This window comes from Dipodomys merriami, unplaced genomic scaffold (genome assembly GCF_024711535.1).
Source record: "Dipodomys merriami isolate MVZ:Mamm:240054 unplaced genomic scaffold, mDipMer1.0.p SCAF_5, whole genome shotgun sequence".
Classification (NCBI taxonomy): domain Eukaryota; kingdom Metazoa; phylum Chordata; class Mammalia; order Rodentia; family Heteromyidae; genus Dipodomys; species Dipodomys merriami.
Window position 1 is genome coordinate 66,420,217 of NW_027206068.1, and position 144,179 is coordinate 66,564,395.

At 39.9% G+C, this 144,179-nt stretch overlaps 2 protein-coding genes across 4 annotated transcripts in view; both read right to left on the bottom strand.

Moving 5' to 3' along the window:
* Window positions 1-8,774: 8,774 nt before the first annotated feature.
* Ptn (pleiotrophin) lies at window positions 8,775-103,702 on the bottom strand. 3 transcript variants are annotated; one of them, XM_069996860.1, is made up of 6 exons: window positions 103,231-103,702; window positions 81,469-81,508; window positions 37,999-38,114; window positions 36,879-37,052; window positions 34,634-34,795; window positions 8,775-9,544 (listed from the first exon to the last, which is right to left on the bottom strand). In XM_069996860.1, exons 3-6 carry the CDS (start codon window positions 38,111-38,113, stop codon window positions 9,489-9,491), a joined length of 507 nt encoding a protein of 168 aa, XP_069852961.1. In that variant the 5' UTR covers window position 38,114; window positions 81,469-81,508; window positions 103,231-103,702; the 3' UTR covers window positions 8,775-9,488. The 3 variants fall into 3 exon arrangements, with proteins under 3 accessions (XP_069852961.1, XP_069852960.1, XP_069852958.1); XM_069996859.1 differs by lacking the exon at window positions 81,469-81,508 and having other exon boundaries at window positions 103,231-103,701; XM_069996857.1 differs by lacking the exon at window positions 103,231-103,702 and having other exon boundaries at window positions 8,775-9,541.
* A 20,033-nt stretch (window positions 103,703-123,735) lies between these two features.
* Dgki (diacylglycerol kinase iota) overlaps window positions 123,736-144,179 on the bottom strand; it is a 434,705-nt gene continuing 414,261 nt past the window's right edge. The window contains 3 exon segments of the mRNA XM_069996861.1: window positions 123,736-134,141; window positions 136,818-136,917; window positions 138,518-138,554. Coding sequence (XP_069852962.1) covers window positions 134,025-134,141; window positions 136,818-136,917; window positions 138,518-138,554 — 254 coding nt within the window. The 3' untranslated portion in view covers window positions 123,736-134,024.

Genomic DNA, 144,179 nt, shown 5'->3' on the forward strand with positions numbered 1-144,179 from the left:
TGAACAAAACAAAGCAAAACGTGGTTACTAAGTTGAACATTTTTATTTAGATCTAGCTGTAGGATCCCATGACATTTTGAGAAATAATACAAGGTCCTGTGTATCTTATACTTCAGCGCCCTCAATGTTAAGATCCTGCAGCTCAGTACTGCAACAGACCAGACTTGGTGAACCTGCAGAATCTGTCCATCACCACCAACCTCTCTCCCACTGCCCTTAACCACTTGGAATTGTGTTCTAGTTTCACTTTCTATAATTTGGCGATTTGCAGAATGTTATACAGACAGACAGATGGCTTTTGTAGATTGTTAGCATTGATAATTTTCTCTCTGGATAAATCTCTGAAGATGTCCCCACAGTTGTTGAATGTAGCAGCCATTCTATTCTTGCTACCTAATATTTTATGGTATTTTTACAAATTTAACTATTCAACTGTTGAAGAATATCTAGATTATATCCAGTTTTGATCATCAAAAAATAAACCATGGACACAAACTGTTCTAATTTTGTTGTCTTAATATTTAACTTCTTCATCATTCTGCCTTTTGAGAACTAATGCTGATAGTTTGATAATTGATCTACTATTAGCAGTGCTCCAACAGAGCTATTCTTCATGCTTCTAAGCTCATTAGTTTTAGAGCCTTTACAAATGATTGACTTCCTGAATTTATCGTGGGAGCAAGATTTCCACTATATAGTTTGCTATTGAGTATAAGCAACTCAAGGAATCCTGATTTAGAAACCCATATGGCCTATTCTCCATTCTGTATTTTATTAGAGTCCCTTGGAACATAAGCTCTGCAAGAGTATTTGGTCTATTTTATTTACTGTGTTATTGTCTGGTCTTAGAAGAAGGATGTACATACAGAGAATGGAACTTCAAAACAATAAATTTGAAGACTTGAATATTGTATTGGAATATATAATTAACATATATGTTTGGATCTTGTCAACACATAGCCTCCCTGAAAACATTAGTGAGAGAAGTGTTATCCTGCTATGTCGGCTTTTCGTTGACATACCAGGATAGGTGGTAGAAATGTCTGCCAGCAGCCTGGATAGCCTGAACTTCAATGAAGATAATGAGATTCCTGGATACCAGGGCCATGTGGTTGACTAGTTTGTATAGGTGTGTGCATACTCCTGTGGTTACACACTTCATTGGCAATATGTTGGACCAGTATTTTAATAAATAATTATTTAAATTAATATATTTATGAGAGCCCAAGTTGAGTTCTTGATTAGGAAAAGGCCTAGATGAAGAATTTTCCTACCAAAGTCAGGGGAAAATTGCACTTTGTGTGGATTCAATCCAACTTGGCCAAAATAATGATAGAAAGACCAACTCTCAAGTATTTTTTTCACATGGCTCAGATCTTTTTCCTTCATAATATTTACAGCGTTCTGTACATATTGGAGGCTCATTAAATGAGTCCGTTATGCACCAGGATAAGAAAATAAACTGAGGAGAAAGTCAATTTCCTTTGTTATAACTTCTCCATCTCTGACATATTAAATTTCTCTTCTCAAATTGACCATTTAAGTAACCAGAACATGGTCCAATACTTTAATGGTGACAGTCCATGGAGAGACAGTTTCTGTGAACTCTGCAGATCAAATAAATACTGTACTAAGTGCTATTCCCAACTTGAAGATCTTTCTTGATACGTAAGAACTCTCTCCTCCTTACTTATCATCTTGAAGTCTCTCTTTTCTCCCTAGTCTCATAAAATGAAAGAAGAGACCTTTTTTTCAAAAGGTTATTAAAGTTTGTTTTGCAGTCTACTGACTAGGAATGAGATTTCCTGGTGATTTAATTTTGATGTGTTTCCAACTTGGGTGTAATTCTATTCATCCCAATGGATATCAGAGTAAAGAAATACATATTACTATGAATATGAGCTGCATTACTATGAAGTTGATGATATTTTAAATAATTTAGTACAGAGCACTTTCTACTCTGGTAATTTTAATGACCCAAGTCAACTATAAGAAATTTCAAAAACAGTTACAAAAAAAGCAGAAGTATCACTTGGAAAAGGCAAGCTTCACCCTAGAAATTGTCCCACAGGCCACCAACACTGGCTAGCATTCTATAGCTCAAGGGCTGAACCCAGCAGACACTGAGCTATGTATTCTCCATGCACTGGTAACTCACGCCTGTAATCCTAGCTACTCAGAAGGCTGAGATCTGAGGATGGCAGTTCAAAGTCAGCTGGGAGCTGGAAGGTCTATGAGACTCATCTCCAATTGACCGGCAAAAGCCAGAAGTAGAGATGTGGCTCAAGTGGTAGAACACCAGCATTCAGTAAAATGCTAAGAGACAACACCAAGGCCCTGGATTCAAGCCCTAGTACTGATACAAAAAAAAGTGAAGGGTCATTTATAAAGATCAGACACCTATGGCAGCATAGGTGTGCACTAGCCATGTTTTAAAGCTATAACGTTACCATCCCTCTGAATTAAGTTCTAATGATCAAGATGGTTATATTTCAGGATGTGACATTCCCTTTGGCATGGCATTGATTTTCCTCCTGAATAGAGACCTACCCCAGGTATCGCTCCCAGCATCTCTCTGTCCACTGTTTCCATCACACCTCCTAGATCATAACTCAGACCCATGGGTGCTGTGCGCGACAGCCCGTGTCTGTTACTGACCCAGCTCTTTCCTAATTAATAGCACAGTTAATGTTAACAGCCTTGCATTGTCACAAATGTAAATGGTTTCCAATTCTTTTTAAATATTTATAATATTTACTTATTTATTTAATGTGTCAGTAATGGGGCCTGAACTCTGGGCCTGGGCGCTGTCCCTCAGCTCCTCAGCTCAAGGCGAGCGCTCTACCACTTGAGCCTCCTGAGTAGCTAGGATTAATGGCGTGCCCAGTTTATATTTTTATTTATTGTAAGAGTGATGTACAGAGGGGTTACAGTTACGTACGTAAGGTAATGAGACTTCTGGTGGAACATTGTTATCCCTTCCCTCCTTTTCTCCTAATTTCCCTCCCCTGCCCCCACTCAACTTCCCCAAAAGCTGTATAGTTCATTTCCGACATAGTGTCTTGTGAGCATTGCTGTTGCTGCATTGGTTCACACTTTGTCCTTTGTCTCACCATTTTGTGATGCCCCTCCCTTCCGCAAATCAAATAAATGTATATAGGAGACACAGAGCAACCAAAATAACAAACAGTAACCTTTTCTTTTCTAATTGACTCAAAAAGAACACATCAGCCAAATCAATGGCTACCTATGATAGAGGCATTATATTTAATTTGCTATATTTAACGCACTATGTATCCCAGAAAGCAGGGCTAAACCCCACAGCTCTCGGTCCCACAGTCTCATGGTCCCACAGCCCTCATGTAAGCTAAGCTTTGAACAAAGCATTCCAGACTTAGTTTGGACCATCAGCTGCAGACAGGGATTTGTTGGAGACTGTAGTCATCTGTTATAGTGCCCCCTGTGCTGTGAACTAGGGCCCCTCAGGCAATATCCCGAGTGTCATTAAGTATATCTGTACTGTCTGAACACTTGCAGAAAGGAAGGTGACAGAAAAGGCAGGCACATATCTAGAATGTCCGTCCATCTGAATAATGATGTCTGGGCTATCATCTCCAGAATGTCCCATTCTAGTTTAATCTGGATGAAAACTTCAGAGTTGATGTATCTATGTGTTCACTGAGAACATCATGGAAGAATATGAATTGATTAACTCGAGGAAATGTTCAAAGTTATTACATTTTTCTTAATATGATTTTATTTTGTTGGCTTCATTGAAGAAAGCAGGAAATGAAAGCAGAGCTCCCACTAAGAATCTAATTCATGTTTATAATTCTTGATGGAGTTTATCATGCTTTTATAGTGTATGATTCTTGAGTTAGACTGATGAAACACATATTGGTTGTTATTTATGTAATGAGGATTTTATGGTTCTTGTATTATTGCTGAAGTGAAACTCAGCAATATACTTATAAAAAGCAGAAATATGTTTACGACAAGTTTCAAGCTCAACATATTAAGAAACACAAAGTTCAGCAAAACCTTCATAGCAGCTATTAAGGTATTTTGTAGATCAATGTGCAGTAATACCTAAAGTTATGCCTCAGCTATAATTGAAGGTTGATATTTATATATTTTGCTTTCAGAACATTACTGGGAAATTAATCTTTTATTGCAGTTTATAGTGTCCAGAGTCCATTTATATATGAAAAATAGAATCAAGCTCAGTGTCTATTTTAACATAGATTATATGCATATACTTACATATATAATTTCCTCTTAGATGACAGTGAGCAGAAATGAAAATAAGTCTTAATTTTTGATACAATTTCTTTGTTCTTCAAGTCTGTATTTACAGTCTCCTTTACCTTCCTGCATGTTCTGTGTCTTTACTATAGAATGAGATTATGGAACATCCATTCATAATTGTTATAAATTCTAAAGAGATAATCTACATAAGTGACTGATGACAGATTTCTGAGCATTGTAATCACACAACAAAGATGTTTGATTATTGTTTTCAAACTGTTCTCTGCTTTTGAAATTTATTATAAGATTTTATTTTTAAGAAAAATAATGAACAGTAATTATTAAGTCCTAAATAATAACTAATGTATAATAACTATTATAAATTATAGAACATATTAGAACTTAACATTATCAAGAGGAGAGATGTAAATGTAATGGCCAAAAAAGGCCCCTAGAGAGGGAATCTGCAAGATAACAAAGACCTGGAAGAGGTGAGTATGTTGAGAAGTGCAAATGGTAAGAACATGGTAGCTCTGCCATAGAAGTTTCCAGAAAATTACACAAGTCTGCATGTAATACAAAGAAACAAAAGAGAATGATTTAAGAGGTTAGTAAGAGTGACAAGTAAGATGAGAACCAGTGAAGATTAGGCACTAAAGGGATCAACCTAGTCTCTGGTGAGACACGTTACTACTTCAAGCAAAGATTTCTTTAAAGTTTTACTAATCAAGCAGGTAAATTGTTCACCCCCTTGCTTCCCTCAAGATTCATTCATGTAAGACAGAAAAATTCTCTGTTGGCATTTTTTAATTTAGTAGGATGCATGCTTGATCCACCTCTGAGTTTGTGACTGTATCTCTCTCCATGGCCTCAGGAATCTCATAAACTTAGATATCGTAAGGTTCACCCTATGTTTAAAGGATCTGGAAATCAAAAGACAGTGGAAAGGTTACTCGATAATTCATTTACTGTAGATAGCATTTCTTTCTCTACCATGAGCAGGTTGGATGTATGCATGCAATCTCTGTTTCTGCTCATTTGCCCAAGAATCTCTGTTCCCAGTTCAGTGTATGATGTCAGGATTTTCTATGTTTTCCTTCTCTCAGAAGGTAGTTGCATACTTTGCAGGGGATTTTCAAACAAAAGAAAATATATTGTGATAATCCTTACCTAAGCCCACATGTAAGTTAACACAATAATTTTGATGTGTAGGCATAGGAATTATATCAGTATCTGCCTGTTTAGATTATGTGCTCTACAAGTGCATTTCATAGAAATGAGATACTGTAATTTTTCTTCTGAATTAATAATTTTAATAGTTAATCTACTTTACTTTCTTAGTAGTCAAATGTAAATAAATTATACCAATTTACTTGTGATTTCCACAGTATTGACATTTATATTTGGAGCCTTCACTAGTGAAGAATGGAAAAAACAAACAAACAAATAGGACAGGACAAATCTCTAAGAGTATGACATATTTTTTTCTTTCTTTCTTTTTTGTTATTTCTATGGAGTCAGAGAAAGCCTAAGTTTGAGATAGACATTACTTGTTTGGATGTTAAGTATAATGTTATGTTCATTTCTTCTCATATACATGTATTCTAAAACTCTAACTTTTAAAAAAATGGAATACTTTTTTATTCTCGTTCCAAGGATGCTGATTTACCTTATAATTTGGGGCAAAAATAAAAGGAAAAGCCCCTTGTTTTACTCCATTAGAATCCTATAACTAATGGCTGCTAAAGCAGTATTTTTTTATATTGAGGAACTACTTTAAAATATTCTCTTTTTTAGATGAAGAAAAGGTTGAACTCAGGATCTGTGCTTCATAGGGCAAGCACACTACCACTTAATCCATACCTCCAGCTTTAAATGACTTCCAATGAGACATTTTCTTTCTTGTTCCCTCATTCAGGACCTTTGAAAGCATGGGAACCTGTGTTCTTCATCTAAAAAAAGACTATTCAAGACTTTGAACATTATGAAACCAAGAGTTAAATATTATGGGGGGAAAAATCTTATACTCTTAAAGAAGTAACTGTCCTGGATACAGAGAAAGGACTGGAACCTACCCTTTCCTAAGACTTAAATGAAATCATTTCAGTTTTGGCAGGTACGCTATTTCTATACCCACCCAGTTGGGTAGAAGTCCACTCTAACCATGGTAACAGATGTGAAGAAGGGATGTATATACCAGAGGTGTATATATTCCAGGAGTATAGAGGGTTACAGAGTCTTTATCCAACATCCTCTTCTTGATAACCCACATGCACGGCAAGATGAAGGCTTCCATACAAATTGGACAGCTCAAGGGATATAGACACGGAGCTCAGCAAGGACATTTGTAGTCACTGGTTATTTTGATCAAGGTTTTGACCAGGCTGCATTGCACACTACCAATTAATTAGTGGATGAAAAGCTTACCTTCTGTCTAAGTGTGTGAAAAAAATAGAAGTCACTTCTTTACATTTCCCTTCTCATACTCCTGGCCTATTGAACTGGAGAGCAGCAGTCAGACAACTCCAAGCATGAGGAAATGCAGTCTGATTTTCTGTGGTTGGTTGGTTGTTTCCTCTTTGTGAGAATCGATGATTTGAGGAGCTGTTTTTTTTTTTTTTCTTCTTTAAAATGTATTTATGTTTCAGTGTTTCTGGGTTACTCAACAAGATGTTCAAAGCTCTGAGACTGAGTTAAAATACTTCTCAAAATGTAAAGAAAGTTGCATTTTACACCCTGTGCTTAGGAGATTAGTATTCCAACCTTATTTTAAGAGAGAATTGGGGAGTTGTTACATGGTTTGCTAAGAATCATAGTGAAACCAGCAGAAATCCCTAGCCTTTGTGGCTTTCTGCCAGGCCTCCTGCATAAAGGAGAATGCATGGTTATTTACAGGCCTGTTTTTCCCTGGGGAGAGTTTGTTCTAGTTCACCTTAACTCATTACTGATTCATGGGCTGCTGTTTCTGGCTAAATGATGATGGAGTAGCTACATTAGCCAAGAGTCTTATAAAATTTGCTGCGGACTCTTCCATCATTCCAACGTTTTGGAACTTTGCTGTCAACATTCCACTTAAGACACAAATTTCCCTTTCATCTTTTCCATCCATCTCCATGAATACTTTTCCCCTTTCAGGTCGGCTTATAAAAGGGCCATCTTTACTATTCATGTGTCTGTCATTTGCACTTTACAAGGAACTCTGATTTTATTAAACAGCAGTGTATGTTTATCCAGCATTTATTTATTCTGCTTTGTGGTAAAGATGGACTCCCGGCATTTCTACCTTGGGTTGCTTCTTACATTAAATGACCAAAGTAGTTTACTTGCCAAAACCCTCTGGCCAAAACCCTCTGCCAAAACCCTCATCGACCCATTATGTAATTATCGACTTTATAACTATCCCAGAATCTGTGGATGCAATCACTTTTTTTTTGGTCAGTCGTGGGGCTTGAACTCTGGGCCTGAGCACTGTCCCTCAGCTCTTCAGCTCAAGGCTAGCGCTCTACCACTTGAGCTACAGTGCCACTTCCAGTGTTTTGGTGGTTTATTGGAGATAAGAGTTTCACAGACTTTCCTGCCTGGGCTGACTTTGAACTGAGATCCTCAGATCTCAGCCTCCAGAGTAGCTAGGATTACAGGCGTGAGCCATCAGCGCCCAGCTGTAATCACTTTTGAATATAGACTTATTGAGTCTTACCAGCTTAGAATTAGAAGTGATTATGTCAAGAGTAAGTCTTCAAAGAAAATCTCAGCCAATCTTCTGAGATATTATTTCTCTGAATAGTAGAAGCATAGACTCTTTAAAAACCGTGTCTACTGTCTAGTAGATAAGGAGTTGTACAAATGGTACTTATGGTATCTAATAGAGTGGGATTTCTTGGTTCATGAAATTAAGTACAAACTACCCTTTTGTATTTTGTTGCTGAGATCCTGATTTGTGTGCTATTTAGCCAAAAGTACATTCAATAAAAGAAGAGCATTGTCCTGTCCCATCAAACCTGTGGCTACTTTGGGATTTTTGTGGAATTACAGTAGTACCAAGTACTGACACTGATTAAGTATCCCTTACCTAAAATGTTTGGGAGAAGAAGTGTTCTATATTTCAAAAAAAATTTATTTAGAATGTTTGTACATTCATAATAAATGATGCACCCATTCTTGAAGATGGGGTCTAACTCTAAAAACTGATTTCATTTATCTTTCCTATATCTCTGATAGCCCAACAGTAATTCTACACAACATTATTTGTAATACATCCACATCCATCACATGAGATCAGGGTGGAATTTTCCACTGTAGTGTTCTGTCTGTCCTTACAGTTTTGCTTTGTTTTGTTTTGTTTTGCTTTGTTTTCAGTTTGTTAGGCATTTCAGGCTTGGCATTTTGAATTAAGAATACTCATCCTCTACAAAGTACCCCACTCCCTCAAAAAAAAGTTGTGTACCATTTGTGATCAAGGATGATTTAACCAGTTGTGTTTTAAATTCTCACTGTGTCGTTAACAAAAGAAGAGTTACAGTATCCAATTATTGCACACAAAGCACCTTTTATTCAGCATCACATTGATTTATTTTCCTAGCATTTTTTTCCTCAGATGGAAAAAAAATTTTATCAAGAGAGCAAACATTTCTGCCAAAGTGAAATAATTTCCTGCTTTAATGGTTTGCTTGAAAAACAAAAGCAAAAGCAATGGCGTTGACATTGTACTAGGTCATGGCTCTGTTCCCCTGTCCTCCTTCATTTTGCTGACTCATTTGTTTAAAATCCATGGGCAGAAACACGAATCGTTTCCTCACATAGAGTGATTACATTGTATTGCTATTGTGTTTAGCCTATATATATTTTTTTTCCGCAAATGGGGAAAAAAAAGTCTAGGTGGGGGAAAAAAAATCTAATGAGAAGTAGTTTACATGGTCGTAACATTTAAATTGTTGTCAAAAGAACAAAATGTAAAAAAATGTAAATGTGAAATATCATATAGCTTCAAAAAACTTACCTCATTGTCTATCATGTATAATGTACTAGAAGTCAACTTCCTAAATAGTATTACCGTCCCTTAGAATAAGCCCCTAGTGCTACTATGGTATACATTTTTAAAACACTACTACAAAGTTTTCTTTCCTCTTTGTTTTTACCTATTGTGTACTTAAGCTAGAGATAGTTTCAAATAAAAAGCCTACAGTAGGTATAAATGCAATGGTTAACAGATCTTGTTCTGTGCTCCGCTGACGGTGGCCCTCTCAATCCATCATCTTCTCCTGTTTCTTGCCTTCCTTTTTCTTCTTCTTAGACTCTGCTGTGGTTAAAAAAAAAGAGAGAGAAAGAAAAAAAAATAAACATTAAACTGCTAATCTGCACAGAGAGAAAGCCACTTTTCTGATCATGGGCCAGGATGTAAAAGATAAAACAGAAACCCATTGCTTGCTCTTGGTGGTTTTCGTGGTAAATTGAGAGACATGTGATACGTGTGTGTGTTTGTGTATATATATATATATATATATATATATATATATATATATATATATATATATATATATATATGTATGTGTTTGTTTGGCTGAGAATGTGGTTTCCAAAGTAGGCTTCCTGTTTGTGTTATCTACAAACCTCTTATCTTATTGGTTGCCACTTTGGGATAGGCAAAATCTTGGGGTTGGAATTGTGTAGAAAATAAACAGTAGACAGAATATTGGCCAGTTCTTTGCTCAAAGGAAAATTATAGCAACTTTAATTAGCCTCATTGGTTCTTGCGGTCCTTTATTAACATTTACATTTTTTTCTGAGCAAATAATTCCAAAGCAATTCTACTCTGGATCTTATATATCCAACAAACTATTTACATAGAAATGACCAGCTATGAACTGCATATAGTCAGTCTGAAACATTGAACAAGGGGACACCTAGTCCTACGTGAAGTAAATTGAAGGTACCAATGTGAGTTAATCTCAAAATCATGAAAAGTCACACAAAGACTCCATCTTTAACCAGTCAATCATCTTGCCTTCTTGATTTTCCTATATGTAGAATGCAGTAGGAAATCTACTTTGCCTCCAAAGAGTAGATGGTCAGACTCACTAGGCTAGGGGATAAAAGGACATTTTCTAATAATCTCCAAGCTGCATTGCCCATTTGGTACGCAGAAGTGGCAGAATCTTGCTGGTTAAGAACTGATTGTGGAGGCAGACTCGGTTCACATCCTCAGATACACCATCAATAAGTTAATATGAGACTCAGAAAAGTTAATAAATGCATTTGTGTTTCAGATTAGTTAGTCTTTTTTTTCCTTCCTACCCGACTCCTGCCCCGCAGTCCTAAGGGTTGAATTAAGTGCCTCATGCTTGCTAAAGTAAGCACTCTACCACTTGAGACACAGCCTTGCTTCTCAGATTATTCACTTTTAATTGAGCATCTAAACAGTACCACAGCATAGGATATCAACCATAGCATTAATTCACAGATTAAGTGTGCTGTATGAAATCTACTAAAAACAGAACATTGTAAAACAGTACACACTTGATAAAGATGCCGAGTTATCATTGGTGTGATCCTAGACCTAGAACAGACCATTTCTCTGTATAATTAAAATGCTTCTGAATTTCAGTCACCAAGACAGATGGACTACACGATGCATTGATTGTGATGTGCAACAGAAAAAGACAGAGATTATGCCAACAGAGATTATGGCATTGTTCACTGAGTTCTAGGAACTGTCTCCGACATTACCCCAGGGGCAATGGTAAGATTTGATATTGTACATGTCCAATATGAAACAGAAGTAAAGCTAGGAACTTGCGTATCTGCATTTGTATTCTCATCACCTCCAAAGTCCATTTCACACTAAGCAAAGTAGTATTTGTGTTCAGTTCATCTGTCCCAGCTCCCTTTATGCAGGCTTTAAAGAGGCACTGTATGCAAATAAGCCAGCAGGTTTTGAAACCCTGTTCATCCCATTAAAGGAGATGGCAGAATTTCCAAGTTCAAATCTATATAATTGCAATGTCAATTAATTTAGGCAGTATTAAGACATATAGTAATCCCTAATCTTTGGCTAAGATTTTAAGCAACAGCTATATATACATCCTCAGAATATCAATTTGAATATAACTTGCATTTCTCTTAGCTCAACTAATACAATGGATATTGTGGCAGTATTTTCACGCTTGCTCTATCATGTCTCGATTGCCTACCTAGGTCCAAATGGGCACCAGAGTATTCAAGTGCCTTGCATATATTTATTTCATGAAACTTGAAATTATTTGAACACTGTATACTACGTTATGTAGCTAATGTAGGTTTTCCATCTCCATGAACACTTTGAAAATGGGAGTCTCAAATTCTCCTTGGTAAGGATGAGAGCACACCTGCTTTCTGTTACCTGAGCTTGAGACTTCTTCCTTCTTCATTAATGAACAACTTACCAAATGCCAGAATAGTACACACTTGTCCCTTCAGTTTGCATAACTGCAATGTATGCTTCAAACATAAGTGGCATTTTACAAACACACAACAGAACTGAGGTCTACTCCTATTCAGTCTAAAGTGAAAAATGAGAACTCTTTAGGAAAAAAAAAAATCAGTGCAAAGACAGAAGTACTTTTGTTTATGAGAGCACCTAGATTTCTCACATAACTAAGTTGTTGAATTTTTACAAATAGAAAAAAAATTGTGTCGGTGGTGTTGCTTTGGATCAAAATCACATTTTTTTTCTGACTTTAATGAAGGTTTCAGTGAGAAAGGGAACTTTGTTAGTGCTTTGACCTTAGAACTTTCTTTAATGTTAGAATTTTCTAACTAAGGTTTTTAACCTAGTCTACCTTTCGAATTCAAATAGAGTAATGAAATCTATGGTCTAGAAAGAACTTAGTTCAACCCTTTCATGTAGCAGGTAAAGAAAGAGACACAGGCCAGCACGTCTGTAATTCTAACTACTTAGGAGACTGAGATCTGAGGATTGTGGTTCAAAGCCAGCCTGAGCAGGAAAGTCTGAGACTCATCTCCAATAAACCACCAGAAAACCAGAAGTGGCGCTGTGGCTCAAGTGGTAGAGTGCTCGCCTTGAGCTGAAGAGCTGAGGGTCAGTGCCCAGGCCCAGAATTCAAGCCTCACAACCGACAAAAAAAGATGAAGGAGGAGGAGGAGGAGGAGCAAGGGAAGGAGGAGCAGGAGGAAGAAGAAGAGACACAAACAAAACACCACCCTTTAATCCCAACCTTTGTGTCTGTGATTTACTTTTCTTTCCCTTGCCCTTCTGTCTTATTCTCCAGAGGTTTTAGCCTTCAAACTCACTCATTCATCCTGTAACCCACCCAAGCTTCTGACACACACAGTAGATTAGGGAAAGCGAGGCACAGTAAACAACTGCCAGGAATTCAAAAACTCAAGCTGAAGGCAATTGCAGGAGATACTCATCCATCTACTTCCCTTAAGATTAAGGAACCAAAGTTCTTTAGGGGAAAATGAGGAAAGATGAATTGAGGGAAATGAGGCCTGATGAAGGCCACTCAGAAACACTGTTACTTAGAAGCACAGAAGCACTATCTTTGCAGCTTCAAAGAAAGACAACAGGATGCATTCCTTCCTGAGAGATGCATTTCTCACCCCCAGAATTAACATTTGTCTGGCAGGATGTATGCTTCCTGAGAGAAGCAACCTCCTACCCAAAATATAGCCAACAGGATGCCTTCCTTATCTCCAGGATAAGCGTCTGTTTTATGGCAGGATGCATTCTTACCTGGAAGAAATGCTCAAAACATCCAGAAACCCAGGAAGTGAAACATCAGGAGTAATTAGAGCAAAGATAAAATACCTATCTTCGCATAACTTTAAAGTCAGATCCCCTGCTGTTACCATATAAATACCCCTAAAACCAAGGAGCTGTGTGTCTCTGTCCCTATGTCTCTCCTTTAGAACACCCACACTCTGTTAGAGTGTAACTCTGCGTTTCTGTTTGCCTACTTGTCTCCTTGCCTGCCTGCCTGCCTGCTTGCTTGCTTACTACTCAATAAAGCCCTGCCAAGTTTTCTTACCATTGTGACTTGTCCAGAAATCATTACTCTGGAGTGGAAGTCAAGGACCCTAAGTGAAGTGTCCCTCTAAAAGGAGGGACACAAACCTACACCTGCATCCAGTGACCTTCCACTACTGCTTTCCTCCTTCAATCCTTCCCATCCCTCACATTCCAACTTGGACACTACTTGTAGTATCCTGATTGCATGGTTTAAGTGAGAAGCTTTTCCCTTTACTTCCCTTAATAGATAACTATTTCCCTGTAAGGGCCTGCTTAGTCAGGGTTACTCCATCTTGGTTAAACTCAGATTGACTCTACTCCCTCCAGAGAAGCTGACTAGCTAGGGTGACTCCATCTTAGTTAAATTCAGATAGACCCCCCTCCCCACCCCACCCCAGAAGCTAACTCAGTTTAAATGAACTAACCCAGGAAACAATCCCAGGAAACCAGTAAAATATGGCCTGTTAGTTCGAGATACCAGAGCCCAGGTAAGGCAGGCCAGGGGAAGCGTCCATTCAGTAAAGAGCACGCAAGCAGCCTCCATACCACCAGAGATTGTAAACCTCACTTACATGCCAAATTTGATCAGAGTTGTAGGCTAGATCACCTACTATAGGCCAAATGGCGATTCCATTTATCACCTGCATGTGGCCTAACATGACTGTGTGATCTTTCTGTGTGTTACAATTTTATTGGCCATCTGCTGTGGCCGGGCTGGACCACATGGCCTGAGCCCCATAAAAGTTAGCCTGTGAGGCTGGGGAGGGTCGCTGTCTTTTGAGACAGCCCTGACCAGTCAGTCTGATTCTTGATGCTTGGTGCAAAATAAAAGCTCTGCTTTGACCTTCAGTTAGTATCGGACTCCTTCCTTTGCTCTAGGACCCTAAAATCCCTTCTAATTTTTGTTTTTGTTTTTTGTTTTATGTCAGTTGTGGGGCCTGAAATCTGGGCCTGGGCGCTGTCCCTGAGCTCTTCAGCTCAAGGCTAGTGCTCTACCACTTGAGTCATAGCGCCACTCTGGCTTTTTCTGCATATGTGGTGCTCAGGAATCGAACCCAGGCCTCATGCATGCAAGGCAAGCAATCTTCCACTGAGCCACCTTCCCAGCCCTTCCCTTCTAATTTCGCCAAATAGTTGTATTTAAGTTTTTAACTGGCATAGTAAGGGTTTTCATTGTGATGTTTCTATGCATGCATGTTATGTGCTTTGGTCTAGTATTGCAATTGCCACTAGAACTTAGGCTATGAGAGGTCAGATTCTCTACTCCTGTTATACCTCAGCCCCTAGCACAGTGCTATGTGCATAGGAATGTGTGGTGGAATAAATGTGCAGGATGACAAAAACAGGTCTTGTCTATAATCTTCATGTAGGCTTCTTGAATTTTCTTCACTTAGGTTTTAGTCTCCTTTCTGTCTGGATGTCTTTTCTCCTATCTAAATTTTGCTTACCTAAACAGACTTGTCCTTGAAACTTTAGCTAACTTCTACATCCTCAGTGTAAGCCTTCACAGAACTCTCAGACTAAACAAGTACCATGAAGAGACACTCCACTGTGACTCATTGCTTTTCTAAAATCAAACTTGAACTGTTAATCATGTCTCTAGTTAATGTGTATTTTCTCCTTAGTGAGGAAAAATACCTTTCTGTCTCTTGAATCTGTATCTTCAGTGAGTGATACATGAAAGAGTTTATGAAATTTTTGTTGCATACAGACTGGATAGATGAAACTTTGGATGGGAAATAGAGTACCAACTCATTAGTATATGGAAAAACAGCATTTCTCAAAGAAAGCCAAGGCTATACATTCAATCTCATACTTGTTATACTTTAATCTATCTTTAAAAATATGTATTTTAAGGAAAATACAAACACATACATGAATATAATATGCATCACACACACAAGTTTTTGTTTTGGTGTTTCATTTTGTTCTGCAATACCAAAGATTGGGTTGAGGGCATCACGCCTGCTTGGCAAGTGCTTTATCTTTTGATCCATGACTCCAGTGTTGTATTTTTTTGTCAGTCAATAGGGCTTGAACTCTGGGCCTGGGTGCTGTCCTTCAACTCTTCAGCTCAAGGCTGGCGCTCTACCACTTGAGCCACAGCGCCACTTCTGACTTTTTCTGCTTATGTGGTGCTAAGGAATTGAGCCCAGGGCCTCATATACCATCTCAGCCCCAGTTTTGTATTTTTTTTTTTTAGGGGTAAGTCATTATCTTTGCTCAGGCTGGCCTTAAACTCATGATCCTCCATCCTCTGACTCCTAATTAGCTGGGAATCCAGGCATGGTCAGGGTTTGGGGGGGGGGGTTGTTTGGTTTTGTTTTATATATAGATTCCTTAACATTTTTTTCTTATGTTTGGAACAGAGGACTGAATTAATTCTGTAGGTAAAACAAATCCTCCATTTGAGTAGCCTTTCAAGGTTACAGTGAGATAAATGTTTGCTATGAGCATGAGGGTCAGGAATTGGCCCAGAGCATTTGGTAAAGACAAATGCTTTAAAATAGAGTCCTGTAGTGGCTACGGGACAAAGTTATTAAGAGCCAGCAGGACCCCAACAATGATTTGAAACAGCAGGTACCTTATTTCATGCTGAACAAAGCCAAGTCAAGTCACATGACACACATTAAATAATTCCCCCAGGCTATATGTCGCTCAGCCTCTCCTAAGTTAAGGCTGTGAAGCAGACAGGAAAGCAAGTGGGAAATAACCCACTGTCAGAATGGAAGAGCAGAGTGCCTGGCTGAGACTGACTGGTTTTGTTCCTCCCATGCTGCTTTTGGGGACTTCACTGCCCCCAAATCAAACAACACTCTTGTTATGGATTTACTATGTGGGTGTGCAAACCTTCAGCCAGATTTTGAGTTGATGGGAACTGTTCTCCTAATCCTTGGGATACAGGCCTAGCAGAGGATAGTATTGTACAAAAGCATAGTATTGCTGGGTCTCACACCAGTAATCCTAGCTCCTTTGGATGCTGCGACCTGAGGATTGTGGTTTAAAGCCAGCATGGGCAGGAAAGTCTGTGAAACTCTTATCTCCAACTAACTACCAATAAGCGGAAAGTGGAGGTTTGGCTCAAGTGCTAGAGCAAAAAAAGCTCAAGGACAGTGCCAAAGCTCCAAGACTGGCACATATGGGCAGGTGCACGCGCACACACACACACACACACACACGTGCATGCGTACACACCCCTTTGTACTGCTTTGTACTGCTTGAATAGCAACAGCTTGTTTTAAGATACACTTGAAAGTGTCTTCAAGGTTGTGAGACTTTCCTAAGAAAAAATACTATAAAGATTCAGACTCTTCCTTATTGCTGTGAATCAAAAGGATCTGAAGTCTCCTCTCTACAACATTCTCTGAAAGGACTCAAAACTCCAGTTTTCACTGTATTTAATGTTGGTATAATTTGGGGAAGGAAAGGGAAAAAACAAATTGTTCAAATAGGGATACAGGCGGACCCATTGCAACAATGAGATGTACAAGATGCTATGTTGAAAAAAGAACTTTACAACTTTGGTGGGGGGAACAGAGGGGTAGTGTAGTCATGGAGATGGGAGGGCAGGGATGGTAGGGGAAAAACAAAGGAGGAGGCAGCAATGCTTGATAAGAAATGTACTCATTACCTTGCTCATGTAATTGTAACCCCTCTTACAGTATTTTCACAATAAAAAACATTTTAAAAATGTAGCCAAGGTAATGGTATTGGTGCCTAAAAACTACTGACAGGATAGAGGGATGAGGAGGAATTAAGATAATTCTGACTCACTTGCTTTTTCATTCTGAATAGAAAACTGAGGTTGAATGGACAAGAAGGAACAAGGGCCACAGCAGCTCTTTGGCTCCCTAAGGAAGTTTGGTCAGGATCTGGTGGACACTCAAGTCCAACTTAGAGAATTAATTCTGATCCATGGCTGCCAATGGTGAGCCCTTGATGTGGGGAAAATCACGCATTCTATATTTGTTCCTTATAAACCAGTGACAATGACCCTATTCCCTCCTCAGAGGGACACTGAAAGTTTAATGGGCTATTATGACCTTTGAGATCCCATCTTACCACGACTGTCTCCAAAACATTCATTTATTCAGTGAGCAAATAGGTACTCCACTTCTGTTATGTACCAGAAACCTCTATGTAGCTACTTGGATATAATGGCGAACTAAAGAAGATTCTGTCTTCAAAGAGTTGAGATTACAAGTAAAGTTTCCAAGACTATTCTATGTGTGTCTTTTAAAATTGCACGTATATTTACATTAAAGATCAAAGGTCAGTGCCTGCTATTTTATGGTTTTAAAGCCTTTTTTTTTGTCAGTCGTGGGGCTTGAACTCTGCCTGGGTGCTGTCCCTGCGCTCTTCAGCTCAAGGCAAGCACTCTACCACTTGAGCCACAGCGCCACTTCCAGTTTTCTAGTGGTTTATTGGAGATCAGAGTCTCATGGACTTTTCTGCCTGGGCTGGCTTTGAAGTGTGTGTGTGATCCTCAGATCTCAGCTTCCTGAGTAGCTAGGATTAAAGGCATGAGCCACTGGCACCAGGCCTTTTCTCTTGATGCTAATTTACTACTGCATTACAGATGTACAATGACATAAAAGAGAATGAATTTCTAGGGAGGAAAAAAAAGCTTACTTACGATGTAGAGTGAGGTAGAGTGAGGGGAAAAAATATAATTTCTCCTAAGTTATTTAATTCTTTTTAAAAGTACTAGCTACTATTTTGGTTTTAATGGTACTATAATTAGGCTCACATATATAACAAAAATATACACATACATGGACAGAAATTTTGCACAATTTCCAAATATAGCCACAGTATGTTTAATGGTAGGCTCTATTTATATTTTCTTCTGTGGCTTTAATTAAAAATATATTGACAATAATAGAATTGTATGATGCAAGTTTAATTGCATCTGTTTTTCATACAATTACACTTACTTTAAAATATGACTGAGTAGTATTCTTTCATCATTCTATCCCATTTTCTTGTAATCTTCCCTTTTGTGTAGGTTATTTGAATTGGTCTCAAATTTTTTTACTACAAATAATGACGTAATTGTATTTCTTTGCTTGCAAAAAATTGTATGTTTAAATTTTGCCTCAGTGTAGATTGTTAAAAGAAGATTTACTGGATCAGAGAGTAGAACATGTTTGAAGCTCCAGATAGGAACTGGCAAGTTTATTTATTGGAAGGAAGTTCTAATCTAAATTCTTATCAGCAATGTATGTGAAATCCTAGCTCTCAAAAATCCTGGCTCTCAAAAAGCAAGTCATCAAACAGCCTGTGTCATCTATTTTCCATTTATTCACATTGCTTTAAGAATAGGATTGTCACCTAAGTTGCCACAAATAAACATCGAGTCCCATTTTCTATACTGAGCAAATCTGGAAGAACTGTAGTCAGAAGCTGGCCTTGAGAATGACATCAATTTAAAAGTTGATTTTGAAGACTTTGAAGAGGGATGCTTTTGCAAGCACTAGAAGAGTTGAGAATTTCTGGAATAAACTCGGTTTCTCTCTCTCTGTCTCTCCCTCTCTTTCTCTGTGTGTGTGTCTCTCTCATTTCCTTAGCTGTGTATACGGAAAACTGACAGGAAAATTAAAATGATAAAATGATTGAAGAAAGCCTGATTTTGAGTCAGCCTCTGTTTGCTGCTGATGTTAAGTGGCTTTGGGTCATTAAAGCAATGCAAGTATTAATAAGAGAAGAAACAAGAGATTTACTCTTTCTGAGAGGTAAAAATTCATTTCTTGAGACAGAGAACACATTCAGAATGGATTCTGAAGATTTGCAGGCCACAGAAGTCCCTGGACAAGGATGTTAGAGTCACCTTACTGAGACCACTACAAGTTCACCTGCGGAAGGCTGGTTCAGCGAATCACAGGAACTCACTGTGCACCAATGTCACACAGTAAGTCTTGCAACCTAAACAGCACCAAGATCACTTAGAACCTGGAATGAGTTAGCCAGGATTGCTAATGCAGAGCTACTCATCATGTTTCCAATTAAACTAGTCAAACTATACATTCAAACTATACATACATATATAAATATATAGGTATCTACATATATGTATATCATATATGTATATACATATATGTACACAAACTGTGGAACTGTACCCTCAGAAAAATCTGTTTAAAACTCAAGAGAATAATGCTCTTAAAATTATACTACATGTGTTATTTATAGAAATAGCTCAGTAATTGTTTCTGCTTCATTTTCTTATGGGGTACTACTTGCTCCATGTACATACTTCTGAGAGCATTATGGGAAACGTGCCACACACTCACATGCATGTGTGCACAGGATCCCTCCATGCTACCCAGTACATACTATACTTTCTCTGTCTTCATACCTATCCTTTTCTTCAGTGTTCACCTGCCTTTTGGCTCATTAACTCTCTGTTTTATGACAATAGCACCCACTTGTGATCAACTTTCCACCCTCTGCATTTGCTTTCTATCAAGTATATGTGAATAGAAGTATAGGCAGCTCTACCATCTCTACTAACATATCTGAACTAGGCATCTCCAATCTCTACGAAACATGGCTGCACATTTTCAGGAGCCGCCATTGTGTTCCCCTTAACCTTTGGGTGATGGCTCATCTCTTGGCTACATCTTACCATAGGGGAAAATTCAGCTCTGAACATGCTAGTGAATTACATAGATATGGATATACAGGTTTAATGGAGGGATAAGAAATGATTCTATAAGCCAATAAAGTGAAATTAAGGTCCCTACTCATGTCAGTTATTATCCAAAGCAACTGTAATGGATGTCAGTAATAAACAATGGTAATATTAAATGATAGCTGAAATATATCGTAAGTAATGGTACTAGTCACAATGGAACATACACAGTAATACAAAGGCAAGTTAAAGTTCTAGAATCCCATGATTCTTCTCTATAACACCCAGCCTCTTTTTCCTCCTGCCTCTCCATTTCTCTTCTTTAGGGTAAGCAACTGAGATTCCTGTAAGTTTCTTCATCTCTTTAGGGTGCATTCACTTTCTACTATAGTAGAGGCAAAGCATGGTGTGTTGAGATCATTGCCTAGTCTGAACATTCACGCAGAATACATTCACATCATCCTTATAGATCCGCTACATGTATTCTTATACGAACACACACATGTGCACACCTGGGTATGCAAGCAGTCATAGATGATAAATTCATGCTTGGATTCTCCTTCCTCAGCACAAGCCTCTGCCCCTTCTCTTTTGTGGCCCACTCTAAAGACCATATGTTGGGTCACGCCCCACCCCCACCCCCCACACCACGCCAGCAGCAGGCTTCCACCCACAAACATGTTGCATTTTCCCGTCACCCAGCTCGACAGGAGAGACACTGGTGAGGCACCTTCAGCAGCAAAGCCTAGACCAGAAGAGTGCTCCCCTCCCTGCCTCCTTTATGTATTTTTGACAGGAACGTTCACAGCAGCTGAATTGATTACTCTTGTGTGTCCAGGCGTAGCTCTGTGAAGAATGATTTTCTATTTTCTGCAGAGTGAAAATAACTTTGAAAGCCTTTGCAAGAGAGAGTGCTGTGAAGGATTTAACCTGGAGTAAATATCTCTGGGCTTTGCCCTGCCTAGGGGCCTGGATAGGGTGGAATATCGGGGGGGGGGAATGTATCTGTTTCTAGCCCTTTGGGTTTTTGATGGGCTCATGTATAAAGATTGTTTACTCTTCTAGAAAAAGTCTTTATGTTTTTCTTTCAGCTGCCTCTGGGCCCTGAGCGGCAGCAGCCTGTTCTGCGTTCCCTGGGGGATCCCAGAGGCAGTACTGAGTGGTGTCTCGGGGATACATCCAGGGCCCTCACCCCCAGCGCTGGTTCTAGGACAGCAGGACCTGAGATCTAGGTGCATCTCAGGATCTCACAGCAGAGAGAAGGCATGTTGTGCTTGTACCTCTCTTTCTCACTTCAACCAACGCAGCCCTTTTTAAAAGACTCCAGTTGGAGAAGTATAGGACTAAATGTTACCTGGCTTTAATAACAAAATTAGTATGCAAAGACAAACATTGGCCAGGAGTTGCCTGTTAAGATTGAATCATAAATGACTCCAAATATGCATCTAGGAATAGTTATGTTTTTATCTGTGAAATGGAAAAACAAACGATGATTACTTTTGAAAGAGACTCTTCTGGCAGCACTCGGTATGGGAAACACCAAGAGAAGAAGCAGAAAAAAGTCTTTTGGAAATTGACCAGCCTGACTGGAAGTTTGTACCTAGTCATTCACTAGCTGGTGGCCTTGGAGAAATTGTAACCTCAGTGCCCTAGACTGCAAAGTATGAATCAAAGTCCTTTTTTGTCACAGTGAGGATTTTGGATGACAGGGTATGCTAAGAGCTGAGCATCATGTCTGTCATATCATAAATATCCAATAAATATAAAATACTTTAAGGATGCTTAATAAATGGCAATAGGTCCATCAGACACCAGAAGAAACGCTCAGTTCTCAAGTTAGGAGAGAAAAAAGCAAAAGCTTCAGAGGAGTAAGAAAACAGGTTCTTCAGGCCAGTTGATAATTAGTGTGTACATTGCTCTATTATTCTGCCTTCCTTAATACTAATTATTATATAGCTGTTGTCTGTATGCACAGCTAATGAGCCTTCGAGTGTAGAATTTACCCAGGGAAATGAAAGTAGACAGACAATGTAAAGCAAACCCTCCAGTATTGATTGTTCCCAGTTCTCAAATCTGCTCTAGAAATTAGGACCAATTTTTTTTTGTTTTGGGGGTGTGATTTTTGGTCAGTCATGGGGCTTGAACTCTGGGCTTGGGTGCTGTTCCTGCGCTCTTCAGCTCAAGGCGAGTGCTCTACCACTTGAGCCACAGTGCCACTTCCAGCTTTCTAGTGGTTTATTGGAGGTAAGTCTCAAGGACTTTCCTGCCTGGCTTTGAACCGCGATCCTCAGATCTCAGCCTCCTGAGTAGCTAGGATTACAGGTGTGAGCCACCGGTCCCTGGCTGGACCAGTAGTTCTTTACATAAGATGGGCATGACAAATTAGCCGGGCGCTGGTGGCTCACGCCTGTAATCCTAGCTACTCAGGAGGCTGAGATCTGAGGATCGCGGTTCAAAGCCAGCCCGGGCAGGAGAGACCATGAGACTCCTATCTCCAATAAACCACCAGAAAACCGGAAGTGGCACTGTAGCTCAAGTGGTAGAGCACTCGCCTTGAGCTGAAGAGCTGAGGGACAGCGCCCAGGCCCAGAGTTCAAGCCCCACAACCGACCAAAAAAAAAAACAAAACAAGATGGGCATGGCACCTTCCAGTGGTTCTGGTTTTTCACAGTGAATTTCTCTTAACTGCTAAAATGAACACGGTGCATGAATAACATACTCTGGTGTGTTAGACCAAGACAATGTAGCTACATACATCATTCATTCATCCAGGTTAGTATATTTGGTTGAGTTCCTCTCATGGATAAAGCCTCTGGGATGCAGTTTCCAAGCTTAGGGAGAGAAATGGACTCTTAGCTCAGCCTTATGGCTGTGTGATTAGAGTCAACCCCTCTTGATTCAAATCATCTGTGACTGGATATCTGGAGAAAGCTTACCACTGATCTCTGCTTTCTAGTTCTTCAGAGGATATAAAAAACTTGGTTTTGGCTTCAGGGCCTTTGAACTTTGCCTAGCTTCACCCACCACACAGACATAGTGAACTTCTTCTCTGTCTTTACCACCATGTTTTAAAGCGACCTTCTCAAAGAGCAATTTGGTGATTACTCCCCTAAGACACCAGGTGGCTCTAGCTCTTGATTTAGTTTATACTGTCATTTATTCTACCATGCATTCATCATTTTAATTGCTATTAATTGCCCTTATCATCACAGTTGACCCTCAATCACCAGAACTGTGAGCTAACAGGGAAGGACATTATTTTGTCTATTACTGGTAGTACTTAACATATGTGAGCTTCAATGTTGACATCTAATGGATTTTATCAATACACGAGCAAATTAGGAACGATGCCAAACATCTCTTTGTTGCGCTGCTAGAGCATTTATCACTGGGCCTGCTACATCCACACACATGCCCCTGCTTCGCCCTGCTTCTGAGACTAAGTTTGCCAAGGTCGTTAGTTTATCTTTCATGCTAACTCTGCCACGTAGCCCCAACTAAATGTGCTGACTGAACAATGCAGGCTTTACAGAGGAAGAAAGCATACATAATAGAAGTAGGAGTGAGACCTACAAGTAAAAAGAGATGCCGAAGAGATGATGGCCCCGGTAGTCAGCTCATAGAGTCTGGGAGTTGCTGAGGCCGGGTGTGTGGAGCAAAGATCAGGCTGGGGTCCAATGAGGATGGCTCATAAGCATGCTCTCCTACAAAGCTTTCAGAGGTCTGAAATTCATTATCTTGATACCTGTACAAAGAAATGTGATACCTCCATTGAATAGATGCAGGGGAGGGAGTAATGGATAAGGTAGGAGATTTAGAAACCAATTGCTTTGCATTGAAGTCCTGGGCCCTCTGTTTATTTAGCTGTAAAAATTCAGACCCCAAATCTAACTTTTCTAAAGCCCCGCTTTCCTCATCTGTGAAACTGAGGACAGTGGTAAATATTTTACAGTCTTGAGAAAATCAGTGATAGAGGCCATGTGTGAGAAATGTACTAAACCATAAAACAATCTCAATAATTAACTGTAGCTACTGCTGTTACAACCCTCATCATTCTTTTATTGTCTAAAGAGATGTTTAAGAAATTCATTTGGAAAAAAAAAAGAACTCAAATAGTCATGAAAGTGCTACACATTTATCAAACACTTCATCCTAGCAATGATGCTCTGAGGTATCCATTGTTAACTCAAATCTACAGAAGACAACCCAGCTCATTCTGATGCAAAAGGAACAGGATTAGAGCTACACCACGTGGCCAAGCTCATCCTCAGGGGTATTTAGAGTGCCAGAAATGTCAGAGAACTTCTTTTACCTGTAAAAGAACTAACCGAAGGATTGTGGTAGTGGAGAAACAATTCAAAATTCTGGGACTAACCCTTTGTCATTTGACAGTCAGTCACCAAAAGCTATGTCCTGTACACAGAGGAAGACATAAGTATCAAACCTAGGCGAAGGCTACGCAACTGCCCAAAAGAGAATGACAAGACTTTCAAAAATAGCTGTGAAAAATAGAAAGAGTCGAGGCTTTCCTGGGAGGTTTATAGTCCTAGATGTGAATGATTACAGACAGGAAAGAGAGAGCCTGTTTTTCTCTCAAGTATAGGAACTGCGTCCCATAGGCCTGCATCCATGAGAGGAACTCAACCAAATGTACTAACCTGGATGAATGAATGATTGGTGTATGTGGCTACATTGTCTTGGTATGGCACCTTAGGGTACACTGTTCATGCACCGTGTTCATTTTAATGGTCAAAGAGATTACTCTTTGAACCACCTGCAGCCCAGACATCCATTCACACGCTCTTACCTCTACCTCTCCCAGAATGCCCTTCAGCTCAAAGGCCAATGAATGCTGTGATGCTTATCAGAACCAAAGTATTTACAAAGCAGAAGCCAATGGCTGCCTTGTGACCAATAAGTCAAAATTCTAGAATGCTCCAAGATGAGAACTGGGGTGTCACATCTGTAGCTCACAGGGGGAGTTCACTGAAGCCTCTCGTACAAATCCCAACCTCAGATCTAGCCTGGCTATGTAATATGCCCACCAATGGGTGTCCAGTAGCTGCTTGTGGACCACTGGGTTGGCTATAGGCCCAGGGCTCCCTACGGAAGACCTGTTTAACCTTTCCATCTTCTAATTCCATCGTGTGCTGACTCTCAGCCCCTTGAGACACAGACACAACCACAGCCCAGTTACTCACCTCCATAGGCATTCTCTGCTCTGATGTTCTCTACAGAAATGTCAGCATAGACTAACCTTTATTTCTAACTTTCCCTCCTTTTCACCAATCAATTAGCCAACCCCACGGGGCATATCATTCTGGTGGCTCCCAAAGATGAGAGAACTAATTCTGTGTTAGAAGAAGAGTCTGGATATCCAGACAGACATGTCCCAGACTCTCTTGTAGCAGGACTTTCTGTGTGACCTACTTCCTAGCAGACAGACATATTCTAGTGAAACAAGTGAAAAATACATAGCTGGGGCCGGATTTAGAGAGAATGGCTATACAGAGGAGAAAGGAGGTAGCCGCTTCTGATCTGCAGGAACAATGTAGGGTTTCCAGAGTTTGATTCTTTGCATTGTGTGTGCTGAGTGGTGGGTCATTTCAACAGAAGGATTTCTGCTACATCAGTCACATTTGCTGTGATTAGAAACTTTTGGCTCTATTGTCTTTGGCTAAATTATTTCTGGCCTGGCAATATCCAAGCCAGATCCTCTGACACTCTTGGAGAGCCCTTGAACTATATAATAACCTCAAATAAACCTCCTTTTGCTTAACTACCTAAAAACCCAGACAGACATGAGGTTTTCTTTATAAAGTAAATTAAACTTAAGTAATTAACACTCATCATCTTATTCAAAAAAGAAGGAAGAAAGAGAGAGTAAAAGAAAGAAAGGAGGGAATGAAAGAGGAAAGAAAGAAAGCAAAGAAAGGAAGGAAGGGAGAAAGTAAGCAAGCAAGCAAACCAGAGTCTTCTACACAACTATTTGCTAATACACTCTTGCTAAGCACTTGCAAATTCTGGTTGTCAGCTATTGGTCAAGCAATAATCTCCTTCAGAGCAATGAAGATAAGATGCCTGGGAAAGCTACCTCTGTCTTCTCCTGGGTATATAATATGGATATGAATGGCAAAAAGCTCTCCTTGGATTCAGTGGGTTTCCCACAGGAGAAAATCCTTAGGTGGGTGATATCCAGTGTCAATGAACCTGTGAACTGATGGGAACTGTACCACACTGACTAAGCAGCAGGAAAGACATTTCTACTGGAAAAGGCCATGCCACCAACTGGACCAGGATGAATTCTAAGGGAAATTTTTAATCTATGTGGGATATTTAATAATTCCCAAGTGTCTTGCTGGAAAGTAGAGATAGTAACCTTTTTCTGTTTCCTGTATTTTAATGTTACCAGTAGCAGTCAAGTCACAATTCTAAAATTAAAGAGTATGTTACAAACACACACACACACACACACACACACACACACACACACACACACTTGCAAGTCAAGTTATTTTCAAACTAGCCTAGTATTATTTCCCAAAATATAAATAAAGAAATAAAGAAAAAACAAAAGAGGTTTTACTTTTGCTATAAAAAAGTAAAAGTCCCTTTGAGATAGCATTGCAAGAAGGCCCAACATTTTTATCAAACACAAATAAAACCTGGAACAGACTCATAGCTGGACAACTGGGTGGACATGCCATGCTGCCTCATTGATATTCTCTGTCCGCATTTGTCACACGAAGGTTAGATCAGAGAATAGGCAATGTCTCCACAAGCTGTACCATTTAATATTTTTACACAGGAAAAAAAATACCTGACAAGTTTCACAAGTTTATAATAGAGCAGCTGCACAAAGCAGTTGAAAAGCCAGTAGGTCCTTGTCGGTTGTCTGACTGTGAATTAGAACCCTGGTCCTAGCATCTACAAAGCTGTGCAACTTCTTGTAAGACACTGGACCACTCTGAGCCTGTGTCTTCCTAGGGAAAAAATCAGGAGAGATGAAACTTACCACCTAGAATAACTATATGATTTAAGTTAAGTGGCAAGCAACTCCTGTCCCAGTGTCCAGTTAGAGCTATTGTTTTTCCTATTTCTCTCTATTATCTTCCTCTATGGAATTAAAATAAGAGAGCACAGATGATTTATTCTTTCCTGAATGACAGATAAAAATAATCTATAATTATTTACCATAGCTAAGATATGGAACCAACCCAGATGCCCCTCAATAGATGAATGGATCAAGAAAATGTGGTACACACACACACACACACACACACACACACACACACACACACACACACACACACACACACACACACACACACACACACACACACACACACACACACACACACACACACACACACACACACACACACACACACACTAGAATTCTATGCCTCCATCAGAAAGAATGACATTGCCCCATTTGTTAGGAAATGGAAAGACTTGGAAAAAATTATATTAATTGAAGTAAGCCAGGTCCAAAGAAACATAGGTCCCATGGTTTCCCTGATTAGCAATAACTAGTATAAATCTAAGATAAGCAGAAAAGGTCAAAAGCTATGTACATATGACCATATAAGATGATGTTAAATGAAATGAACCCCAAGATAGGGACACAAGTGGTTTTTTCTTTCTTGCTGTTGTTTTTAACATATTTAAAATGTACTGTGTGATTTTTTTTTGTTTCTTTGTTATGTTCTTCCCCCATAGTATAACACCTGTTTTCACTGTATTTTATGTCAGTGTCCTGCATATTGTATATATGTTTTTTTATTTGAGGAGAGGAAGGGAAATAACAAAATGCTGAAATAAGGATACAGGTTGACCCATTGTAACAATGAGATGTACAAGACAATATGTCAAAAACAATTTTTACCACTTGGGGGGAGGACGGAGGAGTTAGGGAGTTGGGGAGGGAAGGGATGATAGGGGAAAAACAAAGGAGAGGGTAACAATGCTCAATAAGAAATGTACTCATTACCTTCCTCACGTAACTGTAACCTCTCTGTACAGTATTTTTCCAATAAAAACATACTAAAAATTTAAAAAATCTATAATTCAACCACTTTTCTGTGTGCCAGTATTGGGGGTTGAATTCAGGGTGTCTCATTCACTCAAGGATGACATTCTAACACTTGAGCCCCACCTCTACTTCCAACTTTTTTTCTGATTAACAGGTGATAAGAGTGTCATGGACTTTTCTGCCTTGTCTGGCATCAAACCTTGATCCTCAGCAATCAGCCTTCTGAGTAGATAGGATTATAGGTATGAGTGACCAGCACCCAGCTATAACTTTGCCATTTTGAGAAAACTTTACATAAATGGCCACAGGAATTGCCACTGGGCTTAGATGGATTTTATGTGCAAAGCCTTCTAGCATCTATGTATCACACAAATATGTACTCAGAACCTACTTGTTCCTAAAAGTAGACTGAACTCCTGCCTCATTCCATCACCTAAGACTGCTTCCCGGTTGAAGGCTGCTAAATCTAAGATCTTGTGAGACATTCTTTTGGGTGATATCCAGGAACCCTCTCTATTCCCACAGTGGATATTGGGGCAAGCATATCACTGGCTTGTTTTAGGCACTTCAGTGCATAGTGACTGGAAATCCACTCTATAGTCACAGCCTAGTTTGGCTCCGGTGCGGTAATAACCTGAGTGTGTTATCAATGGAGGTAGTAAATGAGACCCAGCCTCTTAGCCTTAAAATCTAGCAAGCTTCTGCATCACAGTGGTACCTTAAGGCTATTCTAAGATAACTCAACTTGGTTCTGCAAACCAAAGGAAAATTGGGCAGTTTTAAACTCTAGCCACAAAGATGCTCAAGAAACAAAAGAAGAGGAGGGTGGTAAAGTAAGCCTTGGGAAAGGAATTGGGGAAAAATTGGTATGCTCTGGATAAGAAAGGATTTGAAAAGTAAGGATTGTGTTTAAATGTTTAAAAGTATAAGTATGTACATAGCAAATGGTATGAGTATGTCTTGAAATTGGAGCTTACTAGTACAGCTGGTATAAAATTAAGTTAGTTGTGTTATACATAAGAGTCAGGATTGGCACACTAATGTAGAACATTCTTTATGTCTTATCTGTATGCCTACTGCAATCTAGATGCTGGTTCAGTTAGAACCTCCAGGTAGACTCATTGGCAGAGATAGTTCTCTGAAATCGCCAGGGACTGGACTTCTTCTCATGAAGCAAGGTAGCCTTTGTATTAGGCAAAGTTTGGCCTTGGTTACAAGAGTCTGAGGGACTGAGTCATGTTATCAGCCTCTCTTCTCATGGTCCCCATGGGCAACAACCCTAATAACTGCCCTGGCTGGCATAGTTCTCCTCTTGCTTCTGACATAAGCTGTTGGTCTCCATGGATAATGACCCTGATTTCAGCGATTGCTGCCCACCTTGATTCTTATCTTCCTGATGCTATTAATTGGCCCTTGTGTAATTAATGCATTAATGTCATTCATACAAAAGAGGATTGGAGCCATAAAATTAATGGTAATGAGAACTCAAAATGATTCCATCCCAATGGAAGAACTGAGTCAATGATTCGACTCAGGAACAAGTCAAACGGGGGAGTGAAGTAGGCCCTGAGAAGAGAATAGTACAGCTTCTTTCCAGGCTTTGCCTTTGTTTTAGGGATTTTAGGAAAAAACTTCTAAACAAGGTTAACTGGACCTTGGCTCCAACCAGCCCAGTTTTTGGAATGGAAAGAATGCCTCTAGGTCCCCCTCCCCTTAACAACTTAACCCACCTTCATTGTTTTGTTAAGGACTGACCCATTAAACAGATAGCCATTAATCTGGCTCATACTGACAACATCACTGGCTTACCATAAACTCCGCCTTTTTCACGTGCTTATGTTAAACTCCACTAAACTCCTCCTTTGTGTATGCTTACCAAGCTCTGTCTTACCATTGAATTTGTGAGTCATTTAAACCAAAAGTGATAGGCTGGTTTAAACAGCTATTATGTGACAAAGAGTAACTTCATTGGCCACCTGCGCGTGATCTAGTATGACTGTACAATCTTTTGGGTGTGTGACAATCTCATTGGTCACCTGCGTGACCAAGCTTGACCTTGTGAATTTTGCCTTTAAAAACCTAAGTACGTGGGCAACTTGGGGTCACAGTATCAGCTCCAGAGCCTGTGCTGTGGCCCTGGCTGGTCAGTGTAGGAACCTTCTCAATAAAGTTGCTCCTTTATTAACAACTTTGTTGCGGTGGGCTCTGTCACTCTGGATGACTAGTTCGGCTTGCCTGCCTGAGTAGGGGACTGCCTACTACAAGTAGGGGTTTTCCTACTACAAATATGTCATAATGAAAGCTGCAAAGCTCTGAGAAAGGGGTAAGGAGAGAGGAAGAGATAGAAATAAAAAGAGGGTCCAAACTTTTTCAAAGTACATGGTATGCATGCCATGTATGGAATGGTCACAATAAAGCCCCTGCTATTAATGTATGCTCATTCAAATAAAAACTTAAAAATACAAAAAAAAAAAAGAACCTACTTGTTCCAACATAAGGCAGTATGATAAGCCAGATCTCTGTTCCCCCAAATCTTATTCTGTTGGTTGTCTCCAGAGTTGTCATAGAAATAATCTTGCAGAAAATGTCTTCTGTTGGACACAGGAAAAGCTCCCCCTTTTCTACTTCAAAAGGAAAAAGGAGGTTGCCTATTCCCAGATATGACTTTGGTAAGCTATCTGCTGGTACCAAATATAATTTGAGATCAGAGAAAGCCAAGATTGATTCTGTCATTCACTGGTGATCCACCCCTGGGAAAGTAAATTAACCAGTGTTTTCTCAGTCTCTTTTCTAATCATATTTACCTGTAGGGACTTAGAGAACTTTATGCGATGATAAAGTGAAGTACACAGGAATAGAAACAGAATCACGGCAATGACAATAATAAAATTTGCAGGTTAGAGACTCACAAAAAGAAAACTATAATATCCACCTTGGGTCATCTGAGAAAAATGATACAGAAATATAGATAACTCCCATATGCCACTTGCTATATTTTACTTCAACTATGAAAAACATACCTCACAAAATGTGTTGAAAAAAATCTCTGCTTGGGGGCTAGGAAGGTGGCTCAGTGGTAGAGTGCTTGCCTTGCATGCATGAGGCCCTGGGTTCGATTCCTCAGCACCACATAAGCAAAAAGAAAAAAGCCAGAAGTGGCGTTGTGGTTCAAGTGGTAGAGTGCTTGCCTTGAGCTGAAGAGCTGAGGGACAGCACCCAGGCCCAGAGTTCAGGCCCCACAACCGGGCCCCCCCCCCAAAAAAAAAAAATCTCTGCTTGGGAAGTGGAAATAGGAGAATTTTGGTTCAAGGTTAGCCTGATGAAAAAAGTTAGCAAGATCTTGTCTTGGAAACAGACTAGGTATGATGGCACATGCCTGTAATCCCAGCTACTCAGAAGGTGGGTGTAGAAAGATCACAGTACAAAGTCAGCCCAAAAGAGCAGGATAATAACAACTGAAAGACAGGCAAAAAGCCAAATAGCAAAGGAGTCATTCAAGAGGTAGAGTACTTGTCCAGCAAGTATGAGGCCCTGAGTTCAAGCCTTAGTACTGTCAAATGATTTTATTTTTAATTTTAAAATCTATTGAATACAGCTCCCTGGCTCAACTCCTCCAATAATCTTATTGATTGTGCAGTCTGTAGAGCCAAAAAAGACATTTACAAACTTTACTGTTAAGGAGCGGAAGATTGGTTAGTTTAAACAAAGGCAGATTATACATAAAGAGAAGATTATGTTTTAATGGCCTATAAAATTCATAACTGGTGACAAACCCATTTTCAATAAATTAAATAACCTTCATTATTTAATAACTATGGATATTACAGAATGTCTACCCACTTGAATATTTCAGAATGTCTACCTACTTTAACCACCATTTTTCAAGTGAAAACCCTGAAACAAATTTTAAACTTCATTAAGGAGTATTAGATGGGGAAAAAAAAAGTGAAAAGCCCACAAAGCCAAGACTTCTAAACATTTGGACATTTTCCAAATTCATCTCCCAGCCTTGTTGCTTTCCTACTTTTTCCTTCTCTTTTAATTAAGTTGAACATCTTCTCTTCCCTGTCCAAAAGGCAGTGAGAATTTCGGGTGTTTTCAGTGAACTTCATACCAGAACAGCAGCCCTCAATTGGGGCTGTAAGCTTCACTTAACTTTTCAGATTGCCTGAGGATAATCTGGTAGCCTGTTCTCTGTCTGAGCACTGAAGTTTGGAGTTCCCTCTGAAAAGCCTAAGGTGCAACTCAGGTTGAAAAACCTCTGTGTCAGAAATGGAGACATCCTCAGTTTCCTTTCCTTGCCATTCTAAGTCAATGCTGAATATTTTGGTTCAGCAGCTGCTTTACAATCAATTTGAAGCGCATGTCTTTGAGTTTTTCTTCTATTTGGGGAGTAGATAGGACTATCCAGTTTAGTCTCACTTGTAATAGTCACTGGATAAATGTCACTGAATAAGTTGGCATGCCTTGAAAATATACACTATGGCAATTGGAGAGCCCCATAATCTGGAATGGGGAGCCTGAATCCTAGATTCATCCTCTGTAGGTTCAGTCGGTCCCTTGACATCTAGATATCTGAAATTTGGAAGGAAGTATTTTCATGGGAAGTTCTCTAAGAGAAGACAAATAACTAACCTGACATGCAAAAAGAATCCTCTCTCTCTCTCTCTCTCTCTCTCTCTCTCTCTCTCTCTCTCTCTCTCTCTCTCTCTCTCTCTCTCTCTTTTATTGTGCTTGTACAGAAGCTTGAAGTAAGGCCTTGTGTTCTTGCTTAGCTTTTGGGCTCATGCCTAGTGCTCTACCACTTGAGCCATGCCTCCAGCCCAGCTTTTCTATGGGCTAATTGGAGATGGTGTCTAACAGACCATTCTGCCCTGGTTGTGTTTGAACTGGGATCCTCAGATCTTAACTCTCCTGAGTAGCTAGGATTATTGGCAGGAACCACTGGTACCCAGCTTGAAAAGAATCCTTTCTGATAGTAACAAGCCAACCAGCCAACCCACCTCAGCCTTCAGGAGATTTTTTTCCCCCTATTTTCATTTACTGCCAGTGTTTATTGCGTCCTCATTGTTCTGAATTTCTCCTTATAATTGTTGTGGCAGAAGGACTTTTCAGATTTATTTTGGGCTCAAATAGAAACAGAGGCCAAGAGGGTATTGTAATTCAGAGTCCATTTAGGCTTACTACATTTGTTTGCTAGGGTTGACATGAAGTACAGCAGAGTGGGTGGCTTGAACAATAGATGTGAGTTTGCTCATGATTCTGGAGGCTGAAAGTCTGAGAAGAAAGCATCAAACTGATCTGATTTCTTCTGAGGTTTCTCTCCAGGGCTCCCAGAAAGCCGTGTTCACCCTGTGTCCTCACACCACCTTTCCTCCTTCTTTGTGTGTCTGTGCCGCAGTTGCTCCTAAACACACAAGCCACACTGGATTGGATCTCACTCACATGGCCTTATGTGTACTGCTATTCCTTAAATACTGTATCTCAATATAGTCACATTCTGAGGTACTGGGGGATAGAATTTCAAAATGGGATTTGGTCCCATGATTTCATAAAATAACATAACAGAACACCTCCTTGACTTGATTTCTGATCTACCTTCTCTGGCTGACTTCCTAAGAGGGAGTGAGTATACTCCATCATTGTGGGTGGGAAAATGTATTGGGGTTTGAATTTAGAGCTTGTGCTTGGCAGGCTGACATTTGCTCTACCTGTTGAGCCACACCTCCAGCCTTGTTTCTTACTGGCTAGTTTAATTAGAGGGTCTTGTTTCCAACTAGGGGCACATTTGAGCTGCCCTGAGCCTATCGAACTTCCCAATATGGCTGGGGTCACAGCCATGCGCCACAGCATTTAATTCTGGTGAAGATGGAGTCTTGTGAATTTTTTCCCCAGCTTGGCTTAGAAGCTGGGTCCTCCCAATCTCAGCTTCCTAGGAAGTTTAGGATGACAGATGTATCCACTGTACCCAGTTATAAATTGAGGAGTCTCTCAAACTTTTCTGCCCAGGATGGCCTTGAACCACAATTCTCTTACTATTAGTATCCCAAGTCACCAGGATTACAGGCACAAGCCACGGTATACATTTTAAATACACTGTATACATTTTAAATTTTGTTACAAATAGAATTTGAACTTAGACCACCTCAGAAAGTCTAAAGGCTCTGAGGTTATCTAAGAAAACCGCAATCTCTTAGGTTATGTGGTAAAGAAAGAGAGCCTGTAAAAATAACTTTCCTGATTTTCTGATAGCTGAGATAATCTTGGAGGGGTTTGATTTAAAGTTTTCTGCCTCATGAATTTTCTTTTGACAAGTTAAATATATATATATTTTTAATCCTTAAATAGTTGTACAGAGGTGTTTCAATTCAACATGTTAAACTGTGAGTACAATGCACCTCAATCAATGGTGCGTGAGTTTGTTTATTTCGGTAGATTAGAGTTTGGGGTACAGGTTTTCCTTCTTACTTGGTACATGGTTTCTTGGTAGTAATGGATTGCATAAATTTCCCCCAGCTACGCAGAGGGAAATTCACACTCTCCCACTGAAAAGCACACTTGTGATGGTTCATATATGGTTAAGTTCCCAATGGTGGTCTGGAAGCAATCCAGTTAACATTTTCTTCTAGAAAAATCTGACTTTCCATATAAAAAGACCTTGCCTGAGTCTTCCAATTGATTAATAGGAGGGTTGATGCCCAGGACCTACCTTGAGGTTTGGGCTTGGTCAGTTTGCCACAGGGCTTGGAGATGGTAACTGTCTTCTGGCAGTCGGCGTTGTGGAGGGCTCGCTTCAGGTTTCCAGTCCTGGTCTTCAGGGCCGTGTTCAGATCACATTCTCCCCAGGCCTGGAACTGGTATTTGCACTCAGCTAAAGGTAGGGTAGAGTCAAACAGAAAACTTTGGAGTGATCCTCCTGGGGTGTTATGATAAAGAAAGGCATACATCTGCTTACAACTTACTGGATTCAATAACTTCAGATTTCCAGGCACTTAAAAGAAACAATACACAGATTTTCCCCCATTTCCCTCTGCTTTCTCCAGTTGGGCTAGCTTGCCTAAGAACCATGACCATGTGACAGGCTCTCACACCAGGAATGTCATCAGTTTTACATGCACTGGCTGGTGTGATAATACGCATATTTTGTTCCATGTAGTTTTGTCACATGGTCATTGTCACTGATATACAAAACCCTCTCTACCACCAGAGGCCCCATCGATAGCCTTTTATAGTCCTACCCTTCCTATGGCTGGGATCCCTAGAAACCACACATCCTTTCCTCAATTTGAGAATTCCTCCATCTTAAAGTGGTTTATAAATGGGATCAAACACTAAGTAAACTTTAGGAATTGGCTTTTAATTATTATTTTGTTAACTTAGCACAGTTTACTGGCTATCCATCTAAGTTGTGTGTTTCAGTAAACTGATTCTTCTCATGGCTGAGTAGTATCCCATCGTACGGAATTTAGCACAGTTTATTTAAGCATTCACCAGAGGAAGGACATCTGGGTTGTTTCCAGAGGTTGCTTGAATTAAATAAAAGTGGCTCTGTTTATTTATGTACGTGATGTTTAGAAAACAAGTTCTCCTTTCTCTGGAATAAATTCACAATCATTCCTGGGTTGCATGTTAAAGTATATGGATGTTAAAGTATACCATCTTTTTGGTGAAATATATGCCACTGTATTTTGTATGCTCTCTTACTTGTAATATGAGGATTTTTTAACTAGTAAGTTTTGAGAATTCTTTAATGTTCTTGACACATAGCAAACATTTCTTATAAACCTTTCATAGTTAAATCTTGAAAGTGCTCAGATGGATACAATTTAAGACCTAATGTATATAAGCTCTATTGTATTTTTATGAGGCTCTAGCGGGAGAGACAGATACATGTGCTCAGTCCTTTACTTCTCTACTTGCCTACAAGCCCCTGTATATTCCCACAACACACAGCAAGGGCATATGGTATGTGGTAACCTTCTGTGACCAGGAAAGGCAACCCATAAACCCTGGAATGTGATAGAGAAAAGTGACTTGGGAGTTAGTTATTGGGTTAAAGTTGACATGGTCGACAGGCTTGCCTCAAGTAGATAGGGCAAAGGAGCAGGAGGCTGACTACTGTAAACGGGAGAAACATCCATAAAAACCATCTGGGAATCAGCTCTGTTGGATTCAGTAAGTGAATTTAGAAACTGTGTAGAAAGTGCAAAGGACTCAAAAGGGAGAGAGCCTGAGAATAATGCAGACATGGAAAAGAAATGAGAAAAGAGGACAAGGAAAAGAAATGTAGAAACACAATTAGAAAAGAGAAGGAAAACCAATGGAATCAGTGGAAGGGTTCAAGGACACATTATATGTCGCTAGACTGCTGTGCTTTCTTAAACAAAGATGGCTTTTGCTGGGCCCTGGTGGCTCATACCTGTCATCCTAGTTACTCAGGAGGCTGAGATCTAAGGATTGCCATTCAAAGCTAGCTAGGGAAAGAGTGAGACTTTTATCTCCACACACACATACAAAAAACCAGAAGTAGAGTACTAGCTTTGAGCCAAAAAGCTCAGCGACAGTGCCCTGGCCCATAGTTCAAGACCCAAGACCAGGAAAAACAAACAAAAAAAAAGGATGATTTCCCCTCACCCTCAGGAAACACTGGATGGCAAATGTCTGGAGACATTTTTATTTTTCACTCCTGGTAGGAGTACAATATATTATTGGAAACTAGTGAGTACAAGTAAGGATGTTGCTCTACCCTATACTGTACAATGTGAAAGAATTGCTTGATCCAAATGTCACTATTAAGATGAGAAACCTGGCTTGAGGCCAGATGTCTGGTCACCTCAGGTCTGTTCAAATTCATTCATTTAAAATAAACAGTGCCAGACCTTGAAAAAACATTTGGTAGAAAGATCATTGCAGAGAAGGATATCCAATCAACAGGCCAGGAAAGTGAAACTTACCTCCAAACTGCTTTTTCCAGTTGCAAGGTATCTTACATCTCTGGGTCTTCATGGTTTGTTTGCACTCAGCTCCAGTCCGGGTACCCTCCCGGGTACCCAGCCCACAATCCCCACTGGTGGGTACACACACACTCCACTGCCATTCTCCACAATCAGACTTCTTCGCTTTTTTCTCTGGAAGGATAGAAGCAGAAATAGTCAACAGTTTAAAAAAAAAGCCCACACAACACCCCTCTACCTCCTAAATAAAACTATGCTAAATTTCTGAATGCCTTAATGACCAGGCTTTTGTTTTTCACCTCTGTCTGTGTTGTCTAGTGTAAGTAGCAGGATGTAAGGGTGTCAGTCCAAGGATTAGATCATTGAATGATCAAGAGAAGAGAAAGAAAACAGAGGAAAGGGTTGGAGCTAATATTGATGTGATTCTTACTATGTGTCAAGAGCTATTCTAAGTGATTTACTAATATCTTTTAGAAGTGACATATTTCTAGGAGATAGGGAGGGAAAGGGTGAGTCGCAGTGGGAGGGAAAGGGGAAGAGAGAGGGAGAGAAACAAAGCTTAAAAGTTCAGAAAGCATTCAATGAGAAGAAGCAGTTGTCAGACGAGGCATGGTAGGTGCACATAAATGTTCTCTTTCTGTCTCGTAGATGGAATGACGTAGCAGAAGTGGGTGGGTCATCGATTTAGACTCCCATCTCCACGGCCTGTTTGTGACTGTGGAAAGGGTGTAAGAGAGGCCTTTTGTTGATGTCCCTTGTAGACTTTCTTCCCTTCATTTGTAAATCTAAGTAAGAGTTAAGAAAAATTCTTCCAGGACATTAATTGAAGAGGAGAGGTAATATAAGTAAACGGCTACTGTGACTACTTCTACTACAGTGCTATCCTGCTTCGAAGAGCTTTTCACTCTCCCTTCTACAATAGTAGCACTTCATGACTGATGATTGTTTCCTACCTAGTACTCACTAATAGAATCAGACTTCGGGAGTTTCAGTAGTAGAAAAGTAGCCGGAGCACCACTGAGGTTCCTCTCAGAAGAAAAAGAAGGCGGGGAGGAGGGGAGGAGGACTCAAGGCAGGTACTAGGTTCCCAACACCATGGCTTCTTAGCTCGGTTGCTTACCTGGCTTCTCTTTCTTCCCTGCGTCCGCAGTGTCCACAGCTGCCAAGATGAAAATGAATGCCAAGAAGGCGGCTGCAAATTTTCGACGCTGCTGCTGGTGTTGTTGGAACTGCATCCTAGGAATAGACAGAGAGAAGAAGGTGCCATCAGTCGAAGCTCGCCATGAAGGACTCCACTTCCCACTGCTGGAATGCTGGATCTCAGGAAGATGCACACTGGTGATTGTAGTGAGATGATTATTTTACCTTTGCTCCGCAGTGGCCGTTGATATAAGCCCCTTCTGCAGTTTCCTATTTACTGACCAATGCAACAATTCCCTAGCTAAGACCTCACAGTGTTCTAGGTATGCTTCTGGGGCTATGAAAGGAAGGCATGTATTTGGGTAGACCCCTGCAGTACACTTGTCTGGTAGCATTATTTTGTGGTATTAACAGATAACGCCAGGTTCAGAATTTCCAACCATGTCTAGAAACAACTGTTGTTTGATAGGATGTGATGAATAGATTTTCTATGCAATTATGTTCATTGTCTCTAGACACATTCGGTAATGAAGAAGGTCTCTGATCTTTATTTTTATTTTTTTTACCACTTTCCATAATCATTTCTATCATCTGACCATCATTCCATTAGAGGGCTAATTTTTTCATTTAATAACTTCCAATCTCTTCTCTTGAAAAACAGCAGATTGGAAGAAGAAAGCTTCTCTTTTCTAACACATTTGAGTGGAATCTAGAACTTTTTAAAAATGATCTTTAAGTCATTGTACAGAGGGGTTATGATTTAACATGTCAGTTTATGGATATAATAAATACACCTTGAACAATGTTATCCCTTTCATAATTCTCTCCCATCTGTCCCAATCCCACCTATCCATTTTCCTAGTTCCATTTTCACATATATATATTATATATACATATTATATATATACATACACTGGATTTTATTCCTGTATTTGTCTACCCTTCTTCTCTCCATTTGTCTGTCCCCTCTTGACCTCTCCCCCCTGACAAAATTTCTTACAACTTCCTGATATTCATTTAGTTAAACTATAAGTTAGTTATTCAAAGGAGCTGCACCCTGGAATCCTTCCCTGCATCTACCATAGATTAGTCCATTTGTTGGCTAAAATCAAGAATTTCTAAGATGCCAACTATCATCTGAGCAAAGGACAGGCCAAGAATGGTGGAAACTGTTCCTCAGTGATTTATTTGGAAGGACTAATACAGGATTTAGAGAGAAAGGCTTTGACTCAAACGTCAATTCTATCATTTATTTGGGGAAATGCTTTTGAACACACCCACTAATGTCTGTTTTTGACATCTCCCAAGTGTGAATACTTTGTGGGACTCCTAAGTAGTAGCATAACTACTAAAGAGGCTATCATTAAGAATGTAGCGCTAGAGATAATCCAAAATATTAAGAAATATATTACTAGTTCCAGAATAGAATTAATTGACTCCATAGCTTTCTCACCAACATATGAAGTGTCTCAAAAGGCCCCAATATTGAAAGCTTTGATTATGGTTGGATGCAAGCAGGCAAGTTTGGGGGAAAGTATTTGAATCATGAAGGCTCTGTCTTCATTAACTAAAAATCCAAAATCTGACTCAACTGTTGAGAAGGGGAGGGAGTATGTGGGGAGCTGGGCCTTGGTTGGAGGAAATAGGTCAGTGGAGTGGACCTTCCATAACTGATGACTTTCTTGCCCTGAACGCCCTTCCTCCATGACAGGAGCAGATCTGTTCCCCTAGATACAGGTCTGCTATGATGTTCTGCTTCATCATGGACCAGAAACAGCACAGCCCAACAACAATGGGGTGTAACCTCTCAAACTTAAGCCAAAATAAGTCTCTCCTCCTTTAAACTGTTTCCCTTAGGCAATGAAAAGTCTGACTGAAACAAATTGCCTCTTTTTATTGTTGAGAAAAGGAAGAAGCATTATTCTTAAACCAATAAAACAAACACATCTCAAATAAAACAAAACAAAAGAGGTAGAGATGTAAAGGAATGAAAATCAACTAAGTTTATTCAGCCTATTGGGATACTTTCATGAGGCGAGGGAGGGAGCTGGTCCTGGGGCTTGAACTCATGAAGACCCTGGCACTGTCCCTACCTATTTCTTTCAAGGCTAGCACTCTACCACTTAAGCCACAGCTCCACTTCCGGCTTTTTGTGATTAGCTGGAGATAAGAGCCTCACAGACTTTCTTTCCAGGTTGATTCTGGGCTACAATCTTCACATCTCAACCTTCTGAGTAGCAAGGATTACAGACACTAGTACCTGGCCTGTTTGTACTTTTTGAGAGCCTAGTATCAACCCAAAGCCCTTCATTCCTGGAATAACTTTTGAGTTCAGATGGGAATCCTATATTACATAAGCAAGTCTTAAAACACTAAGCAAATCTCATAAAAATACATCAATTATGACTCTATTTTTTTTGTCAGTTGTGGGGCTGGACACTGTCCCTGAGCTCTTTTGCTCAAGTCTAGCACTCTACCATGTTGAGCCACAGCACCATTTACAGTTTTTGAGTGGTTAACTGGGGATAAGTCTCACAGGGACTTTTCTGCCCCAGATAGCTTTGAACCATGATCCTCTGATCTCAGCCTCCTCAGTAGCTAGGAATATAGGTATGAGCCACCAGTGCTCAGCTTGAATCTTAACAACACTTAAAATTATCTTTGCTAGTAATATCTTTTGTCCTTCATTTTTTATATTTGCTTAGTATCTGTTATCAAGAGTTTTAATCATTAACCATCATCTGCATTAGAAATCTCATTAATTATAGTTATAAAAGCATCCATATATTTATGTTCACAATTAGTACTTATATCTATGTCTCTCTAGCGAGTTCGTTAGTTTGAAACCATTTTCTATGATAATCCCTTAGAAATGCATGCAGAAATATTATTACTTGAATTGCTTTATGTGCTTAACAGTCAGTTTGGCTGGATAGAGTATCCTAGATTCTGAACTTCTTTCCTGCCTAAAACATGTTCCTATATTTTTCTTTTGTCATAAACATTTCCATTGAAAAGTCTAATCATGATACAATTTTCTTTTCCTTCTGAATAGAAGAGCATTTTTGCTGAGAAGTACCCCACAAAATATTTGAAGCACAATAATTTTCCTGATGTATAACTTGATACTGTTCATTATGGGTTGATATTCTCAGACAATCATGAGCCTTTTTTTGGTCTATTTTCAATATTTGCCAGTTTATCTCAACTCTGTTAAGGTATTTTTTTCACTTTAAAGAAAATTGCTCTTGTTTCATTCTATTTATCTTAGCTATTACTTGCATTTATTTAATCTTGTATTTCTGCTAGTGCTCATTTCTGAAATATTTTTCTTTTATTTCTAATTCTTCAGTTTTGTCACTTCATTCTTTGAATCTTCTAATGTGAACAATGATATTCTTCAATATTTTATATTATTTCCTTAATGTTTTCTGGCTCATTTCGTAAGTATTTTATAGACAACTTTTTTCTCCCCCTTAAGCACCTTCAAACATTTTTTCTTTGCTTAGATGGACTTAGCTCACTCCTTGTTCTCCTGGTTCATTTTCATGGTTACTTTGCACAAGCTTCTGTTTTAACACATTTCCCCATTCACGTTTCTGTTCAAATCCCTTTCTAATTTTATAAAATAAATTCTATTTTCTATGTAATGATTAAAATCAAATAGCAAGTTTCTGAGAATTCCTGGTTCCATTTCTTCTCTTTACTTATGTCTAGACTTTGTTTTATTTCTGCTGCTGCTCTCTGGATTGACTTTGATTTTATTCCCAGGCGTTAATCCTCAGTGGGAATTCCTTTCCTGGAAAGAGGTCTGGGTGAGGAAGCTTTTATTCTCAAATTTGCCCTCCAGAGTTTCCAGTGAATGCCTGGGAGCCATTTGGGACTCTCCTTTTCAGGTCTCTCTGATGTTTTCAGGTTCCTTCTGCCCTTTTCCATTCAGACATCAGTAGATTCCAGACCTTCTGCTTCTTGGTGAAATGTGTCTTACCTGCTTTTACTTTTAGATTCGTGGGAAGTAACCTCTCTTGGGTTTTGTCTTAACTCTTGTCCATGGATCTTGGCTTTACCTACCATCTTTCAGACTGTTCCATTTGATTCTATATGATGATTTAGGAAGAGCTCCTAAACCATTCGCCCATTTCCTTCCTCCCCAAATTAATATACTATTTCATTAAGCTTTGAGGAGGGACCAATACAGTGCCAGCTGTGGACCCACAGTCTCAAGAAAGAACAGGAAGAGTGCTAAAATAGGTCTTTGGGCCCGTCCTCATAAAACTTGCACTCTAATAATGCTTATAGTAATCAAAACAAAGCCAGTTATCATTCCCTACGCTACCATAAGAATCACAGAATGTTATGGAGTATAAGAAGAAGACAACTATTTTACAATCGCTTTGTTATAAAATAAAACAAAGATCAGTTGAGGCCAAATATTTAATTTCTCTGATTTCCCTGTAATGTAATTTATAGATAGAAATTCAGTTATAAAGAATTAACTAGTAATAATAGTCCTGATCATTATTCTGCCTAACTTTTCTTACTTAGAAGTAATCATTTTTATTTAGCTTAAGGAAAACTGGTTTGGATTTATCAGTCAGGAAAGAAATCATTTAATTAATTAACAAATATATTTAGAGAATTTACTACACTCAAGGAAGTAGTTTATGTATATTTACTTAGGGTGATAGCTTATTTAACATTATCAAAATGTACCTATTTAGCTATTTTAAACTTAGTTACAGGAAAGAGTTTGTTTCCTGTGGTTATAAATGGCTAGCGACGGCTGTAATCCTGTATGTAGATTAAATTTCTGGCCCCATAATGCATATATTTAGTGAGCAAGCTACAAAATAACATGCCAACAAACAGACAAGTACACAAAGTCATTGATATAGTTTTTGATTGTGATAAGTTTGTGTGTATTTCACACAAATACACACACACACACACACACACACACACACACACACACACACACACGGTGATATGATGAAGCATGACGAGAGAAAGAAGATTCAGGCGGGAAGGCAATGCCTAGCCTTATGCACAGAGCTAAGAAAGAACGAGTGACATGAATCCTGAACCCCCAAATTATTACTTTTCCTTCAATAGTATTCTCTTCTGAGATTGGACAATCCTATATTTACCTCCACTTTTACTATTTCTTGTAGAAATCAAGGAGCCACGTGGGTTTCCTCGCTTTCCCAAAGTACACTATCCTCTGAATCCACTTATTTTTCCCAGGTTTAACCAATGTCAGAATTTCTTCTATCTATTGGTTCACTGGTTGTCAACCCAGGAAAATGTGAAGTTTTAACCATTTTATAATAAATTGATCCATATCCATGTCCTAATCCCAACATTGAAACGAACCAAGCTGTAGTTTTAAGTGATGTTCGCATTTTTTTCAAGAAAAAAAATGATGGCAAACATTCCTATTTTATAACATCATACCCCAGGAGTCCTTCTTTTACATTTTCTGCCATAGTAATAGAGTGGAAGACCTATGTTGCCTTTAAACTTGTAACCTTCCCAGCTCTGCTCCTATTAATCTTTGCAGTGATGTGTATACATTTCTGGAACACTGCCTTTGATTTCCAATTCAATTTTAACTACTCAGAGGCATCTAGGAAGGAAGAAGGAAAAAAAATCATCTGAAACAAATATTCAAAGGAAATCAATACATTTGATGCTACTTTTATAACATGGCCCTGATATGAAGTCTGTATTCCATTATTTTGGAGTGAAATTTAATTCAAAAGGACTTGTGTTATTTGTAGTTTTCCTTTATTGCTTTAACTTATTACAATCAAAATGAACCAGAGAGTCACTGTTAGAATTTTCTCATTGTCTCTTTATACTTTAAATGTTTGTCTGCCGCACTTTGGTACAGAGGAACAAGAAAGAATATTGGTGTAACTCAGACTTGAGTTAGCACCCCTACAATGTCTGGGTTTTGTGAAGCTACATATTTGATTTCTTTTAAGCCTATTTTCTCCATCTGGAGATATACCTCCCACCTGCCCCTATATTTTGGAACCAGAGATTATGCATAGAAAGTAAATGAGACCAATGGCTGGCCCAAGGTAGACCCCAAATGCCTTTCTTTCTTCTATCTGCTCTACTACCTTGTACTTCAAGCCGTCTTTCCCTCCCTCTACTCCCAATCCTCTTTCGTTGCATTAAAGCAACACAATCACAAGGTGCATAGACTCTACCCATAATAAAATGGACTCTGAGGCAGCCAGGTGCTGGTGGCTCATGCAGGTAATCCTAGCTACTCAGGAGGCTGAGAGTGGTTCAAGACCAGTCCGGGCAGGAAAGGCTCTGAGATTCTTATTTCCATAAACCACTCAGAAAACCAGAAGTGGTACTGTGGCAGAAGTAATAGAGTGCTAGCCTTGAGCTAAAGAGTTGAGGGACAGCACCCAGGCCCAGAGTTCAAGCCCCATGACCAACAAAATAAATAAATAAATAAATAAATAAATAAATAAATAAATAAATAAATAAATAAATAATAGAATGGGCACTGAGTAGTCACTGAAGAAAAGAGCAATGCAATTCCTCTTCACCTGATTCTCACCCTATCTCCTCACTTACGTTCCTGCTGTCTTTTTGGCTGCCTCTCACTTGAACTCCACTGATCTGTCTAGACTGGTCTGTCAAGACTCGCTCAAAAGCTTTCTTCCTCACAGGTGCCTCTTTCCCTCCCCCTTTGCTTACTCACTACTCAATCTATGCATTGTTAGCCTGTGGGGGGGAAAAAAGAAATTGGGATTCTTTAAACCCAGAAGTGTTGTTTAAATCAACTGGTCTTGACTCGTGCTATCCTGGGCAATTGAAACTCTTCCCCAAATCCCTCTCCTTGGCAAAATATTATCACTTTGGAAGGTTCAGCACAATGATTTACCTCACTGCAGCCAGTGCCAAGGTAATCCTATCACATTTATCATCTGAGGACACTGCATCATGACCATGCCATAAACTTCTTTTTTTCATTTACAACCCCTAAGTGCACAAGTGGTATGCTATTGATTCCATAAAATGTAGTATATAAAAATGGAAAGAAAGAACCATGAGCTCTCTCGACCATTTGATTTAGTACCCGTCACATCTTCAGACCTCTTAAATTTCTCTTCTTTCATTGCCATTATGAGCAGTTGACTCTTTTATAGTACTTCTTCCCTTCCCTTTCCCCCCAAAAAAAATTGAACAGAAAGTAAAATAAAGCTAAGTTAGATAAAGTTAGGTTGTGATTGTGATATACAAAATGTCTAGGGGATAATAAGGCTATCCTGGGAGGCAGACACCAGAAAAATAACTAAAGTTTCCCAGTAGCTAATCGTCTGGTACTAGTGCTACAACAATCAGGTAGTAAATTCCCATTTTAGGAATAACTACTGGGAGTGTAAGGCCTGGACTTCTGAGGTCTTCTTACAGCAGAGGACACTGAGAAAGGCCTGTACTGAGGAAGTTCTGTACCAACCTCTGCAAACTACACATGGGTGTGGTCATCGCACTTGCATTTGTATCTACATAATGTCTTATGTTTAGGCAGACATCTATATACATCTCCCTTCAGTAAGTAACCAGTAAGTCCTTAAAGGACAAAACACTAAGTTTTGGTGGTTGTTCTTTTGTAAGGTCTAGAACAGTGTTTGGCACATGGGTGTCCTTACCTATGTTCTAAATAAACAGATCAAAGTAGAGTGGAGGAAAGAAAAACAAAATGCTATCTACTATGGTGGATTGATCACCCACAGACATATCTCAGTCCTTACTTAGGAGGCAGAAACATGAAGACCATGAGTTCAAGGACAGCCTTGGATTTGAAACAAATTGAATACTACCCTGGGAAATAGTAAAACCCTGTCCCCCAAAAAGTAAGTACATAAATAAATACATAGATATGTACATAATTTAATAACTAAGAGAGTCTAATATCCTTGCCAGCACTTTCCTGTGAGAAACTAAAACATCTCCATTTGGGGCACTGAAATTTAAAGAAAAATCTTACATATGGGCAAAATTCTAAAGCCAAGATTATCTGGCAGTAAGAAGTTATGAATACATGCTCTTAAGTTCACTGAAGACACAACTGTATGTATACACTTTAGCTCCGTAAGAAATTACATGCAAATTATGTTAGTCTTAGCTTCTAATAAAGCAGTTATTTCAGGTAAGATTTCTACCACTCTTCTAAAACAGCTAAGTACATCTCTGATTACTCCTGGACTCAGATGGCATTTCTTTTTTTTTTTTTTTAATTGTGAAAATACTGTACAGAGGGGTTACAAATACATGGGCAAGATAATGAGTACATTTCTTATCAAGCATTGTAGCCTCTTCCTTTGTTTCCCCTTCCCATCCCATCCCTTCCCAGCCTCCCCTGCTCCAGCCCTCCCCCCCCCACCAAAGTTGTAAAGTTCGTTTTCAACATGACAACTTGTATCAGATGGCATTTCTAATAACCAATAATTTTATTTGTTCAGATGATGTGACTCAATTAAAAACCTAATTAACACAACAGCATGTAGAGTTTCAAGTTCACTGACATACCACCAAACAAATGAAGAGTGTGCCACGTTACCGTTACCGTGCATTAGGGGAGGGATGAAGAATAGATATTATTTGGCTGGTCTTGGCTCTGTGTAGGACACAGACATTTCTCAGGGCAGCATCAAGCACCAGCTCAGAGAAAAAGTTCTTAATACTTGCTACAAAGTCAAATAGCTTATAACAGTGCCCAGTCTAAGGAGTAAAAAGTTTGAAAAAGGATATATATATGTGTTCATTGGTCTCATATAAATATTAAGGTAGTATTATTCCATGGTAAGTCCTCAGGACCTAGCTCTTCCAGCTTTCTCATTTGAGCTTCAGGCATTAGTGTACAATGTGCCAGTAATATAGCATCAGAGATGAAGAAGGTGTGGCAAGAATTGCCCAGCCTCTGTTCCTATCCATCCTAGAGCAGGAAATCTCACAGCACAGTAGTCTGAACTACCCAGTTGCTTTGTTTATAAAACCCAGGGAAGAGTCAGGCTTAGGTGGTTCCTCAGGTGCAGTACAATATGAGGCACAGATCAGTAAGACACAGTCCTGGACTGATAGTGTTCATGAGCCTTGGAGATTGGCTTGCCATGAATTTGAGGCTTTTGTAACTCTTTATTGTCTATTGGTGAGCAATAAAGATGTATGAATTTTATTTTTGTCTCATGGGACTGGTACAAATACTTGGACATAGAGGTGATGTGAAGAATCATCTCCAGGGCAAGGCATGTGGTTTAGTGGTAGAGTGCTTGCCTAGCGTGAATGAGGCCCTGGGTTCAATTGCTTGGTACCACATAAATACAATAAATATATAAAATTAAAAAAAATCAACTCCAGCACAAAAGTGTCCAGTGTGCTTGCTTCATACTTATTGTTCATGACAGTGAAGAAATTATAGAAACTCTTTACCCAGTAAAAGTTGATTATTATATCTGAAAGACTGTATGTACCAAAATAACAAAATAACAAAAGCTAATAATAATAAGACTGAAAATATTATTGACAATACAATAGAACCATCCAAAACACTTCCAGAAAGGATGAATTTAGAAATGTAGCAGGATAAACCTGGACATAGAGTTTGGGGACACGGAGTAGAAAAAGAAAGATGACAAAGAAAATTTCCAGAAGATTACACAGGAAACTCTTGGCAGTGATGGATATACTCATTGCCTTGATTGCAAAGATAATTTCACAAATATTTACACAAACAAAAGGTAATCAAAGAAATTAAATGGAAGTAGCAAAGGAAGAATTATATACGACAAGAAGTATTTAAAGAAATAGTAATTAAATACTTCATAAATTGATGAAAACCTCAACTTGTAAAACCAATATACTCAGCAGTATTCCAGCATGATATATAAGAAGAATCCATGGAGACGTTTTATCTTGAAATAGTAGGAAATAAAATAAAAAGAAAAAAATAACAGCATGACAACACAAGAAAGGTCTTAAGAGCAATGAGAGTGGGAAACACCAGACTTCCAAGACTTGTGTGTTTTATTCCCCACTATGGTTTATCCCCTGTTGTCACTGTATTTGATTTTGGTACCCTGGGTATGCTATATGCATTTATCTGAATTAGGGAAGGGAAGGGGAACAACAAAATGGTGAAACAAAGGACAAAGTGGGAACCGATGTAAAAGCAACACTGAGAAGACAATATGTTAGAAATGATCTCTATAACTGGGGGTTGGAAATTGAGGGGAGGGAAAAAATGGGAGAAAAATGAGAGAGGGGGTGACAAGTTTGACAAGAAATGTACTCACAGCCGGGCGCTGGTGGCTCACGCCTGTAATCCTAGCTACTCAGGAGGCTGAGATCTGAGGATCGCGGTTCAAAGCCAGCCCGGGCAGGAGAGACCGTGAGACTCTTATCTCCAATAAACCACCAGAAAACCGGAAGTGGCGCTGTAGCTCAAGTGGTTGAGCGCTCGCCTTGAGCTGAAGAGCTGAGGGACAGCGCTCAGGCCCAGAGTTCAAGGCCCATGACCGACCAAAAAAAAAAAAAAAAAAAAAAAAGAAATGTACTCACTGCCTTACTCATGTAACTGTAACTCCTCTGTATATCACCTTGACAATAATAAATAAATAAAATTTAAAGAAAGACTTCACTGACTTCCAATTAAAAAATGAAAGTCAAGAGACAGTGGAATATCAGAGAAGAAAAATAGCAAACCATAATTTTATATATACATATGTGTATATATAAATATAAATATATATATATATATATATATATATATTTGCGGGGGAGGTCAGTCGTGGGAGCTGAACTCTGGGCCTGGGCGCTGTTCCTCAGCTCCTTAGCTCAAGGCTAGCGCTCAACCACTTGAGCCACAGTACTACTTCCAACTTTTTCTGCTTATGTGGTGCTGAGGAATCGAACCCAGGGCCTCATGCATGGAAGGCAAACACTCTACCACTGAGCCAACTTCCCAGCCCCAATAATTGATATATTTTAAAAATTTACAATAAATAAACATTCTTTAGGAAAAAGCTGAAAGAACCTAATTTACCACTTCCTTTACAATGAATTTTAAATAAAATCGATCAGAACAGAGAGAAGTATCATATACTATTTTATACTGTATGTGTTTGTACATGTTTTATACCCAAATGTCATATATGAACATGCTGTTTGCTTACATATGGAAATTCAGATGTATAGGATAGAATGAAAGAAATAACAATGAAAGACATACAGAGAGAGAATTTTTATTAATGTTCAAGTAGATAATTATTTAAGGCAAGGATAAAGCAAGTACAGTAAAGAGCAGGAAAATGTACTTAAATTAAGATATATGATTTCTTTCATTAAGTAGAAATAGAGTACATATATCCAAGAAAGATAGATTGTAATAAACAAACAAGACCCAACTATATGCTGTATGCAAGAGAGATGTTTTAAGTAATGTTTTCAAAGGTTAAAAATTAAAAGATGGGAAAATGCATTCCGTGGGATAGTTTTCACAAGAGAGCTGGTATAGATACAGCAGTATTATTAGTCAACTTAAATCCCAAGACATGGAAAATTAGCAAAATAAGGAAGGCCATTTGATTATGATTAGGAAGGTTTCCATTGATTAGGACATCCTACTACCAAATTGCACATAATAAAATTTACAAATATATGAATTAAGTACTTTTAGAGCCAGGCGCCGGTGGCTCACGCCTGTAGTCCTAGCTACTCAGGAGGCTGAGATCTGAGGATCACGGTTCAAAGCCATCCCGGGCAGGAAAGTCCGTGAGACTCTTATCTCCAATAAACCACTAGAAAACCAGAAGTGGTGCTGTGGCTCAAGCAGTACAGCGCTTGCCTTGGGCTGAAGAGCTGAGGGATAGTGACCAAGCCCAGAGTTCAAGCCCCACGAATGACAAAAAAAAAAAAAAAAAAAAAAAGAACTTTCAGAATAAAACCATGATGAGAGTGAATTTCTGAGAAAACATTCAGCAGACAATAAAGAGAGAGAATGGAGACTGCAGAGACTTGAACCCAGGAGCCTGAGACGAGCTGTTGACAGAGCCCAGAAGAGACATTGCAAAGACCTCAACTATGACACTGAAAAAGAGTGCAAAGAAAATAAAGACAAATTATTTAGGAGACAAACTCTATTGGGGTTAGCAATACTATTGTGTGGAGGAGAAATTTAGTATCTCTCACGGATTTCTGATCCTTGGCCCATAAAGGTTTAAAGGAAAAGAACATGAGCTCACAAGCTGTTTTATAAGTAATGCATACTATTAGGGTTTATTCCAACAGCAGTATTCTAAGCATCTGGCATCCATTGACTAGAACTTAATTCTCCAAACATGATTATATCCGTTCTTTTACCAATTGTACTTTTCAGACCAGTTGTTGAGGCTTAAAGACATCATATGAAGCTGGGTGGTATCAGCCTGGACCTCTAGCCACTGAGGAGTCTGAGAGAGGAGGAATGTGATTTGCAGACACATTCGTAAGCCTCTTATCCCTAAGTAACTACCAAAATCTGGAAGTCAAGGTGTGGTTCAAGTGTGGCACATCAGCCTTGAGTAGAAAAAAAGCAAAATCAAGCAAGACTAAGTTCAGCTGAATGCCCATGGCTCATACCTGTAATCCTAGCTACTCAGGAGGCTGAAATCTGAGGATTGCGGTTCAAAGCCAGCCTGGGCAGGAAAGTCTGTGAGACTCTTGTCTCTAATAAACCACCAGAAAACTGGAAGTGGTGCTCTGGCTCAAGTGATAAAGCTCTAGCCATGAGCTGAAGAGCTGAGGGACAGTGCCCAAACTAGAGTTCAAGCCCCATGACCGGCAAAAAACAAAAACAAAAATACTAAGTTCAAATCCTAGTACCAGAAAAAAAAAAAGAAAAAAAAAAAAAAAGAAATCACATCATATATCTGGAAGGAAAAGTAGTAGAATTCTGTTTGATGTGCTATGTTTGAGGTACCAAGAGAACATTTGGGTTTTGAAAGACAGCTCTGATGTAGAGATAGAAAGAAATAAGACATCATTTTCCTGCTTTCAGTCTGGCTTAACTCATCCCATGCATTAAACACTATGTGTTTTTATAAAGCTCTAAAGAATTCTTCATTTTGAATCAAGCAGAGTGCTGGTGGGTAACACCTGTAATCCTTCTAGGTTAGAAGGATGAGCTCTGAAAAGCACAGTTCAAAGCCAGCCCAAGCAAGAAAGTTGGTGAGACTCTTATCTCCAATCAACCACCAAAATGCTGGAAGTAGAGCTGTGGCAAGCATTCAAGGTAGGTTTTAAAGATATGTATGCTCAGGGATAGAGGCATGACTTAAGTGGTAGAGTACTACCTTGCAAAGTACCAGACCCAAGTTCAAATTCCAACATGACTGAAAAATAAATATACAAAATACAAAGGTATGTATACTCTAGAATGATTAGAAACTAAAGACAGAGCAGACAGATAATAGGAATAGGGTAAGGTAACCATTCACTATTAAAGGCTTTGAAGAAGCTAAGAGCTTTATCTGACTTTTATCTTTAACACCACTTGAAGAAGTGATTAATATTATTCTAATTTTACATCTGAGGAAATCTGTTAAGAGAGTTTAGGTACAAAACTACAATTTGTAAGAAACTGTGTTTGAACTCACAACTGTTTAACAGGTGCAATACCTGAGCTGCTAATAGAAAAGGCAAACACTGGGGGTAAAATAGGAATGCATATGATGCAGTCACATGTATTTAATATTGGTTCTTGCTACTTTGAGGTCAAAACTCTCCAGAGGCTATGAAGTGAAATTGTAAAGGATTCCTCCAACATTCCAAAAGATGTGTGTTTCATTCTCTCCTTCTCTTCCCAGCAGCTTGACATTTTCCGGGCAGAAGAGAGCTATCTCTCTCCAAACTCTTTTTGTTTGTTGGTCATGAGGCTGGAACTCAGGGTCTGGGCACTGTCCCCTGAGCTCTTTTGCTCAAGGCTAGTGCTCTCCCAACTTTGAGCCACAGTGCCACTTCTGGTTTTCTGGTGGGTTAATTGGAGATAAAGAGTCTCACAAACTGTCCTGCCCAAACTTGCTTTGAAGTATGGTCCTCAGATCTCAGCCTCCTGAGTAGCTAGGATTATAGGAGTGAACTACCAGTGTCCAGCTTCCCTTTCTCTTTAGATGAGACATACATACATCTATGCAAAAGTGTGAGTTATATTGTAGCTCAATGCACTAAACGCATACTGAAGATGTAAGTTTCTGTTTCATAGCCATTAAAATGAAGCAGAATGGAAATTTTAGACTGCTGCAAATTCCTGGAAAAAAATGTTAAATTAATCTTGATCATCTGTTGGACTGACTGAGAAAACAACTGGAAAGAGCAATGGCATCCCGGAAGCAGCACCGGTACCAGGAGCGAATCCCTGTCATTCCTGCCCATTTTCTCCAATGATCATTCTACCACAGTAAGAGCCTTGTTGGAAGTTTCCAAACATATTTGGAATATGGAAAAAGGTATCATTACTTCAAGAAGATTGGAAAAATGGAAAGATAGTGTTTAACAATGGCTACATAACAAAGTATGGTAATTTCCTAAAGTAACATTTTAGCAATAAAAATGCACTCTATTTGAAAAACATCTTCTCCCTTTGTGGGAATGATCGAATATATTTAGGGATGAGCTAGAAGGACATTGCTTGAAGGCAAATTCTTCTCTTTTCTATTTGGTGGTCCTGAGTTTGAACTGTGCCTCACTCTAGCCAGAAAGGCCTCTACCGCTTGCGTCATGCCCACAGGGTGAGGCAAATACAATTTTTAAAAGGAAACATTACCAATAATTTTATGCCCCACCAAAATGTATGTATGTGTGAACAGATTTGTAGGTATCTCTCGTGAAGCTTCTATAAATCCCTGCCTTTAGCACAGTTTGTAAAGTGGTTATCTGCCTTCCAGACTTCCCAGATTCTCCTCAGTCTGTACTTGGAGCCCTAAACTAAGCTAGAGTAGAAGAGAACATATCAAAGCCTGAAGCCTACCCCTTCCACCTCCTAGCCTATAAATGATGTAAACTCCTTTCCCACAGTTTCCCACAGTGCTGGGAAGGATCTAGATGCATCCTCAGGCACCACAAGGTAGGGTTGTGTATTTTCTTAGGTTAGCTGGCAAACATGGGGTTCTTAATGCCTAGTTCCATACCAGAAACAAAACCCTAGCATAATCCAACAATTGCCCAGGAAGCCATTTGGATTGAAGTTAGCCTTTCCTTCAAGGACGGAAGAGCCGAAGCTTGCCAGCTTTGATTTGCACGCCTTTCAGCTACTATTTCCAGCTGATTCAGTTCAAAAACTCTAGCTTTCATTTAGAGCTGAGCTCATTGACTAAAAATAAAAAAAGAAAGAAAGAATGAAGCAAGAAGAGACAAACAAGAAGAGAAATCAAGGAAACGCTTAATTAATTATGCAAAGTGCTACTTTGGGAAAGGGGCAAATCTTGTTAGAACCCTGGCAAACTTAATTCATTAAGGACCTACTGACATCTGAAGTGAGCGCCTTGCCCCGGGTCAGTTTCTAACTTCAAGCGGTGGATTGGTAGAGGTTCGTTGTACCTGTCTGTTCGGTCTGCCACAGTCTTTGCATTGCTCACCATACTCTTAGTGATGGCTAAAAGGTTGCCGCAAAAAGCAAATGCTGAAAATAAATGATTCTTACTGGCAGTTAGAGTTGGCATTTCGAGTTACTGGAGTCAGAGATGGTGATTCTGATTAATAACCCCGTCCTCTAGAAACCAGATTTCTTTTTCCAAATAGACCTAATTTCCATTCAGACCTAATTTCTAACATCCTCCTCTCTATCACACGTATGCCCACCCAATCAGAATCCACCGTGTGCAGGGTTGAGAGCCACTCATGAACTTGTCAGATCTTGTCAGGATGTATGACAATCCATTGCTTCCTGTCCCTGATTTTCCATATTAACAATGACAGTTATGGCTATTTCTTCCTTTGTTTGGAAGCATCAAATACTGCCAATCAATGAAACCTTCCCTCCTTGTTCTCCCTACAACTAATTAGCCTAAGGACTAAGACTACCATTAAAATTTATTAAAGAGTAACAACGAGATCAAAAGGGCCCAGTCATGCCAAATAAACCTTATTTAGTTTTGAAACAAAATAGCTAAAAGAACAGTGATTTAATTTGCCACAGAGTATCTAGGTTTCAGGAAATAAACAGTATTCTCAAAATATACTCCTGGGTACTACAGAGAGGTGCCAATTATTTCCTGTAAAATCCCCCAATCAAATGTATTCATATAGATAACTTCAATAAGAAGCAGAAGAGAATTTGTTTTATGGTGATCCACAGGATACAGTGAAGGTTTTAATTTGATCGCAAGCTTAATATATGCAAATACTAAACATGGGTAGAAAAAGAGCTAATGAGCAAATCAGTGTCTCCCAGTTTTGAGAAGCTCAAATTGTGAGACATTTCTTCCTTACAGTGAACTGGAATCTACTCACTATAAATATCATTTCATTATTCCCAGAGAGGAATGACGGTAAATTCCTGGCAACTCACAGGTAGACAATAGATACAGAATTATTATCTGACTGTCAGATATGTCATGACAGCAGAAAGTGGTATGTAAATAGATTGGAGATTATTGCTTTGCAGTTGTAAATTTGAACTGGATTTTTAACTTGCAGTTTTTGCTAACCTGGATCTTCATATTTGCTTAAAACCATACTACCTTTGGGTTTTGTTTTTGTAAAGCCAGAGTTTGAAATCAGATCTGATACTTGCTTGGCTTCCTTGCTTTGCTGTGTTCTGTCACTTGAGCCAAATCTACAGCACTGCTTTTTGCTGGTTATCTTGGAGAAAATACCTAGTAAACTTTTCTTCTCTAGCTGGCTTTGAACCACAATCCTGCAGATCTCAGCTCTTTGAGTAGCTAGGATTATAAGCATGAGTCATGGGCAGGTGATTAGATAGCATCCCTTAAAAAATAAATTAGACTAAGAATCCAACAACTACATGTAGTTTAAGAACAATATTTTTGCCAGGTGCTGGTGGCTCATGCCTGTAATCCTACCTACTCAGGAGGCTGAGATTTGAGGATTATAGTTTGAAGCCAGCCTGGGCTGGAAAGTCTGTAAGACTTTTATCTCCAATAAACCACCCAGAAAACTGGAAGTGGCGCTGTGGCTCAAGTGGTAGAGTGCTCGCCTTGAGCTGAAGAGCTGAGGGACAGTGCACAGGCCCAGACTTCAAGAACATTATTTTTCTCTATAATCTTTCTATCTCTATGACCAGTAGACTATCTATACAATTGGTGAATGTTAAACTGGATAATTACATGAGTGAAATTGAAAAGACTAACTGGACAACCCAAATGAAATAATATCGCATGGTTGATTTCCTTAGGATATTACTGCCTTGAATTTTATGTACAATTTTGTAGGCTTGGGCATCTGATGTTCAAGTCTGTAGTGAAGAAGAAAAAACGGCTATAGTCAATGATGTTAGCATATGGTTAAAGTTAAAGGAAATTGGTGGGTGCTGCTGGTTAAGGTCTGTCATTGTAGCTTCTTTGGAGGCCGAAATCTGAAAATCACGGCTTGGAGCCAGCTCAGGCAGGGAAATTCATGAGATTCTTATCTCCAATTAACCACCAAAACAAGCCAAAATAGAGGTGTGGTTCAAGTGGTAGAGCACTAGCCTTGAGCAAAAAGGGTAAGGAAGAGCACCCAGGACCTAATTCAAGCTACAATACCAGCACACACAAAAAGGGGAGTGGAATTATTTTTAAAGTTCATTTGCCCATAGTTTAGAGTCATTCCAGGTAGATTCTAATAATTCCCAATAAACTTGTCCTACTGGGTATCCATTGCCTTCCCAACATGAATGTCTATCAAGACACTCTCTCTATAGATAGATAGATGTATATATATATGAAATCAGCAAGGTATAAATATGTGCAACACCTTTTTTTTTTTTTTACAATTTTTTACAAAACTGTACCTACAGTTGGTTGAAAAGCTGAAAACACAAAGGCATAGGCCCCAGGCTCCTTAAGCAAATCTCAATATTCATGGTGACTGTCTTCCTTAGCTTCAGTGTACTTCTAGGATCCCTCACAGAAACTCACATTTCCGTCTTTCTGATGAGTGCTATTATTCACCTCAATGATTGTGACTCAGGAGATAGAATGACACCATATCCCATTTATGGATGGGTCAAGCAAATTAACACACAGAGGAAAAATGAAATAAAACAGGAGAAAAGTTTTATTATTAACTATGGACCTAGGAGCTGTCCCTGAGCTCTTCAGCTCAAGGCCAGAGCTCTACCACTTGAGCCACAGAGCCACTTCTGGTTTTCTGGTGATTAATTGGAGATAAGAGTCTCACAGACTTTCCTGCCCCGGCTGGCTTTGAACCACAATCCTCAGATCTCAGCCTCCTGAGTAGCTAGGATTACTGGCTTGAGCCACTGGCACCCAGCTTTATTATTTAGTTTTCAAAGTTACTCATTTTTTTTTTTGGAGCGGGGGTCCAGTTGTGGGGCCTGAACTCTGGGCCTGGGCGCTGTCCCTCAGCTCTTCCCCTTAAGGGTAGTACTCTACCACTTGAGCCACAGTGCCACTTACGGCTTTTTTCTTTTTGCTTATGTGGTGCTGAGGAATCAAACCCAGGGCTTCAGGCATGCAGAGCAAGTGCTCTACCACTGAGCCACCTTCCCAGCCCTACTCATTTCTTTAGAAAAAAAACTTTATAATGTGAAGGCAAACTAAATGCCTGGATGGACAATGATTTAAAAAATAGAGATAATACAATTTTCTTAAGAAAATACTCATAAATATATGAAATAATCATTTATTTTCTTTTATTTTTGTTGGTCATGGGGCTTGAATTAAGGGTCTGGGTACTGTCCCTGAGTTTTTTGTTTTTTGCTCGAGACTAGTGCTCCTCCACTTTGAGCCATAGCTCCACTTCTGGTTTTCTAGTGGTTAATTGGAGATATGAGTCTCATGGACTTTCCTGCCCAAGCTGGCTTCAAACCATGATCCTCATATCTCAATCTCCTCAGTAGCTAGGATTACAGGTGAGAGCCACTAGCTCCCAGTTTAAAAATACTTTTTAGTGAGTTAAAAATAGATAATGTGATATGTACGAAATATTGTACAAATAGTTTGCTTGTTTGAGTGACACTCCCCCACTTGATCCTTGTCTCCAGTTCAGCTTTTTGCTGGTTACTTTGGAGATGGAGTCTTGATGAGTTTTTGAGGCTATTCAGTCTGGATTTTGTGGACTATAGTACAGTGGGTCAAGATCTGAAGTGTGAAATGTATTCGGTCACAGGCTTTAAGGCAGAAGAGTCAAGGAATGTAGACGGTCATTCTCATCAAGGAAGTAGGGTCTTCAGACTAAAGCTGCAAGGAACCAAATACAGTTGATAGTCTGACCTAGCTGGTATTATCGTTGGAATATGAAATCTCCTCACAAGCCCATGTATTGAAGGCAAGGTTCTTAGCAGGTGACCCTATTGAAAGATGACTGAGTGCTAACGTCATCAACTGACCAAGCCATTGAATTCATACCTGAATGGATTGTTGTAAGACGATGCTTAGTTAAAGGAGGTAAGCTGCTGGAGGCCTATCACTGAAGAGTGTACCTTATCTGTGGCCCCACTCTTCCTGTCTCTGCTTGCTGGCCACCATGAAGTAAGGAGTCTCCTGTAGCCATGATTCTTCCGCACCACAGGCCCGTTGCAATGGACTGAGGCCTCTGAAATCATGAGTCAAAACCGACCTCTCCTTCCTTCCCTGTTTTCCAGTTCATCATGTCTATGAGCACAATGCATCTTGATCAATGTTACCCCTTCTACTGTTCTTCCCCATCTCTCCCCAGTTTACTTGTCACAGCGATGAAAATTGAAAACAGCTGAGCAGCTGGTTCTCCATGACCAGAAAGAAATACAGCCCAGCCAACAACATGGTTGCAGTTTCGAAAGCCTAAACCAAGGATTCAAATACATCATGCCTAAACATCTGATCTCCAGAACCCTGAGGTATGTCTGAGATATGTCTGAGCCATTAAGTTTATAGTAACTAGTCACAGTGCAATAGAAAACAAGGAAGAGTTTCAAAATACATTTATAATACAACAGTGTTAAACTGAGTAGAATTTTAATGCATGTTTAAGATTCACTTGAAAAATGATTTACCTTATCTGAAAACAATAGAATCAATTGTCTATATACATATTTGCAAGACAGTGTCAATGGTGTATAAATTAACGCCAGATCCAGTAAATTCTTCTGGTCATATAATCATGCAGACATATAATAAATAATAATAGTCTCATTAAAAAGAATATGTAAGCCAGGTGCGGGTGGCTCATACAATCTTAGCTGCTCGGGAAGCTGAGATCTGAGTCTCAAGGCCAGCCCGGGCAGGAAAGGCCCTGAGACTTTTATATCCAATAAACCACTCAGAAAACTAGAAGTAGCATTGTGGCTCAAGTGGTAGAATGCTAGCATTGAGGTGAAGAGCTGAGGGACAGCGCCCAGGCCAAGGGTTCAGGCCTTACAACTGACAAAAAAAAAAAAAAAAATTCTGAGAAAGAAAAAGAAAGAACCCTTAGGCCTAACCTCCTATCAAAATTATTTTAATTTTTAGTTACCTTCAGTCTTATACCTACATATTTGTTTTCATGTAATACCTATCTTATGACACTATTTTACATTCTTCTCAAAATTCAACAAGCCATAAAAATGTTTCCACACTTTTGTGCAGTTGTAGTCTCTAATTTTAATAGTTATACAGTTCCCACCCAGTAGATACACTGCCATTGGAAATGTCCATTATTTCTCTCCCTTTTACCAAAAAAAAGTGAATATATTCTTATCTAAAAATTAGCCAAAGATACATAGGTAGCAAAGCCATGAGAACAGTCCACTTGCCTCACACCAATACCACCTAAGCTGTTTCTGCACATGACCCAAGATTGCTCTTCTTTCCCAGAGGAGTTTTTGATCTAGAAATAAACATGTTCACATAGCCTCTGTTTTGTGATGAAGTAGTGCTGAGAGTCGTGTTGAGATAAGTGAAAGCCACCTTGGCTCAGTGGTAGAGTATTTGCCTTGCATGCCTGAGGCCCTGGGTTCGATTCCTCAGCACCACATAAGCAAAAAGAAAAAAAAAGCCGGAAGTGGCACTGTGGCTCAAGTGGTAGAGCGCTAGCCTTGAGCTGAAGAGCTGAGGGACAGCGCCCAGGCCCAGAGTTCAGGCCCACCACTGGACACCCCCTCCCCCCCAAAAAAGAGGTGAGTGAGAAATGGTAGATTCCACCCATAAATGAAGCAGAAACAGCTTTTCTTTCCTGACTCATAGAAGTAGAAATATAGGTAACTGACACTAGCTTGGGCTGATATAGGTAAACTTTTTGCTCACCTCCTACTCATCTATCTATGGAAGAAAAATCAAGATGTCAAGATATTGTCTTCTAGTTGATACAGTTTCTCTGGACTGTTGTTAGTTTTTGCAGCTTGGCAAAGGGAGTTCCTTGTTGCAGAGCTTGAGGTTGATTAGATTGCTTAGATTATAATGAGGGCTAAAGGCCCATAAAGTGTCCTGGCACAAGATTTAAGGAAGCATCTCTACCTCAGGTGGCCTCAAGCCTGGGATAGTATACAGGCACACTGGCTCTATACCTGTCTCCCCTATACTCCCTCTGGCTTAGCAACCTTTGGATGGGGCAGAGTTTGCATTGTTGTGTGACACAGCGTTGGTCTTGAACATTCATACTCCTTTTTCAAATTAGCTTCTGGCTGCTTTGCTTGGCAGTCAAGTGTCTCCTCAGATGCCAACTTAGCATCACTTGCTCCCCATGGGACATCTCTTGGTCCACCAAGAGAAATGGGCCTGCTTGCAAATTTCCTGCCATCAATCCCTGCCACGAGAACACAGTCCAAGTAGCAGTTATTGAAAAGCCCATTATTGATTGTGTTTTGAATTTCTCTTTCCTGGGCTTTCAGATATGTGCCCTAAGGGTCATGCTCATTTTGAACATAAAAATACATGGTATTTCTCATGAATTATAATGCTTCACAGCTGTGATCCCTGTTCTTAAAAGGCTGGGGTAATAGGTTCAATATAGCCCTACTGTAAGTTCAAGATCACTTTGAGCTAATCGGAAAGACCTAATATAAGTAAATAAACATTTAAATGAATGAAAATATATTAGATGACACTGCATTTCCAAATTGCTTGTGTTGATAAGAAAGGCAACTTAATATAAGTATTGGATTACATTTGGATATCAGATATCTTTGCATTTTCTTTTACTATAAAATATCTTTTTTGTAATTGTGCCAACCCTAGGGCTTGAAATCAGAACCTGGGTATGGTTCTTAAGCCTTTTTTGCTTAAGGCTCTACCACTTGAGCCACTGCTCAACTTACGGCTTTTGGATGATTAATTGGCGATAAGAAGTGTCATTTCTTTTTCTTTTTCTGTCGTGAGGCTTGAACTCTGGGCTTGGGCGCTGTCCCTGCGCTCTTCAGCTCAAGGCAAGCACTCTACTACTTCAGCCACAGTGCCACTTCTGGTTCTCTAGTGGTTTATTTATTATTATAAGAGTCTCATGGACTTTCTTGCCCGGGATGGCTTTGAACCATGATCCTCAGATGTCAGCCTCCTGAGTAACTAGGGTTACAGTGTGAGGCACCAGCACCCAGCTTATCATGTATCATATTGAATTTTAAATCAGAGGTCATTTTTTTCCAGAGTGTTTGATGTACAAGGAAGAAGTTATTGCCCTTGGTTGTCCATCTGGTGATTTATGGTGACGATTCCAATCTACTCATCTCCTGTGATCATTGGCTGCAACTCTCGAGTGCATATAACAGCAAGTCCTAACTGAGCTGTGCTTTTAGTATGGAATGCCTACCAGGTTTTGAAAACAGTGTGAACACAAAAGGAATGTAAAAATATCTCAAACAGACTCATTCATTTAACCAGTAAGTCTTTAATTTATTGAGAACAGGTCATTGTGCTGATCCAGGTACTGCTGGCTCACATGTGTAATCCTAGCTACTCAGGAGGCTGAGATTTGAGGATCTGATCAGCTTGCCTAGGAAGAAAATTTCGTGAGACTCTTATCTCTAATTAAGCACACAAAAAGCCAGAAGTGGAATTGTGGCTCAAGTGGTAGAATGCTAGCCTTTGGCAGAAAAGCTCAAGGACAGTACCTAGGCCTTGCATTCAAGGAAAAAAAAAAAAACCCACATATTCAAACAAGTTCAGTGTTGATCATGATGGAATTTAAAGGCAAATTGATACTATTCAAGTTTGTTTTCTGATATTCTCAAGGCAAATACCAGTATAACCCTACTACAATACCAACAAACCCCTGTTAGTACATTGCCCACTGCCATCTGGCCAAAGTGAAGTTTCACATTGCTCTAGGACTGCACTGCTCAATAAAATGGCCATTGGCCTATGGCTGAGCACTTAAAATGAGACTTGTCCAAATTTACCTGTGTGATAAATGTAAAATATGCCCTGGGTTGAAAAGATAGCATAAGAAAATAAGTATAAAACATCTCATATTTTTATATTGAGTCCATGGTGAAACAATAATATTACATGTATCTGATGTCATATGTATTATTAATATTCACTTTAGCTATTTTTAATGTGGTCAAAGGAAAAGCTAAGATGACATATGAAGCTCACATTGTATCTATATAGCACAATATCTCTCATATTACTCCATAGAAATCTATTCTGTTTCATCAGTACCAATAACCACACTTCATGAAATTTATGCCCTGCCCGAGACTTTGAAACAAACTAACCAAGGTTCTTGAACTAAGAACTATAGTGGTCCCAGTACCTGCTCAACCTTCTCCTTTTTGTTTAAAGGGTTATTGGTTCCTTGAAGGAGTTGACTGTGATTGAAAAGTACGGGCAGCAAAATTCAAAATAGAAGTGGCAGATTATTATCAGAAAACCTGACTCTGGGTTTCAGAACAAAGCAGGAGATCTGGTGAATTCTTAATCTCTTCTGGTGTGCCTGGAACAATCACATATACTTTCTATTTCAGACAGCATTGTAGGGAGCAGATAAATATATGCAAAATCACCTGATAAGCTGTAAAACCTATTGCCATTATCATCATTTGTTTTGATCATCAAGATAAGTACTTCCATAAGCAATCAAGGGAAAAAATGTGAGATTAAAAATATACTTCTAGAAAACTTCCAAAAGCAATCAAACTTCAAACAGAAATGTTAAAATGGTAATGAAACAACTGTCAGGCTGACAAAGGAATGAGATCTCAAGGAATGGGGAATTAAAGGGGAGATACAGAAAAGCCCTCAATATGTTTTGAGGGCTCACATCTACATCCAAAGTCTGATGCCAGGAGATCACTTTGATATGAGCTACCTATCAATGAATAGTCTCTTATAGGAATCATTAGAATACTGCTGATTAAAAATAAAAACCCTCACCCTATTTATGTCATTGTCAATTGTTTGAGTATTTCTGCCGTAGCAGCCAGAGGAGGTAGGACTCTGATTTCACACTGCATCAGTTGAAGCATTTGAAAGAGAGGGGCTCTGTGCGCTCTCTGGCTGAGTTATGCCAGGCACCACATCACTTCGCCCATAATGCACACAGCCAAACACAGAGACACGATTATTTCCCTGAGTATCTGAGTTGGCTCCAACATTCCTAGTCTCCATCAGACCCTGAAAATCAAGGCAGATCCATGGGCTTCAGAAATCCTCCTTTACTGGCTCCTGTTGTAATCAAGGAGGGTTAGTATAGTTTGAGAAATGGAGCTGTTCTAGGCTAACTTAGTTGCACAAAAGATTCAAAAGTATCCCCAATCAGGGAGGGCTAAGTCCTAGCAGCAAATATGTTTTCTAATACACATTAAAAAGAGAAATGCATACAACTAAAAGAAAAGGTCTTCGCTCCAAGAAGTGTCATATACAATAATGTTAATAAAAAAAGTTGGTTCAAATCATGGATATTATACAATGGTGAGCAATCACTTCCCTCATAGGAGCATGGTTATGTTTGCCTGGTGTGTTATTCTGTGGAACCCAAGAACATATGACTTTGTACATACAAAGTAGTTGGGAGGAATAGGGGAGAAAGGATGGAAGGGGTGGCACTAGTCAGAATGCATTGTACTCAAACTGTTACGTTGAGTCAAAACTCACCCACTTAAAGATAATAAAATATAAAATATATAAATAAAATTTAAAAAGAAGTGACAAAACTACAGAAGATATTTAAGACAAGTGAGTACATTTATGTGAATACATTGAATTTCTGTGTGTTGTCTTAGGGAAAAGAGTCTCAGCAAGAAACAGATGGTGGATGGACTCTGGTTGATTCATGGGGAAGATTTTAATGAATAAATTATTTAAAATCATGTCCAGAGAGTTAAGGCTCACCAAGGAGAGATGTTTGATCACTGAGCTGAATAGTATCAAAAATGTTTTATCATTTTTTTAAGTCTGAGGTAGAAAGCAAAAATATTATTGTCAGAATGTAGAGAAAATAGTGTAAGAGAGGGCAGTCAGGCTGAAAAAGAGCAAACTCTAAAAACTGACAAATGGGGAGGGAGAAAAAGAGGGAAATAAATAGCTCAGAGTTGTTCTTCTCCAACTCTTTGATCCCCTGACAGTGACTCCATTGGCCAAAGCCAAGTAGAAGCCAGACGGCAAAGGAATCTGTTGATGTTTGCCATGAAGACCAACCTCCCGGTGTTCAGAGCAGAATAGAGAAGGTAGGAGAGGAGAGTCAGAAGTCCCACAGAATATATGCAGCAAAGCAGACCTGCTCAGTTAGATCAAGAGATGGACAGGTGCAGTATTCACAGGAGCTGTTCCCATCTGTACTTGCCACAACCTTGCTCTAAGACTCAGTCATCTACTGACTACTCACACTGCAGAGAACAGAGCTGTTACAAGAAACTGCCCCAGACCATTCAACATGAAAGACCAAAAAATAAGGATTGAGAAGCCAAAGTAGGGAAAAGGTAGGTACATCCACAAGCAGTTTTCAGAGTACCTGAGAATTCTTCACTAGAGAAACTTACTGTTTCTAATTTTCTAATTTCACAATCCAAGATTTGTGCTAATCCGAATTTTGATTAAATTTTGGTTGAATTAATCCCCAACTCTGTATTCATCAGCTAAGTAAATATGATTTCAATTTTCTTTTTCCTTGAATTGGCCAACTATTGACCTTATCTGCTTAAAAGCTTAGTGGGGCTATAACCAACCATCAAACAGAAAAATGTACACAAACCACTAAATATAAAGGTTTCTTTCATGTAAATTTCCCCCTACACTGGCTTTGAACCCATAAGCTTCAGATCTCAGCCTCCTAAATAGCTCAGAGGCACGGACCAGCTTAATTCTTCCATAAATTTTAATATACAAATATTAGTACTGAAATGGTTGCCAAACGATTTACTGTAATTCATATGTAAGTCCATATGACTGGTTCCTGAGATGCACAGAGATTGAAGACTTGTGGGGGCCCTAAGCACTCTTGGTGGCTCTGCACCCCATTTTGAGCTTGATTCCTGGCCTTGTGGCCTGTAATTGTTGTGCAACAGGACTATTTCCTGCCTTCCTGACCAAAGTAGCAGGAGGCATCCAACTCTATGGTCTTCCTTTGCTCTTAGAACTACCTCCCTGCAGGGGTTTGGGTTCCCTGCCAGAAACTTCACTAAAGTACTTTGTTTTGATTTCTTATCCAGAATTTAGCAGTGAGCAAAGAAAGGGACCAGGATTAGTAATAGATCCAGCAATTCTGAGAAGTGGCATGGCTTTGAGCCTGCACACTCTCCTAGATTCACTTAGGGAATCAGTTTCATCGGAGACACAGGGAGCTTCAGATTTGTATGGGAAGTGGAGGAACCCTAGAGAGTGTTTCTTTGAGTACTGAAAATAGAATTCATTGCCTTGGGAGTTAATGAATCCTTGCTCTGAGCTTTCATACATCTTCCTCTATGGGTCTGTGCTACTTAGACATAGTATTAGTTACCAACATTGAGTTTCACCCTATCTTTAACCTTTGGTAGTCCCTGAGGTCATGCTATTTAGGAGTCCATTGTCCAAGATCCATATTTTCCAGTTATAACAAAACTTCCTAAGTTAAAATAAGCTCTTATTTACTGTTTTTGTTTTGTTATTATTTATTTTTCCTTTTTGGTTCTAGCATAAAAAAATGCATTGTACACTTAGGTTTCCTTTAATCCTTACTATAACCCCATTAAGAGTAACTGTGAACCTCCATTTGAAAAGGGGGAAATTAAATTTTTAAAAGATAGCTTTTAGGCAAGGTTGATAAGGAAGAATGGGGGGGGCGGGGCAAGGCAGAATGTGTTGCATGAGCCTTCACAAGAGGCTGCTGAATGGTATGGTCCACGTGGCTCATCCCTAGGAGGATGAGGAATGAGCAGGAGAGTTAATACCAACAACAAAGAACCTTCATGGGACCAACAAATATGAGGGTGAGCATAGTGAGGGCGGAACACTGATATTGCTAAAACCATGAAAGACATACTCCCGCAGAACATAGTATTTAGCATCTAACTGAGCATCTGTTCTAAGTCTTCAGTGTCATGGCTAACACATCCTAAGAAAAGCGTACTTCAGATTTTTGTGTTTCAGCCTGAGAGTCAATTCTGAATAATATACTGACGTTTGCCAGAGGCCCTGTCCTGGCCCTAGAATCGTAGTGCCACTCTTCTCCCCAAGTAAAAAGTACAACCCATTAAAAAGGCTACGGAAGTCCTGCATTACATATATATGCATGAGATTCTCAAATCCGCTTTGCGAGTTGTAAGTTTAAGATTTCATGAAAAGCCCATGATTCCTTACCCTCGTGTTTTATGGGCTGAGTGTGAAGAGCAACGGGCTAAGATGAGCTAATTGCCTCTCGGTGTCATCGGATTCTTTAAAATGCCAACCCTCTATGTCTCAGCAGATAGAGAGATGACAGATACATGAGTGGATAGATGGTAGATAGATAATAAATGGTAGATAAATGATATTTATATGAGAGATAAAAAGTGACAGAAGACGAAAAGAAAGAAGGAAGAAAGGAAAAGAGAGAAAGAAAGGAAGAAAGAAAGAAAGAAAGAAAGAAAGAAAGAAAGAAAGAAAGAAAGAAAGAGAAAAAAAGAGAGAAAGAAGGAAAGAAAGAAAGGCAGGAAGGGAAAAAGAAAGAAAGAAAGAAAAAAAGGAAGGAAGGAAGGAAGGAAGGATGAAAGAAAGACCAGTATTACATTGAAATTCAAAATCTAGGATTGCATGGTTATCTGAATGACCCTAAGGTATAAGGCTCAGGTGGTTAATTTCACTGGTGTAATTTGAAAAGCATAGGAATTAATCAGATATTTCAGGTGAATTTTATAATCTTCTACCTTTCTGCATTTATTTTTGTGACTATTTATAAAATACTTTATAGATGTCAGCCAGATGGTAGATACCAGAGACACAGGGAAAACACAGCATGGTACCTGCCCTGAAGAAAGTTACGGTCTGGTAGATGAAGTTGACAAATAAGCGATCACTATAGGTAATCACCATAAAGAAGACATGAGGGCACTATGGAAAGAGATCAGAGCAAGGACCCAACTCTTCCTTGGGAATCAGGGTGACTTAAGAAACCAGCTCTTCCTTGGGAATCAGGGTGACTTAAGAAACTATCTGTCAAGGCTGTGAAGACAGGCCGGGAATCTCATAAAGTCAACAGAAATGTCCCAGCAGCTCATTTGGCTTGAATACCATGTGGAACAGCTTTGTGTGAGATTCCCAAAGAAAACAAGCTCCTCTACAGAATGAGAAGAATTCTGGAAACTTGGATTAAGATAGACAAACAGGAATACATGAACTCAACAGAAATACGTTGTGTTCTACTTCGTTTTGCTATAACTAATGTCATAATAAAAATACGTTGGCATTTGTTGATTAAAGAGGCAGAGAGGTTGACATCACCATAACCTTGTCAACCAAGCATGTCACCAATTTGGGAGAACAATTACCAAATTAACGTAAATCTCTCAAGAATCCTAGTAGTTTTTTTAGTTGTGTTATAATAAAGTTTAAGGGCCTTATTTTGACAAAATAAATTCTGCATTCTATGTATAATAAAAATTACCTGGAGAGTGAAAAATTAGTACACTAATGTCTAGCAAGTCTGTATTTATGTAGCAATTTATGGCTGTGCTGTGTACTTCTGTATTTGATACCAACCATTCTGTGCAAACAAAGCAATTTATATTATCTCCATCGTTCAGAGGGGAAATCTAATACTCAAGGAAACTAAATGCCATTAAGAATTTGGCACAGCTAGTAAGAACAAAAAGCAGGCAACATACCCTGGCCTCTGATTCTTAGTTACCAGATGGCTTGGATGTTATCAGTACAAGAATAGAATACTTGACTACAGTTGCTTTAAAAATGAAAACAGTTTTAGCAACATCTGAAACTCTGTTTTAAAAAAAGATCAGAAGAGCCAAGATAAGGACTCAAATGGTTTTTCTTTCTTGCTATTGTTTCTAACATATTTATAAGAGGATTTCTTTGTTGCTTTGTATGTCTCTCTCCCATGGTATAACCCCTGTATTTGATATTAGTATAATTTGGAGAGGGGAAGGGAAAAAACAAATTGTTTAAATAGGGATATAGGTGGACCCATTGCAACAGTGAGATGTATAAGACATTATGTCGAAAAATGAACTGAAACAAAGGAGGAGGCAACCATGCTTGATAAGAAATGTACTCATTACCTTGCTCATGTAATTGTAACCTCTCTGTAAGGTATTTTTACAATAAAAAAAACTTATTAATAAAAAAAGAAAAAGAAATCAGAAGAATAAGTTAGGTCAAACTAAAGAAGAAATCAGATATGGATGCAAAGGAGTTGGGTTTACTACTAACCAATGCTGAGCATCACAAAGGAGTATGGCTGACTACCTTCTCCCCTTAACCCACTGCTGGGAATGAAGCTTTCTTAAGAAGAATATAATGATGGGTTTGTACTTACCTGGTGCATTTATAACCCTAATTATCTTATTTCATTGCCTAGATAGGAGATTTGGATAACCAGATCTACCATCTAATAGTGGGATCTGTTGCATAAGTAACTCAAAATAACTCAAAGGGGCATCAATTCAGCTCTGTTGTCTCTATTTTCCATGTAAATGATGTGCTCCTTAGCTTTTCCATGAAACAATAACTATTACTTGTGTGGCTGGAGTGAAAAAGCACTTGATATTCATGTGTACTCACTGGACTGTATTTATTGTAATAGCATCAATAAGGCACTGTTTCTATAGGCCAGCTGCATGAGATGTGCTAATGGCTTTGTTTTCTAACACTCTCACTATATTTTGTGGTGGTGGTTATTGTTGTTATTAGAATGGAATTTTATTGTGTGTGGCTCTGAATTTTACCAAGTGCTTTAGAGTTGGGAAGGATCTATTTTCTCTGTGATTGACAATGCCTTACAAAATAAATGATACATCAGAGTCATAATTACAGAGTCCTACATATACATATATACATATATGATTCCCAGGTAACTTTGATAAGCTATTTGATTTGAAAAAATAAAACTTGTTCTATGTAACATCCTTTTGGTTTTCTTGTATACTCAAGTTGAATCATTCCATTTTGAAGATTGAATACAGTTACTATTAAGCTATCAGAATGAAAACACCTTGTCCTCCCCACCCCCTTAAAAAAAAAAACTAAGACTAGGGCTGGGAAGGTGGCTCAGTGGTAGAATGCTTGCCTTGGATGCATGAGGCCCTGGGTTCAATTGCTCAGCATCACATAAGAAGAAAAAAGCCAGAAGTGGTGCTGAGGCTCAAGTGGTAGAGCTCTAGCCTTGAGCTGAAGAGCTGAGGGATAGCACCCAGGCCCAGAGTTCAGACTCCCCAACTGACAAGACAAAAAACAAAGAAAAACTAAGACTGATCACAACAAAACTTCTCTTAGCATAGTTCATAATTGGTTTTAAGGTTATTGAATATAAACTAAGTAGTTTATATTGAAGCATCTGATTTAAACCAAGTAATTCCCAGGCATATAAAAAAGTACTCCATACACCTGGAAAAATTTCTTACTTCCCTTTGTTCATTAGTTATACATCCCTTATTCAGTTATGAAACACTGCAGAGATCTGTGTTATGGACATTTTATTTAAAATGGAGACAAGAGGTTTGAAATTCTTAGTAGGTAAATTATATTGTGGTTTTAATGGTAATCCATTCCTCAACAAAATTATATATGGGGTAATAAAAATAGACCTGAAAGTGAAACCAAGCCAATCTTACTTACTGGCTACTCCTTTCCTGCAGGTTAAATGTAAGATACTAAACCACTAAGTTTCAATGCATGCATCATTCCCAGAAGAGAGCAGTAAAATTTCTGAGCAGCGACAAGGCATTTCCAATACAACATAACCCCTGCTTTCCAAGAGATTCTTAGTGATGAACAAGAGTTTGCCACCTAAACTGTTTTAAATAAAGTTGCCCATAAGGCAGAGAAGCTTTAATCTTGTGCATGTAGCATGTAGCACAATATTTGCCCAACCCAACCCTGTAGAAGATACACAGAGAGGCTCAAAGCACAATGACACACGAAGTCTCCAGGCACTATCTGAAAAAACAAAAAACTACTGCAAATAATGTTAACTGACCTTGAGATTTGTGCTCCTCCCCCTTCCTCTGATCTTTCCCTTCTTTTCCCCCTCCCTCTCTTTATACCGTGCCTTCTGAGAGACTAGTACTCTCACAGTTTCTTTGGAGGTATGATTGTTATCCCTAGTGGAAATCAGAAGCTTTCATTCCAAAGGTGACCACTCTTAACCTTTGACCTTAGTGCCTCCCACCCTGCGGATCTCCTCCATTTTCTGTCTCCATGGAACTGAATAGTGGAGTGAAAAAATGGGAGCAAGCACAGTCTATAGCTATTCATAGACCACCCCCTCCCCCCCAAAAAAGAGAGAGAAACAGAAAGATGAATGAAACTCATTCATCAATAAGAAGCAGATGAAGAAGAAAGCCTTATTGACTGAGAAACAAGCTGAGAAATAGTGAGAGCAAAAGAGAAGGAAGGCCAGGGAAAGAGATGGAGGGGAATAAGGAGGTTGGCATGGAATGGAAGGTCCAAATTCTTAAAAATAAAGGCTACAGATGAAAAGCTGCAACACATATGTCCCCAAACTGGGAGATACATGCATATACATATATGTGTGTGTGTGTGTATATATATATATATATATATATATATATATATATATATATATATGGAAAGAGAGAGAGAGGTATATATAAAATGGGATAAGTATTCCAAAAAATGAACACCTATGTCTTGCATTACACCTTCTTAAAACAAAGCAGGGCTCATATGAGGGAATGGGGAGGAAAAGTCCTTCTGGAATTCTCCTTTCTTACATTTCAGAGTGGTACAGTTTGGGAGCTGGGAAAGACGGAAACGAGAAGCTATCTGCCCAGAAAGTTGGGCACTGATGTCTCGGGCACACCCAACACACATGCAGAAGGAAGGTTTCTTCCACACCACAGAGCAAGTTATCGTCCATAAAGTCAGTCTGGATTTTCATCAATGGGGTTGAACATTTCAGTGTGCTTAGACCCAAATTCAGTCAGCCAGGGGTTTCAGTTAACCAAACTGGCGACCGCACAGAAGCTGATGAACAAAGCATTTCCTCCTGGTTTAAGATGTTTAATGTTTAATTGGGGTGGGTGGTGGGGATTAAATTCAGATCACACTCAACACTGTTCAACAATTCTGCAGCAAGCAGTATATCCTTTCTTCTCACACAAGATGTAAATATTCTTTAATTTAGTAACCATATATCTGAAAACCTATTTTTTTATCCTATGCAAGCTATCTCTAAGCTAAATACTCCAAAGTGATTTCATGTAATAGAATAATTCAAAGTAAGTACATGCTTCTGGTCAAGTATGTTGGGACAAGTATGAAAGTGGCAAGTATGCCACTTTCCCACCTATTTCCCTTATACCAAGAGTACATGATCAACACGGTTAGAGGTGAATATGTCTTGTGCTTGCAAGAAAGGAAAGTGAGGGGAAAAAAGGTCTCTTTCCCTCCTCACTGCATTTTCTAGCTTCCTTCAAATAGAAAATCTAAAATTATTCCACTGAGATATTTGGCATTGGTCCTAAATGTCTGTTTGCACTTTCCCTTTCACTTCATCTCTTCTGACACTTTTCTGACTACATTTTCTAGAACTGTCAGGTTTCCAGCAGAAGAATATGCATGAAGGAGGTGATGTATTGTGATGGGGAGGGAAAAAAAAATAAAGAGGCTGGCAGGCTAACTGGCAAATTCGCATGAGCCCAACTCAAGTGGAAACCTCATTGAACTTCTTGTACACATACTTACCATAGTCAAGGAGTGAAGACCTCGAGCACTTCCAAAGCCACAGAATACTACATAGAAACGAGTGTGGTATCCTGAACTAAAAGGGCACCGTGATGAATCTGTAGCAAATGTGGATCTTGCAATGGCCCCCCTTGCCTGCACTATTTCCTCACCTCCTTCTCTTCTGTTCTACAGATTCCCATGAAAAGCATCAAAAGGGAGACCAGAATGCTCAGTCAAGTAGATTCAAAACTCCATTTGGGCCCTTGCCAGATTCTCATTAGGTCCTGGACATGGGAGCCAATGCTGATTTCCATAGCTGATCTATCCTAAATCTGCCCTTCCTGAAACACTAGCCTTTGTCCTTCCAGTCACAGTCTTTAAATGGGGATTTGGGTGAGAGCAGTACCCAAAGGATTGTCATTATTCAGTCATTATTTTGAAATAGATGGGCTCTAAGTCTTTCTGGCTGAAAGCTCTGACAGGGTGAGATCACATTGGATTGTAGAATCAGGGCTTTTCCTGGTAAACCAGGTTACGAATGGAAAGTAGAGTTGGGAAGGAGAGTAACAAAGGGCATAAAGGAAGGGTGCTTTCCCTCAAATTCATCTCACTTCATGTTGGAAAGAGAGGCTATCCATACTCACCAAAGTCTAATTATATAAATCAGATACCCCGGCTGAGTTTCCAGCCCCCCTAGGGTACAGGGAGAGCTAGAATAAATGAGGTCTTCTGTGAAATAAAAGAAACCCTTTGGGAAAAAAATGTCAAAGCCAATACAGCTAACCTCACTACTTTTTCTTGATAGAAGCAGAAAAAATTCTGGACCAAGGATAACAAATATAGCTGACTTTTCATCTTGGAGCATATTTGGAAATGCATTCACAATTTATTCATCTCCTTGCTAGTATCTATTTATCTTTATTTGGCACCCCTCAGTATGACAAATCCTGGCCTGTTCAATGATCTTAAATACATCCTCAACATGAAATCGGACATCATTTGGAAGATCATATTCACAGTAGGATGTATTGGTCATAAACACTTGTTTAGCTTTAGCTACCATTGCTGAGGCTAAACATGGTAGAGAAAGTCACAGGAATAAGAAATAGATGCATACCAGTAGTTTGGCTTTAGTTTAGACACTCAATCTCAGATAGACACTTTGTCTTCTGGGACTTTAGAAAATACGTGTTTGGCATACACATGCAATGAGAAGCAAGAGGTACAACTCTAGTTTTCCATACATGCCACAAGAATGTCAGTACTTAGAAAATCTGAAATTCAATTCAGGTATCAGTGGCATACAGCCAGCTATCTAGGAAGCCAGACTTAAAGACGGAACTTACATCTCAACATGTATCTGCCCTGTGAATCAGCTAGCACCAATGCAATTTCAGTCCTGTTCTCTTCTCTCCTCAACAGCAATGTCTCATATTGGGCCCACTGAGGTACAGCCTCTGAGAACCTTGTTGTTTCTTATGTTGCAATATAGTATTGGACAGGATTATACAAGGAAGGGAAGGGAAAGGAACATGGAGAAAGAGAAATGAAAATAGAAAGGGAAGTTAATTTTACATATTATATCAGTGAAGGTACCAATGACTGATTTCCCAAATCTATCACCTAGATCATTCAAACTTTTTTGTTAGAATAAATCCTTACACAAATCTTTGGAAAGACCTCTTTTTTTTAATGCCACTAACTGGATAAAGACCTAATTTCTTTATATTGATCTTTTTTTCTGTTCAAATAGCCATTCTTTCCTTTTATTTCTGACCAGAACCAATGAATTAACATTCATTCTTGCCTGAACATCTCAAAATAAATACATATGTGTACGATACAGTTTTCTATGGTGTTTTCTGCGTGTAATATAGCTTATAATTCTGAGATTAGAGTTCTTAGTGTTCATTTACATATGTTGCCATACCAACACCAACACCCAATAGAAAAGGATGTTGAGAAACTTGCCCAAAGTCATGGATTCAGGGCAAAGCCAAGGCAAAACAAAGCCTCCTACCTGTCTCCCTTGATGTCCTGCTTAACTCTTTTACTCCTATACTTGTTTTGTATGGATTGCTATGTGTTAGAAAGGATAGTACAATATTTGCTGTGTTGTTCTTTGAAAGTGAGAAATAACTTCAGCTATCTATGGACACTCTAAAATACTTAGGAATATGGTTTCTGTTTCCTTTTTGATTATTTTTAACATTACCGAATTTTTTAAAATTAGTTCACAGAGAGGAAGAACTACCTCTCAAAGAGTTTACTATACGTTATTTTGAATTTTATGCTCTGAGTCCCCAGGGCTTTGGAAACCCCAAAATTAATTGCAATTCAAAAGTCATGATTTTATTTTCTTTTCCTATATCCTGCTCTTTGGAAGGGTTTCACCATGGTTTTTGACCAGCTGCTCAAAAGAAAGAAGATGAAAGAATAACTGATTTACCAAGAGGAAAATAAAAAATCAGTATAGAACCAATCCTGCTACTTCATGTCACTGTGCTATAGACATGTAAGCATACACAAATACATACAGGCACCCATAACATTAGGTATGTGCATATGTATGCCATATTATCATGTGGTTATTTCCTCAGGTCACTTGATCAAACACCTGTTGCAGCTAATACAAGACTTTCTTCCTTCTTCCTTCCCTTCTCCCATTGTTCCTTCCTTCCTTCCTCCCTCCCTTCCTCTCACCTTTCCTTCCTTCCTCTCTCCTTTCTCTCTTTCCTCCCTACTCCTGTCCCTCTCTTCCTTCTTTTCTTCTTTCCTTCCTCTGCATAATACAAGGGTTATTGGACAGCATTGTTTTCTTTTCTGAATATATATTCACACCATACCAGACTGTTGGTCAATGGAGGATTGGAGGATTGGATCACCATCACAGCACATATCTTGGGATACAGAAAAGAGTAAGTCTTTTGTTGTAGGCAAATGCATGAGACTAGAGGCACTGGATTCAATCTCCAGCTCTTTCTAGCTCTCAAGAAGGTACCTAAAACATAAACACCCTTCTGGAGACTATAAAGAGTAAAGAACTGAAAGGCTTACATCCATTCTATAACTCTGCGTTCATTAGCTTGCTCATAATTGTCTGCAATAAATATTTAACCATCACCCCCTGATTGGTTCAAATGGAAATTATGTTACTTCTAGATCTACCAGGATGAATTATCCCATCAGGTCAAAAGGTCACATGAAGCTAGAACAGACATAGGAAGTATGGGAAGTAAAGTATTCCTTGAAATGGAGTTTAGACAAATGTACAGAAGGGATGGATGGTACAAGATCTCTATAATCTGGAATGCTTGAGGAAAATGCTTCTATCGTCAGTTGGTCACATCATAGAAAGGTGAATAGGGCTGGATTTAAGATTCAGGTGGCCACCTATGTTATCTATAAAAAGCTATCAATAAGGGAGAAACATCTTATTTACCCAATTTTGTTTCTTAATTTTCCATTTTTGTACTTGGGAATTGATCCTAGTACCTTGTACTTGCTAGAAACTTGCTAGCTAACTTTGCTAGCCTCCTTCCTTCCTTCCTCCAGTATTCCTTCCTTCCTCCTTCCCTCCCACCTTTCCTTCCATCCTCTCTCCTTTCCTTCTTTCCTCTTTCCTTCTTTCTTCCTTTCTCGCCCTCTCCTCCTTCTTTTCTTCTTTCCTTCCTGTGCATAACAGAAATGGCATATTATTACAGCTAGCAACTGTAGCAGCATATTCTTGAATCTAAACTTTCTGTGTGCAGTTTGTTCATAGAAGCTCTCTCGGAAGTTGAGCGTCAAATCTATTTTGTCAATTTTCCTAATAATGGTGGGAACTATGTCCTTAATCCATATCTCAAAGATTACAATACCTGGATACCTAGAGGGAATTTTGCTGCTTGTATTTTTTGATTGACCTATACTCTTTCCCTTATTATTAAATTCAGCTCTCAGCCAAACTTTTTATAACTGAAAAATTATGCAACAAATTCTCATGAATATTTTCTACATTGCAATTCATAAATGAATGGGAAACAATTGTGAGAATTAATGAAGCAAAGTCCTTTCTATCTACAACATGGTTATGAAATCCAATACATTATGGATTATCCTAAGTATGAGATTGAAAAGTTTCAATAAAGCCACCTAAGAACCAAACAAGAGCATCGATTCATTTATCTAACCAATTCCTGGTCACCATGGGATGGGTAAGAAGTAAATTCATTATTCAGCCTATTTACATCAGCCACTGGTTTAGAAGTAGAAGCTGAGAAGTAACATTTGGAAAATAGAAAAAAAAGATATTGCTTATTTTAATTTGTTATTTTATTTTCATCTATTCTTTACCATGCTTATTATTTAGCTGCTGAGTGATGAGCAAGAATGAGAAATCCCATTAAAAAGGCAGAAGAAGGAATCTATTTTAGAAGTATGGAAGCTCATTGTGATATATTTAAGCATAGCCAATTTTTCACAAGACTGTATAATACCCTAAGCAACACAATCCCAAGACAGGCTTTCCACAATAAGTGTACATTATATACTCTGCTAACTAAAGCAGATTCAGCAGTATGGTGGCTCATTATTCTTGCTATGTGCATTGTGCTACTTTGTTCTGTGCATTTCGGGGCATCTGGCAGAGGTGAACCAGAGTCACTAACAGAATAACTAGAGTTAACAGAAAGTAGGTATGTATGAAACTATGTATTGCATACCTCAAAGTGTGAAGTAAAAAGAGCTATCTGAATATACTCTGCCTCAGGAGATTGGAGAGACTTAGAAGGCAAGAGAAAGAATATGTCCCGGTGTGCAGGATAGTTATGCATATGTTTAACTTAGTGCTCAGGCGCATATGCTAGTTTGTAATATTTCCTGGATCCTGTGTGTTTTATTTCCATTACCTAATTCGTAATTTTATGCATTTCTATCTATTATTCATGCTTCTCCTTTCCGTTAAAAATCATTAGTGTAGTATATTTTTTGGCTGGTCCTGGCAGACAGAAAATTGAGTCAGGAATACAATCCCAGAAATGGGAGGTAGAAATTGGGTTCATTGTAACCTCGAGCTTGAGGCATAGTGATGGCCTCTTTGCCAATGGACAAGGGGATGCTGATAATGAAGCTGGTAATGCCATCACTGTCAACGAATGAACACAAGGTCACCTGTGGCCAGAGGTGATGATGTATCCACAGAGGGATGTGCCCCAAGAGCCCAAGTGGCAGCTGTCAGGGGCCATTATGGAAGGAAGGATGACTGTGAGGGGTGTGGTCTGGGGTAGACTCTCCTGACCATCTTAGCGCTGTTATCAAAAAAGTGACAAGCCCAGGCTCGATTCTTTTCAAGTCACAGACAAGAATTTCAGTTGTTGGGCTGGGAAGGTGGCTCAGTGGTAGAGCGCTTGCCTTGCATGCCTGAGGCCCTGGGTTCGATTCCTCAGCACCACATAAGCAAAAAGAAAGAAGTCAGAAAACAAGAATTTCGGTTGTAGTTCTGAAAGAACCTCATCTCTTATAAATCAAGGGCACATTTACCAGTTTACGTTACAGAATTAAAAGCTAAGTTGGTGTCGCAGTTTCATGAATGTTCTCTATGCATGTCAAGAAGATGTTTGGGAAGTAGAGCTCTTGATATTTGGAGGTAGTGGATATAACCAGATACAGAGCCAAACCTAGGGTCATAATCCTGAGTTCCTTGGGTCTCCATTGAGTTCCTTTATCAACAGCCAACCATGGAGCCAACTGACTATACAGAAATATGATCTTCAGTGTCCACCCCAGCTCACAAGGGAAGAATATAACAGCTGAGAGGCGCACACATGTAGTTTCTAGCACATGCACACAGCTACACTGTAGATTAGGGGAGGGGACCCCATGGGCTGAAGGGCCCTAGTTCTGCAGACTTGTGATCTGCATGGTGAAACGAAAATAACACTCAGCTGTTAGCTTCACTTGGTTTAAAAGTATTAAAAAGTTCCTACCAATTTAAATCATATTGAAAACTCCAATCTATAAAGTAGATATAAACCTGCACTGTTTATATTGTACCAAAATGGGAGAAACTTCTTAGGCCTCTACATCTCCCTGAAAACTCCTCTCTAAGCCCATCAGGCACTATAGAAAGCAGTACTAAAACACAAACCGAATCTCTGAATTAAATCCTCTCATCACCCACCTTGCTCTAACAGTCGCTGATTCTGAAATCCTCTTTACGTGTCATTTTCTTCGGTCAGGCACAGTAGTACAAGCCTGTAATCCCAGCTACTCAGGAGACAGAAGTAGGTGGGTCTAGGTTTGAAACCAGTCTGGGCAAAAGCACGAGAATTTATCGGAACAACCAACGACAAGCCAAAGGACTAGGAACACAGCCCTTGTGCCTAACAAGCACAGGGCCCTGAATTCCATCCCCATTATGGCTAAATAAATGAAGTGCTTTACTTCTGGCCACAGGCATCATCGTTACATAGAGAGCTATCAGAAATGGACAGTCAGGGTTCTGAGTTCAAAACTCCCCTTCTCTGCAGTGGCAAACTTGGAGTGAGGAGTTTATCCTATGCTTACTTTCTATCCTGAGTAGTTTTGAACTTTGAGGTCATCCTGGCTCTCCTAAGAAAATCCCTCAGGAAGACAAACGAGCATTACTGAGAAATTCAAAGAGAATTGTTTCCCATGATTACATATCTCAAGCAATACATCGGAAGAGAACTTCACAAAGATCACTTCTTCTCATTCATCACGGAAGTCTCCTATCTGTCCTTTGAACAGGAAGGGGCTGCTTTAGACATGAGCAAGAGGAGATATCAATAGACCAAGCGATCCCCCAGAATAAAGAGCACTTTCTTTGTAGTAGAAAATGGCCAGCATTTCAAGGGGAATGAAGCAAGAGGGGACCGGAGCCCTCCTGGGGAAACCCAGAATTGCAGAATGGGCCTGGGAAGCATTACCTTTCCTGTAAATTAGCCCGCTGCCAGATCTGGTGAACGTCATAAATCTCCCAGAACAGGGTAGCACTCATGAGAGACCCCAGGTGTTTGACCATCCAGGGTGTTGAAATATGCAAGGCCAGCCCTACTGGGTCACAGCCACCCCTCTGTGCTAGAGTTTCCCAGGCCCCTGCATGGAATTGCTCACAATTAGCTGCTTTGTCTCCCCCCAAGCCTGCTTCTCTGTTGGGTGTGGGGCTAAGCTCAGGTTGGTGGTCTCTCCCTCTCTGCCTCTCTCATTTCCACACAGGCGCGGAAATCTTACAAGGCACAGCAGTCACCCGGAGCTGCTCTGAGCTGTCAGTGATCCGTGGGTTGGGCTGATGAACAGGGGAGTGCTGGGTGAGTCAGAGAGAGAGAGAGAGAGAGCAGAAAGGGGGAGGCCTGGGGAACTGCTCTCCCGGCCTCTCTTCTTTGCCTGAAGACATTCATAGTGCAGTCCTTTAGTCTCCACAGTCCAGGAATCTGCATGTGATTTTTATATTTCTGCCCATGTGAGAGTGACATTTGAATATTAAGGCTTGCATAAATGTCCAACTGTTCTATAAAGTCCCCGGCTTGGTCGTGGATAGGAGTACGTAGGTAGAATAATGGGAAGAAACTCGGAGGACTCCAATTAGGAACCCTGTCCCTCAGATCTCTGACGCTATGCCTACGAGTCTCATCTTTGGGAAAGCCTATAGACTTTGAGGCTTTGCCCATGTCTGTTATCTTAGGAATTTCAAAATATGCCAGCCTCTCATCCAAATGTGCTCAAATGGATAACTATTCATTTCTTTTCCTTCTCTAGAATCCATAATGTCTTCTTTAAAAGATTACCTTAATTAAATACAATAAAAATAATTGAATGTAGGGCATTTGACGTCTTGGTAATGCTGCCTTGCAGGCTCAAAAGAAAAGGATATAATCTTTCCTGGAATAACTTAAAATAATTGCAGAAGAAAATAAAGTAGACGAGACACTGGTTGACACAGCACCAGCCTGAACAAGAGCTGGGGAGCCCAAGGAGAGAGAGAGTCAGGGAATTTCCTTGAAGAGATGGACTTGAACGGTTCCTCACAGGAAGTTACTGCATGGCAGGAAGTCAGCATTTCAGCACCTGCCATGTTGCCCCTGATGACGATAGCAATTCCAGAAGCTTCCAAGAGGAAGAAGCTCAATAGAATCCTATAGGTTCTCTTCTGTTCTTATCACTTGCAGCTCTACATTAGGCTGTAACACTTTAATATAAATTGAGCTCATCAACTACAATTTGAAGAAAATGGTTTTCATAGAATGTCATGTTTCCAGGTCTTGAAGAGACAAGGTGCATAAACGTGCATACCATCAATTAATAAGCCAATGGACCAATGACCCCAGGCTTTTCTGAAAAGTATTTCTCTCCTGTCTTTCTCTTTATCACTAGGAGGTTAAAAGCAGCACAGATTTTGGAGTCAGACAACCTCCGTTCAAATCTCCTCTTTCCTAATAACTAGTTAATGACAGGGAAATTTACTTAAGCTATGTTAAGTCTGTTTAATCCTTCAAACAATGTAATAATAATACATCAAAGGAAATGACATTTATGAAAGCAATAAGCATCATACACAATAAATAGAAGACCTCCTCTCGAACACCGAGGGTTCTTGTTTGAGCTTAGGTACTTTCCTATTGTGTGTGCTTCTCTCCCTCATTACATTCCTATAGAAAGAGGCCTCATTCCTGATCACCTATCTACTATCTATTTTTCCATCCATCAGTGCGCCTCAATAATAGCTAAGCTCTCTCTATTGACTTGTCAGGACTACTGACTACTTGATTTCTGCACTTTCTGAAGTGGATGTGTTTAAAGACCATGTGCGGTTTCCTTATAACCCCTTGCTGGCCTCAATTTCATCATCTGTCAGACTGGGTTCATTCATTTCCATACCTTAAAAAATTTGGGTGAGGGTAAAGTGAGTCATATACATGATATTGTTATCAGAGTTTCTGGCTCAAAGACTGCTGGAGATTATAAGAAGTTACTCTCCCTATCTCTCTCCCTCTCCTTCTCCCTCTCTATCTCCTTCCTTCCCTCCCTCCCTTCCTATCTCCCTTTTTCCCTCTCTCTCTCTCTCCTCCCTCCTCCTCTTTTGTTCTCAGAATGCTTAAGTCTCCAAAGAGTGTATTCCTTTTACCATCACCTGAGAGCTCTTTGAGGAGTATTTCCTAAACTTGACATTGAATGGAGGCGCTCCAAGGGACCAAAGGAAAACTCTGTCACTTTCCCAAGCCCTCAGTCCTCCTCATTCAGCTCAGGGTTCCTTTTTTGGCTGTTCAGCTTCCTCTCTAGTCATTGAAATGGAAAACCCAGGATTTCTCCCCTGTGGGGTTCTGTTTTCCATTTTATCAGAGTCTGACTGAGTCTCAGACTGTTTCTTGGTGTCCACAAAGGGTATTCAGACCTGTACACATGAGGAGAAGGACACAATGTCAAGGTTTGGGAACTCAGAGTATCGGCAAGACCGGTGCTCATGTGTCAGAAGGGGCCGGGCATGCACAGTTCACATAGTTTTGCTAGGGCTCCTTGAAGGTAAGGCTTCTCATATTCTGGGCTGTAACTGAGTAGCCTACAAAGTGACCTCTGAGGGTCAGTAAGAATGTTAAGTGGTCTGGGTTTCTTTTTTCAAACTCTCCTCAATGCTACTGCCCTTCATGATGTTCCAACTCCTAACACATTCTACTTCCTAACAGTCCACAGAGCTGTATTCCTCTATCATGGGAATATTTAGGGAAAAGAATATCTCTTCCCTGTGTCTGGCTGCAGAATCTCTTTGCAGTTTGTATGCATTCGATATGTGCCTGCTAGACAAAGTATATTTATGTCTTATAGCTACATTCATATTTAAGCAGCCACTGAGCAGCTTCAATTTAATAATTATTATTGTATACCAGAAAGTAATAAAACAGTCTTGTTCTTTTTTTTTCCTTGTCCTGATCGTCTTTCGCTGTAAATCCTCTGCACACGCACATGTGCCCTCCAACCCAATGGCACACTTACTCCTCACTTACCTGACACAACAGGAGATACGGGGCTGCTTTGTAAACCTTTCTGTAAAGCAAAACATCCCAGTGTCAAATTACAAATGAACACTCTATTTTCTACCAACCCAACATGCCACACTGCAATTCGAACTGGGTCATTTCACACTTCTAGGAAATTTAGCACGGCCATTTTGCTCCGATTGTTTTACTCCCTGCATGAATAATACATCATGAATTTTATTCTTTTAACTGGGGGTAAGATGGCATACTCCGCCATCAACCTTGAAGCAATCATTGAGAGAGAGAGAAAGAGGGGAAGGGGAAAAATATCCCACCAAAGTGTCCAGATAAGAGAGGTGAGGTCGGATTCCAGAGGATTATAGAAAATCATGTAACTCTGGACAGTAAACAGAGAGAAAAATAAAATTTACAACCCTGTAGGTTTGTTTGTTTTTTTTAATTCAAGTCTACCTTCTGTGCTTTATCTTGATTTCGTGACTTTCTCTGGTCAATTGAATTTCAGTGCTAGCAGCAGTTACCTGACATAAGCCAGCTCTCCCTCTGCCATTTCTCGTCAGCTGCAGGATCGCTGCCATTCTTCAGACATCTTGATGTGATAGCTATTCTTGCAGAGCATACTGGGATTGAGAGAATGCTGCTCTGTGTTAGAACTCCCGGCTTCCTTTTTCACAGACCTCAGGGTAAGCTTTGAGGACTGTGTGGGCCGTGGCTCTCTAATGACTATTCCACCATGGACTTCATGTCCACAGGTGTCCCATTCAGAGCCCGCAGGCTAATGGATGGGTAAGGGAACAACCAGACAGCTGTGAGGACTCCCTTGTCTTCCTGCTCTAGGCAGCATGGCATTATCAGAGGCATGTACAACTAAACAAGCAAAGAAGCCCCTGAGTCCTTACTGCTCTCTCCTCGAAACTCGGAGGTTAATACCATTTACCAAGCTCACTGAACGCCAGGTTTGCTACCTGCTCACAGCTTGCTAAGCATCAAAGGGATGTGTGCTTTGTAAGAATAAAATCCTTTAAACCAAATATGATTTGGATTCCTCTTTGGAATTTGGTTAAAATAGTGTCTAACCAAAAGCTTTCACATAGATTTCTTTTTTCTCACACTTCGTTTCTTTGCTTAAGTTGGTAATTCAGTGGCTTTCTTCATACCCATGTGGTAATTATAAAACTAATAAAAGTACTAATATTTCTTCTAATAATATTTAGGATAAATGCCAATCCTTACATGGTTGGTGCTAAGAGATTTAATAATCTTTCTATAACACTACTCTTTTTTTGTTTTATAGTGACTTAATGTTGAGTGGATTTTCTTTTTTCAATCAAGTACAAAATATTTCATATTCATTTCTTAGTTATGAGCACAACCTTTGGTATTTAAATATAGGCCTGCAGAAAGTTAATGGGAAAAATATAATATGGCTTAAATTATGGAAGTAAGAATTGTGATAGCCTTGAATTTAAGTCTTATATAGAAACTAATTATTAGGGCTTTTCTCACTGGTTTTATTTTTTAAAATAGGCCACAGGTGACTAGGTTAAGCAATGTGTTTAATATGAATAGACAATTTTCATAAATATATTGCAATAAAAGCGCAACATAAGAAGTTTTGATTTCATCACTGAAGCTGCACAAGTGACCATTGTTTCATCCAAGCCTAGGGGAAAAAAACACATTTGCTTTGGTTGAAACTCGGAGAGGCCTCCCTGACCATTTCTTTGTCCACCCTAGCTTCACACACACACCCATCCACACACACACACACACACACACACACACGTCTCTCTATACCGAATTACCCTCTTTTACTTTTTTTATAATCCTTACTGCTAACGAGAATCATGTCTATTTATCTGTCTCTCATCTATTGAGAATGAAAGCCAGTACCTTTGATGTTTGTACTCCTGGGTTGCCAGAGCTTTGAAGAATAATATGTGAGCATCCCATAAATTGTTGATGGTTAAATACATGGATGGGTATTGCAACTAGGAAACTTTGTTCCCTAGTTTACAAATGTACTGTTTCTCTGGTAGAGTCATTTTCAGGAGTAATAGGAGGGCAGATATATGGAGACAGTGCCCACTGCGGGGCTGGGTGGGAGGCTCAACATGATCGTGTAATCTGAAGCCATGGAAAGTACCCTTCTTAACCCATGAGGAAAACAATGACTGATTTGTGACCTATGAAAAACATTGTGGAGCCATTGAAAATTCTCATTTAAGAGTAACACTAATCTTTCCTTAGCGTAAAGACATGTAAAACATTTAAAATACTGAGATTTTTTTGAGGAGGGGAGGAGTACACTTAGAATCGTGAGTGATTTTGTGTGTTTTCCTGTCCCCGCAGTACACCTTTCATTACAGAGCTTGTAATCTTTTCCTACATCTTACATTACAAAGCTTGTAATCTTTTCCTGCGCCTTGGCGAATTGTCACACACTTTTTCAGGTTTGTATTCATCACTCCTGATGTTAGGGAAACAGACCTGTGAATTCCGTTGAAGATACTTTGTTGCCAGTAACTTGTTTTTTGGGGGGGGGAGGTGGATGGATAGTTTTCTCCTTCTCATTTCACACTCCCTATTTTTTTTACCTTGACTTTCTTTGCCTTTCTTTGTTTGGCTGTGTCTAGAGACATCATCCTCACCCACATTTATTTCAACTCGCTCTGTTTATGTTTAATTTGAGTTTCACTTGTAGTGTTGAATTACTTCTCTTCCCTTGTCTGGACTTTCATTTTTGTTGGCTGATTTCTTTGGATTGCCCACTTTTGAAAAATTTCTTGTGGGCTTATCACTGGAAGACAGAAGAGATGAAAAAACAATCTTCCATGCACTTGGGTGCCTAAAATGAATGCCAGGTGCCTGGATGAGGAATTAAAAAGTGATATGATCGGTCACTGTCTACAAAACCCATTTGCACCTGCCATTCATGTGGTGGTTTGTAGATTGAGTAGCTAACTACAGGGTATTTGTGTACTTTATACTGTTACTTTTAGTTAATATATTTACATATGAACTATGCTGTTGGAGAACAGCCAGGCCAGTTAGTTCAAGTGTGATCATGAAAGGCATGTGTATTAGAAGCATAAGAAAGAAGTGAAGACTGCACGAGTTGAACACTTCATTTCTTGGGCAAGCTTTCATAGGTAAGAACAAGGAGTTCTTACCTGTGGAAGTCACCAAAGAAAGACAAAGAGGAACTTTCCTAATGGCTTTCCCTGAACCACAGGCAGCAGTTGACTTGTACTTAAAGTCATAACATAGTAGAGGAAGACAGTGTATACTTGTGTTTACAAGTAAAGCTTAAATCAGAGTTCTCAAATTTCCTCAGATAATTAGAACCATTGGAGGGCTTACTAACATATAGGTTACTGGCCCTACCTTCAGAGTTTCGGGTACTGAGAACTTGCACTTTAGTGAGCTGTTAGTGAGAGCTATGTTACAGATCTGAGAACCACAGTTTGAGGACCAATGACTTACAACAGAATATGAAAGAGATCCCAGAGAAAAAGAGGAAAAAAAATCTGGAGATCCCATAGCAAGACCATAAGGCCTGAATTAAAGCTCTTCAAGAGATCTTGGCAACCTTTTATTTAGGCCCTTGTTTCACAAGTGAGGACATAGAAGCCTGGATAGTTTAAGTGATTTAATTGAAAGATTAAGTCAGTGGTGAACTGTATCCAATTTGAAGCTGTTGCAAGCGGTATGATGGATATATGTTAAATATAGTATACACACACATTTATATACACAAGTAAAAAATGGGTTCACGAGTTTAACTATGACAGTAATCTTGGGTATGGTAGTTCAAACTTGTAATCCCAGCTATCCAGAAGTCAAAATTTGGCAAATCATTCTTCAACAAAGCCAAATGAGAAAATGTACATGAGACCCCCATCTCAACCAACACTGAGCACTGCCTGCAGGCAAAAGCACGAGACTCTACCTGAAAATTTAATAAAGCAAAAAAGGACTGGGAGCTTGACTCAGCTCATGTAGAAGAGCACCTACCTAGAAAGTATAAGGCCCCAAATTCAAACCCCAGTACCACACACACACCCACACACCCACACACACACACACACACACACACACACACGCACACACACACACACCTACACACACACACACACCACACACACACGCACGCACACACACCCCACACACACACGCACGCACACACCCACGCACGCACACACAAGAATGAGTGCATTCCTAGGCACTCATCTAAAGCTTCTCATTACCTAGAATCATCAGGAGACTGCAGGCACAATATTCTTCAAGAAACAGTGCTCCTGAGCAGTAGAAGCAATGCTATACACAAGAAAGAATAGAGTAGCAAGTTTCCTTGGGAAAAAAAATTTTTTTTGCAAAATACTTTCACAGGCTATGATAATCCACTCCCAAAAGATCCTCTAAGAGAGATGAGGCAGAACTCACATTCTTTTTCTTTTTTTTTTAGGAAAAAAACCATGGATTTGCCTCCTCATTGGTTTTATCTGTAGGTAGGGTAATAATATAAAAAATTGAAATCAGTAGGACCAAAGATAATAAAAATATAATTTTAAAAAACCTGATCTCATACAATTATTTGGAGAGTAAATAAGAGACAAAAGTAATTTGTAAATAGAAAAAATGTTACATGGAGGAGGGTTGTTAAAGTCATTAGAGAAAAAGCTCAAAACTAACGAAGCAAAAATCAGATATGGTTCTGTGGTAAAAGAGCCTGCTTATTAGCAAGCATGAGACTTTTGAGTTTCAACTCCACTACTACCAAAAATTGGGAAGGAAAAAAAAAGATCTTACCCTCCTCAGCCCCAAATTACTTGAGCTAGGAATTACTAACTCCCAATCTGAAACCACATTAAATACAGTATTTACTGAACTACATAGCTTTCTTGGAAAATATCTTCTCTAATCTCTGTCCCCAGGACATATCCTGCCTCTTCTGAGTTGTAATTAAATTGAGGGCTGGAAACCTGACAATTTTGACTTCCTGAGCTTTCTTTTTATCAAAGCTGGGAGGGAAAAGTTACGTTTTAAGGAAGAAAATGGACAAGGGTGTGTTTACCCCCAACTCTGCCCTCACCACCACAAAGGACCCCTGGAGCCGGACAAAGAAAATATAGAAGAGGAAGAGAGAGTCCTCATAACCCAACTGGGCTTGTGAAGGAGCAGCGGCTCACTGTGGGTAAGAAAGGAGGCACCAGATGTTTAAAAATTCCCCTAAGAAAGGAACCCTTTCAACCAAGAACTTAAGACACTGTTTCTGCCTTTGCCAACAGCCCAACTCTGATGGTCACACCTATCTCAATCAATAAGTATTGAGCCACAGGAGTCTGGCTTTCACTGTCTCTGGGAGGTTGGGTTTTGTGAATGGACTACAGATGGAAAGAAATCACTAGAGCATAGGAAAATGAACAGTTTGGGCAAGAGCTGGTGAATCAATAAGTGTCTGACCTGTGGTCACCTGAATTACAAGAGGCTTTCTAGGCCAATTCACCTCTTCTCAAAGATGTGGCCTCAAGCCATTCCATTTGCAAGTGCCATGTCTAGACCTGATAAGACAGATTTCTGGAAAGTTAATGTAGCTTAAGGAAACCTCCATCAGTAAGGTACAAAGTAATAAAAAATATTTTTGAGGGGAAAAATAATCATGTTAGCCTGGTCTTACCATGTGGTAGGGAAAGTATGTTAAAGAGGAAAATGTGTAGTAATGAGCCTGGAATGTGAGCATTCAAGCAGGAGCAGGTCTCTACGGTGATCTAGGACTATAAGCCTGAGGCTACTTCTCATCAAAAGACTCCGGTCATCAAAGGCTCTCTGGATACCCAAGAGGCCAGCATCCAGTCCCAGCTCAGCACCACCAATCGTTCTGTCTCCTTATAGTTGCTTCAGGCTGGATGATCACTCGCCTCTTTCCCCAAGTCAATGCTTCCTTCAGACTCTTCATCCTAGAAATGACTTGAGGATTCACCCGTCCAGCAGTTTTAACAACTCAGTTTTTTGTTTGTTTGTTTTGTTTTGTTTGTATGTGTATGCTAGTACTGGAGCTTGGAACAAGGCCTTTCATTCTCATGTACGTTTTTTGATTAAGGCTAGTGTTCGACCACTTGAACCACACCTCTACATCTAGCTTTTTGCTGGATAATTAGACATAAGAGACTCACAGGTTTGTGTGCCTGGGCTGGCTTCAAATCATGATCTTCAGATCTCAGACTCCTGTTACTTAGGATTAAAGGTATGAGCCACCACAACCCAGCTGTTAATAACTTAAAAAATTACCTTTTATACACCTTCCTTCTATCTAATGGCTAGACTCCAGATAAATTTTACTGTCGTTTATAGTGTCTAGAGAAAAGAACCTTCCTAACTACCTACTTACTTCTACTCATCCATCAATTATTTCCTCCCTCTCTTTCCTCCCTCCCTCCTGTCCTTCCTCCCTCCTTTCCTTCCCTCCCTTCCTCCCTCCCTCCTTCCTTCCTTTACTTACTTATTGAATAGTTTTATTCAAACTATCTTTGAGCAAAAAGATTTGTAGTCAAATAGGAAAAGATAGCCATTCATAGAAACTTTTACAGAAAAAGAATAAGGTGAGAATTCGCATCAGTATCTCTATCTGCAACTTACATGTTCTCTTTTATATTCTTCATTCTTTAAAGACAGAAGCCACAGTCTCCTGGAAACTTTCCTAGAATCCAGCCCCTGCTGACTTAGGTGTATCACCTATGAGCCACCAAAAGTGGAAATCCTAGCCAGGGGCAGGTGGCTCATACCTGTAATCCTAGCTATTCAAAAGGCTAGATCTGAGGATTGTTAGCACAGCCAGCCTGGACAGGAAAGTCCATGTGATTCTTATCTCCAATTAACCACCCAAAAGCTAGAAATAGCCCAAGTGGTAGAGTGTAGCATTGAACAAAAAAGCTTAAGGGACAGTGCCCAGATCCTGAGTTCAAGCCACAGGACTGGCACTAAAAATATATATATATATACAAATCCTGACTATTGCACCATGATCCAACCTGCTGTCTCAACTAGATGTGTGATTTGAAGACAGGAACAGTACACAATCATCTCTGTGCTCCTGACATTAAACATGGAGCCTAATTGTGTTCCTGACATATATAGAAACTGAAGAAAAGAAAGGGGGAAGGGAGGGAGGCGGGGGGGGGGGGAGAAGGATAAAGGAAGTGAAGGAGCAAGTGTGCATTTTCAATAAGACAATTTTCATGGAGATGGTATTTAAGCAGAGCACTGAAGCATGAACAGGACTTTCACAATTTAAAAGATCAAGGGATTGGGGGAAGGAGTGGTACACAGAATTACTTTTTATAACCTAATTTTCTCCACCTGTAATCTATTACTTGACCCAAAATGACTTTTCTAATATCCTAACTGGAATAATTTTTCACCAAGTTATTTTTCCTTCCCTTTTGTAAAGGACCCCCAGGGATGCTAGACCATTTGGCACAATAAAATTCTTTCATTTGAAGAGTCTGGCAATTATCTACCCACCCCCCCCCCCCCAACACACACACACAACTCTGATGTTTGTTCTTAGCCATTCTGCACAATCAGGCCCTTCTGTCCTCTGCACCCTCAGTGTCTTACTTAGTATCATCTCACTCTTCATTCTTACCTGGGACACATTGCTCTATACTTCCGCCACATTGGCAATCTAATCCTGTCTATTAAAAAATCCTGTCCTCTTCACACTCCCTCTACTTTCCCCTGTTCAAGGTCTTCTTTGTCTGGAAACCTTGACAAAGCCATTCTTTTCACCATTTAATCCTGTGTTATATTTTCTAATCATGGGTTTCTCTGTCTCTGTATGTTTCTTTGTGTCTCTCTCTGCCTCTCTGTCTCTCACTCTGTCTCTCTCTGTCTCTCTCTGTCTCTATCTTTATATGTCTGTCTGTCTCTCTCTCTCTCTGCAGGTGCCTACAGACTAAGATTGTGGAGGCTTTTAACTATACAGACTAGCTTTCCTTTTCACTGTTTTTTGCCTTCATTTTGTAATCCCAGGGTTCCTTCATGCTTATCAGCCCTCTGGGTTTTACCCCTCATCTAAGCCCATCAATTCCAGTCAGAAACCAGAACTGTGAAAGACATTTGGAGGGACGGTGCGCTGAAAGCCTCTCCACACACCACAGACGCAGGGCCTGGCAAGCCCATCACCTAACCTTTCCCAGCCTCTGCCTCTGTGTCCCACTGCTGGGTGTCTAAGCTTGACAGTGAATGCTTTCCAATGGGAAACTGTAGCAGGAGTTTTCTTTTTTTCTTTTTCCCCATCCTTTGGTCCTATTGTGTGTTCAGCTGCACTGGAGCTTGCTGCTAATCAAAGCCAGAGACTCTCATACACAAACAAACACAGCATTGTGGCCTCCCCTGAGGCTGGAACAGAGCAGTCCAACCAACAATTTAGTCAGGTGATGGCAGGCTAAAGGATCAGACGAAGCGGCCCCCTTCTCCTCCCAGGCCTGTTGAACCACCGTGCCAAACTAACCCATGCCTGGGAAAGCATAGGGGAATGGAAAAGCAGGCAGTGCCATGCATTCGAGGATTTCTGGACTGATGACACCATTCATTATTCGATCGACTGTATCTTCCAGACTGGAATGAGGTACAAATGAATGACATGGTGTGACATCCCATTCCTAGACTACCTGGCTAGGCGGAAGAAGGAAAGGTTGAACTAAAATGACTTGAGGAGTCACTGGGGTCTTGTCTCCGAAATGAGGGACAAGGAATATGGTATTGACAAAAATTGTGTTTAGATGTATCTGAGCTACAGCCTCAATTCTACTTCATTGTTTATCTTTTGTTATGTTTAAGTAGTTGCACAAAGGACTTGCCATTTAATGAAGTAGTTTATGAATACAATATATGTTGATCAATGTCACCTCTTCCCACATTCTTACCTATTCCTCCCCTACCCACCCCTCCCTTCCCTCATTCTTCTTAATTTTGTAGAATAGACATTGAATTTTTTATTGCATTCTCCCCTGCTTCTTCTCTTCATTCCTCTCCCCCTTTTCTCCCTTGGCCTCACTCCACCCCTTTCAAGTACCCACTTCCTGGTGTTTCATTTCACTGAATTTAATTCTACTTCTCACCAGTTCATGATCTTGAATGAATTACCTAAGAATCCCAAAGACCCAGTTCCTTCATTTAGGAAAATAGTCCTACCCCACAGAGCAGGGGGGAGAATTTGGCCCCAGCATTGAATATAACATTCTAGTGCTATGCACCCACCATATACGAAAGCACTCGATAACTATCACCTATCATTGTTATTATTAATGTTGGTAAGTGGTACTCAGCAAAGAAGAGGATTAGGAAGTAGTATGAAAAGAAAGCAAGATCTTCAGTTTCCAGAGCTATCTGGTGGTAAGGAACATAATCGCCTTCTATCCCAGAAGTTTCAAGGAATAATACCTAAAGTTACTAGTGGACCCTAAACGTTCACGTATTGTCCCAGGTCCCCAGAGCATTGCAAGAGACAGAGATGTCCATATCCAGCATGAGGACAAGGTACAAGGTAGATTACACATGTAGAGGGGAAGCCTGGTCTCTGGGGCCTCCTTACTAGTGTGTATTTGTAGGATATTTCCAACAATGGTAATAACAGAGCAGAAATAATTAAGAAATAATAACAATAAAGCAGAAATCCTGAAGAAATAGTAAAGCAGATGTCAGACAGCTGATGGACCAGGTAACCATTTGTGGCTAGGGTTGCTGATTAATATCTTGCCTTGTCAGTGCAGGGAAGAGCTAGAGGCAAGCAGAAAGATGGATAGAAACTAAGAAAGGGGATTCTCTAATTCCCCAAACAGCAAATGTAGAGGGGGTACCTACTGCTTTGCAGTTCAGGCAGGGAAAGAACTACATGTGATTGGCTGCTGATGGATTGATTGATTGATTGATTGATTTTTATGGGGCCTGAACTCTGGGCCTGGGCACTGTCCCCCTCAGCTCTTCAGCTCAAGGCTAGCGCTCTACCACTTGAGCCACTGCGCCACTTCTAGCTTTTTCTGCTTATGTGGTGCTGAGGAATGGAACCCAGGGCCTCATGCATGCAAGGCAAGCACTCTACTATTGAGCCACCTTTTCAGCCCCGCTACTGATGGATTTAAAAACATGTTCAGTGGAAAGATACAGAGCCATGAATACAGTGACTTCCTTTAAATAATAAATACTCGTGACCCATGGTGATCTGGCATCGGAAGTTGCTTTCATAGTGCAACTTCCAAAAGGGAACAATACAAGCTAGATATTCTCTTATGTGCTGTAGTATCAGAGCTACAGATTTGCTTTAGTAAAATGCCAATTAAGACTTCTAGGCTTTTTTTTTCTCATATGTACTTAAATGCCCCTCATTTGCACACGACACTTCTCTGGCAGTTTTTCCCTCCTTATTTCAGTAAAAAGTCATACATATTGATCTGCCAAGTCAGCTCCCTGATTTCTCAGTTGCACCTTTGTTTTGCAAACCCTTGCCTATTGGTCTGTCTCGCTACTCCTCTAATCAAAGGTGCCTAGTCTCTCTTAAGGTCTAAAAAAATGTTCCCAAGGAAAGGAGTAGGCCTTTTCTTTTGTTGTTTTGGTTTTTGCTTAAATGCTACCAAGAGTTGAGATAAGCAATACCATGTGAAGTTAGAAAAATCAACAAAAACTGTTCCTATTGTGGGGGAGGGGGAAGCAGCCTCTAAATCTCCAAATCTTAGACTGATCTTCCTTGCTAAAGAAACAGTAAAATCGTCTTGTGAAGACAAGACATACCCTCTCCAATCATGTATCTGCTTCCAATTTGGTAATGCTCAAAGTCTAATGGAGGATAATGATGGAACTAGTTACACTTTGGTACAGACTTAACATCAGATAAGGAAGGAGTCTATCCGAGATGAGAAGAAGTGTTGTGTTTGATGTTCATAATTATGTAAGACATTTTGATAGAAATGGGTTAATAGAAACATGTTAGGCCAAAGTCTAACCTTTTTGTAAAATGTTGAAACAGGATCTTCAACATTCCACACTATAGCTGGTAAACAGCAGTCAAGGTAAAATATCAACCAAAGAAACTAAGGAGACTAAGGAGAGCCCTGGGCTGATGGGACACAGGAAACTCACAGACCAATGAGAGCCCTGGGCTGACAGGATCCAGGAAACTGACAGACCAATGAGAGCCCTGGGCTCACACCCAAGAAACTAACAGACCAATGAGAGCCCTGGGCTGACACCTAAGAAGCTGATAGACCAATGAGAGCCCTGGAATGACTCTCAAGAAACTGACAGACCAACGAGAGCCCTAGGCACTCATTGAAACCGGGGAAACTGACAGACCAGTAAAGAGTCTTGGGCTGACGGATCCTGCTGTGCTCTTCCCTAGGGAAAGGAGCAACTCCAAGGAAGGTGGAGAGGACATGTATGCAGACTGGGTTAGAGTGAGCAGTGTTAATAATTGGTTCCAGGAACCAGACTGTTCAGCTCAGAGTATTGCACTCATGACTGGGTCCATCTTGGTTGAGGAGGGAACCATTTCCCATCATTGCTGATACTACTTTGTCTTCTGAGAAAAGCAAGATGGGAATGGAGCTGTCACAACCAATGGCGTTGGATTGATTTCATGGGACTATTATTGCTGGAGACATCGGAAGCTCAAAAGACTTAGAAAGTGAGTGAAGCAATTGCTTTCCAGAGAAGTTTCCTAAGCAGCAGCATCACAGCAGATGGGTCCCAAGGACCAAATGGAACACTGCTCCATCATTTGATGGGAAAGCCTCCACACCCCATCTAATAGCATTTCCTGAGGCCTAGAGCTGCTCTCTCTAAACAAAGGGCTTCTATCTTTCCCATTCTTGGATATTTTCCCTAAGGCCTCACAGTTCAGATCCACTTTTATTTTTATTGCTCTTGCCTTTGAAGTTAATGGCTCTCATTTCACCTCTTGAAACAGAACATCTCTGGTTAGGATCTTGGGAACTCACAGTTAGCCTGCATTTAGGAAATGTGTGTCTGTTTAAAGGGGAATTGTTAAAAACAAAAACAAAAACAAATCCATGTCTCTTTCTAAACTACATTTGATCTACTTCTCCAGACCAAATTCATTCATGACAGCCTTGAAGTCTATCTGCAAATCCCCAGATACAACATATCAGGAAACTCTCTGATTCCCTCTCCATTAGACTAAAACACTATTCTTTAAAAAGTTTAAACAAACACACTTGGGACAAGAGTTGGTGGGAATCTTAACACTGGCATAGACAATAAAGGCGTTTAACTTTTACCCCTCCTCTATGATCAAGAATGTGGTTGTCAAGCCCAAATTTGATCTGACTTACTTTCAACTGGAGCCAATTGTACACTAGTCATTCCAAATAATAACAGAGAGAATAAACAACACCATGAAGGCTGCCAAACCCTGGAGTGTCAGGCATCAAAAGAGGTTTGCGCCCTGGAGCTGACCCACCTACATACAGTGCATTCTCCCTATCTCTGGAGTCCACCACAGCTCAGAAGTTTCCCAGGCTCTTAGGACCATCTGACACAGTTGAGGGACCTAGGTGGAAGCAGACAGCTGTATCTTCCTCAGGGAGACTTTTACCTCTGGTACATGGAAGCAAGGGTCTTTCACACTATGAAAGGAACACTGTGTTTATGCTGCTTAACCTTTAGTTGGCACAAGCTAATTTCTCAAGATTGTTCTCATCTAAACAAGTCCTTTGCTAGGAGAGAGAATGTTGTTTTTAGTTGCTGCATGCGATTTTTATTTGTACTTTTCCATTTCCAGCATGTTAAATGTATTACTAAAGCATTTGTGTGATTCTAATTTAGCCTTAGCAAGTTCAATAAATTTTCCTCTTAATTGGCTCAATTGGTACAAATGGATGCATATCTCAGTATGTATATAGTTATTAAAATATTGCATGCATCAATAATAGTATTGAGAGAAACAGACATATAATTATGCATGTAACTATTTTTAAAAGTTATTCCAGAGACACAGTAAGAGTATATCAGTCTGTTCTAAGTTCTTCCATAAAACTTGAATAATTTGAACACTGAAAGCATAATTTTCTAGACTAGGAAAACTATATTGTGTTCCTTCAAGTGTATTATTATTTTCTTCATAACAAACATAACAATGAAAACAAAACTTCCATTATCTTTCACATGGTCAAATTAACCAACCTGTTTTCACAAGTTTGACATGCTTTGGGCTTTGTGTGAGACCCTGTATATGTCTAGAGACAATATCCAATAATGAAATATATCGTGAGCCAAGGAAAAAGGGTTAAGTAGGAACGCTTTATGTCATTGCTGCAAGACTTAAACATGGAAGCTCATTCAAAATCATCTAATAAATTACCTGTGTTCTTCCAGAAGCTTCTAGTTTTTTCATTTGAAGCCCTTCTATGCAAATGCATTGTACGGAGAATGCTACTGCACACTGCACCCGACTAGCTGATGGATACTCATGACACCTGATGATCTTATGCTCAAAATAAAGGCCATCAAATGGCTCTTCTGTTGGAAGCAATGACCCTGTGGCTAGGATGAGAAAAGGCCATATTCTCAGCAAATCTTGAAGGTCGCTATGAAAATGTTATTCTAAAGTTCTGACTCTTTTCTATTTGCTACCCTGGATGACTTTCTCAGTTACCAACCTATGTTCCTTATTGAAGAAATCTGGACTCTGGAGGCAGAAAAAAAAAAGCTCTGGTTCTTCTCTGGGCAATCTAATGCCTTCAAGGGCATCACACGCAAGGATGGAACTCACTCTTGCTCTTCTTCCATGATGCTATGGAAAACAGTTGACACGAGTTCAAACTAAGAAAAGAATAACAGTATGAACCACAATTACAATACGAAGCACCTACGATCATCTCTGGACATTGAGAACTGAGACTACTCATATGCTTTTCATTATGCATCTCAGGCAAATTAAGAAAGCAACATTTGGGAACCCTTATGGCTTTGGTAGGGGAAGAGCTCAGCAGAAGCAATCTTCAGGCAGACCCTGCTACACAGAGCCACACATCTGTGCTCTTAAAGGAGACATCAGCCATGTCAATAGCAATTAGGAAGTGTGTGCAAAATGTCTGCCTTAAATAATCAAACAGCATAAATGCCTGGGCCTAAAGAAGCATGAGCAGAAGCATGAGAAACTTTTCCATTGCCAGACGTACTACTGCCAGTGACTCTCATCATATTTATCAAGCTGTGGATCTGGTGAAGAGTTCTGCTCCCTCTGTTCTCTCCCATTTCATCAACCAGACTAAATGTCTTGTGACTCAACATGAAGAAAACCCTGAGGCCAACAGATGCCTGAAAGCCCCAAGAAAATTACTGGCTCAAAACCTACTTTTGTTTGTTGCTGTTGTTGTTTTCACGCTGGTACTGAGGCTTGAACTCGGGGCTAAGACTCCTCTTCCTTAACATGCTCATTCAAGGCTGGCTCTCTACCCACTTGAGCCACACCTCTGGTGCCAGCATTTTGCTGATTAATTGGAGATAAGAGTCTCACAGACTTTCCTGCCCAGGCTGGCTTTGAACCGTGATCCTTAGATCTCAGCCTCCTGAGTGGCTAGGATGACAGGCATACACCGCTGGAGTCCAGCTTAGAGAATTGGATTAGTGAGATGTCCCACAGCTGACATACAGTGGAAGGGAGAGGGCAGCACAGCTTTGGTGTACACAACAGTAGTAAGGACCTACACTTAGCCTGAAAAATGTGATCTGCATCTTGTAAGACTCTTGGTAAAGAACTCAAATACAGTATTTAATCAAAGAAATGATGACTGTTTGTGTTTAGTGTTCCTTGGAAAACTATTTGTTTTTAGAACCATGACTCAGATTTCCTTCTTTTCATTCTCTTCACACATCTTCCTTCTCGCTCACTTCACTAGGTCAAACTTACCTTGTGGCACCTTAAGCAATCTCTAGGCATTTGGAGAAAGTAAACCTGACATCAGTAGGACTGGGAAATTGCCTCTGCTGGATTTTCATAATAGTAACTCATGTTTAGTGTAATGGTTTATATAGTTCATAAAGGTTACATTGCAGCCGTTGACTTTTACCACCACCTGTCAGGTAAGCAAAAGCAGGTCACTTGATCATCTTTTTCAATTTAGATCTAAACACCTAGGCTTGCAGTAGATTAGGGGAGGCTCTGGGCAGTAGGCAGAATGGGGACAAAATGCTGATTCCTGATTTGGTGGTAAGATAGCTCACAGCTGTAATCCCAGCTACACCAGAGTCAAAGATGGAGAGGATTTCAATTCCAGGCCAGACTAAGCTAAAGTTAGAAAACCCCATCTCAACTAATAAGCTGATCATTGTGGGGGTTTGCTTGTGCAATCACCTATGAGCGAAGTATAGGTAGAATAATGGTTCAAGGCCAGCCTCAGACAAAAACACAAAACCCTTTCCAAAAACAATGACAAAAGTAAAAAAAAACTGGGGAAGCATGTGGCTCAAATGGTAGAGCAAGTGCCTAGCAAGTTAAGCATAAGACTCTGAGTTCAAATCTCCCATACTACAAGAAAGGAAGGGAAGGAGGGAGGGAGGGAGATATACACTGGTTCCTGAATACAAACATGAATCTCTTAAGACAGAAATCTCCATCAGCAGGGGTCAGAAAGGTCACAGCTGTGAGTTTCACCATGTTGGCAATAAGGTAACTAAACTTTGGACTGGTGGCCCCTGAATGCAGCATGCTCTCTCTATGGAAAACAGTCTGTTTTGCAGATCTTCCATGTGAACTGCCTCAGGCCTTGGTTATATTCGTATACTCTGTTTCTTTTTTGTAATTTAACTTCATTGTAAAGAGGGGTTACAGTTACATGAGTAAGGTAATGAGTACATTTCTTGCCGAATACTGTGAGCCCTCCTTTGTTTCTGTTTTTTTTCACAGTACTGCAGTTAGTGCAAAAGGAAAGAATGATCTGGAAGGAAAAAACATTGTAGTCATGGTTAGAGGTATGAAAATTGACATGTAAGACAATGTATTTGCCAGTCACATAGCTAATAGATGGGGTAATGGTTTTAACCTCAAAATATTTGATGCTAGAATATTAGACTGATGGGACTTAGACATGTAAGGGATCCTTTGCATCCAGAGTTCATGTTCTAGGTCTGGTGCCCCAATTCCAACTCATAAGAAAGAATGCAGAACTAGGACCCAAGCCTCTCAATGCTTGGAGATGATTTCTCAATCTTACTGCAAAGCATTAGAGATGGAACAATTGCTCTAGATGATCTCTTCTTTTGTATGCATATTGGATTTTAGATTTGATATGAGAGACAACTGGGAGATATAATCATTTTATTAGCCAGAAATGGCATTAGGTAATAAAGGAGAAAAAGTACCCAAACTAAGAATCTGACAACTTTTATTCTATTTCTTTTGTTCTATATCATTGAAAGGGTTACTTTACTTTCTGAGTCTTTCTCATTTAAAAAAAAAAGTCCTAATTAGCCTGCTTGAGTAATCGAGAAGTAAATGTGAAAACCACTGAGAAGCAAAACCTGCATAGCTGCACAGGAGTTACGAAGAAAACAAATCTTCGAGTGATCAGACTTGTTGCTTTGAATAATACAGTTGACTGTGTGAGCAGAAACAATGAGAAGTTTGGAGAGACTGAAGTGGGTAGATCGTGACTAGGAGACATTACAGTACACAACCTTTGGAATGAAGGAGGTTCGGGGCAGAGCTGGAGAGTCCTCTGGAAGTCTGAGGTGGGCGAATGGGGACGCCTGTGCTCTTCTAGGAAACTAGCACCAGGTGATAGTAAGGCATCAACATCAGTCAGAAGACTGGCTCACAATGGGCAAAAAGAATGAATGATATTGAAGGTCAACTATTTCGTTTTTCTTTCATTATCAACTTGGTATCTTCAGTAAGCCTATATAAAATACCATGGTTCTCAAATCAAATGAGTGAGATCCTTCAATGGGTAGAGGGACATTTTTCCAGTGGAAGCTGAGGTTGTTTCAACCCCTGCTGTGTGTGCGTGTGTGTGTCTATATGTGTAAATGTGTGTGTGTGTCTGTGTGTGTGTCTGTGTGTGTGTGTGTATGAGAGACAGAGAGACTTAAAAATGAATGTACCCTTTAAAAATTGACAGGTGCGGGACAATAAAAGGAAGAGTAGACAGAGAAGTTACAAAAACAATCAGATAATAACATATCCAGGGAGTCACAGTAAAGATAATCATAAAAAGATAAGCATCAAAAGGCAGTATTAGTACACGGTGTTCTTATGCAGTGAGTAAAGGAAAAAGTACAAAAGCTACTGGTTTTATGAAATGACTTCTGATTTCTAAAGCGTTTTCTTCAGAGATGGGTAGGGGCAATAATGGCCATTAATTGATTGATACCTTGCAATGAATTTCTAATGCAGTGTTCCATAAATTACACTTTCATAACTTTCATCAGATTCACTTACCAAACATAAAGTGTTTGAAGTTGTAAAACCATGAGCTTCTAGAAAAGAAACTGGCCATATTTCTTAACTCTGTTCCACTGTCCGGCATAGCATCATTAGGCACCTAACATATGGATAATTGTTAAACTGATTAATATAGCAGCAAGAAAAATGATTGCCTAGGCGGGACCTGGGTGTGATGGAACTGAGAACTAGCTGTACCCCTCCCCAGACGATGAGAAGCTGAAAGGAGAATAAAGTCAATATTTATTACAAGTTGAATGTGTAAGCTGACTATTTAAAGGCTCTGAATCAAAAAACAAAACCCATCTGGTTGAGCAGGAAGAGAGAACACTGGCACTGACAATAGAGTTGAGTGGACAAGGTCAGACAATTGTAAAAATATCAACCTGCAACATCCAACCTTTTAGGAATTCCTAGGTATAAGCAGACATTCCTGACTCACATAGGCCATCACAAACAGAGTGGACAGGGCATCGTGGGTCTTGTTGGGTGGAAATAACAACAACTGGGGTGAATAAAAGAGGGGAATAAAAAGAAATTAAGGAAAAGGAAGAAGAAAAGTTGGAAGAAATGAGAACAAAATGAGACACAGCATGCTAGTTGTGTCTTAAAATGATGTTTTAGGCTTTACTATGAGTAATTCTTAATGGCAAAAAAAGCAATACATATCCTAAAAAATTAAAAGTGAGGGAAGGGGTGAGTTGGGAGAGATGGGTGAGAATGTTGAAAGAGGGGACATTGATCAAGACACACTGTATTCATCAACTGCTTTGTTGAATGGCAACTCCTTTGTACAACTACCTAAATAAAAATATTTTAAAAAAAGAGTAATTCTCAGAAGAGCCCAGGTATCAGGTTCTATGACTCATTTTATTTGCAAGACAAATAGACAGCAATAGATTTTTCCTTATAGTTTGTCTATATGCATGAAGTTTAAAAATGTAAGAGTTCTGCTTTTAGCAAACTCAATGATGAACTTCTTTCAACCTGAAATGGTACATTACCTAAACCTATGATGACAAAATAACTCCAAACATCTGAGAATAACTCCAAACTCTGAGAAATATAAAATGTTATTACTTAAAATATCTCAACAAGAACAATTGACTCAGAGATTGGTGGTGAGTACGATAAACATAACCAAATTTATTACTAATACCACAATTATAATGACCATGGGTGGCATTTCATGATGGCTACTCTTTTGAGCTGAAGAATCTTCAATTGTTATCAATCACATTATATTTTTCTATCTAGATAGATTGCAATGTCTATCATGAAAACTACCACTTACAAGACTGACTTGAAGTACATGGAAAAACATGTCCTAGTGGGGAGAAACTCGAACTAGCCATGAAAACCAAGAATAAAAAGCAGCTTTCTAAAGGGGAAACCATGATCCAAATTCTACTCAAACCAATTGACTCTGGAAGGAAACAGCAGACCCAGCTCATTAAAAAAAAAAAAAAGGTCCCAAGATCCTCATCTAAACATTCCCAAGGCTGTGGTATGGTTTTATGCCAACAAGAAACATGAGCTCTTCAACTTATTCATTAGTCCAACAGTCAGAGGAGAAGCCATTATGGAGAGTCCCAGGTCATCACCAGCAGAGCCTGGAACAAAGGCAATTTGGGGTTGTGTTCAGCTGAGAGTAAACCAGACATGAAAGTGGGCAAGTAGGCCAGGCTGTGTAGCACAATCACCCTCCCATCACCTGGGGTGTGTTCAATGTGTGTTCAATGTGGACCTTACCTTCTGTAGAGAAAGCAAGAGCAACACTCTTAGCTTATGGCAACCATATACAAAACAAATATCAGAGAACTGTCTTGTATATTCTAAATATTGACTTCCTGCCCTCCATCTACTGTTAACTTGTCACAGCCTTTTAGAACAAGCCAGCTGAAACTCTGTTTCCTCAGAAACTTCTGAGAAATAATTAAAAAAACAACTCACCACATCACAACTAAGAAGAGGATCAGAAATCAAGTGAGAATGTCACTGAAGAGAGAAAGCCTGGATATCACTGAAGGGGGAAGTGAAAACTAATCAAAATGCCCAAGTTGTTGGGGAGTCTTAGTTCTCACATTATTTTAAATGACTAGGTTTTGTGAAAACTCAAACCAGGCCCTTGGCTTGACCACAATGAAAAAAAGAATGTCAGTTAATAAACAAACAACAACAACAACTCAGCCTTCCTATACATTGCTAACTATGCAGACCATATAAGCTATGTGAAAACTTTCAAAAAGCTTGTATCCCAACTTTCAGGGAAAACAGGCCCAGGAAAGCAGAAAATTATATATGCTATTGCTAATATATATATATATATATATATATATATATATACACACACACACACACACACACACACACACACATATAAACATGATGCTGTATATAGTTAAGTTCATTTGTATTCTTCTCCATAATAACTCATTTAAAAGTTACTAAGAGGTCATATATTAACAGCGGCTTCATGACTTTTGATACTTTACTTTTGAGAACATAATTAATTGCCCAGCCAACAGCTAGGACTCAACAACTCAACATGCTACTTATGGCTTAAGGGGTGCATTTTTTTTACTAGGGGGGTGGGGAAGAGTCTTAAACAGGGCATGTGCACAGTAGAAGAAAGATCACCTTCTAAAGACCTAACATACAGTTAGAGAACAGAAACCTGGAAAGTTTCTTCAAGCCACAAAAGAATGGCATTAAAGTGTTTTTAAGAAAAAAAAGTGTATTAAAAAAAATCTCATCCTCTAATTTAAAAGAGAAAGTACAACTGCTGCCAGTTAGGAATAATTCACATCCCAGAGGAGACAACAGACAATATGCCCTCTAATTTCCTTTGAATTGAACATAATAAGTGTTTTTAGTGATTTGGCCTTCATTTACTTAAAACACAACATAATGGAGATGGAAAATACAAGTTTCATTTTCTATGTCGTCCGACTTCTCCTTACTTTCACTCTCATTACCTTTTTTAATATTCCTACAAATCAATTCATCTGTGGATGATCAAAGGCTAGAACAGTTCTGCAATCTCCTCCAGTACACAGTGGCCCGCGATTGTGAAATCAGTCCATTATTTCATTAGTTCAAAAGCTTTTCTTGATAGTTCCTCGATCTACTCCCATGCCCTTCCCGCCAACACACACACACACACACACACACACACACACACACACACACACACACACACACACACACACACACACACACACACACACACACACACACACACACACACACACTCTTAAGCTGCTGGAGTGAAAACAATCCTAAGGAGAGATCTTACAAGAACTCTGATATTCCTTCTCATTGTTCATTCCCTCCTTACCTAACTCACCCCCTTCACATCTGTTTTCACTCTATCCCTAAATATACAAAGCAACTGTTAAGTAGGAGACAGGAGGAATGAGTTAACTAAAGTGTGCATAAACTCTGCGTGTGTGTGTGTGTGTGTGTGTGATGTGTTACAAGGGGGGCAGTAGGGGTTGAGAAAAGAAGTTTTATGCTTTGTGCATTAGGTAAGGAGTTGCATATATTCCTTTCCACAAAATGAAGAGACTATTTTGTTAACTTAGCAAACCTATCAACTCAAATTCTGAGTTATCTGGCAAAATTGCAAGCAATACACCCAGGTTTGTATGCGTGAAATAAAAAAAGTTGAGGTGCCAGCGTGCTGGGGGCAGTCATTAAAATTAGGAGAGATGGGATTCAAGGTGTACCTGAAACTTCTTGGGGCCGAACCCAGCAGGCTCCCGCAGAAGGGCGAAACCTGACATCCTCCACCACACCTAGCAATGCCAGCTCAGGGGGGAAGTCCCAGGGCAATCAGGGAAGCCAAGGCAGGGCAGGGAAAGGAAAGAAGATCTGCTTTCTGGAATTACCTGGCTGGCTTTCTTCCCTCTACCAGCCAGACACTCCTAACCAAAGCTCCAAGATTTCCCCAAGAGTACCAACAAGCCAGCTCCAGGGTGTGCGCCAGCAGGTAGCTCCAACCCTGGAAATGCATGCTTCCCATTTCCAGAGCTTCTGTCCTCCCGGGCATCCGAGCGCGCCCTAACTAGCCTCACCTGGCTCCCCCCAAAATGTGCTCTTTGTGCCTCTGGAACAAGTCATTTCTGCCCTTTCAAGGAGGGGGGAGGCGATTAAAAAAAAAAAACAACCAAACCAACCACCAGGCAGCCTCCCTCCAACTCCAGCCACCACGATCTGCAGGCAGCCAGAGAAAAGGCACGGGGGCTGGGGGCGAGGCGCGCGCTTGGAGACCCTCTTGGAGAGATCGCGCGCTCCCGGGCACTTACGTGGAGTTGCGGAGGTCCTCTCGGGGCGCTCGGGCTGCCAAGGGGTGAGGTCTGGCGGCGGAGTCCAGGTGCGGCGGGCTGCTGCTCCTGCCTGGGCGCCGGCCGCTCTCTCTCCCCCCCTCTTCTGGATGGATGAGTCACTGCTTGCTTTCTTCCCCTCACCTCTCCCCAGTTTGGATTTCCCAGGGCTCTGGGGGCTCCCTTGGCGGGATTTTGGGACGGGAAGGCGGGGAACCTGATCCTGCCTTTGACTTGATTACGCCCTGACAGGGAGGGAACGGAAGGGAAATGGAGAATGGGAGGGATGGGAAGGGCCGGCAGAGAGAGGGAGAGGGGGAGAGAGAGAGAGAGGAGAGAGAGAGTGAGGGGCTGGGCGAGGGAGGGATTGCTGATTGGGAAGCTTGTTAAAAATGAGGATACTCCAAGGCCAGTCTCTCTCCACACACCGAGCAAGAAAACGGGTTTGAACCAGAAGAAGCCCCGGAGATGGAAGATTTGTTTTGTTCTTAGCAGGCCTCCCAATGCCCCCCCCCGCCCCCAGCCCACCCCCAACGCGCAATTTCGTTTTCCAAAACTCCATGCACTGATCTATTCTTTGCTAGCAGCGTGCGTAAGGATATCGTACATGGACAATTGATGGCTATTTTTAGGTGACGGTTTGGACTTCGCACATTTTTTTTCTAAACGTGATCTTCAGGATGAAAAAGCATAGTCTGCAAATCGAGTTGCTCTCCTCCCTGCCCCCAGTGCCCTCCCTACGGGGTCCCCCCAGTCCCAGCTTCAGCTCTCAATCCGGCCCACCTGCGGTCACAGAGCCTGAAAAGTGCTTTTTGTAGATTCCCACCTAGAATGACCAGATCGCTCAAAATTACCAAGTAGGGCCCATTTTTCCTTTAGGGAGTTTCCCCCCGCCCCCCTCCCTCCCCACACACACTGTTTTTGGCTTCTTAGGTGCCAATAGTGACCTATTTAATGAAATGCTTTTGTCAAAGAATTTAGGGAATCATCAAAGCAGCTCAAGCTCTGAAGTTTATGAAACTCCGAGACTAGACTTCCCTGAATTTTAGAATTTGCATCTCATATATATATATATATAATGGAGGAAAGATTAAGGTTACAGATCTAGGGTGGCTTACAGATGAATATTTATGACAGGAATTTGATTTAATTAGCATAGAAAATGATTGAGAAGTACAGTGCAACTGTATACAACCTTTTCTTTTCTTTTCTTTCTTTCTTTTTTTTTTTTTTTTTTGAAGGTCCTGGGCCTTGACACTGTCTCTAAGCCTCTTTTGCTCAAGGCTAGTGTTCTACCACTTAAACAACACCACTTTTGGCCTTTTCTGTGATGAATTGGAGATAAGAGTCTCATAGACTTCCCTGCCCTGGCTTGGAACCACTATGCTCAGATTTTAGAGTCTGGAGCAGCTAGGATTACACCCGCTCCTGGCTTATACAAACATTTTTGAAGCATATATAACTAAAATCAATCATAAAATCCACTTCCATTTCCCATAGTTCTGAACTAGCATCTCTTCTATCCAACTGGATATATAGGTATTACACATTGTAGTACTCTTAAAATTTACATTTGTTAAATGCTAAAATCAGAGACATGGTTTTGCAGCAAATAGTGTTTAAGGACTTCAGGTTCTTAGATTGAAGACTACCTGGACAAATATCCCCAGGAGAGTCAGCTGGGTATTTAAAAGAAAAAAAAGGGGGGGCTGCTGGCACTCTTCAATCTATCAACCTTCACCCCTTTTTTCTTTTTTTTTTTGTCGGTCGTGGGGCTTGAACTCTGGGCTTGGGCCCTGTCCCTGCATTCTTTACCGCTTGAGCTACAGCGCCACTTCCGGTTTTCTAGTGGTTTATTGGAGATAAGAGTCTCACAGCCTTTCCTGTGGCGGCTGGCTTTGAACTGTGATTCTCAGATCTCAGCCACCTGAGTAGCTCGGATTACAGGCGGGAGCCACCGGCGACCGGCTCACCCCTTTTTTCTTTCAAAGCAAGAAGCATCAAAAATTCACTTGGACACTTCTGGTCTACTCTCCCAACCAAACTATACACACACCGCCCTCCAATGAAATAAATATAAGGGAGCTGTCTTCCTTCCTGTCCCTTCAGATGAGGTGCTTTCCATTTGTGTTTCCATTGTCCCCTTGAAGCAGGCAGTCTTTGTTTAAATCTGATTTCACCGTCATTAACATTTATTATTACTATTATTTCCACCCTTTTCACTGAAAGATATCTCAGTATTTCCTATCTTCTCCATAGAGATGGAGAACCAAGACTAGTCAGTAAAGGGCTGTGGTGTCTCTTTTCCTTCAACATCTTTCTTCTCATCTACTCAAATGCTGGATTCACCGTGATACTCACTTGTCATAAAGTAAGCATGAGATTCTCATGATTTTCACTTGATATGTTAGATCAGAGTTTTATTTTATATGAAAATTATGTAATGACTGGTTACCAGTTGCATGCAATTTTGTACTCTAGGAGATACTTGGAGGTATTTTTTTTAGATACTAGAGATATTTTTGGTCACAACTTGAAAGGTTAATGTTCTGTAAGTGCCATTTACGGTATAGAAGCCAGATATTTCTAGACATCCCACCATGTAAAGTCCAGCCCTTCTCACAAAGAATGACTTGGCCCATTATGTTAATAGTATCAAGACACTAACAGCATTTAGTAGTTAGGACTTTTCAATACATAGACATCTATAGGAATGAGATAAATCATAACTACACTTAGCAGTTTCACTTTGGTTTATATAGAACAGTTTTGAATGCATCCTGAAATGTTCAATCTCAACTCCAAACTTTTTCCCAAGGTATAGTCATGGAATTACTACTAATTGAAGATTCCAAGTGTTACATTCATTTCACCAACATTTTTGAGCAGCTAAGTTTTTGAATGAATAGAACCAAGAAGAAAGATAGATGGAAAGTCCTGAACCCCAAGACAGCTCAGGAGTTGGCCAAGTAACTACTACAGAGAAGAGGTAGGAGGCAAAGGGATCACTAAGCCAAAGGCTCTCAGGTTTGCCCTTGCTGGAGTTTTAGCATGAGGGTCAGAGGTCACTGTGGTGGGAATTCAGCAAGAAGAGATTGGATGATGGGAAGAAGACACCAGACTATAAGCTGCCTGTGCTTACTCGGTTATTTTACTTAATGGGAAACAATGAAGAGTGACAAACCTGACTATAGTGTAAGAAGGTCTCTCCACTGTGTCAAACAGACCACCAGAGGAGAGGGAGGCCCCAAGGGCCCCAGCAGGAGGCTCCTGCAAGGATGCACAGGCCAAATGTCTTCCCCTAGTACTTGTTCCCTGGGAGGAATGGCCAACTCTTTCCCCATCTAATAACTAATAACTTGCCCTTTGATACACGCTCTGCTTTCCAAAGCTGCTTTGACCACCTCCTGTGTCAGTGCTCAGAGAGGTATAATTAATGAGCTTCTGGAATGAGTGTTACTAAGCTAAACTGTAATGAATGCAAGGAAACTTGAAATCACAGAAACTATAGCATGTGCTAAGGGTATTTTGCAAAGGAGGCTACGGACTCTGCAGTGACAAATACAAAGAGATGGGTCAAGTTTAACAATGTGAGAGAACGTGATGAAAACATTGCCAGATGGTCCCATGGATTGCCTACATGGCTGGTGGTCGGAGTCCCAGTTCTTCAGTCTTCCCAGAATGCAAAGGGAAAATCACTCAAGCTAGAATCACCTGATAGAAATCCTATTCTTTTGTATATTTTTGAAAAATAATGAGAAATAAAATAACTTATTTTTATTTATTTTTGGGGGGTTGTGGGACTTGAACTCTGGGCCTGGGCACTGTCCCTCAGCTGTTCAGCTCAAGGCAAGTGCTCTACCATTTGAGCCACAGCACCACTTCTGGTTTTCTGGTGGCTAATTGGAGATAAGAGTCACAGATTTTCCTGACCCGTCTAGCTTTGAACCACTTTGAATCTCAGCCCCCTGGGTAGCTAGGGTTACAGGTGTGAGTCACCAGCACCCGGCTACTTTAGTTTTTGTTGCTGCAACTATAAAACTATATTAGACCTATTTTCATAACAATTGTGCTGTTTTTCTTTGATTAATGAATAACAAAGTACACTCGAAATAGTTTAAGTCCTTCAGAATTTTCTTTCACATACAACATAGATTAGTAGATAAATTCCTCAAAGTCTGTAAGAACTTAGATCCTTTCATTCTAAAACTAAACCTTCAATTTGCACACCAAGGCACAGTTTTCAAGAGTATATATGAATACAAGTATATTTGTTTTAAAAGTGGAGAAAGAGCTCAAATAGTAGAGAATAAATCAATTTGCTGATTCCATAGAGAAAAAGATAGAGATATAATGGATTTGGAACAAAGCAGGCATTGACTGCAATAAAATTTTTCACATGTATACTTTATCAGTTAGTCTTGTGAATCTAAGTAGCTTGATTTACTTAGCTTCTTATAGGATTATATAGTTAATCTTGTCCTTCTTGATCAAAATTCCTAAGGTTAAGGGATCAAGTTGTCAAATGAATTTTAGAACAGCAGGACTAAGACAATGACTTCCCTCATGCTCACACAGAAAATACCCAAAATAATGTTAGATTACACACTACCAAAAACATAGTCTACAGAACAATATCCCTCAGAAATATGGACATGAAAGTCCTTCACATGAATTATCAAATCAACTCCAATAATTTATAAGTAGTATTGATAACACACATCATACCAGATATTTATCCTAGAAGTTCAAGTCCCATTTCATAGTGAAAAATCAAAGCATAAAAGTTACCAGATGAAAAAAATCAAATAGGAGAAAAAAGCAACACATAAGTGTACACAGGATGAACAGCTGACAAATTCAAGGCCTATGTGTAACTAAAGTTCCTAATAATGTAAGAATATAAATATTCTCAATTTGAAATGAAAAAGGCTTCCAGCTAACATAGTGTTGAGTAGTAAATGTGAATACATTCCATCTGAAACAGAACTGGAAAATACCACTTTCCCTGAACATTGTATTCCTAGCCAATAAAAGAAGGCTAAAGAAAAGCTGAAAAGAATGAGAAGGAAGAAGTAAAGTTGCCTTTTATATGTTTATATGTAGGTAATTATAAAGAATGCGCAGAAAGTTTTCCAGAACTAATAAGTAACTTAGGTGGGTATAAGTAAAAATTATAAAAAATAATTTCATTTCTACAGTTTGAAAAATGAGCAATTAACAAATGTGATATTGAATTATATACATTAAAAACTTGAAACAGGGTTACACTTTGCAAAGGATGCCCAAAGTTTATACATGGAATCAAGCCAACTATTCCTGATAGAAGTTATAGCATAACTAAGGAAATGGAAGAGATTCATCATGTTTATTCATTTGGTTCTTTGTTTTTTTTAAAATTATTTTTATTTTTGGCAGTGCTAGGGTTTGAATACAGGTCTTTCAGCTGCCAAGCAGACAATCTACCACTTGAATCATGCCCCCATCCACCACCTCCTTCTGCTACCTCGCCTCTTTTATTAATTTTCAAATAGAGTCTTAATTTTTACCTGGGCTTATAAGGACCACACTCTCCTACTTATATTTCCTTCGTACCTGGGGTAATAAGTTCAAGCCATTGTGCCTACCATTTTGGGGGCTGAGATGTGGTCTTGTGAAATTGTTGCCCAGGCTGGTTTGAAACAAGACTCCAAGTTCCAGCCTTGTAGTAGTAGCTAAGATTACAGGCATCAGCCAACACAGAAGGCCAGAAAATTGAGGGTTTTTTTTTTTCAATGTTTTTATTGTCATTATACAGGTGAAGTACAGAGGGCATAGAGTTACAAAAGTCAGGTAATGAGTACATTCTTTTTGGGACAATGTCACCCCTTTCCTCACTCTCTTCCAGTTTTTCCCTCCCATCCCCACCCACAAGATGTATAGTTCATTTTCAACGTAGTATCTAGTGAGTACCATTGCTACATTTGTTCACCCTTTGCCCTTCGATTTCTGTGTCTCCACTTAACCGCTCCAAGATAGATAAATGAACAAAGGAAGAAAATTGAACATTGCTCAAATAATATTTTTTCAACCTTACCTTATATTCAATACAATTCATATGAGACTCCAATGGCTATTTTAGTACTAATTTATAAGTACAAAAGCTATAGAATAAACAAAGTATTTTTCATATTTTAAAATAAAGAATAAGATCACTCTATTCAGTCTTACCAGGAGGCTACAATAATCAAGATTAGTGTACAATGATGATATGAAAAGAAACCTGTAGACAATAATCAAGATTAGTGTACAATGATGATATGAAAAGAAACCTGTAGATCATTGAGTAAAGATGGTCACAAATATAATGGAACAGATTTCAATGAGGTAAGGAAGAATAGTGTTCACAAAAATGTGATGGATACCCACAGGGAAAGAAATTCACCATGATACCAGAGAAGACAATTAACTGAAAATAGATTATAGAAGTAAATGCAAAAGCAAAGGCTAAAAAATCCCTGGCTATTCAGAGAGGAAAGATCTTTGTTGCCCTGGAGTAAGCAAAGATTTCTTAAGTAAGATCTAAGAAGTATAGTTTGAACTGTTATTAAAACATTGCTAAATTAATTCATTAAAATTAAATTTTCAGCCAGGTGCTGGTGGTTCATGCCTGTAATCCTAGCTATGCAGGAGGCTGAGATCTGAGGATCACGGTTCAAATCAGCCAGGGCAGGAAAGTCCATAAGACTCTTATCTCCAATAAACCACTAGAAAATCGGAAGTGGTGCTGTGGCTCAAGCAGTAGAGCACCCCCTTGAACTGAGGAGTGGAGGGACATTGCCCAAGCCCAGAGTTCAAGCCCCACAACTGACCAAAAACAAAAAATTAAATTTTCGGGGCTGGGAAGGTGGCTCAGTAGTAGAGCGCTTGCCTTGCATGCCTGAGGCCCTGGGTTCAATTCCTCAGCACCACATAAGCAAAAAGTAAAAAGCCGGAAGTGGCACTGTGGCTCAAGTGGTAGAGCGCTAGCCTTGAGCTAAAGAGCTGAGGGACAGTGCCCAGGCCTAGAGTTCACACCCCACGACAGGACCAAAAAAAATAAATTAAATTTTCATCTTTTGTACATCATCATTTAAAAAAATAAAGCAATCCTGAGAATGAAACAAATATTCTAAATTTTAAAAAGGTGGCAAAGACTGTGATTGAAGGTTTTAAAACATCCCATGTACCTCAATAACCAGAAGTCAGTCAACCCAACAAAAATAAGGAAAACAGCTTAATAATCACTCTATAAAAGAAAATAGGCAAGCTGGGCAACAGTGGCTCATGCCTATAATCCTAGTTATCCAGGAGGCTGAGATATGAGAATCCGTGTTCAAAGCCATCCCAGGCAGGAAAGTCCATCAAAGTCTCTCCAATTAACTATCTAAAAAGCTGGAAATGAAGCTATAGCTCAAGTGGTAGAGTGCTAGTCTTGAGCAGAAAATTCCAGCAACAATGTCTAGGCCCTGAGTCAAGCCTCAGGACTGGCACGAAGAAAGAAAAGGAAGAAAGAAAGGAAAGGAAGGAAGGAAGGAAGGAAGGAAGGACGGAAGGAAGGAAGGAAGGAAGGAAAGAAGGAAGGAAGGAAGGAAGGAAGGAAGGAAGGAAGGAAGGAAGGAAGGAAGGAGAAAAAGAAAGGAAGGAAGGAAAGAGAAAGAGGAAGGAAGGAAGGAAGGAAGGAAGGAAGGAAGGAAGGAAGGAAGGAAGGAAGGAAGGAAGGAAGGAAGGAGAAAAAGAAAGGAAGGAAGGAAAGAGAAAGAGGAAGGAAGGAAGGAAGGAAGGAAGGAAGGAAGGAAGGAAGGAAGGAAGGAAGGAAGGAAGAAAATTCCAATAAGTATATAAAATAAGGCTTTGCATCATTTGTCCACATCAAAAAAACTCAAATTGGGATAGGAATGTGGCTTAGTGGTAGAGTGCTTGCCTAGCATGCATGAAACCTGGGTTCGATTCCTCAGTACCACATACACAGAAAAAGCTGGAAGTGGCACTGTGGCTCAACTGGTAGAGCATTTACCTTGAGCACAGAGAGACTCAAGGACAGTGCCCAGGCCCTGAGTTCAAGCCACAGGATCAGAAAAAGAAAAAAAAAAGAAAACTATAGCTTTACAGCTTCAATAAGCTACTACTATACCTGCCATAGAACTAAAGGTTAAAAGACTGGCAACCCTGAGAATACAAAATTATGTACCCACTTTAAGGAACCACTCAATGGTTTCTAATAAGTTAAACATATATTCAGCCTAGGATTCAAATAATTCTATGATTTATAGACATTAGATTTTTCACCCTTACTCAAGAGAAAAACATGTCCCTCACAAAAATTTGTGCATAAATGCCCAAAGCTTTATTCATAAATGCTTCAATTTGTAAATGAATGAAGGCGTTAACAAACTATAGTAGATTCATCTGGTGAATGTTATTCAGTTGTAAAAATAACTGTTAAAGAAAATATACTGCCAGGTGCTGGAGGCTCCTATCTGTCATACGCGCTACATGGGAGGCTGAGATGGAGAAGTTTAGGTTCAAGGGCAGCTCAAGAAGGAAATTCTGAAAGAGTCTATCTTAATGGAAGAAGCTGGGGTGCTGGTATGAGCCTGTCATCCCAGGAATGGCAGGAAGTGGAAAAACAAGTAGATCGCAAAGCCTTCACCTAGGTGGGACTTGGAACCCTGAGTTCAAACCCTAGTACCCTCACTAAAATAATAATGATATATTATTATTATATAATTATAATATAATAATATACAATTATATGTGACATAATATATAATTATATGTAATATAATTATATAATAATGTTATATATAATAATATGTCATATTATATAATTATATAATAATTATTATTATATAATACTGTTTACCATTGATTCCCTCTCATATGACCAACCTTATAGAGCCACATCAGCACTGTTGCCACCATTTTTTATTATTAGAACCAACACACCAACCGACATAGTCACTGGAAGGAATGTGATTTTTTAAAAATGCAGAATAAAAAAATAAGAGTAGATTCTGACTTCCTCAATTTGCTGCTGGGTCATTTTTCTGACTGAATGAATCACCACCAATGGCTCATGGCCTTCATTTTCTTCTCTCTAAAAAGTAAGCCCAGCCATCTTTAAGATTCTTGCTCTTCTCTGTAGGTGATTGGACAAATTGATTATAATTTGGGTGAATTTCGAAGCCCTTTGACCAGAAGTATTTACAAGAAAACGAATCCAGCTTTCTGAATATTAGCATCACCAAGTACTACAGCAATGCTACTTGCTCTGGAATAGTGGAAGTTGTCAACATCCTTCATATTTATTTATTTTTAATTTAATTTAATTTTATTTGTGAACAAACTGTACAGAGGAGTTACAATTACATGGGCAGGATAATGCGTACATTTCTTACCAAGCATTGCAGCCTCCTCCTTTGTTTACCCTTCACATCCCTTCCCAGCCTCCCCCCTCCCCCCAATCCCTTCATATTTATTTTATCACTTAATACACACGGTGAGCTCTGTAAGATAGACATGATTCATGGCATTTCATAGAGGAGGAAGCTGGCATTGAACCTCCCATCCAGGAGGGCAACTGCTTTATTGATGCTTACCTGTATTACCTGGGGGTTCAACTCTTCCCATCTCTCCTTTAGTGCCAGAAAATGCATATTTTATCCCTGAGAAGAACTGATGTCTCACTAATGAGAATTATGTAATACATATAATAAAAAGGAACACAACGATGTCCATGCACCCAATTTACACCTCCTTCAAGACATTAATGTTTCATTTCTTGCATCAGTAGTTTTTTTAGGGGAATTAATTAAAGAGATGTGAAACTGAGTCATTTTGCTATGACAGGTTGAGGCTCTGTGGTTTATATTTAAAATCAGCTGCTGTTTAGTAATTCAGAATCATAGTTTCATTTTGGAAATGACTTTCCACTTCCACTGGGCATGAATACTTTAGATGACTCTTACTTGAGACAAAAGTCTGGTCTACGAAATTCAGCTGAGTATTTGCTACAACTCAGGTAGAATGTGTCTCCGGGACATAGAATTACAGATGAATTCTGCCAAGTGCAAATACACTAACAAAGGTAAGAGTCTGAGGAAATCTGTCAACAAATGATATGTTACATATGTTCATCTGTAAAGTACACACACACACACACACACACACACACACACACACACACACACACACACACACACTAAGGAACTGGGAAAAAATATATCCACAAATGCATTACCAAATCGTTCTTCAAGATGAAATTTCAGAATAGTCATTAATTTGTTAAAGAGGGAGAGAGAAGAGGGGAAAAGAGAGGGAGATAAAATAGAAAGGAAAAAAAAAAACTACCCTTACATACTGAATCCTTTGTTTGTCTAAGATTACATTACAGTATCTCATATCTATAAAGCAATTTTCCTTTCAAGGAGATACCAGACTATCCATTTCCTGCTAAATGTGCATAACGAAACAGATACAGATGTTGGATAACTGAGTTGGAAATAGAACCAGGTTGATTTTTTTTTCATATTCTTGGGGTACAAGAGTTCAGAATTTGTACTTATTTCAGTGTCTGCTTTCTACTCCCACCCTCTGCATGGATTTAGGTTGTGTATGCAAAAGGAGATTCTGTGACTAATATCAATGAGACAAAGAAATGAAAGCCCTCTAATCCGTAGGCCAAGCGCCAGCCTCCCCACTGTACGGGGCCATGGGCCAGAAACCCCACTGTATGCATGCAGGCAGGGCCGGAAGCCAAACAGGCCTGGATACAATGAGGTTTACAGCCACCTTTTCAGAGCTGACAGCAAATGTTGGGGCACCAACAGCCTTTGATAAGACCTCCAACTTTCTCTCTAGCATTCCTACCCAATAATAATAAAGGTGATTTTTTTTAAATAAAAAAATGTATGAAGCGGTATTCACTTGAAGATTGCTTTGTGCTTTTGGAGATTCAAAGTTATTCATCACGATACTTATAGTGAGGAACAAGTGTGGGTGCTGGTAGCCAAGAATGGGACATCAATATTCTCTTCCTGTTTGGAGAGAGAGAGAAAGAGCAAAGAAAGCAACACACTGCTTTATAGGACAGTTCATGCTACGATTGCAACTTCTAAACAAAGGTTTCGCATGAATATTCTTCCTTAAGTGTGTTTGTCATGAGCTCATCAAAAAAATGCCTGTGTCAGGCCTAATGAGTTGTTTAATCAGAATATCTTCTGTCCTCCGAAGACTTGGGGCTTTTCAAAGGCCAAACACATATACCGAACTAGTTAAGTCTGGTACCTTCCATTGAACTTTCTGGCTGTTTCAGATATAAATATTGATTTCTCTGCCTCTTCTCTCTTTACCAACAGCAGCAGCTGCTACAAAGCTGGAAACTTCATGCTAAGAAAGCACCCAAGAGAGTAAGAACAGCATTAATATACACACACACACACACACACACACACACACACACACACACACACACACACACACACACACACACACACACACACACACACACACACACACACACACACACATATATTATCCTATACTTTATTTTTGTTCTCTGTAACTGGAGAAGGACTGCCTGCCCCTCCATTGGGGAAACATTGAGTCTGATTTCCATTAGAGATTCTGAATTATTTAGGGGAAAGTGAAAGCCCCAATCAGCTGCCTTCTGAGTAGTTGCCTCTTAGTGCCCATTCCCATTCAGTAAATACGAAAATCTTCTGTTGGAAAGACAGCACACAAATTTACAACTCCTAGTTTTCATTTGGATAGTTTGGGAAAACACTTTCTGAGGAATAAGATTGACTGGAGCATACATCTAATAGGCCAGAGTTAAACTTAGGGAAACTGCAAATCAAAAGAGTTGTAAATGCCTCATTTAACCACAGCTAGAGCTACCAACGCTCATCAAAATGTCTTTTATCATATAACTTGCCAATTCTGCAGTTGTTCACGCTGTAAAGGAATATTAATTGGTGTCAGAAGTTAAACTCACATCTGTGGCAGCTTGTTATCTAGTTAGTTTAAACTGACTGGACTAATATAATAGACTCTAAGACTATAGTAGACAAGAAAATAAAAGGTTGGATGGAAGGAAGAAAACATATGTAGACCATATGTATCATCTTCTATCTTAGCATTTGTTCCAAAGAGTAATCAATATAACAAGAGTACTTATTATAGATAAGCCATTGTTTAGTTTACGTAACATTCTTAGCAAGAGACAGTAAGAGTCAGGCACCAGTGGCTCAAGTCTATAATCCTAGCTATTCAGAACACTAAGATCTAAAGGATCATGGTTTAAGTCCAAAGCCAACCTGGGCAGAAAAGTCAAAGAGAGTCCACCGACACTTAACCAACTTAACCATCAAAAAGAGCAAAAAGCCAGATTAAAGGTGTGGCTCAATTGGTAGAGCACCAACCCTGAGCAAACAAGTCAAGTGAAAAAGAGGCCCTCTGTTCAAACCGTTACTAAAACAAGAAAAACCCAAACAAACAAAAGACAGGAATGAAAGAAAGAGAGAAAGAGATAGGAAAGGGAGGAAGGCAGGCAGGCAGGTAGGCAGGCAGGCAGGCAGGCAGGCAGGCAGGCAGGCAGGCAGGCAGGCAGGCAGGCAGGCAGGCAGGCAGGCAGGCAGGAAGGAAGGAAGGAAGGAAGGAAGGAAGGAAGGAAGGAAGGAAGGAAGGAAGGAAGGAAGCAAAGGAAGGAAGAAAAAAGAGGAAGGAAGAAAGTAGAGGAGATTGTAGCGGAGATCGTAGACAAGCATAGATGAGATCTGTGGATAGTCTTGCCAACATCATTAAAGTAGCTAGAATTTACTGTATGGTTATATGTGTCATAAATATATGAATGTTTTCAGGCTTTCTAGTGGAGAACAGGCAAGTGAAATAGGGGTTGGGGAAGGCTTTGTTTGATATGACCAAGAAACACATCTGTATGACTGTCATATGGTACATGCAGCCTTTCTCTCCTGTGATACAATGGACTAAGTATACAATCTCCTCTCAGAAGCCCAACATTTGGGTTGCTCTTACCTGAGATTTCTCTTTTCAATGCTGAACCTCAGCTCCTACATCTGCACTCAGTGTTGGTGACATTATTTTCATTTCCTTTAACTGTCAGGAACTTAATGGGAAGCTGTGACAATAGGAAAATAGTTCTTTTACTTCTAGTTTCCATAAGCTCACTTACTTTATTGCTACTGTCTGTGCCAGCATTCTTAGAAGACTCCCATTCTAGTTCATTTTCTATTTTAGTCACTCATTTCATAGGTTCAGAGTTGCTCTCACCTTAAAATCTCAAAATTCCTTGCAAGCTGTTCATAACTAATTTATGGACATTGAATTGACTATTTCCAGGAATAACATCTTGTCTCTGACTCTATGAAAATGACACGAGATCAGCAAGTGATACACACACACACACACACACACACACACACACACACACACACACACACACACAATTTCTTCCTGTGGTCTTGGGTTTTGAACTCAGAGCCTGGGTGTTGTCCCCGAGTTGCTTCTGCTCAAGGCTAGCACTCTGCCATTTGAGCCACAGCACAGCTTTTGACCTTTGCTGAGTAGTTTATTGGAGAGTCTCATGGACTTTGCTGCCTAGGCTCGCTTTGAACCGCAATCCTCACATCTCAGCTTCCTGAGCAGCTAGGATTATAGGCGTGAGCCACTGGCATCCTAGGAGAAATATACTATTTCACTTTATTTTTTAGAATAAGAAAATACTAAGAAGCCAGGTGTGTTCATAGTAGTGTCTCATTCAGCCAAATATTTTATCTCTAATTGTGGCACAGCGGTGTGTGTGTGTGTGTGTGTGTGTGTGTGTGTGTGTGTGTGAGAGAGAGAGAGAGAGAGAGAGAGAGAGAGAGAGAGAGAGAGAGAGAGAGAGAACACAAATGTAATTAGAGGGGAAGTAAGCTAAAGTCTTCATTTTCTTTTCAATCATATTAATGTCTTTTTGACAAATTTTAACAAATTATAATTGGCCAGGCGCTGGCGGCTTACACTTGTAATCCTGCCTACTCAGGTGACTGAGATGTGAGGATCACAGTTAGGAGCCAGCTCCAGCAGACAACTTCAAGAGACTCTTATCTCCCACTAGCCAGAAGTAGAGGTGTGCTTCAAATGACAGAGTATGGGCCTTGATTGCAAAAGCCAAGCAAACACAAGCACAAGGCCCTGAGTTCAAGCCACAGGACTGGCACACACACAAAATAATAATTGTACCAATTTCCATTCATTATTCCTCAAAGGGTAGGTATCATACAAGAATCACATGTGAAGTCTTCTGGTGGGTATGTTCTAGAATTAGAAACCAGTTATTGGCAGCTCACTGGGTCCTTCCATTTAAGCTACGATTCTCTATATAAAATCTACCAGTAATAAAAGGTGATATTTGGTCTCTTATTTCTTTGGTCCTATTTTATGTTTATGCATTTATACATTCATTTATTGTTTTGCCTATTGATTCTTTTTATTGTATTGTAAAGGTGCTGTGCAGAGGGGTCACAGTTACATGAATAAGACATTGAGTACATTACTTGTCCATCATTGTTACCCCTCCCTTGTTGTTCTCCCAATATCCCTTCCCTCCCTCACCTCCCACACTTCTCCACCCGCCCCCCACAACAACCTCCCTACCCCCGCCTGAAGTAGTAAAGTTCGTTTCCAATATACAGTTGCCATGGGTCATCCTGTGTCCTTGTTTCATCGTTTTGTTATTCCCCTTCCCCTCCCCAGATTAGACATATGTATATACAAGATGCAGGGTACAAAAATCAAGTATAGTGACAACAGGGGATATGCCATAGGGAAGGAACTACAAAGGAAACAGCAACAATAACAAAAAAATTCACATGGTACATTTAAAATAATAACAACAAAGACAGAATTCTTGTGTCCATCTCTTGGGGTTCATTGCACTTAGCACCATCTAATATGGTGCTAACATGGTTTCTAAGCTTTTCGGCTCATCTGATAAGATTATCCTGTATATATATACATTCATTTATTTAGTCCATTTTAATTTCTCAATTAAAAATCAATAAAAACAAAAGTAAAAAAAAGAAATTTGATAAAAATGATAAAAGTAAAGATTGATTTGCAAATTTAAAAAACTGGTCTTGTTATATATTAGATCCTTCTTGAAACTCATCAGTAAGCAATTTTAGGAATATGATTTCATCTCTTTTACACAATAGCTATTTGAGTTTATACTTATGATTATAGATCATCTATTAGTGATTAACTGTTAAACTTCTTTCTGATGAGCATCTTTTCATTTTCATATTTGGGACCTTAGGAGTTATTGACTATGGCAGACCATGACATGTGGCTTTTCTTCGTTTTCCAAAGTGAGTTGTTTGCAATGCAGAATAAGTGCTCTGTAAGAAGTGTCTAATGCCATAATTCTGTGATGACACAGTAGAGCTGGAGTCACTCCAATGCCACAAATTCAATTAGTGGTTGGACCAAAAAAAAACCCTGGGTCCAACTAACAGGAAGGAATGCAGCATGTGTTATAAAACTCTCTTTGCAAGCATGGAAGCTCTGATTCAATTATTTATTGCTGGATTACGAACTACTCCAAACTTGATGGCTTTGAAAGATCAGTAATCATGCCAGGTGCCAGTTGTGCACATCTGTCCCCCTAGCTGAGATCAGACAGTTGGGGTTCCAGGCCAGCCCAGGCAGAAAAGCACGTGTGACTCCATCTGAGTGGAAGAATCTGGACATGATGGTGTGCATCTTTCATCCCAGCCACAGAGGGAAGTTGAAAAACAGGAATATCATGGGCCAGATATGCACTCTTGTAGGAAACGAGACATTATATTGAAAGTAGCCAGTGTGATGAAGGGGTGGAGGCACGGCTCAGTGATGGAGCACCTCCCTAGCAGCCCTCACCCTAGCCAGAATGGCAATCCTCAAGGAGAAAACATCAAACACTGGCAAGGCTATAGGGAAAGAGAGACCCTTATACACTCTTGATAGGAATGTAAGCTAATACAACCATTATAGAAATGATTGGAAGTGCCTTAAAACCATGAAAAGTACAAGTACCATATGATCCTGCTGTGCATTCTTGGGCATATATTAAAATACAGTCAAGGTCCTTCTGCATCTATGTCTATAGTAGCTCCTTTCAGTATCCATCTTAAGCGATGGATCTACTGATGGATGGATAGAGAAAATGTGGTGTGATACACACACACACACACACACACACACACACACACACACACACACACACACACACACACACACACACACACAGCACAAGAGTATTTTCAACCATAAAGGTGAATAAGGAAATTCTGTCATTTTCAGGAAAACAAATTGACCTAGAGATCATCATGTTAAAAGAAATAAGCCAGATTGAGAAAGACAAGTATTGTATGTTCTTTCAACATGTAAACATGGAATCTAGTCCTAAAAAATGACTGATAATGGGAGTGGCATGCTTCAAGTGCTCAAGCGCCTATCTAGGAAGCACAAGGCCTGAGTCTAAACTCTACCACAGTTCAAGGACTGCCTAGCTCATTGTATATAGTTTCTTCAGTCCTTTCTAGAATGGACCACTTAGGTGAGACTGATGAGGACTGTCTAGTACACATACACACACACATTCTCTCTCTCTCTCTCTCTCTCTCTCTCTCTCTCTCTCTCTCTCTCTCTCTCTCTCTCTCTCTCTCTCTCTCTCTCCATGAGGCAAGCTTGGGCTTTCTCAAAAAGGCGCTTAGGTTCCAAGAAGGAGCAAACCAAAAGGACAAGCTTGGATGTACAAATGCTCATTAAATCCATCACTTGATTTATGGCAGCTCAAGTCCCATTAGCAAAAGAGGCAAACCCCAAGTCAATATAGGAGAGCACTATATAGGTCATTAATACCAGAAGCCAGGGTATTGAGGCCATAAAGTGGCTGTCAATGGTGAGACACACATATGGGGTTTCTGGTTCAAACAATTCATATCACTGAGTATACTTATCCAGCTTACACGCCAGGCATCTTTTTATTCTTTGACAAAACTATAATAGAACTAATAAATCTATGGGAAATTCATTTTCTGTAACAGTACCTGTTAAATCAATGGTTGACATAACTATTATGGACCATGCAGATATTGAATATGTATTGTTCATTCAATACTTACTCTCCAGTTCTTTTCAGACAAGATAAAAATAATAGAAAATATAAGTTGGATTTGGGTCAGAGTTCGAAAATTCCATTCTTGGAGTTACAGGCTCACACCTGTAATCCTAGCTACTCAGGAGGCTGAGATCTGAAGATTGCAGTTACTAACCAGCCCAGGCTGGTGAGACTCTTATCTCTAATTAAGCATCATCACAAAAGCTAAAAGTGGAGCTGTTGCTCAAGTGGTACAGTGCCATCCTCCAGCAAAACAAAAGCTAAGGGACAGCACTCAGGACCTGCATTCAAGACCCAATACTAGCACGCACACACACACACACACACACACACACACACACACACACACACACACACACACCTTCAATTCTTTCAGTATCACTAGTCTCTTGACAACTTTAATGATCACTTCCTAACTGACAATTAAGTATGTTCTTTTTAACTGAAGGAGTGGGACGCTCTCTCCTGATTGTCTCTATTGGAAGACCAAGGGCCAATGGTGGGTAAAACAACTACAGCCCTCTCCCCCACCATTGGGCAGCTGCTCGCTGAGCCAGCTCAAACTGCTACTTTTTTTTTTTTCTATATAGGTAATTGAACACCACTCATATGTCTGTATATATATCATAGCCATCCTCAGTGACAATAAGCTTTTAGTTCAAAAGTGACTCTATTATGGTCCTTATTGCAAACTTTAGAGATGAGTTGAAGCTTTTTTCTTTCTGCAGGAGTACAAAAAAATTAAATTCAGTGAGGCTAAATACAAACTCCCAGCTGAGATTAAAAAGTTATGGACAAAGAAACTAAGTACTGAGCCAGGACACTGAAACCGAAGTGAAAGCCTATGGGATTTAGAAATATTGCTGTGATAAATAGGGTCACGAAAAAACCTGCACAAGTTTGGCTCCATGCCACCCGAATTTGGAAATCAGGTGGTTCTCAAGAGACTGGAGACAGGTTTTCAAAAGGCAAATTCAAAATGAGAAAGATATCCAAGGATTTATAAACTGTTAATGTAGGCTGCGTGTGCGCACACATTTCTGAAGGAACAGTGGTTTCTTTTCAAATCAGTGGTGCCCACAGACTGACGTAATAGAAAACTGGCTTTAGGACAAGGTGCTGATTTTTTTTTTCCATTTTCATTTCAATAGTTGGGTTATATTTACTTGACATTTTCTCTCAGGGTACGTTTTCAGAATTGTACCTTATGGATGCTTGCCCGAGTGTGGATATCATTTAATGCTGCATTTTAATATTTTCCAGCCCACAGCTCATTTACTGTGTACACCAGCTGCATTTGGGTACTGTTATTATTTTTTCCTATTGCCCAACGAGGAAACAGAGGCCCTGAAAGAAGAGTGTTATGTGGTCAGGTTCACCCAGTTTGTAATCAGCAATGTAAGTGCCCACCTCAGGGCTTTTCATTTTGATGCAGAAAATGCCAAGCAGAGAAATAACCCACTTCCTAATTAGAATGATCCGTAAAGGAAAAACCTCTTTCCTTATTTTCATGATGATATCCTTAATGTACTTGTAAGACATCGTAGGCATTAAGCATCTGGGCTCTGGAGAAGTTCTGGTGCTTTCCATCTGCATCAAACTAAGCAAGTTATCTTCACGCCTTTGAAATGATAGCCTGTAGAGTCAATAAATGAGCAACAGGTGGTCTCTAAAAATGAGCACACACACACATTTTCTGAGGAGTTCGCAGACTACAAAAAGTTGTTAGAATAGAACATTTGTTCTGCATGTAAAAGGCTCTTGGTTGAATACTGAGACCCCCTTTCCCCACTCCAACACACCACACAGACACAGACACACAGACACAGACACAGATGCAGACACACACAAACTCACACACACACACACACACACACACACACACACACACACACACACACACACACACACAGAGGTACCAAGTTAAAGGAAGAAATAAAATATCCATTTGGGATTTTACAAATCCTAGGACAAATATCGGTCAGGAGTATACTTTCAGATGATTCAGTGCAGATTCCCAAAGCAAGGGATTTGCGTGTAAGCATTTTGAAGCTTTTCTCACCTTTGTCCGGAGTCTTCTATTATGATTCCCTTCAAGAGAATTCCACCACTTGGAATGACGCTTGAGATTCTTCATCCTACCTACTTCCTTTGTTGATGAGGAAATTCTGACCCAATGAAAAGGGAAAATATAGACTCAGATCTTCAGGAACAAGTTGGGCTGGCATCTAGCTCTCCACTGGGTTAGTGGCGTCTCCTCCCCACCCCCCGCACCAACACCCCTTTTTATCCTGGCAGTGCTTCAGGTGGGACCAAATAGATCTTCTTGGAGGCCGTTGTTGTGATTAAAGCAGGGTTAATGCAACACTAAATCTGTGGTTAATTATCCTCATCAATGACTCAAGGCTCAAGTGAATACACTACACAATGCCTCCCGAATGAACAGGCCGTCCACGTGGGACTCTTCCCATCCATCACTCCTGGTAATCCTTCTGGATGGTTCTTTCTCACATGCCATGTAGATAACTGATTAGACCTCTCATGAACATGGAAGTGGGATCCTCTGTACATCTGTGGGATTCTTTCTCTGTGCAGAACTTTCCTTTCTGATACTCCTCTGTATAAGTTGTAGCTGCCTCCCATCTCCAAAACAGGAAATATGCAGGGCTCTGTGGGAATTTGCCTTAACCCATTGCTGAGAAACTCACCGCAATTTGTGAAAAGGGGTAAATTCAGAGCTTATCCCCCTTGATTCACACCTCTAAGGTGTCGTCCTGATTGAGGTTCAATACCTTCTTGAACCTCATTTGTAATCTGTAATTCTTTTGTGGAGGTGTTAAGTATGGCCTTGGGAGTCCATTTTGACAGCAGGTGTCTATAAGATTAACAAATATATATTCTGCTTATTAGGGACCCCTTTTAGTCTCTATCTGCAGTTAGGCAGCTCTTTGCATCTCTCTTGACCATGAAAATCAAAGGTAGATATAGTTAAGGATATATTCCCATCTACTGCATTTAACAGACAGAGACAACAGAAACAAATGGATTGTATTTCATTTTATTCTGTACATTTCCACACAACTCACAATACAGAAAAAATGTCCAAAAAAGTAACTGTAACTAGTCCATTTCTTTTTTTTTTCAGAGATTAGTTCAGTCTCCCAAATTATTTCCTCTGAAAATCTCTATAGAGCAACACAGTGATCAAGATTTTTATATAAATAGGATATGCAAGAAAATTAGGGAAAAATATGACTTTGTTATACAAAAACTCCATTCTTCCCGTCCCTACCCCACCCTTCCCACCCCTCCCTCCACTTCCTAGTATCTGGATCCATTTTACCTGGAAATACAACTTCCGGTTTCTATTGCCACTGCTGGGACTTGTTTGTGAATTCCACCCGCCAGCTGGTGGCCTTGCAACAAAGCATGACCCTGGGATGCGATTGGGCAAAATCAGAAATCGTGAAAAAGCTCTTAATAATGCAACTGCAACTCATCTGACAGGTGTAGCTTTTATAAGTTGGCCTGACCACAGCCAGTGGCCCCCTAGACACCTCAGAACGTTTTCACACTCAGAAATGAAACTTAATAAGAGAGGCTTATCTGCTGGCACTGAGATTAGCCATTCCTGGAAGGAATGGATTTTATTACTGTCAGTCAACTGTGGCCTATCATAGGTAGATTCACAATCACCTACTTAACTATTAGCAATTAAAGGAAAATAGCTGCACTAGCATATATATGAAGTTCATCTAGTCCCTCAGTGTTCAGTGATGTGTTTTTCTGAATAATCTACTAGAATATTTCTTCTAGAAAGGTTCTCAGGCTCATTCTCCAGGATAGCAAGAGCCCCACTTCTCACAACCAGGCCATTAGCAAGTGTCAACGGTTCTAGACACACTGGAAATTATGCAGTCAGAGCCTCAGTCCAACCAACAAGGTGGTGGGGAAGGAGGGAGGAAAGAGAAAAATGTTCTTGTTAATGAAACACAGAAAACCAGGAACCATTTGTATTCATGATTCTCAAGGAGTAATAAATATCAAGACTAGAAGACATCTTAAAGGAAATCTCAACAATATATTTGGGAGAATTACCTATAAATAGAAAAAAAAAAACCAGCTGGGCACCGGTGGCTCACATTTGTAACCCTAACTACTCAAGAGGCTGAGATCTGAGGATCATAGTTTGAAGCCAGACTGGGCAAGAAAATCGTTGAGACTCTGATCTTCAAAAAACTACTCAGAAAAAGCCAGAAGTGGCGCTGTGGCTCAAGTGGTAGGGTGCTAGCCTTGAGCACAAAGAAGCTCAGGGACAGCATCTAGGACCTAAGTTCAAGCCCCAGGACTGGAAAAAAAAATTTAAAAAGCAGCAAACCCACCCTAAAAGGGAATAAACAAAAAAATGACTTAGGCTTTCTTATGTGTGGATTTTTACATTTTATTTTTATTAGTAAAAACACTATGTAAATTTCTCATCATCTTTAAGGGGTTAAACAAAAAGGTTAGATTCTAATCTCAACATCACAAGTTATAATTACTAAATTATTAAGGAAAGAATGTATTTAGATTTGGGAGAAATGTTTCCTAAATTATCCTATTCTTCCAAAATTTTATCATGGACCAAGCCAAGTCTGTAGACAGGTCTAACCTCCTGTAAGCAACTGGGGGAATTTTCCCAAAACATTTGGAAGCTGTGTTTGAGAGTTCTTCCATTAGTTGGCCTGTTTCACCAGTTCTACATATAATCTAGTTTTTCCTAAGTTGGATAAACTCAAAATTTCCCAACTAATACTCCTTGAATGCATCCTGAGCAGAGTTGTTTTCTATATTTTCTGAGTTTTAGTTTCATGGGGGTCAACAATTGGCAAGAGTATGTATTATGTATGAGTCACTGTGAGAATCTGTATTAATTCTAGAGTCTTATTACTGCTGAGAATCTTGTGTGTGTGTGTGTGTGTGTGTGTGTGTGTATGAGAGAGAGAGAGACAGAGACAGAGACAAAGAGAGACAGAGAGTGTGTGAGTGTATTTACTTACTAAATAAACCTGGTCTTCACTTTCTTTCCCAAGAAAGGTTAAGATGACAGAGTGGAGCTAAAATGCTGTTTGGAGCTTGTCATGTTCAATCCTTGATTACATACTATAGCATCTACTGGAATTTTTGTTTAAACAAATTGACTTTATTTCATAGGATCATGGTGGAGATAGAAATGCCTGATTTTGTACAAAGAAGTTGACATGTTGAACTGAAACCCCTTTGTACAACAATGTAAAGATAATTCAAAAATAAATTAATAAAAATATATTATCTAAAGCTTGCTGTTTGGGCTGGGTCCTGGATGAGGGTCCATTTCTTAAATGATGTCAAGAATGGCTCTCCATCACTCTTTTTGTCCTTCTACTCAGCTAACTCAACTTTTAGTAACTCAGACCTTATCAGTTTGGAAATAAGGAAAGACAGACCATTAAAACTGTAATCCTCTTAAGTAGCAATATTGCAGAAATAGCTTATTTAATGACACAAAGCTCTAAAAAGTAACTTCCTGCTTCTTTAGTAACAGAAAACAGAAATTCTCAATACCTTCTCTAAATCCTAATCCCAACTCTATACTCCAAAGAAAGGAATAGAAAAAGTTAATAGACAGTTTAAACTCTAAACTTGTGACATTGTTGCCTCAATAACTGTATATAACTTTTTTTCAGTTTGGTAACTGGCAAGATTTTCTGTGTGTATAAAATTTGCAAAAGTGAATTTATAGAGTCGTAAAATCTCTGCTTCTAAATGATTTGGAATATATAGGCAATGGTTGATAGTTTTCCAAAAATGATTTCATTGTCATCTATTTGGCAGGAATCTAGGGTGAATGGCCTCTGAGGTCCACTACAGTTTAAAATCACAGAAACCTAAATCTGAGAAATATTAAAGTTTGTTCAGTATGAGATACCTCACAACTTAAGATTGCTTTTACATCCACCCTCAATAAGTTGTTCAATTTTCACTTAAATCCTAGAAGAAACACCAGCAGTGGTAAACTCTCTCAAGAAGCCTCACTGAATTTTTTTTTGGATATAATATTCGGGGGGGGGGAAATCAACAAATCCTCATATCCTAAAGCTTTTACTTTCTCATGTCTGTACTTGATCTGTTGTGCTTCATGTCTACTTGCTGGGTTCTACAGATTGTCTGGATTACAGGACTTGGGGTAGGTCTGCTCACTCTGCCTCCTCCATTCTTATTCCTAACCCAATGTCTTCTTTTCTGATTAAGCTTCCATCCGCACAATCACTACTCTGCCAGAAGGTGACCTGGGTAAAATAGGAGATTCTAAAGTGCAGTATGTCTGTGCTTTCCCACTCCAAGTGTAGCAATGGTTTCCCATAGGTGTTCTAGACTTCAGCCTATGTCCTGGGTACAGTGGCTGTTCTTCAATGGCAGGAGCATGTCCCACAGTCACAAATGGAGCAGAGGAGCCCTTAGCCCTTGGTGTTCATTTCTTCTTATGAAGGCCACCATAGTATCCCCAATCTTTTGACTTTTTCTTTATGTCTTTAAAATAGGTCCAAGCTGGCAAGCCAGACTGTCTGTGATTAGAAAAATACTGAGCCTTTGGATTTTACCTTCTTCCTTGGTTCTAATCAACTCTTTCTGTAGCATCTTAGGTAGATATTTTTCATGGGGGCAACATATTATTATGGAAATCTGACCAAGTGATGTAAAATATGACTGAAGGCAAAAGTGGAAAATTACACACTCAGTGTCTAATTTGTAGGTCTGTAATATCTAGACTGCAGTTCTGCTTGCAATCCTATCACTAACTCTATGAATCTGGTTTATTCATTTAGAAAGTATTAACTGCATTAACCACCTTAAGAGGTTGTACCAAGCTAAAAAATGCATCAAAAATACCTAAACACAGGCTGGGATGTAGCTCAGTGGCAAAGCACTTGCCCAGCAAGTGCAACATCCTGGGTTCGGTCCCCAGTACCACAAAAGAAAAGACAAAGGGAAATACACTTAATAAAATCCCACAAAAGCAAAAATACCTACACACTAATGTTGAAAGATCATAGCAAGGTTATGAATAAACAGTATCAATTTGAGTAGCCTAAGAAACTTTTTTATTGAAAGATACATGTGTTTCAAATATAAATTTCCACAGTTCTTCCAGTTAAGATGCCATCTGGCTCTAGATACTGAAACTTTGAAGGTCTCCAGAAAACCTAAACCATCATTTTCTTTCTGCTCTGGGTAGTTCCTCCCTGGTAATTACCAGGCTGGCTAGAGAGGCCGAGGCATTTTCCATGATTGCTTTTCATGTACATTTATGTGGCTACTAAGTAAAAAGTCAGAATTTCCTTCTGTGGTTATATTAGATTACACTTAATTCTAAGAATATCAAATCACAGTATTTTTCAAATATTGTATGAAAAACCAAACCAGATTTCTAATAGGGTTTCAATTGAGAATGCCTAAGCATTCTGGTCAAAATCCATAATGTTGCCAGAAGTATTTTGCATTAACTTAAATATCTTAGCATGTTTTCTTTTTTTCGAGCACTTAAGTTTATGCTTAATTGGTTTAAATTTTTTCCAGTGATAACAAAGGGCTATTACCCACCCCTTCCAAGGTTTGGAAGTTTCTGGTATATAAATTGGTATTTTAAAGATTAAAAATCAAGGTTTTCATGAATTTTTCAAGTGAAATCTTGACGTTCACTAGAGCCATTGAAAAAGAAACTTCAAAGAAAAGAATCTAATTCCAGTCCCCTAAGGTCACATTTCCTCACTGACAACACTCATAAATATGGTCAAGTACCCTGTGTTCAAATGCTGATAAAGCCCCATGCATTATTTGACAGATTATACTTCAGCTTCTTTATGAATCAAAACCCACTGTAAATTCTGCTGTTTTAGTTTTGTCCATGAGAGTTGGGATAAAATAGTCTTAATCCTTTACTTTAGTAAAAGTAGAGTTTCTGTCATCTTTAAGTCTTCATTTCAAATGCATTCTGAAAAATATCACCAAGACTTTGAGAAAAGGAAAGCATACAACATCATTATTTCTTTCCTCATTAGTACTGGTTATATAGAACCGAAATGTGGTAGCCAATGAATAACCAATAAAACAAAGTCTTGACTAAAGTTTCAATGCATGCTGGGGCATCCCTGGATTCTGACACACAGAACTTACTACATTGAGGTTTTCTTTCTTTTTTGATCAGCAGCTCCCTGAAATAAAGTTCTGCCTATCAAAGCCATTGCCATATCCTTAATACTAGTGCTTGCATTAGAGTACGTGATGAATAATTTTAAATACATGATTAAATGCAGGCAGGTATAATTGATGAACATATGGCTAAAAGTATATGACACTAGAACTTATCCATTATGAAGACACCCACCCAATATGCATCTTTCTACTTTAAAATGGTTGTTTTAATGGCTTAAGGATTATTTTGTTATGCTTTTGCTTTGTGACTAATGAATCTCAGTATTCTGGGAGAGTAACTTACTTGTCCAAGAATGCTATTCCTTACCATTTTTTTTTAGGTTTAGTATTAAACTATGGGGGAAATGTCCCTGTATTCAATGATGTCCTTCAGGTGTATACCTTATTTTTGCCTAAGGGTACACATTACTCCTATGAATGGATATAAAAGCAGCAGTTATGATTGTGACCTTTCACATGGAGAGGAATGAAATATGCTAATTGCATAGATTACTTACTTGGTCCCTTGACCAAAGTCAGTGGACATCTACTTATCTTAAGAAACATGAATGCCTGCCACAGAGGAAAACTTTGTTTTGATATGTTGTGATCATAACATCTGGGGAAGGTTTGGAGGAAGATTTTATGCAACAAAATCATTGGCATTTGTGGAAAGGCTGTTGCTGTAGCCAAAAAACTGAAGGGAATGATGGATGACCAGAGCACACAAAAACGGGTGGGGCCACATCAGCCTGATAAAGAACTGCAGGACTTGGATCACTGAGAGCTAAATTCAGAGAGCCAAGAAACCCTGAGATTTGCAAAGACATTTCTACTGAGATGTGGGCAGGAGCTGCTCCATGCTAAACAAATGTTATAATCAGAGAGCTAATTTCAGAAATGTCCTACTTATTTTTTTTCCTAAAATGAATATAATTTAGTTAAGCAGAGAAATTAGTAATTTTATTTGATGGTTATGATGAGCCAGTTTAACAAAGATCTATTTTTATTTTTAAATAGCATAATTGAATAAAATATCATGCTGTTCTCAGTGATTGCATTAGCTAGTTCTCCTGGAAGACAGGCTATTCAGACCCCAGACCACATTCAAGTTACTACCTCTTCCTGGCAGAAGCTCTTCCTAATTAAATATCATTAGGAAACTGATGGAGGGTTAGGCTTGTAAACTGATGTAAAATATCACCAAATAAAAGGACTCTCTCTTCTTGAGACCCTAAAATGCCATGGATAAGTTACAGGGCAAGGTGCATTTCATGCTTCAAGGAAGGCAACATAAACCATGAACAACTACAAGAACTACTGATCATGATTTTATGACACAGGCAATGTCAGATACCATACACAATACTGACACAATGACAGAATTAACCTCAGTTACAGTGGAGACAAAAAATAATAATGACTTGTTTTCCCTTTTCTATCTTCGCCTGCTGGGGTGAACTATATGTATGGTAATGATTAACATGCTTTAAAAATGTTCTCTGCCTTTTAAACTTATGCAATAATATAGGATGAATATATGTATACAAATAAAAATATTTGTCTATATGTGTGCATGTATATGTATATATGTACAATCATGCATATGTATGAACAAGGTGTATCTGACACAACATATAAGCAACCATGTTTATCAGTGCTGAGAGTTTGTTTCTGGGGACTAAGACAGGATACTGATACAGAATGATGTCTTCATGTTTCATATGATGCTCTCTGTGGTATTAGAGTGTGTTACATAAGTGGTATATGCTACTTTCAAAATGGAAAAAAATAAAAAAAAAGTTGTCTCAATTACATTGACATGTAATAAAATGAAACAAGTGTCCCTCGTTTTCTAAAACATGAATATCGTGAGGATCCTAACAAATATGTCTCAGAAATCCTCAAGGCAAAGGAACTACTTGTTGAGGACCTCCTAATGCAGACAGATCTGACCGGGTAGTGACATAAAGATAAGGACAGCAAGGAATATGAAATTTTCTGCCAGTTTTTACTGATTGTATAACTGTGCTTTTGTCAGCTCAATTCTACTCAGAACTTGTACTGGTTCTGAAACATCTCCCCTCTAATGGTAACTAGATGTCTCTCAAAGCAAAATTCCCAGTGGTGGTGTGGGGAATTTCCTTCTAGGCTTCAAACCTTCTCCCGTCATTCTAGACTTCAGAACCTTCTCCTGTCCTTTATGGAGTCCTCCAATGTGATCAAGGCCTGCTGACCTGTGCTGTTTCCCCAGGTAGTGAAAATGGCTGGTTGTCTTTTAGTAACTCCATTTTCCATTCTTCCAGCAGCAGAATGGAAAAGTGAATCCCATGACCAGAAGAACTAAACACAGGAACACCAGCTAGGTGGACTGCCCCTTGTAGTCTCAGTTGTTTTTTTTTTTTTTTTTTTTTAATAAAATCACCATTTCTATAGGGACAAATTTTTATGTCTCATAGTCATGTGGGTTTTCAAACTAGGCCCAGACCATTTGCTCTGTACTTCCGGTGTACTTTGTAAGCTGAAATGGAAACTCCTGGGACCATATGCCCTTAGCTCTTTCTAAAACCCATGGCAGACACACATAGCAAACAATGATCTAAAAATACTACAGGAGGTAGATTTACCATCAAAACCATTAAGTGCCCTTTCCTTTCCTCCCTCCTTTTCCCCCATATTTTTGAAAACCTGACAATCCACTTTTCATTCACCTTTAGAGGGTTTTATGTCTTCAAAGAGATAGATCATCTATTGCTCCCATCACTAATAGGATCTAATGCCTTTTCTGTTTGTTTTTGAATGATTTCCAGATGGGCCAGGTCCCTTACAGTAGTCAAGCACTTCATCTGTTTTTTATACCAAGGGTTTATTTGTATCTCTGATCGGCCCTATTTGAATTGGCACAGCCACTTATACCCTAAATTTTCTCTTGGCTGGAAGCATTTGCACAGAACTGTGAGGTGGTAGTTGATGAAAGTAACGTCCTGTGTGGTAGCATGGCAGCTGGGTCACTTGACTGCTCTGGCCAATTGTCTGACTCTATCCAGGAAATGGAAGGCACCATTCAAAGCCAAGCTCCAGTCTGTTTTAAGGATTAGATTTCTATCATCAAAAGACCTCCTCAACAGTCGCAGCAATGGAAGGAATGCCCAGCAGAAGCCCAGTGATTAAATTCTCCTGGAGAATATTTTTTTTTCCAGCTTCTGGAAATAATCGACAGCAATCCAAAATTCTTTCCCTCACTGTAAAATCCAAAAGAAGGGCTCCATTCCTGAGACTGATGTAGGGAAATAAATTACTCATAACCAACTCATTCTCCCACAGCTGGAAATGATGTCAATAAATTGATTCTGAAATAATGACACAGAGAAAGGCTGTGGTAACAGAATTCCCCACCTACTCAAAGGCTGTTCCAACTTAATACAGTACATGGCACATCCAGACTTTCAAAATGATGATAGGTGACCAACATATGATTCAGATAAACCATGCGTCACAACTGGACATTAAATTAAATATACAGCAATGATCACATGCAGAAACACAAGGAAAACATTTTGCTGTGTCTGAGAGCAAAATAAAAAGAAGTTCAGGAGACATCAGATTAAGCCCCCCCCAAAAAAAAATGAAAGAAGGAAAGAAAGAAAGGAAGGAAGGAAGAAAAAAAGGAAGGAAGGAAGAAAGAAAGAAAGAAAGAAAGAAAGAAAGAAAGAAAGAAAGAAAGAAAGAAAGAAAGAAAGAAAGAAGAGAAAGAAAGAAGAGAAAGAAAGAAGAGAAAGAAAGAAAGAGAGATAACCCTTGGACACTTCACTTTTATTTTTGACTTATATCCAAGTCAAGTTAAGTATTTGGACAGAAAGTTAGAAACCTTTTCTCCTGATAGCGTAGCCATTGTGGACTCCCCTCTGATCTGTGGTATGATCAGACATCTATCTTCCTTCGAATACCAGATAGACTAGATTCTCACAGTGGTTTGTATTAAGAACTTTCTGATAAAGAAACACAAAGTAGCACAAGGACTTAAGGAGATAATCTCATACATGGGTAGTGGGGTTAATGGGTGTGACCTTAGGACTTGATAAATAAATAATAGGTAAAACAGATATTGGAACCAGGTAGGCTGAAAATCTGGCAGTGGAATATATTAAACAGGTTTTTGTCCTTGGGTCAATCAAGCCTTCCTGGAAGTAATGAAAATAAAAAATTTATAAGGAAAACCTAAAATGGACCACCTCTCACCACTCCCCCCAGGAGTCTACAGAAAATGGCCACAGTGCAACATTGTAATGCTGTTTTCTTGCTCAAGGGTCCTATCTTGACATATATTGCTACTTCTGCTTTTGATGTTCTGTTGTTGTTGTTTTTTTTTTTCACCCAAGTCGATTAGACTGCTTTCTATTATCTCTCTACAAAGACTAGAAGTAGACGTTAGAGTGCTCCATTTCTTGGAACCATAGTTCCCAGAGGGTTTCTGCCCAGTACATAGAACTGAATGGTTTTGCAAATTAGCTATGGGACTTTGTTTAATTCTTTGCTCATCTCGATTGCAGCAAAAGGCAAAGAGGGCTACACATAGGCAGTACAGAGCTGTACAAACAGCCCAAGCTGAACCAGTCCTGCATTGGTGATCGCAGCCCAGCCTATGGACTGACCCCTGGGTAACCTCTCTGAGGCCCTTCCAAGCACAGACAGACCCATACCACCTCACAATACCTCAGAGATATAGCACGCATGTTGACACCACCCACGTGGCACTTCCCAGCTCCTAGATCATAAAACAGGAAGGGGAGGGGACAGGACATGCAAAGAGTCACCAAGTAGTTTCGGCATATTTAGTGTTGGAAAGGGAAGAGGTTTTACAGTTATATTTCTGTGGAACATCCAAAGGGTTTTTTTTTTTTAAAAGACCTCCAGACAACCTTGTGGTCTTCAAAGACTCATTGGAAAGAGAAGAGCAATATGTGTATTTTTTTTTGAGTTGATGGGTAATTACAGTAGAATTGTGTGGTAGTAGGGAGAGAGACGAATGCATAGGAAGAGGAGAGAGCAGTGCCATTTAAATGAACATCCTTTGAATCATTAAAATAAATTATACAGGTGAACACAGAAGGTCATGCTACTTGCTGGAAGCAATAGGATCACATTTTGTGGAATTCATACTCCACAAATCTCCAGGTACCCTGGCCTCCTTCTCAATGGGCTATCGTGTCCTGTTGTATATCGTGATAGCCCTTAAACAGCGGGTGGCATGGTCTCCGATCGATTCTTGCAGAGAGAGACAGATACATGGATTCCATCAGCTTCTTCAGAGGAGCTGCCCAGTGGCCGGGAGGGCACAGGTGATATGCTTGCTCATGTTCTTCTTGCCTGTCTATGGGGGTCACACAGCCGTTTCCAGATCCTCATGGCCAATGAGCTTATAGTTCTGGCGGCTTTCTAGATAAGCTGCCAAATCTGGGTCCCCAGCCTGCTGTGCTCTGTCTTGAGGTGTCTTACCCTATAGGTTCAGTGAAGAGGAAAGAGAAAGAAATACCTGGAGTGAAATAATATGTATATATTGTCACAAAAACAGAGGCTACCTAAAGATTACTCACAACTAAGAATCCTTTCATGCTTGGTGATTTAGAGTTTGTATGATAGTTTCAAAGCCACTGTCTCTTATGATCACCATTATATCGAAGATAGGAAAATGGCAAATATTAAGAGTTTACATCTTCAGCCCATCATCCTGACTACTTGGGAAGCTGAGACTGGAGGGATGGTTGTGTTTTGGATTAAAATGTCCAGTTGGCTAGCCAGACAGTGAATAGACCAGCCAAAAACCCAAACACAGCTAAGTGTGTTGAGCCTCCTAAGGGAGGAGGGTAAGGAGACTGAAGAATTTCATGCAAAGCCATTGGCTCAGGAAGTAAAGAAGGTCCACTTAGAAGACCAAGTTATTTCCAAGTGTGCACTGTAGTTTGAGGCATTACCAGGGCAGAAATTGTACATATGTGGTCATTGATTAAGCTTCCAAGTAATAGCCATATGAATAAATCTTATACATATGTATATATGTATGTATGTGAGTATGCATGCATGTATCTATATGTATATATCTGTGCATATGTGTATCATTGACTCAAAATCTATTCCTTGATACATGTGTACTGAGAGCCTCATCTATACATTCAAATCCTGTTCTTCAACCCACTGTAGTTGAAGGGTTACTATTCCCTTGCAGTTTTCATAGTGCTTTAAAACTCTGAGTGCCAAGCTGGGGACATAGCTCAGTGGTAGAGAATTTGACTAGTATATGTGAAGCCCTGGGTTCAATCCCCAGTACCACAAGGAAACAAAACAATCAAAACTAAAAGCTTCTTTTCCAAAACTGAGTGCTTAGCAACATCCTCTATTGTATCAATATTCTGTATAAGCTCTTTCTCTCTCAAACACACACACACACACACACACACACACACACACACACACACACACACACACACACACACACACAGAGGCTCAGTCCTAGGTCAGCTCTACTGAGCTTCAACTCCTCCTTTACTCCATCTTGCAACTCTTTCTCTTGGGTGAGTTGGCTCACAATGAAGCCCAATTCTAGTTCTCCTAATAAGTTTCCCCTAATGACTTTTCTTGTGGGCACTTGCTGATCAAAGTTCACACACACACACACACACACACACACACACACACACACACACACACACACACACACACACACACCCCATTAGCAATATCTGGTCTCACTATCCTCTTAAAATATTTATTTGTCCACTTTCAAACCAGTTTTACATTAATTTTTCTGCAAAGAAAGCAATCACATTTCAGGTCCCATGGATAGAAATATTGCAGAGCAAATGTGAAAACCAACTTTGTAACTTGCTTCACACATTCATTTTGCTAGCTATTCTATTACAGGCTGGGTGTGGTGGCTTAAGCCTGTAATCTAAGCCAGTACAAGTATAAAGATTCAGAAGAGTCCGTCTCAACCTTGTGGTTGAACACAGTGTTCTGCGTCTGTCATCCCCAGCAACATGAGGTTAACCTGGGCAAAAAGTGAAATGCTACCTTGAAAGTTACCAATGCAAAAAGGAGATTGGAGGGATGGGTCAAGAAGTACAGTGCCCTCTTCCTTGCCTGGCATGCACAAGCTATGAGTTCATACTACGCAGGAGGAGGAGTATCGGGGCATAGGCTACTGGGCATTTAACCTCTTTTAGATTTCCATTTCTGTAACTGTCAGTGCCAATAATTCCAACCTCAATTCATAGGGGTAACTTTTGGAGAGTATGTAAGGTAACACTTGTAAACAAATAAACTTTTTATGAAGCAAATGATAAAGAACTACCTAAATTCACCAGACTTAAGATTGTAGCCATCTCACACCAGGGCTCATCATCTGGGGAGTTCACAGGTAGAACAATCATATCCATCATAGATTTAAAATTACACGGAGGGGGCGGGGCACTGGTGGCTCAGACTGCCATCCTGCCCACTCCAGAACCCTGAGATCTGAGGATCATGGTTTGCTTCGGAGGGCAAAGCCAGGAGACTCTTACCTCCAATTAATCAGCGAAAAGTTAGAACTGGAAGTAAGACTTAGATGGTAAGTGGGAAAAGACAGGCAAGAGCTCAAAGATCCAAATGATCTGAATTCAAGCCCTAGTACTGGCCAAAATAATAATAGTACCAAAAATACTACTACTACTACTACTACTACTATGAATAATAATAGTAATAATACCAAAATAATAATAGTAATAATAATAACAAAAATCTTACTACAGGAGACTCAGTATGGAAAGAGAAATCTTGATTTTTGTCAGTAGCCAGGCCAATATCTTCCACACGGCCCTGACCCCAATTCTAGGGGTTCAGATCCCATCTCTCCACTACCTGCCTGCTGGTGCCCAGTAGGATATCCCAAAGTCCCCAGGGCAGCAGCATGTGGAGGGGTTTACAGAGTTCTATAGGCAAGCACACACTCCTGCTTTGTGCTTATACATTTCAACCGCAGTCTCTCTAAATGAAACACTCTATTTTTTCCTCCTTTTTCTGAAGCCCCGGGCACTTCCATGAGCACAGAAAGGACGCTTGTGCTGCCGGTCCTGCCGGCGGCAGGCCCTGCGAACTTGCCCAGCCGCAGCATGCTTGGACGGGCTCACCCAGTTACCTTGGAGTCCGTCTTTCTCAGAGATGCTCCCGCATCCACCAAAAGCTGGCACACCGCCCGGTTCCGCTGGCAGGCAGCCTTGTGCAGTGCAGTCTCACCCCTAAATCAAAGATGAAATGGGAAACCACCCATGAAGGGGTTCAGTTACAGGCATGGAGGCGGGGGGTGGGGACAGCAGGTGGGGTGAGGGGGCCTTAGCCTACTCTGTTCCTGCTGGGTGCTCCTGTGCCCCCTTCCTGGGACCAGCATTGGAGGGTACATTCCCAAGAGGGGACATTCCCAAAGAGACTGTCTGAAAATTCTTTGAGTTAGTCATCAACTGCTCTGGGATCCGGTTCCAACAGGGCTGGTTAACTAAACCTACTGATGACACTTTTCAACCCATTACTGTGGGACTTAGAGCAGACTGGATGGCTCTAAGACCAATTGTGCAGTTGCATCCCAATGCTGAAGCGGTTCTCGTGCAGCCACTGATGCCACATAAAGGGCTCTCAGTGGAGATGCACAGGGGGCTAAGTGGAGGACTGTGGCCACTGATCAAATGTCACAGCCCCTGGTAGACACCACTGGGCCTTTGGAGGAATAAGTGCTTGGAGTCTAATTTCAAAGGACCAGGCTGGCCCTTATTCTGCTCAAGTCCTCTTGGTTCTATCTGTGTGGCAGGTGCAGGGGTCTCTGAGAGCCCTCATGAGACTGTAGAGATGTCAGGAGCCCAAGTTCTCTCAAGGAGGCAGCAGATGGGAAATGAATAAGAGAATGTAAATAGTTCCCAGGCTCCCTATGGAAGAGGATCTTCTCATTCTGAGCTCCAAAAGATGCTTCATGTCAAATGGTTTCATGAAAAAAAGCAGAGCATCATCCTTAAACAAGCATGGATGAGGATGGTACCGCTTCCAACCACACAAGCAGGACCAGCTCAATAATACAGCAGCCGGTGTCTCCAGTGTGGAGTAGCTCATCATAGAATCCTTTCCCACTGATCCTCCCTTCTATTTATCCCTGCTTCCGCTCTCTACCTACAAAGCTTCTCACCAGCCTATTCTCCTCCATTCCCAGTCATCTTTGTCCCATGGGTCAATTTCTTTGTAATTTTCTAAGGGTTCTCTTATGGATTTCAGAGTTAAGTGGGCAGACTTTCCTGGGTTCTATGGGTTGAGATGTAGCTGTTTTGTTGCCAGAGGAATAAAATAGATGAAAATAAAGCTATCACTTTAGGGATCAGCCCAGAGTTGATGAATGACTTCCTACGTTTTCACTTCCCCAGTGGTGGCGTGTAACTAACTCCATTACAGACTACCAGGGAGAAGCTGGTTTCATCCCATACAAAGCATGCCTTAGCATGCCAGGGCTTCATTTCCTCCCAAGTCCAACGGGAGAGAGAACAATTGTGATAGGTAGACACAAAGGCAGGATATTTATTTAGAATTCTCAGCATCAATGGGAAAGTGCTTTGGTTAGAGGAAGTCTAAATGATAATTAGCATTGACTTTGTCTGCAATCATGATGACACTTGCCATTAATTTCTGTAGTGTGATATTCTATGCAGTAGACTAGCCCTGCACATTTATAAATACAGTTGAAATTGGACTTTAATCAATGCAATTAAAATAACCTGGTATGCCCGATAGACTATGTCCTTCTCCTAGATAGATTCTCAAGAAAAAAATAGTCTTGACCATATAATGAAAGGTACCACTCACGTTTCGCTGTCTGCCATATCCAATAACTCTGAAGGGCCTAAACAAGAGAAAGGGAAGATGTTCATCAGAAAGAAGCTTAAACACAATCTATAAGCATTCAATTAAAATGTCCTAGAAAGGTTAATTGAAATAGAACAACTTAGTGATAGAGATTATAAAAGAAAAGAAAAGAATAAAAGAATAAGATTCCATGGCCTGTCAGTCACCCATCTCCTGTCTCACACGGCTCATGGAATCAGAAAGCTGGTGGAAAGGGAGATTTGGAAGTTGTTATCATTTCTATAACCAAGGATCTTTCAACAAAGGTGAATAAATAAAATTAATTGGAATGGAGAACTTCAAAACAATAAAAGGGCTACTTAGAAAGCAAAGGGCTAATTGGTAGCTTTTGAGGACTATTTCTCACTCTCTAGCCATGGATAATAAGGATAGAGACCTTGATACGGTGGAAAAACTCAAAGAAATGACAGAAACCATTTAGTCCAATCTCTTGACTTCAGAAATGGTGGAAACTTCTATTTTATGAACACACCAAACTATTTTTTTAAATCACTTTTTGATTTCTTTCTTTCTACATATCCAATAAACCCCTACAAGTTTTGGCCCATGCTTTTCCCAGCAATGTGTCTCTCTCCAGGGATATCAGCTTGAGTCTGATGTCAAGCAGATGTTCAAATATTAAGTTGGATGAATGACTAAATATGCTTGGAAGGTCTTTGGAAATAGGGCACTTGTGAGTTGCTCTCTTACTTGGTGGAGGTCACTACTAAGGAATAACTTCTCATAACATAAGAAGAGGGAGAGGCTATAAGTTTCTAACAGAGAACATCACTGGCCAAAAAGATGAATAAGAGGCTATGGGATCCTCATAATCCTCCCCATTTTTCAGTCATTTTAACTCCCTTGCTTCGACTTCTGCTACTCCTTAGGAGCAGGTAAGTCTTCTCTTACAATGTCCCTTTCTCTCTGGATCTCTGTGTCTCTTTCTGCTTTTCTCTCACGCTTGCTTGCTCTGTCTCCCTTTCCCTCTTTCTCATCTTTTCTGACATACAGACTTCGTAATAGGTCTCTGCCTAGACTGTAATTCATGGACAGAAACTATTACTAAGGAAAGTATAAAGGTCGTGTATTTTCAGATTTCCAATTTTCCATACACATACCGTATCTACTCTCTCCTCCCTCGTGTTTAATGAAGTTTACAGTTTTTCCCCTGGGACTACCCTTTCTTAATTTATTGCTAAGTTTCCCTTTTCTCACATAAGCAAAACTAGTAACAGGCCAACTAACGATCATCCCTCACACTTCCCTGGCTTTAAAAGCCTGGTCCCCTACTTTCCCCTTTCATAACAGTCTTCCTTTCCTAGCAGTCTTCCAGGGCTACAGCCGACATGCTCTCCCAGAGGCTTCCTCTGAGACAGGGTTCTCTGAAAAGACAATCCCAGACAAAAGTCATCAGATTTCTTCTTTTGATTTCCCATAGTACTTTTTAGGTTCAACCTTGTATTATGTATTTGCTTCAATATGCCTGGTCTTCTTTTTTTTTTTTTTGTCGGTCGTGGGGCTTGAACTCTGGGCCTGGGCGCTGTCCCTTAGCTCTTCAGCTCAAGGCGAGCGCTCTACCACTTGAGTTACAGCACCACTTCCGGTTTTCTGGTGGTTTTATTGGAGATAGGAGTCTCACGGTCTCTACTGCCCGGGCTGGCTTTGAACCGCGATCCTCAGATCTCAGCCTCCTGAGTAGCTAGGATTACAGGCGTGAGCCACCAGCGCCCGGCATGCCTGGTCTTAAATAAATTATTCTACATCTTTCAAATGTAAGACTATCTTAAATATTTTTTGTACTTCTCAAAATTATGTTAGTAATTTAACAGAGACTTAAGTCATTTATACGTGTCTCCAGTTCTATAGTTCTAAGAGGAAATAATAAGTAAAAATCAACCACAAATGCCAATTGTTCCCCTACCTCATGCACACCTAAAGATGTTCAAAGCTGTATAGGGTGACAGTAATTAGGAGTGACCTTTTTGGAGTTGTCACACCTAGACTCAATATCCAAGCTCTACCACTTGCTAGACACTTTAGGTAGGTTCATAAGAAAATCTTAAAGGTCTTAACACAGCTAGATTTAAGGGCTCCTTGAGTCCTTTGGTTGTCACCTATGTCAAGTGGATTGGTAACAATTCTCCCACTGGATTGGGATGGGGTTGATGCATCAGTGCATGTGATGTACTTACAATGAGGCCAGGGACACCACAATCACCCCTTAGAGAGTAATAACAGCGGTTCTCTGGCATGCATCAGCTGATCCCACCAAGCCTTAACTCCACATCGGGGAAGGAAGGCCATCTTCCAGAGCTGCTTCCCTCCCACTTACACTAGAAGTCACTTGCCGACTCTGATTGGAGGTCCTGCGAACCACACACTCCAGGCCTGTTCACTTGCTGACAGAGTACCCTCAACACAATCCAGAGCACGAGGATCCTGGCACCTGAGGGGCCCTCTACCAAGTTCCCCTCAGCAAACCTTTTAGAGGTGTGAGAGGAATTCATGAGCATCATCACTCAAGACAGACTCAGGACAGACACCAGACTCAGGACAGAAAGCTATACTCCCATTGTTGTTACTACTTAGGCAACAGTGACCTTGTTGTATTTTCTTCCTTATTTGGCACTGCAATTCAGTGCTTGTTCTCAGAAGTGCTCTTCATGGTGGGTGCCTGGGGGGGTCTTTAGAGTCCAAGCCTCTCTCTGTACAGGTAGGGAGGTCCTAAAGCACTTTAATTGGGGGAAAAACAGTAATAGTCTGACGATCTAAGGGTGGCAACAAGGAACAAAAAGGATCCTGTTCCTCCCAATCGCTGACCAGAACCACTACAGCTGCAGCCACTTCAGAGGCATTCTAGCTATGCTGGGGGCATGCTGGGGCCTCTCTACATCCTCCCTTTAATCCTCTGCAGCTGACAGAGGTAAAAGACAGAGGCACACTGATACAGCAAGGTGGACAGTTTTGCTTTTAGTACATAAAGAAACTCCACGTTAGGGTTTGGGGAATGATCTGAAGTGGCTGATTCCATTAACCTCAACACGTCTTCTCTTCCATCAGACAGAAGATCACAAGATGGCACAGCATTTTGAACACTGGCAAAGCAACCAGGCAATGAAGAAGAGGGAAGAAGGGTCATCCGTTTGCTACAGATGTGGGTAGGGAGCAGCTTTCAACTGCATAGGCATTGTTCTGATCCATCCTTTTTTCAATCTGTTTGCCAAGTAAAAGCCAGAGCATTCTGATACAAAGCTTCGAGTCTCTCCTGATTTGCACTGAGCTCACCCATGCTTCAAATGCTGAGCTCTCTAGAAATCTTAGTGTAAGATTTGGGGGGAGGGTGGCCGGTGAGTCAAAAATAACTGACTAAGACTACCTATAGTCTCTTGAAAAATAAAATACAAGCCAGGTGCCTGTGGCTCACGCCTGTAATCCTAGCTACTCAGGAGTCTGAGATCTGAGGATCATGGTTCAAAGCCAGCCCGGGCAGGAAAGTCCATGAGATGCTTATCTCCAATAAACCAACAGAAAACCGGAAGTGGTGCTGTGGCTCAAGTGGTGGAGTGCTCGCCTTGAGCTGAAGAGCTCAGGGCGAGCACCCAGGCCTAGAGTTCAAGCCCCACAACCAACCAAAAAAAAGAAAAAAGAAAGAAAGAAAAAGAAAATACACAACAAATAGCATCTTTGATTTGTTAGGTTGAATTTCATTAATAAAGAAAAAAGACAAGAGAAAAAAAGAAGATGGAATGAGAAAACAATGAACTTTCAGTGAATGCCAATAAGACAGCATTTCATATTTATATATACCCCATTATACTTACCAGCCATCTCCTCTGAGGCCGTGGAAGGAATTCCAGTGAATTGTCAGTAAACAACTCACTACTGATTGTTCCTCAACTATAAAAGGGAACTTTGGGTCTCTCTCTCTCTACCAGGACTTACTAAAATGTCTGTACTCCATCTCACAATTGACCTGCACCACTAAATGACTCTGAAATATGTCTTTGAAGGGCTAATGGTGCAACTTATTCTGTGAAATCTCCACAAATCATCAGAAGCCTGCAGCTGTTATCATGGGAACCAGGTATAGGTTATAGGTATATGTAGCCATCCTGACGTCCCTTGCTAGGACTGAGGCCACAGAGGTCAGAGCCATGTTACACACATGTACAAGTGTGGGAAAGTAACTGAACTGAACCATGCCTTTAGTTTTTGCCTGTCCAATGGAGAATGTGGAAAGTCCTATGATCTCAAGGTGCTCATATGTCTAACATCCAGAACAATACACATCAGCAGGGATGATTACTATAACATTGACCAAGAAAACATATATATACACATAAGTTATATATGTATATATATTATATACATGTATTATATATTTTCTATATATTCTCTCTCTCTCTCTCTCTCTATATATACATATATATATGTATATATATATATATATATATATATTGGTCGTGGGGCCTGAACTCTGGTCCTGGGCACTGTCCCTCAGCTCTTCAGCTCCAGGCTAGCACTCTACCACTTGAGCCACAGCACCACTTCCTTTTTCTGCTTATGTGGTGCTGGGAATCGAACCCAGGGCCTCATGCATACAAGGCAAGCACTCTACTACTGAGCCACCTTCCCAGCCCTAACCAAAATATTTTTAATGAGTGAAAAAATGACATCTTGAAATCATTTTGGATCCCAGTCAATATGACAACTTCTTTTTTTTTCTAAGAAAGATCTATAATTGAAACATCGATTCAAAAACTATATGATCTTAGAAATGACTGAAAAAATTAAGGGAAATAAACAAAATCTATTCAGAAGACATAAAATTAGTATTCAGGTGAAGCCTAGGGAATGAGAAAGGAAGTAAAACTTCATAAATCTTTCAAAATGACAAAGTAAACACCAGTTCACACTCTCTAGGGCTTTTTGTTGCCCTGCCTACCCTGGCCTTCTTGATGGGACTTGATCATCCGTAGTGTATTTGTATTATCCATGTTGTATCTGCTGTAACATGCATCCACATCAATGCATCAAAATCCTCTTGCTACTCCTACGGCCTCCCCATGGCCTCCCTCACTGGGTACCCCATTTCCCATTAGTCTCCCTGACACTGCCAACAGACCATTCCAAATCCCCCCCTGCCATGGGACAAAGGCTGCACAGATGTGAGGAGGGCTAGCACTGAGAAAGCCAACAGTACTGTCATCCTGTCCCAGCAGGAAGGTAGTGGTAGTTTCTCTCTAGCACCAGAGGCAAAAAAAAGAAGGTTTAAAAAAAGAAAAGAAAGAAAGGAAAGACTGAAGGCAAAAAAAAAAAGTTGTAAGCCATTGAAATCAAAAAGGAAATGCATGAGTGGGATTTCTATCAGGAAAAACAGCAGGAGCGGGGGCAACGGGGTGGGTGTGCAGAGAATAACAACAAAGGAGCAAAATGCCCATGGTGGAAAAGGCTCAAAAAACATTCCACCAGTGTCTTGGAGGGGATAACTAGGGGAAGGGAGTGGGTAAAAATGAGGGTTGAAAGGAGTTGAAAAGGGGAACCACTCGGAGTCCCATCCAGAATCCCTGCCTCTTTAACCTCTGCCGTTTCTTTGGGATTGTTCCTTCTCTTCTTCCTT

Bases quoted from the DNA above. Each gene is read 5' to 3' on its own strand.
- Ptn (XM_069996860.1), bottom strand. From the start codon at position 38,113: ATGCAGTTCCAACAACACCAGCAGCAGCGTCGAAAATTTGCAGCCGCC. The intron at 37,053-37,998 runs GTAAGCAACCGA...CTATCCTTCCAG, and splicing joins AGGGAAGAAAGAGAAGCCAG to AGAAAAAAGCGAAGAAGTCT. The intron at 9,545-34,633 runs GTAGGTCCTGGG...TTTTAACCACAG, and splicing joins GACCAAGCCCAAACCTCAAG to CAGAGTCTAAGAAGAAGAAA.